The sequence below is a fragment of the Brassica napus genome, chromosome C9 (genome assembly GCF_020379485.1).
Source record: "Brassica napus cultivar Da-Ae chromosome C9, Da-Ae, whole genome shotgun sequence".
Classification (NCBI taxonomy): Eukaryota; Viridiplantae; Streptophyta; class Magnoliopsida; order Brassicales; family Brassicaceae; genus Brassica; species Brassica napus.
In genome coordinates this window covers 494,291-604,936 of record NC_063452.1, presented here as the reverse complement: position 1 = coordinate 604,936, position 110,646 = coordinate 494,291, and the positions used below count along the sequence as shown (strand labels likewise).

The 110,646-nt window shown below is 33.2% G+C and overlaps 19 protein-coding genes, 1 long non-coding RNA gene and 1 pseudogene across 29 annotated transcripts; 10 read left to right on the top strand and 11 right to left on the bottom strand.

The window, feature by feature from the left end:
- Window positions 1-19,764: 19,764 nt before the first annotated feature.
- On the bottom strand, window positions 19,765-21,347 carry LOC106363922. Its single transcript, XM_013803581.3, has one exon. It carries the CDS (start codon window positions 20,805-20,807, stop codon window positions 19,902-19,904), a length of 906 nt encoding a protein of 301 aa, XP_013659035.2. The 5' UTR covers window positions 20,808-21,347; the 3' UTR covers window positions 19,765-19,901.
- Window positions 21,348-22,367: 1,020 nt separating this feature from the next.
- Window positions 22,368-23,739, top strand: LOC125593226 (protein CURVATURE THYLAKOID 1A, chloroplastic-like). Its single transcript, XM_048769521.1, has 5 exons — window positions 22,368-22,681; window positions 23,044-23,150; window positions 23,233-23,340; window positions 23,419-23,490; window positions 23,583-23,739. The coding sequence occupies exons 1-5, from the start codon at window positions 22,528-22,530 to the stop codon at window positions 23,646-23,648; spliced, it is 507 nt and encodes a 168-aa protein (XP_048625478.1). The 5' UTR covers window positions 22,368-22,527; the 3' UTR covers window positions 23,649-23,739.
- Window positions 23,740-26,363: 2,624 nt separating this feature from the next.
- LOC125593225 lies at window positions 26,364-27,828 on the bottom strand. Its single transcript, XR_007329173.1, has 3 exons — window positions 27,533-27,828; window positions 27,319-27,438; window positions 26,364-27,212 (listed from the first exon to the last, which is right to left on the bottom strand). It is a non-coding gene; the product is annotated as an uncharacterized LOC125593225 (long non-coding RNA).
- Window positions 27,829-28,984: 1,156 nt separating this feature from the next.
- Window positions 28,985-31,310, bottom strand: LOC125593223 (putative phosphatidylinositol 4-phosphate 5-kinase 11). Its single transcript, XM_048769515.1, has 9 exons — window positions 31,018-31,310; window positions 30,769-30,931; window positions 30,576-30,686; window positions 30,301-30,488; window positions 30,120-30,214; window positions 29,967-30,014; window positions 29,771-29,866; window positions 29,556-29,664; window positions 28,985-29,475 (listed from the first exon to the last, which is right to left on the bottom strand). The coding sequence occupies exons 1-9, from the start codon at window positions 31,164-31,166 to the stop codon at window positions 29,193-29,195; spliced, it is 1,242 nt and encodes a 413-aa protein (XP_048625472.1). The 5' UTR covers window positions 31,167-31,310; the 3' UTR covers window positions 28,985-29,192.
- Window positions 31,311-31,424: 114 nt separating this feature from the next.
- LOC111213535 lies at window positions 31,425-32,453 on the bottom strand. The gene has a single exon (XM_022715319.2). The coding sequence runs from the start codon at window positions 32,451-32,453 to the stop codon at window positions 31,683-31,685; it is 771 nt and encodes a 256-aa protein (XP_022571040.2). The 3' UTR covers window positions 31,425-31,682.
- Window positions 32,454-32,508: 55 nt separating this feature from the next.
- LOC125593222 lies at window positions 32,509-37,465 on the bottom strand. The gene is made up of 14 exons (XM_048769514.1): window positions 36,701-37,465; window positions 36,515-36,601; window positions 36,181-36,290; window positions 35,883-35,933; window positions 35,594-35,765; window positions 35,225-35,506; window positions 34,941-35,144; window positions 34,376-34,861; window positions 34,084-34,293; window positions 33,804-33,992; window positions 33,554-33,717; window positions 33,310-33,459; window positions 33,129-33,207; window positions 32,509-33,019 (listed from the first exon to the last, which is right to left on the bottom strand). The coding sequence occupies exons 1-14, from the start codon at window positions 37,121-37,123 to the stop codon at window positions 32,573-32,575; spliced, it is 3,054 nt and encodes a 1,017-aa protein (XP_048625471.1). The 5' UTR covers window positions 37,124-37,465; the 3' UTR covers window positions 32,509-32,572.
- Window positions 37,466-39,410: 1,945 nt separating this feature from the next.
- Window positions 39,411-40,830, top strand: LOC125593357. Its single transcript, XM_048769863.1, has 3 exons — window positions 39,411-39,507; window positions 39,667-39,962; window positions 40,024-40,830. Exons 1-3 carry the CDS (start codon window positions 39,411-39,413, stop codon window positions 40,405-40,407), a joined length of 777 nt encoding a protein of 258 aa, XP_048625820.1. The 3' UTR covers window positions 40,408-40,830.
- Window positions 40,831-41,067: 237 nt separating this feature from the next.
- LOC125593224 (reticulon-like protein B7) lies at window positions 41,068-43,828 on the bottom strand. Of its 5 annotated transcripts, none has more exons than XM_048769520.1 (6): window positions 43,531-43,827; window positions 43,257-43,428; window positions 43,023-43,164; window positions 42,863-42,932; window positions 41,836-42,787; window positions 41,461-41,722 (listed from the first exon to the last, which is right to left on the bottom strand). In XM_048769520.1, exons 1-5 carry the CDS (start codon window positions 43,724-43,726, stop codon window positions 42,642-42,644), a joined length of 726 nt encoding a protein of 241 aa, XP_048625477.1. In that variant the 5' UTR covers window positions 43,727-43,827; the 3' UTR covers window positions 41,461-41,722; window positions 41,836-42,641. The 5 variants fall into 5 exon arrangements, with proteins under 5 accessions (XP_048625473.1, XP_048625477.1, XP_048625476.1 ...); XM_048769519.1 differs by having other exon boundaries at window positions 43,525-43,822; XM_048769516.1 differs by having other exon boundaries at window positions 41,068-41,722; window positions 41,836-42,932; window positions 43,525-43,825.
- A 444-nt stretch (window positions 43,829-44,272) lies between these two features.
- On the bottom strand, window positions 44,273-45,688 carry LOC125575276 (WRKY transcription factor 22-like). Its single transcript, XM_048769513.1, has 3 exons — window positions 45,242-45,688; window positions 45,034-45,144; window positions 44,273-44,880 (listed from the first exon to the last, which is right to left on the bottom strand). The coding sequence occupies exons 1-3, from the start codon at window positions 45,577-45,579 to the stop codon at window positions 44,451-44,453; spliced, it is 879 nt and encodes a 292-aa protein (XP_048625470.1). The 5' UTR covers window positions 45,580-45,688; the 3' UTR covers window positions 44,273-44,450.
- A 3,945-nt stretch (window positions 45,689-49,633) lies between these two features.
- On the top strand, window positions 49,634-52,719 carry LOC106362537 (E3 ubiquitin-protein ligase TRAIP-like). 3 transcript variants are annotated; one of them, XM_048769512.1, is made up of 10 exons: window positions 49,634-49,909; window positions 49,985-50,243; window positions 50,343-50,444; window positions 50,534-50,616; window positions 50,700-50,816; window positions 51,126-51,228; window positions 51,308-51,725; window positions 51,794-51,981; window positions 52,140-52,265; window positions 52,395-52,719. In XM_048769512.1, exons 1-9 carry the CDS (start codon window positions 49,791-49,793, stop codon window positions 52,254-52,256), a joined length of 1,506 nt encoding a protein of 501 aa, XP_048625469.1. In that variant the 5' UTR covers window positions 49,634-49,790; the 3' UTR covers window positions 52,257-52,265; window positions 52,395-52,719. The 3 variants fall into 3 exon arrangements, with proteins under 3 accessions (XP_048625469.1, XP_048625467.1, XP_048625468.1); XM_048769510.1 differs by having other exon boundaries at window positions 52,386-52,719; XM_048769511.1 differs by having other exon boundaries at window positions 52,379-52,719.
- A 34-nt stretch (window positions 52,720-52,753) lies between these two features.
- Window positions 52,754-55,158, top strand: LOC111213256 (F-box/kelch-repeat protein At2g44700-like). The gene has a single exon (XM_022714966.2). The coding sequence runs from the start codon at window positions 52,923-52,925 to the stop codon at window positions 53,973-53,975; it is 1,053 nt and encodes a 350-aa protein (XP_022570687.2). The 5' UTR covers window positions 52,754-52,922; the 3' UTR covers window positions 53,976-55,158.
- A 2,452-nt stretch (window positions 55,159-57,610) lies between these two features.
- LOC106365655 (protein REVEILLE 5) lies at window positions 57,611-60,001 on the top strand. The gene is made up of 8 exons (XM_048769509.1): window positions 57,611-57,904; window positions 58,024-58,081; window positions 58,300-58,423; window positions 58,506-58,676; window positions 58,764-58,898; window positions 58,992-59,101; window positions 59,226-59,285; window positions 59,415-60,001. Exons 1-8 carry the CDS (start codon window positions 57,708-57,710, stop codon window positions 59,454-59,456), a joined length of 897 nt encoding a protein of 298 aa, XP_048625466.1. The 5' UTR covers window positions 57,611-57,707; the 3' UTR covers window positions 59,457-60,001.
- Window positions 60,002-61,953: 1,952 nt separating this feature from the next.
- Window positions 61,954-66,958, bottom strand: LOC106365544. 3 transcript variants are annotated; one of them, XM_048769507.1, is made up of 11 exons: window positions 66,506-66,958; window positions 66,322-66,432; window positions 66,049-66,239; window positions 65,633-65,832; window positions 65,383-65,494; window positions 64,975-65,255; window positions 64,583-64,694; window positions 64,338-64,498; window positions 63,917-63,998; window positions 62,542-63,831; window positions 61,954-62,349 (listed from the first exon to the last, which is right to left on the bottom strand). In XM_048769507.1, the coding sequence occupies exons 1-11, from the start codon at window positions 66,571-66,573 to the stop codon at window positions 62,183-62,185; spliced, it is 2,775 nt and encodes a 924-aa protein (XP_048625464.1). In that variant the 5' UTR covers window positions 66,574-66,958; the 3' UTR covers window positions 61,954-62,182. The 3 variants fall into 3 exon arrangements, with proteins under 3 accessions (XP_048625464.1, XP_048625465.1, XP_048625463.1); XM_048769508.1 differs by having other exon boundaries at window positions 64,338-64,486; XM_048769506.1 differs by having other exon boundaries at window positions 64,338-64,694.
- Window positions 66,959-67,114: 156 nt separating this feature from the next.
- LOC106365657 (50S ribosomal protein L5, chloroplastic) lies at window positions 67,115-68,605 on the bottom strand. The gene is made up of 4 exons (XM_013805110.3): window positions 68,290-68,605; window positions 67,738-67,938; window positions 67,519-67,661; window positions 67,115-67,422 (listed from the first exon to the last, which is right to left on the bottom strand). The coding sequence occupies exons 1-4, from the start codon at window positions 68,524-68,526 to the stop codon at window positions 67,218-67,220; spliced, it is 786 nt and encodes a 261-aa protein (XP_013660564.2). The 5' UTR covers window positions 68,527-68,605; the 3' UTR covers window positions 67,115-67,217.
- A 172-nt stretch (window positions 68,606-68,777) lies between these two features.
- LOC106365543 (CAAX prenyl protease 1 homolog) lies at window positions 68,778-71,860 on the top strand. The gene is made up of 14 exons (XM_048769505.1): window positions 68,778-68,876; window positions 69,435-69,582; window positions 69,664-69,748; window positions 69,832-69,927; window positions 70,020-70,085; window positions 70,178-70,276; window positions 70,413-70,526; window positions 70,604-70,714; window positions 70,792-70,854; window positions 70,943-71,035; window positions 71,101-71,214; window positions 71,289-71,360; window positions 71,448-71,513; window positions 71,598-71,860. Exons 1-14 carry the CDS (start codon window positions 68,846-68,848, stop codon window positions 71,712-71,714), a joined length of 1,275 nt encoding a protein of 424 aa, XP_048625462.1. The 5' UTR covers window positions 68,778-68,845; the 3' UTR covers window positions 71,715-71,860.
- A 1,407-nt stretch (window positions 71,861-73,267) lies between these two features.
- Window positions 73,268-75,577, top strand: LOC106365658 (probable serine/threonine-protein kinase At1g01540). Of its 2 annotated transcripts, none has more exons than XM_013805112.3 (7): window positions 73,268-74,062; window positions 74,163-74,267; window positions 74,364-74,486; window positions 74,567-74,737; window positions 74,822-74,951; window positions 75,054-75,263; window positions 75,335-75,577. In XM_013805112.3, the coding sequence occupies exons 1-7, from the start codon at window positions 73,473-73,475 to the stop codon at window positions 75,404-75,406; spliced, it is 1,401 nt and encodes a 466-aa protein (XP_013660566.2). In that variant the 5' UTR covers window positions 73,268-73,472; the 3' UTR covers window positions 75,407-75,577. The 2 variants fall into 2 exon arrangements, with proteins under 2 accessions (XP_013660566.2, XP_013660565.2); XM_013805111.3 differs by having other exon boundaries at window positions 75,332-75,577.
- A 2,821-nt stretch (window positions 75,578-78,398) lies between these two features.
- LOC106363927 (protein BPS1, chloroplastic-like) lies at window positions 78,399-79,661 on the top strand. Its single transcript, XM_013803585.3, has one exon. It carries the CDS (start codon window positions 78,666-78,668, stop codon window positions 79,659-79,661), a length of 996 nt encoding a protein of 331 aa, XP_013659039.2. The 5' UTR covers window positions 78,399-78,665.
- A 1,792-nt stretch (window positions 79,662-81,453) lies between these two features.
- Window positions 81,454-83,963, top strand: LOC106365456 (protein BPS1, chloroplastic-like). The gene has a single exon (XM_013804882.3). The coding sequence runs from the start codon at window positions 82,755-82,757 to the stop codon at window positions 83,790-83,792; it is 1,038 nt and encodes a 345-aa protein (XP_013660336.2). The 5' UTR covers window positions 81,454-82,754; the 3' UTR covers window positions 83,793-83,963.
- A 1,006-nt stretch (window positions 83,964-84,969) lies between these two features.
- On the top strand, window positions 84,970-86,162 carry LOC106365460 (protein BPS1, chloroplastic-like). The gene has a single exon (XM_013804886.2). It carries the CDS (start codon window positions 84,998-85,000, stop codon window positions 85,973-85,975), a length of 978 nt encoding a protein of 325 aa, XP_013660340.2. The 5' UTR covers window positions 84,970-84,997; the 3' UTR covers window positions 85,976-86,162.
- Window positions 86,163-86,441: 279 nt separating this feature from the next.
- On the bottom strand, window positions 86,442-88,076 carry LOC106365660. Its single transcript, XM_013805113.3, has 6 exons — window positions 87,980-88,076; window positions 87,763-87,892; window positions 87,512-87,651; window positions 87,153-87,435; window positions 86,878-87,044; window positions 86,442-86,803 (listed from the first exon to the last, which is right to left on the bottom strand). The coding sequence occupies exons 1-6, from the start codon at window positions 88,002-88,004 to the stop codon at window positions 86,655-86,657; spliced, it is 894 nt and encodes a 297-aa protein (XP_013660567.2). The 5' UTR covers window positions 88,005-88,076; the 3' UTR covers window positions 86,442-86,654.
- An 18,541-nt stretch (window positions 88,077-106,617) lies between these two features.
- LOC125593220 lies at window positions 106,618-107,593 on the bottom strand (annotated as a pseudogene).
- Window positions 107,594-110,646: the final 3,053 nt, after the last annotated feature.

The following is a 110,646-nucleotide window of genomic DNA, read 5'->3' as shown; positions in this document are numbered from 1 at the left end:
TTCGTATAAAGCTGATTCGAGATGTAACTTTTAAGCAACTTACTCAATTTGACCTATATGCTTTCTCAACTCAATCCGGTCCATGGGGAATGACTTATTAGGACAAACCGATTGGTCGTGCTTCAGATGGCCGTCTCATCATTGGTCTTTTGGGTAACTCTTACATATTCCATATATATGTATCAATATATTCAAGAAGGCTTCAACTTTGTGAATGTTTTTGTTGAAATTATATATCAAATTTTATTTAGAAAAGACCATCACTAATATACATATATCAAATTCGAGTCAATCTACTTATCGCATTTTCATTTAAGTTGAAAGCCTAGAAAAATTAACATCTTGCATAAGATAAAAATACATGTGTATATTTGTATGTTAATGTACAGAGAAAAATCAATTTTATTTTCCCTATTATTTTGGGCTTAAAAATCTGAAACTCTAGAAGACTACAACCATAGCTTCATTTGCATGGCACGTCCACGACGGCCAAACCTTGCCATGGTCCGTAAAACTATGTGAGTTGTGATGGAATTCACAATACAGAGGCTGCAAACCACTGTACTTTTGTGGTCATTTTCGATGGCTCGATATCATATTCTCTATATATATTTGGTCAAAAAAAAAATATTCTCTATATATACTCAGTCTCGTTAAATACTCTGTATACTGAAGCCTATGATTTGTTTTAAAATTTCTAAACACATTATACATTTGTATTTATGTATATTAAAATCTTTTTCATGGTAATTGGCATCGTTTTAATTTTTTGTCAATTAATTTAGTAAAACTTCATAATATTCCATTAATTGGTGGACTAACCACTATAAAATCGTTATTTTCTAGAGAAATTGAGACAACAAAAGTTTCAAACCTATTTGATCTTCGTCATATGTTAGTGAATTATGCAACTAAGCATTAAAACAGTATTTTCATATTTTTGAATTTTTCTCAAAATTTATGTGTTAACCCCTACGAAAATATTGAATTTTTCGGTAAATGATCTATATATTAAAGTCTATGATCTTTAGTGTTGTTTTAAAATTTCTAATCACATTCTACATTTTTATTAATGTATATTAAACTCTCTTTCATGGTATATGAACATCGTTTTAATTTTTTTGTCAACTAATTTAGTAAAACTTCATAAAACTCCGTAAATTGGGGGATTAACCACTATAAAATCGCTATTTTCTAGAAAAACAAAGACAAAAAAAGTTCCAAACCTCTTTGACCTTCATCATATGTTAGTGAAGGATGCAACTATGCATTAAAACAGTATTTTCAAAATTTTGATTTTTTTCTAAATCTATGTGTTAACTAACCCCTACGAAAATATTGAGTTTTCGGTAAATGTTCTATATACTGAAGCCTATGATCTTTAGTGTTGTTTTAAAATTTCAAAACACATTCTACATTTGTATTAATGTATTTTAAACCCTCTTTCATGGTATATGAACATCGTTTTAATTTTTTGTTAATTAATTTAGTAAGACTTAACAATACCCCCAAAATTGGTGGATTAACAACTATAAAATCGCTATTTTCTAGAGAAACGAAGACAACAAAAGTTCCAAACCTCTTTGACCTTCATCATATGTTAGTGAAGGATGCAACTATGAATTAAAACAGTATTTTCATATTTTTGAATTTTTCTCAAAATCTGTGTTAAGTTGTTAACTAACCCCCTACGAAAATATTGAATTTTTCGGTAAATGCTCTATATATTGAAGCCTATGATCTTTATTGTTGTTTTAAAATTTCTAAACACATTCTACATTTGTATTAATGTATTTTAAATACATTTGTATTAATGTATTTTAAACTCTCTTTCATGGTACATAGGCATCGTTTTAATTTTTTGTAAATTAATTTAGTAAAACTTCATAATACTCTCTAAATTAGTGGACTAACCATTATAAAATAGATATTCTCTAGAAAAACGGAGACAACAAAGGTTCTAAACCTCTTTGACCTTCATAATATGTTAGTGAAAAATGCAACTATGCATTAAAACAATATTTTCATATTTTTGATTATTTCTCAAAATCTATGTGTTAACCCCTACGAAAATATTGAATTTTTCGGTAAATGCTCTATATAAAAAAGCATATGATCTTTAGTGTTGTTTTAAAATTTCTAAACACATTATAAATTTGTATTAATGTATATTAAACTCTATTTCATGGTACATGGACATAGTTTTAATTTTTTGTCAATTAATTTAGTAAAACTTCATAATACTCTCTAAATTGGTGGACTAACCACTATAAAATCGCTATTTTCTAGAGAAACGGAGACAACAAAAGTTCCAAACCTCTTTGACCTTCATCATATGTTAGTGAAAGATGCAACTATGCATTAAAAAAGTATTTTCATATTTATGAATTTTTCTCAAAATCTATGTGTTAACCAACCCCCTACAAAAATATTGAATTTTTCGATAAATGCTCTATATATTGAAGCCTATGATCTTTATTGTTGTTTTAAAATTTCTAAACACATTCTCCATTTGTATTAATGTATATTAAACTCTCTTTCATGGTACATGAGCATCGTTTTAATTTTTTGTCAATTAATTTAGTAAAACTTCATAATACTCTCTAAATTATTGGACTAACCATTATAAAATCGATATTCTCTAGAAAAACGGAGACAACAAAGGTTCTAAATCTCTTTGACCTTCATTATATGTTAGTAAAGAATGCAGCTATGCATTAAAACAGTATTTTCATATTTTTGATTTTTTCTCAAAATCTATGTGTTAACCCCTACGAAAATATTGAAGTTTTCGGTAAATGCTCTATATACAAAAGCCTATGATCTTTGTGTTGTTTTAAAATTTCTAAACACATTCTAAATTTGTATTAATGTATATTAAACTCTATTTCATGGTACGTGGACATCGTTTTAATTTTTTGTCAATTAATTTAGTAAAACTTCATAATACTCTCTAAATTGGTGGACTAACCACTACAAAATCGCTATTTTCTAGAGAAACGGAGACAACAAAAGTTCCAAACCTCTTTGACCTTCATCATATGTTAGTGAAGGATGCAACTATGCATTAAAAAAGTATTTTCATATTTATGAATTTTTCTCAAAATCTATGTGTTAACCAACCCCCTACGAAAATATTGAATTTTTCGGTAAATGCCCTATATATTGAAGCCTATGATCTTTAGTGTTGGTTTAAAATTTCTAAACACATTCTAAATTTGTATTAATGTATATTATACTCTATTTCATGGTACATGGACATCGTTTTAAATTTTTGTCAATTAATTTAGTAAAACTTCATAATACTCTCTAAATTGGTGGACTAACCAATATAAAATCACTATTTTCTAGAGAAACGGAGACAACAAAAGTTTCAAACCTCTTTGATCTTCATCATATGTTAGTAAAAAATGCAGCTATGCATTAAAACAGTATTTTTATATTTTCGATTTTTTCTCAAAATCTATGTGTTAACCCCTACTAAAATATTGAAGTTTTCGGTAAATTCTCTATATACTGAACCCGATGATCTTTAGTGTTGTTTTAAAATTTCTAAACAAATTCTACATTTGTATTAATGTATATAGAGAATTCAGTATATAGAGCATTTGTATTAAATTCTACATTTGTATTAATGTATATTAAACCGATTAAATTAGTAAAACAATATTTTCATATTTTTGAATTTTTCTCAAAATCTATGTGTTAACCCCCTACGAAAATATTGAATTTTTCGGTAAATGCCTTATATATTGAAGCCTATGATCTTTAGTGTTGTTTTAAAATTTCTAAACACATTCTACATTTGTATTAATGGATATTAAACTCTCTTTCATGGTACAAGGTCATCGTTTTAATTTTTTGTCAATTAATTTAGTAAAACTTCATAATACTCTCAAAATTAGTGGACTAACCATTATAAAATCGATATTCTCTAGAAAAACTGAGACAACTAAGGTTCTAAACCTCTTTGACCTTCATCATATGTTAGTGAAGAATGCAACTATGCATTAAAACAGTATTTTCATTTTTTTGTTTTTCTCTCAATATCTATGTATTAACCTATACGAAAATATTTAATTTTTCGGTAAATGCTCTATATACAAAAGCCTATAATATTTAGTGTTATTTTAAAATTTCTAATTTAATCTGTTTTTCCTAATAAGCCTACGAAAATATTGAAGTTTTCGGTAAATGCTCTGTATACTGAAGCCTATGATCTTTAGTGTTGTTTTAAAATTTCTAAACAAATTCTACATTTGTATTTATGTATATTAAACTATCTTTCATGGTATATGGACATCGTTTTATTTTTTTGTTAATTAAATTAGTAAAACTTCATAATACTCCATAAATTAGTGGACTAACCAATATAAAATCGCAATTTTCTAGAGAAACATAGACAACAAACCTCTTCGACCTTCATCATAGGTTAATGAAGGATGCAACTATGCATTAAAAAAAATATTTTCATATTTTTGAATTTTTCTCAAAATCTATGTGTTAACCAACCCCCTACGAAAATATTGAATTTTTTGGTAAATGCTATATATATTGAAGCATATGATCTTTAGTGTTATTTTAAAATTTCTAAACACATTCTCTATTTGTATTAATGTATATTAAACTATCTTTCATGGTACATGGGCATCGTTTTAATTTTTTTGTCAATTAATTTAGTAAAACTTCATAATACTCTCTAAATTGGTGGATTAACCACTATAAAATCGTTATTATCTAGAGAAACGGAGACAACAAAAGTTCCAAACCTCTTTAACCTTCATCATATGTTAATGAATGATGCAACTATGCATTAAAAAAATATTTTCATATTTTTGAATTTTTCTCAAAATCTATGTGTTAACCCCTACGAAAATATTGAATTTTTCGGTAAATGCTCTATATACAAAAGCCTATGATCTTTAGTGTTGCTTTAAATTTTCTAAACACATTCTAAATTTGTATTAATGTATATTAAACTTTATTTCACGGTACATGGACATCGTTTTAATTTTTTGTCAATTAATTTAGTAAAACTTCATAATACTCTCTAAATTGGTGGACTAACCACTATAAAATCACTATTTTCAAGAGAAACAGAGACAACAAAAGTTCCAAACCTCTTTGACCTTCATCATATGTTAGTGAATGATGAAACTATGCATTGAAAAAGTATTTTCATATTTTTGAATTTTCCTCAAAATCCATGTGTTAACCAACCCCCTACGAAAATATTAAATTTTTCGGTAAATGCTCTATATACAAAAGCCTATGATCTTTAGTGTTTTAAAAAATTTCTAAACACATTCTAAACTTGTATTAACGTATATTAAACTCTATTTCATGGTACATGAACATCGTTTTAATTTTTTATCAATTAATTTAGTAAAATTTCATAATACTCTCTAAATTGGTGGACTAGCCACTATAAAATCGTTATTTTCTAGAGAAACGGAGACAACAAAAGTTCCAAACCTCTTTGACCTTCATCATATGTTAATGAAGGATGCAACTATGCATTAAAAAAAATATTTTCATATTTTTGAATTTTTCTCAAAATCTATGTGTTAACCAACCCACTACGAAAATATTGAATTTTTCGGTAAATGCTATATATATTGAAGCATATGATCTTTAGTGTTGTTTTAAAATTTCTAAACACATTCTCTATTTGTATTAATGTATATTAATCTCTCTTTCATGGAACATGGGCATCGTTTTAATTTTTTGTCAATTAATTTAGTAAAACTTCATAATACTCTCTAAATTGGTGGATTAACCACTATAAAATCGTTATTTTCTAGAGAAACAGGGACAACAAAAGTTCCAAACCTCTTTGACCTTCATCATATGTTAATGAAGGATGCAACTATGCATTAAAAAAAATATTTTCATATTTTTGAATTTTTCTCAAAATCTATGTGTTAACCCCATACGAAAATATTGAACTTTTCGGTAAATGCTCTATATACAAAAGCCTATGATCTTTAGTGTTGCTTTAAATTTTCTAAACACATTCTAAATTTGTATTAATGTATATTAAACTCTATTTCACGGTACATGGACATCGTTTTAATTTTTTGTCAATTAATTTAGCAAAACTTCTTAATACTCTCTAAATTGGTGGACTAACCACTATAAAATCGCTATTTTCTTGAGAAACAGAGACAACAAAAATTCCAAACCTCTTTGACCTTCATCATATGTTAGTGAAGGATCCAACTATGCATTAAACAAGTATTTTCATTTTTTTGAATTTTTCTCAAAATCTATGTGTTAACCAACCACCTGCGAAAATATTGAATTTTTCGGTAAATGCTCTATATACAAAAGCCTATGATCTTTAGTGTTTTTTTAAAATTTCTAAACACATTCTAAATTTGTATTAACGTATATTAAACTCTATTTCATGGTACATGAACATCGTTTTATTTTTTTTGTCAATTAATTTAGTAAAATTTCATAATACTCTCTAAATTGGTGGACTAACCACCTTAAAATCGCTATTTTCTAGAGAAACGGAGACAACAAAAGTTCCAAACCTCTTTGACCTTCATCATATGTTAATGAAGGATGCAACTATGCATTAAAAAAGTATTTTCATATTTTTTATTTTTTCTCAAAATCTATGTGCTAACTCGTACGAAAATATAAAAAGTTTCGGTAAATGCTCTATATACTGAAGCCTATGATCTTTATTGTTGTTTTAAAATTTATGAACATATTCTACATTTGTATTAATGTATATTAAACTATCTTTCATGGTATATGCGCATCGTTTAAATTTTTTGTCAGTTAAATTAGTAAAACTTCATAATACTCCATAAATTGGTGGACTAACCAATATAAAATCGCTATTTTCTAGAGAAACAGACATAAAAAAAAGTTCCAAACCTCTTTGACCTTCATCGTATGTTAGTGAAGGATGCAACTATGCATTAAAATAATATTTTCATATTTTTGATTTTTTCTCAAAATCAAGGTATTACCCTACGAAAATATTGAATTTTTCGGTAAATGCTCTATATATTGAACCCTATGATCTTTAGTGTTGTTTTAAAATTTCTAAACACATTCTACATTTGTATTAATGTATTTTAAACTATATTTCAAGGTACATGAGCATTGTTTTAATTTTTTGTCGATTAATTTAGTAAAACTTCATAATACTCTCAAAATTGGTGGACTAACCACTATAAAATCGTTATTTTCTAGAGAAACGGAGACAACAAAAGTTCCAAACCTCTTTGACCTTCATCATATGTTAGTGAAAGATGCAACTAAGCATTAAAACGTATTTTCATATTTTGATTTTTTTCTCAAAATCTATGTGTTAACCAACCTCCTACGAAAATATTGAATTTTTCGGTAAATACTATATATATTGAAGCATATGATCTTTAGTGTTGTTTTAAAATTTCTAAACACATTCTCTATTTGTATTAACATATATTAAACTCAATTTCATGGTACATGAACATCGTTTTAATTTTTTTGCCAATTAATTTAGTAAAATTTCGTAATACTCTTGAAATTGGTGGACTAACCACTATAAAATCGCTATTTTCTAGAGAAACGGAGACAACAAAAGTTCCAAACCTCTTTGACCTTCATCATATGTTAATGAAGGATGCAACTATGCATTAAAAAGTATTTTCATATTTTTGATTTTTTCTCAAAATCTATGTGTTAACCCCTACGAAAATATAAAAAGTTTCGGTAAATGCTCTATATACTGAAGCCAATGATCTTTAGTGTTGTTTTAAAATTTATGAACATATTCTACATTTGTATTAATGTATATTAAACTATCTTTCATGGTATATGGGCATCGTTTTATTTTTTTGTTAGTTAAATTAGTAAAACTTCATAATACTCCATAAATTGGTGGACTAACCAATATAAAATAGCTATTTCCTAGAGAAACAGACAGAAAAAAAGTTCCAAACCTCTTTGACCTTCATCGTATGTTAGTGAAGGATGCAAATATGCATTAAAACAATATTTTCATATTTTTGATTTTTTCTCAAAATCAATGTGTTACCCTACGAAAATATTGAATTTTTCGGTAAATGCTCTATATATTGAAGCCTATGATCTTTAGTGTTGTTGTAAAATTTCTATACACATTCTACATTTGTATTAATGCATTTTAGACTCTATTTCATGGACATGGGCATCGTTTTAATTTTTTGTCAATTAATTTAGTAAAACTTCATAATACTCTCTAAATTAGTGGACTAACCATTATAAAATCGATATTCTCTAGAAAAACGGTGACAACAAAGTTCTAAAACTCTTTAACCTTCATCATATGTTAGTGAAGAATGCAACTATGCATTAAAATAATATTTTCATATTTTTGATTTTTTCTCAAAATCTATGTGTTCCCAACGAAAATATTGAATTTTTCATATGCTCTATATACAAAAGCCTATGATCTTTAGTGTTGTTTTAAAAATGCTAAACACATTCTAAATTTGTATTAATGTATATTAAACTCTATTTCATGGTACATGAATATCGTTTTAATTTTTTGTCAATTAATTTAGTAAAATTTCATAATACTCTCTAAATTGGTGGACTAACCAATATAAAATCGCTATTTTCTAGAGAAACGGGGACAACAAAAATTTCAAACCTCTTTGACCTTCATCATATGTTAGTGAAGGATACAACTATGAATTAAAAAAGTATTTTCATATTTTTGAATTTCTCTCAAAATCTATGTGTTAACCAACCCCTACGAAAATATTGAATTTTTCGGTAAATGCTCTATATATTGAAACCTATGATCTTTAGTGTTGTTTTAAAATTTCTAAACACATTCTCCATTTGTATTAATGTATATTAAACTTTCTTTCATGGTACAAAGGCCATCATTTTAATTTTTTGTCAATTAATTTAGTAAAACTTCATAATACTCTCTAAATTAATGGACTAACCGTTATAAAATCGATATTCTCTAGAAAAATGGAGACAACAAAGGTTCTAAATCTCTTTTACCTTCATCATATGTTAGTGAAAATGCAACTATGCATTAAAACAGTATTTTCATATCTTTGATTTTTTCTCAAAATCTATGTGTTAACCCCTACGAAAATATTGAAGTTTTCGGTAAATGCTCTATATACAAAAGCCTATGATCATTACTGTTGTTTTAAAATTTCTAAACACATTCTAAATTTGTATTAATGTATATTAAACTCTATCGCATGGTACATGGACATCTTTGTAATTTTTTGTCAATTAATTTAGTAAAACTTCATAATACTCTCTAAATTGGTGGACTAACCACTATAAAATCGCTATTTTCTAGAGAAACGGAGACAACGAAAGTTCCAAACCTCTTTAACCTTCATCGTATGTTAATGAAGGATGCAACTATGCATTAAAAATGTCTTTTCATATTATTGAATTTTGCTTAAAATCTATGTGTTAACCCATACGAAAATACAAAAAGTTTCGGTAAATGCTCTATATACTGAAGCCTATGATCTTTAGTGTTGTTTTAAAATTTATAAACACATTCTACATTTGTATTAATGTATATTAAACTATCATTCATGGTATATGGGCATCGCTTTATTTTTTGTCAATTAAACTAGTAAAACTTCATAATACTCCTTAAATTGGTGGACTAACCAATATAAAATCGCTATTTTCTAGAGAAACATAGACAACAAAAGTTCAAAACCCCTTTGACCTTCATGATATGTTAGTGAAGGATGAAACTATGCATTAAAACAGTATTTTCATATTTTTGAATTTTTCTCAAAATCTATGAGTTAACCCCCTACGAAAATATTGAATTTTTCGGTAAATGCTCTATATATTGAAGCCTATGATCTTTAGTGTTGTTTTAAAATTTTTAAACACATTCTACTTTTGTATTAATGTATATTAAACTATCTTTCATGGTATATGGGCATCGTTTTATTTTTTTGTCAATTAAATTAGTAAAACTTCATAATACTCCATAAATTGGTGGACTAACCAATATAAAATCGCTATTTTCTAGAGAAACGAAGACAACAAAAGTTCTAAACCTCTTTGACCTTCATAATATGTTAGTTAATGATTCAACTATGCATTAAAACAGTATTTTCATATTTTTGAATTTTTCTCAAAATCTATGTGTTAACCCCTACGAAAATATTGAATTATTCGGTAAATGCTCTATATATAATAGCCTATGATCTTTAGTGTTGTTGTAAAATTTCTAAACACATTCTACATTTGTATTAATGTATATTAAACTCTCTTTCACGGTATATGGACATCGTTTTAATTTTTGGTCAATTAATTTATTAAAACTTCATAATACTCTCTAAATTAGTGGACTAACCATTATAAAATCGATATTCTCTAGAAAAACGGAGACAACAAAGGTTATGAACCTCTTTGACCTTCATCATATGTTAGTGAAGAATGCAACAATGCATTAAAACAATATTTTCATTTTTTTGATTTTTTCTCAAAATCTATGTGTTAACCCCCTACGAAAATATTGAAGTTTTCGGTAAATGCTCTATATACAAAAGCCTATGATCTTTAGTGTTGTTTAAAAATTTCTAAACACATTCTAAATTTGTATTAATGTATATTAAACTCTATTTCATGGTACATGGACATCGTTTTATTTTTTTGTCAATTAATTTAGTAAAATTTCATAATACTCTCTAAATTGGTGGACTAACCAATATAAAATCGCTATTTTCTAGAGAAACGGAGACAACAAAAGTTCCAAACCTCTTTGACCTTCATCATATGTTAGTGAAGTATGCAACTATGCATTAAAAATTATTTTCATATTTATGATTTTTTCTCAAAATCTATGTGTTAACCAACCCCCTACGAAAATATTGAATTTTTCGGTAAATACTCTATATGTTGAAGCCTATGATCTTTAGTGTTGGTTTAAAATTTCTAAACAAATTCTAAATTTGTATTAATGTATATTAAATTCTATTTCATGGTACATGGACATCGTTTTAATTTTATGTCAATTAATTTAGTAAAACTTCATAATTGGTGGACTAACCACTATAAAATCGCTATTTTCTAGAGAAACGGAGACAACAAAAGTTCCAAACCTCTTTGACCTTCATCATATGTTAATGAAGGATGCAAATATGCATTAAAAAAGTATTTTCATATTTTTGAATTTTTCTCAAAATCTATGTGTTAAGCCGTACGAAAATATAAAAAGTTTCGGTAAATGCTTTATATACTGAAGCCTATGATCTTTAGTGTTTTTTTTTAATTTCTAAACAAATTCTACATTTGTATTAATGTATATTAAACTATCTTTTATGGTATAAGGGCATCGTTTTATTTTTTGTCAATTAAAATAGTAAAACTTCATAATACTCCATAAATTGGTGGACTAACCAATATAAAATCGCTATTTTCTAGAGAAACAGAAACAACAAAAGTTCAAAACCTCTTTGACCTTCATCATATGTTAGTGAATGATGAAACTATGCGTTTAAACAGTATTTTCATATTTTTGAATTTTTCTCAAAATCTATGTGTTAACCCCTAAAAAGTTTCGGTAAATGCTCTATATACTAAAGCCTATTATCTTTAGTGTTGTTTTAAAATTCTAAACACATTCTACATTTGTATTAATGTATATTAAACTATCTTTCATGGTATATGGGAATCGTTTTATTTTTTGGTCAATTAAATTAGTAAAACTTCATAATACTCCATAAATTGGTGGACTAACCAATATAAAATCGCTATTTTCTAGAGAAACGGAGACAAAAAAAGTTCCAAACCTCTTTGACCTTCATCATATGTTAGTGTAGGATGCAATTATGCATTAAAAAGTATTTTCAAATTTTTGAATTTTTCTCAAAATCTATGTGTTAATCCCTACGAAAATATTGAATGTTTTGGTAAATGCTCTATATAATGAAGCCTATTATCTTTAGTGTTGTTGTAAAATTTCTAAACACATTTTACATTTGTATTAATATATATTAAACTCTCTTTCACCGTACATGGACATCGTTTTAATTTTTGGTCAATTAATTTAGTAAAACTTCATAATACTCTCAAAATTAGTGGACTAACCGTTATAAAATCGATATTCTCTAGAAAAACGGAGACAACAAAGGGTATGAACTTCTTTGACCTTCATCATATGTTAGTGAAGAATGCAACAATGCATTAAAACAATATTATCATTTTTTTGATTTTTTCTCAAAATCTATGTGTTAACCCCTACGAAAATATTGAAGTTTTCGGTAAATGCTCTATATACAAAAGCCATGGATCGTTAGTGTTGTTTTAAAATTTCTAAACACATTCTAAATTTGTATTAATGTATATTAAACTCTATTTCACGGTACATGTACATCGTTTTAATTTTTTGTCAATTAATTTAGTAAAACTTCATAATACTCTCTAAATTGGTGGACTAACCACTATAAAATCGCTATTTTCTAGAGAAACGAAGACAACAAAAGTTCCAAACCTCTTTGACCTTCATCATATGTTAGTGAAGGATGCAACTATGCATTAAAAAGTATTTTCATATTTATGATTTTTTTTCAAAATCTATGTGTTAACAACCTCATACGAAAATATTGAATTTTTCGGTAAATGCTCTATATACAAAAGCCTATGATCTTTAGTGTTGGTTTAAAATTTCTAAACATATTCTAAATTTGTATTAATGTATATTAAACTCTATTCCATGGTACATGGACATCGTTTTAAATTTTTGTCAATTAATTTAGTAAAACTTCATAATACTCTCTAAATTGGTGGACTAACACCACTATAAAATCGTTATTTTCTAGAGAAACGGAGACTACAAAAGTTCCAAACCTCTTTGACCGTCATCGTATGTTAATGAAGGATGCAACTATGAATTAAAAAAGTATTTTCATATTTTTGAATTTTTCTCAAAATTTATGTGTTAACAACCCCTACGAAAATATAAAAAGTTTAGGTAAATGCTCTATATACAGAAGCCTATGATCTTTAGTGTTGTTTTAAAATTTTTAAACACATTCTACATTTGTATTAATGTATATTAAACTATATTTCATGGTATATGGGAATCGTTTTATTTTTTGGTCAATTAAATTATTAAAACTTCATAATACTTTATAAATTGGTGGACTAACCAATATAAAATCTCTATTTTCTAGAGAAACAGAGACAACAAAAGTTCCAAACCTCTTTAACCTTTATGATATGTTAGTGAAGGATGCAACTATGCATGAAAACAGCATTCTCATATTTTTGAATTTTTCTCAAAATCTATGTGCTATAGGAAAATTTTGAATTTTTCGGTAAATGCTCTATATATTGAAGCCTATGATCTTTAGTGTTGTTTTAAAATTTTTAAACACATTCTACATTGGGATTAATGTATATAAAACTCTCTTGCATGGTACATAGGCATCGTTTTAATTTTTTTTCAATTAATTTAGTGAAACTTCATAATACTCCCTAAATTAGCAGACGAACCAGTATAAAATCGTTATTCTCTAGAAAAACGGAGACAACAAAGGTTCCAAACCTCTTTGACCTTCATCATATGTTAGTGAATGATCCAACTATGTATTAAAACAGAATTTTCATATTTTTGAATTTTTCTCAAAATCTATGTGTCCCTACGAAAATATTGATTTTTTTGGTAAATGCTCTATATACTGAAGCCTATGATCTTTAGTGTTGTTTTAAAATTTCTAAACACATTCTTCATTTCTATTAATGTATATTAAACTCTCTTTCATAGTACATGGGCATTGTTTTAATTTTTTGTAAATTAATTTAGTAAAACTTCATAATACTCCCTAAATTAGTGACTAACGACTATAAAATCGTTATTTTCTAGAAAAACGGTGACAATAAGAGTTCCAAACCTCTTTGACGTTCATCATATGTTAGTGAAGGATGTAACTATGCATTAATAGAGTATTTTCATATTTTTGAATTTTTCTCAAAGTCTATGTGTTAACAACCCCTACGAAAATATTGAATTTTTCGGTAAATGCTCTATATACTGAAGCCTATGATCTTTAGTGTTGTTTTAAAATTTCTAAACACTTTATAAATTTTTATTAATTTATATTAAACTCTCTTTCATGGTACATGGACATATCTTTTTAATTTTTTTTGTCAATTAATTTTGTAAAACTTCATAATACTCCATAAATTGGTGTACTAACCACTATAAAATTCATATTTTCTAGAGAAACGGAGATAACAAAAGTTCCAAACCTCTTTGACCTTCATCATATGTTAGTGAAGAATGCAACTATGCATTAAAACAATATTTTCATATTTTTGAAATTTTCTCGAAATATAAGTGAAACCCCTACGAAAATATTGAATTTTTCGGTAAATGCTCTACATACTGAAGTTTATGATTTTTAGTGTTGTTTTAAAATTTCTAAACACATTCTACACTTGAATTAATGTATATTAAACTCTCTTTCCTGGTATATGGACATTGTTTTAATTTTTTGTCAATTAATTTAGTAAAACTTCATAATACTCCCTAAATTGGTGGACTAACCACTATAAAATAGCTATTTTTTAGAGAATGGAGACAACAAAAGTTCCAAATCTCTTTGACCTTCATCATATGTTAGTGAAGGATGCAACTATTCATTAAAACAGTATTTTATATTTTTGATTTTTTCTCAAAATCTATGTGCTAACCCCCTACGAATATATTGAGTTTTTCGGTAAATGTTTTATATACTGAAGCCTATGATCTTCAGTGTTGTTTTTAAATTTCTAAACACATTCTACATTTGTATTAATGTATATTAAACTCTCTTTCATGGTATATGGACATCGTTTAAATTTTTTGTCAATTAATTTAGTAAAACTTCATAATACTCCCTAAATCGGTGGACTAACCACTATAAAATCGCTATTTTTTCTATAAAATCGCTATTTTTTAGAGAAACGGAAACAACAAAAGTTTCAAACCTCTTTGACATTCATCATATGTTAGTCTAGGATGCAACTGTGCAACAGTATTTTTATATTTTAGAATTTTTCGCAAAATCTATGTGTTAACCCCCCCTCCCCACGAATATACTGATGCTCATGATCTTCAATGTTGTTTTAAAATTTCTAAACACATTCTACATTTGTATTTATGTATATTAAACTCTTTTTCATGGTACATGGGCATTGTTTTAATTTTTTGTCAATTAATTTAGTAAAACTTTATAATACTCCCTAAATTGGTGGATTAACCACTATAAAATCGCTATTTTTTAGAGAAACGGAGACAAGAAAAGTTCAAAACTTCTTTGATCTTCATCGTAGCAAATATGCATTAAAACAGTATTTTCATATATTTAAATTTTTCTCAAAATCTATGTGTTAACACTTGTACTTATGTCCGTTTTATTAATAATTTTCCTTTTGTCTTAAACAACTTTCCATGCAATAGTTCAAATCAATAGTATATTACAAACTCGCGAACGTCCATTTTGTCTATAATATATGAAGCTTATATTAGTTGTGAAATTGTTTAAATGTGATTTTTTAAACAACCCACCAACTAAGCATATTGTGACAAACCAAAAATATAGATAATACTATATGTTTAAAATTGTGTAATATGCTTTACAGATCAATTATTCTCCTAATCATTTGATCTCCTTAATTTATCAGAATAAGAAAATAGTTAACTAGTGACACTTCTTCGTCACCTTTTTGGGTACGTATCAGACTTTAAAAATATTTGGAAGTGTACGTGGCGATTGATGGTCTAACTTATAGTCCCGTTTTTATATATCATAGGGAGGGTCATGCCTGAATATTGCGGGCGTTTAAGCAGAAATTTTTTTTTGGCCCATAAGTTATTAATTTCAGGAAAAATGTTTAAAATTTTATAGCTAGATTTGAAACTGCGACCCTAGAATAATAAAGGTCATGGTTGCCAACTGTGCTATAGGCTATTCATGCTACAAAATTGGCCTCAATAGCCAGGCAGGGCTCTGATCATACGGACGCTACTTGTAGTATTATATATATATATATATATATCCGCTAACTAATGAATCAAAGTATTAATTTATCAAGGTGTTTTAGTATACAACAGTTCATTTTTGTCTGACTAATTCGTGCGTCAATTAGCATTCAAATATGAGCTCCATCATTGCTAGATAACTTTATTTACTTGGAAAATTATTTTATAAATATTCATTATATACTACGTACAGACTGGCAAACTAATTAAGGGAAATAATTGGCTCGATCCAACGTATCTCTTGATCCATTCCGAATATTCATCGATTTAGCTTAGGTACGTAATATGCAGATATGTCAACCATAATACATAACGTAAATACCAATATATCTATACTATTAAAAGAGATGTATAAAAATAAAATATCCTTTAATTTTCCAACTTATTAACAATGACATGCCACTGAAGTTATTAATTAACTTACCTTTTATGATTCTTTGTATTTTCTTCTTTAATTAATGTATTTCCAAAATCAAATTCTAACTAAAAATTTATGGCAACATAATTAATAAACCTAGGTTTTTGTATTCTTTGTCTTTTCCTATTTATTTTATATGTGTGTTTCGAAATAATTAATTTCATAATTAAATACATACTAGGTAGATGCCCGCGGTTTCGCGGGTTTGAATGTTTTGTAACAATATATTTTTTTTAATTTTTCAAATTAAAATAAGTTTTTATCATTATGTGTTTTTTTTTAAATAATTTTTCTAAGAAGTATTTTAAAAAAAAAGATAAATATGACTATTTTAAATATTTTTTTGACATTTTGTATTGATAATTGTACTAAAATTAGTTATGTATAATATTCATGATTCAGATTTTAATAAAATTACTTAAGTTTTGAAGGTATATAATATTGAAACTTTTGAAATATTTTATATAGTTTAGAAATACTTGATTGCTAAAAATTATTTTATGAAGCATTATATATATTATATAAATCACATATTTAATTACCATAAATTATTTTGTGCAATATATTTAAGTCTTTTAGATACTGATAAAACTATTTCTAGAACAAAATTTCTTTCTCATAAAATAAATAAAAATTGAATATCCATTAACAAATTAAATTATAATATTTTTTTTCTCAAACTCTATATATGATCGACATCTAAGAAAAAATCAATTAAGTAATTTATCATTTAATATAAAAAGAAATTTAAAATACATTTTATAAATTTATTTATAAGCTTGTATAAATAAATTAAAACATCTTATCATAATTTAAAACATATAATAAGCCAAGATAAATAATTTTATAAATGTATTTTTAATCTTTATAAATGATTTATAAAGCATGTATGAATTTTATTAGATATTAATAGTTATTATAATACTTTATATACAACTATAAGGCCATATACAAATATAAGGCTTTATATAAGAATATAAAATTATTATATCGATTTCAATAAACTTTTTTGTTTACTATTTTATGTAGTTTATAAATATATAAAAATTGATCAAACATTATTACTCTTTCTATAGTTTCAACAATTAGTTACCATAAATAATTATTTGTAATACTATGTAGATTGTTTGGAAAGTGATATTAATTGGTTATAGACTTATTTTTTTCATTTAAATCTAACTAAAATAAATAGAAATTAAAAATTATCGACAATCAGTTTATAGCAGTTTTTTAAGATTTCATAAATGATCGACACATAACCAAAAATCTCTTAAATGACTTCTCAATTAATATATAGTAGGATATATAGCTTTGATTTTAAGCCCTTATAGATGACTTAAAAACTCTTATAATAATTTTAAATATACAATAAGCCAAGATAAATAATTTGATAAATGTTTTTATAGATGATTTATAAAGCATATAATATGAACTTTAAAAGATGTTAATAGCCATTATGATAATTTATATAAAATATAATGCTTTTAAATAAGAATATGAAATCATTATATTGATTTATATAAATGGTTTGTCATTTATTATTTGATGAATTTTTTAAATATTAAAAGTGATCAATTTATTTCTCTTTCTATAATTTCAACAATTAGTTACCATAAATCATTATTTTTAATATTATGTAAATTATTTGGCAAGTGATATTAATTGGTTATAGACTTACATTTTCTCTTTAGATCTAACTAAAATAAATAAAAATTAAAAATCATCGATCAATCAAATTATAACAATATTTTAATAGTTCACCTATGATCGACACGTAAGCAAAAATCACTAAATTGATTTCTCAATTAATATATAGTATGACATTATACGGTAACTATTTTACTAATTCCATATATGCATAATACATATATTATATAGTATGTACAACAATTTTACTATACATTACCATAAAATTTTAATCCATAAATAGTATATACAAAATTTTATTATATATTATCATAAAATTTTGATCCATAATAAAAATAAAAATACATTTGTTCAGATATACATGTCATATTCTAAAAATATTGATTATACAATTGATGGTTTACAGGATAAAACAAAATTACTCAAAATAAACTATAAAATTATTGCGTTTAGAAATGTCATATTAAACAATTATTTGAACGGGTAAATTTTAAAATATATATTATAACTAATAAAAATAAAAATTTATTTATAAAAAGTAAAAACAAACACCTGCACGCCCGCGGGTCAAGCTCTAGTATACTATTAAAAGAGATGTACAAAAATAAAATAACCCTTAATTTTTCAACTTATTTACAGTGGCATACCACTGAAGTTATTAATTAACTTACCTTTTATGATTCTTTGTCTTTTCTTCTTTAATTAATGTATTTCCAAAATTAAATTCTAACTAAAAATTTCTGGCAACAATAATTAATAAACTTATGTTTTTGTATTCTTTGTCTTTTACTATTATCTTATATATGTGTGTTTGGAAATGATTAATTCCATATATAAATTTCATAATTAAATACATACATTATACGGTAACTATTTTACTAATTCGAAAAATATACTATTAAAAGAGAGGTACAAAAATAAAATAACCCTTAATTTTTCAACTTATTTACAGTGGCATGCCACTGAAGCTATTAATTAACTTACCTTTTATGATTCTTTGTCTTTTCTTCTTTAATTAATGTATTTCCAAAATTAAATTCTAACTAAAAATTTCTGGCAACAATAATTAATAAACTTATGTTTTTGTATTCTTTGTCTTTTACTATTATCTTATATATGTGTGTTTGGAAATGATTAATTCCATATATAAATTTCATAATTAAATACATACATTATACGGTAACTATTTTACTAATTCGAAAAATACATAATATATAGTATATACAACAATTTTACTATACATTATCATAAAATTTTAATCCATAAATAGTATATACAAAAACATTTTTATATATTATCATAAAAATTTGATCCATAAAAAAAATACATTTGTTCGGATATACAGGTCATATTCTAAAAATATTGGTCATACAATTGATGGTTTACAGGATAAAATAAAATTACTCAATATAAACAATAAAATTATTGTGTTTCGAAATGTCATATTAACAATTATTTGAACGGATAAATTTTAAAATATATATTATAACTAATACAAAAAAAATTATAAAAAATAAAAATAAACATTCGCGCGGGCTCTAGTTAATACTTATATGATAAACACTATCATCCCATACGGTGAACACTTAGATTTTGAATTCTAAAATATTTATATTTTCAACGTGTTATTATTATGACTCAAGAGTCATGCATAACAATTCAGAACGGAGACTGATTAAGAACGAACAGGCCAAGAAATTTATATCAAACTTGGAAAGTTAACTAAAATGGAAACTTAGAATGTAACTCACTGTACAGAGCAGCCAAGCCAAGGTAAATTTTCGAGAATAAACTACAAAACTCAAGGTATATTAATTAATTTGAAGAAGGAAAATCTTCATGATATTCCAAACACGGCTGAGTTCTCACCATAGTTGCCGCGGGCATTCTACTCTGACCAATCCAAATATTTCCGACCGTCTCGCTCTTCTCAGACTCTCTTTCCATCTCTTTGAACCTCTTTTTCCTCACTAACTTCACCACAACACCTATCACCGCAGCAAGCAAAACCGAGATTCCTATGATGGTCAAAGCAATCCACCACCACTTCCTCCGAGCCAGCTCTTGTTTGGATGTCGGATTGTGTTTTTGGTTCGGAGCCACAAGCGCGTAATGCCCACGAGAATTCGTAGTGGCACAACTGTAATTCCGTGTCGTATTACTGAACTTCAACGACTCATTATTATCTCCCAAGGCTATGCATTTGATTCCTCTTCTTTGATTATGTGAAACGTAATAAGAATCAAATTTGATCAATATTGGATTGTCTTCATCGATCGAGAGATTCAATCTTTTGAGATTATTCGTGTTTGTCGCGTCATATGCTGTGAATCCAATAACCGGTGAAATAAAAGAGTAATTATCATCAGCCAACCGGAAGTAAACCGACGAAGAGTAATCACCAAAAGTCTCGTAGACAAAAGCTATCCTCTTAGCGTACGGCGTCGTTTTGACCATGGGAGGAACGTAGACTCCACTAAAATTCGCTCCTTTCCTCCAGAACACACTGTTACGGACCGTAACGACCGATGCTTCGACGTCGGAGAGATTCGCGGGAAGTGAAAGCTCGTACAAGGAGCCTGTGTGTCTTCCTTTATTGGCACGAGCTGCGTATGAACGGATCTGATCGTCCAGTTCTTGAATGTTGTTGATGCAATGAACCATAGAGATGACGTAGAAGAAGAATACAATGGTGATGGGACCAAGATTTGTGGATCCCATTGCCAGAGAAAAAAATCAAGAACGACGATGGAGACCCAAATGACCTTTGGTGATCTTCATTAAGGTTATGAAGTCATGAATGTAGAATTGTGATATCCAGATAGATCAGAATCAAAGTGGAAACATGATTGAGATTGAGATGGAGATGAGGGAATATAATTAAACACATATACACACACACACACTCAAAAAGGGAGTAAGGATATAATATAATGTAACAGCTGCATGAATATGGATTTGATGAATGTGTATGGCTTATTTTTTAAAAAGCAAATTAGAAAAAGACTATAGTAATATATTCAAACTTGAAGAAAAAAGGGGAGAGAAAGCTGGGGTTGAGCTGTATTAATGGTGGATGTTTTTCCTTGCATTTATTTTAATTATTGTATTAAAAAAGAAAACGTTATTGACCCAATAAAATTGAGTTTTGGAGAATTTCCTTCTATTGAAAATTATAATGGAGATGATAAAAGGAGGTGTCGGCTATATATGTTTTGTAACATATATGTGCGGATGACGTAATGGTCATGCAATTTCTTTGGTTTTTAACTTAAATACTTACGTCAACCAATTTGTTTCAAACTGCACGTAGAAACACATTGAAAGATGGAGAATACATTCTCATACCTGAAAACACTACAAAGTACAATGTCACAAGAAGAAAAAAAACGAACGAACTCATCCTAGATATGAACACATGTCTTAAGAATATTAGTTACATTTAAAACCTACCAAACTAGATTAAATTAAAGTTTAAACTTCAACTATTCTCTTAAATATCAAGAGAAAAGGGGTATTGGTTAAGCAGTTGAAAGCGCCAGCGAAGTATAAGGGTAGTAGAGCTGTACCATCATTTGATTTTAGTGGGGTTTGTTAAGTATATATAATCTGTTTTTGTTGTAGAGAATGTTCTAAAAACGCTATATATATTTCACTTATTTTAGAAATCATTTTAAAATATAGTATATTTTAGGCTGTCTGCATACATCCATTTTTTTTAAATATACTGAAATTATTACTTAGTAAACCGTATTTTTTTTTTAAGAACCGTATTAAAAATCATAGTATTATGTTATCAATTTATTATTTATAAATTATGGTAATTGATATATTATATTATAAAATTTTATGAATTTAACTATTTATTTCATACATTATATATTTTATAAATACTTAGATGGGTAAATAACAATTTATGATTTTGATTCCATACTGGTTTAGCGCATACTGCTTTTTTAACACTGGTTTTAAGACAGTTTTCTAAATTTTCATTTATAAAGTGAATATTTTAAAGTTCCTTGTTCGAATTCCTCTGTTTTGATCATCTTAGTATTATTAACCTTCCATGTCATAACTATAACTATCATAAGACACAAAATTCAAAGGTTTGCATGATGGTCCATGTTTCCTCACCTACTAGAAAAGGAAACGACAAAAGAGGAGCAATTATACAATGGGCTTTATAATGGGTCCATACTCTAAATGGGCCTAAAACAAGCCATAAACCCCACAGAATGCGAGCATTCTATAAACACCACTGAGTCGGATATCTAAAGATAAGAGCATCAACCAATAAGACCACGAGGAACGTCCACGTGTCTTTAGAAGAAATCTAGTCTAGTAAAAAGCGCAGCAGACACAAAAAAAAATCGAGTAGAGAAGAAGAAGAAGAAGAAGAGGAGAAGCAGTAGGCAGAAGAAGAAGAAGAAGAAATAGTTCGATGGCGATGACAGTAGCAGCTTCGTCCTCTGTGGCAGTAATGATTCCACGTGTCTCCTCCACCCAATGCTCCACCGTCCCTTACCTTCTTCCTCCGCTGCCTCCTCGCTCTTTTGGTCGATCATCTTTCACTGTTCCTCTGAAGCTAGTTTCAGGTGACCGGTTCATTTTTCCTCAATCTCTCTTTCCCGGTTTAATGCAATCTGAAAATTCCCGACAAATCTTCGTTATTATCAGAACTTGTCTGAGTTTAGAATATCCCGACCGGATTTTGAGATTCAGCGGTGCGGCGGTTCGGTTTAGTTGTTAAAATCTAAAATTCAATTCGGTTTATCCGGTTAAGAATCTGGTATGGAGTGTAAGATACTCCAAAACCGCAATTGAGTGGTTAATAGTTTAATTCAATCCGGTTTATAATCTGGTATAGGTAGTTTATAATCTGATACTCCAAAACCGGAAATAGTTTAATTTCCGTGAATCTAAACCGAAAGATTGAGATTCTCCGGTTCAATCGCAGGGAATGGTTTGCAGAAGGTTGAATTGATGAAGACGAGAGCTTCTTCATCAGACGAGACCTCAACGTCCATTGACACCAACGAACTCTTTAATGACTTGAAGGAAAAGGTAAGAACTAAGAAGCCATTTGGTTGAAACATAGTTAATTGGCTTTTGCGTTCTGTTTTTTGATGTTCGGTTTTTGGTGCAGTGGGATGGTCTTGAGAACAAGACGACCGTGGTTATCTACGGAGGAGGAGCCATTGTTGCAGTTTGGTTATCTTCCATTCTTGTTGGTGCCATCAACTCTGTTCCTCTGGTAAGTAAACCCTTTTGGATATTAGAGAAAGTGCAATGGATTTGAGTTGAATGATGTTTGTTTCTTATGAGTGTGTAGCTTCCGAAAGTTATGGAGCTTGTTGGTCTCGGGTACACAGGATGGTTTGTCTACAGATACCTTCTCTTCAAGGTAACAAAACTGTGACTAACCTATTCATAATCTATTGAAGCATCATTTGATCTGACATTGAATGAAAATGTCTATGTTTCTTGTTCTTTCAGTCAAGCAGAAAGGAGTTGGCTGAGGATATTGATTCCTTGAAGAAGAAGATTGCAGGGACCGAATAGATTGATTCATAAAAATAATAAACAAGCTTTCTTTCTTTCTTTCTGGAGTTTCTCTGTAATGTGATTATTATAATACAATCTATCTTCTCCAGTGTGAAACTATTATCTTTTAGATCCATGGGGCATTGAAACCTATTTAGTTTCAGGAGTGGCGAAGATGTTAAAGAAACATGCATGAAACACCACACCGTATCTCAAAAAGTTATCTACTATGTAATTCTTTCCAAGGATTATTTCAAATAATGGAAAAGAGAATATCAAGAGACGCAAAACCTCTTCAAAGAACTGCTTTAACTTGGCTGAAGCTTCTCAGCATGTTCAAGGTCTTCATGGAGACAGAACCAAAGGAAGGTGTGGTAAACCGAGATCTAGCACAAGATTCTCAAGACACAAAGAGTTGAGTTCAGAGTTCTACCTTGTACGGGGGAGAGAACTAACATTCTTGTGGCATCTAATAAGTCTTTTGTAACAGGACTGCACTTTTTTAGTCTTGTCTGCACAAAAATTGACAAAATATATTCATTAATCAAGGAACGATAAAAGTTGGATACAGAAAAGCTCGAGCCTCTCTCTCACCTCAGCTCTTGACTCGCAGGAGAGAAGTGTGTGGCTCAAGCTGAAAACGAACCAATGCCACAATGACATTAGACCCTTCAACATGAATGATTTCAAGACCGCACATGAACAGGTTTGAAAGACTGGAACATGAACACATTAGTTTTGCACTTTGGTCCAAGTTTTGAGGATTTAATGGGGGATATGTTTGGTGTCGTAGATATGCGCGAGTGTGTCAAGGAAGAAGACATCACTGAGCTACTTCGTGTAAAGATAAACAGAGAGATGGTTGTGTTTTTTTTTATTTTTCCTTGGTCCATATATAAAATCTTTCTTTGATAGTTTCATTTATATAAGATTTATGTACAGAGAGAGATAAAAATCGATGTACAATCTATTTGTAGATGCATGTTCTCCGAAAGTTTAGTATTTTTACTGCCAATTTTATTTAATTTTGGTGCGATTGGTTGGTTATTAGTATACCAAGTATGTATCAAGTATTTTTAACTTTAGTTTCTATTTTTCACCATAAAAATTACGAGCATTTGAGATTAGGACATTTGAGATTAATGGCATTTGAAATTATGGGCATTTTGATTAGGGGTATTTTAGATTAGGACTAACCCCTAATCTCAAATGTCCATAATCTAGAATGCCCCTAATCTTAAGTGCCTCTAATCTAGAATGCCTATAATCTCAAATACCCCTAATCTCAAATGCTCATGATGTAGAATACTCATAATCTTAAGTGCTCATAATCTAGAATGTCCCTAATCTCAAATACCCTTAATCTCAATGCCCATAATCTAAAATGATCCTAATCTTATGTGCCCCTAATCTCAAATACCCATATTCTAGAATGTCCCTAATCTTAAGTGCCTCTAATCTAGAATGCCCCTAATCTCAAATACCTCTAATCTAGAATGCCCCAAATCTCAAATACCCCTAATCTAGAATGCCCCTAATCTCAAATACCCCTAATCAAGAATGTCTCTAATCTAGAATGCCCCTAATCTCAAATACCTCTAATCTAGAATGCCCCAAATCTCAAATACCCCTAATCTAGAATGCCCCTAATCTCAAATGCCCTTAATCTAGAATGCCCCTAATCTCAAATACCCCTAATCAAGAATGTCCCTAATCTCAAATGCCCCTAATCTAGAATGCCCCTGATCTCAAATGCCCCTGATCTAGAATGCCCCTAATCTAGAATGCCCCTAATCTCAAATGCCCCTAATCACAAATGCCCCTAATCTAGAATGCCCCTAATCTCAAATGCCCTTAATCTAGAATGCCCCTAATCTCAAATACCCCTAATCAAGAATGTCCCTAATCTCAAATGCCCCTAATCTAGAATGCCCCTGATCTCAAATGCCCCTGATCTAGAATGCCCCTAATCTAGAATGCCCCTAATCTCAAATGCCCCTAATCACAAATGCCCCTAATCTAGAATGCCCCTAATCTCAAATGCCCCTGATCTAGAATGCCCCTAATCTCAAATGCCCCTAATCACAAATGCCCCTGATCTAGAATGCCCCTAATCTCAAATGCCCCTAATCACAAATGCCCCTAATCTAGAATGCCCCTAATCTCAAATGCCCCTGATCTAGAATGCCCCTAATCTCAAATACCCCTAATCTAGAATGCCCCTAATCTCAAATGCCCCTAATCTCAAATGCCCCTAATCTAGAATGCCCCTAATCACAAATGCCCCTAATCTAGAATGCCCCTAATCTAGAATGCCCCTAATCTCAAATACCCCTAATCTAGAATGCCCCTAATCTAGAATGCCCCTAATCTCAAATGCCCCTAATCTAGAATGCCCCTAATCTCAAATGCCCCTAATCTAGAATGCCCCTAATCACAAATGCCCCTAATCTCAAATGCCCCTAATCTAGAATGCCCCTAATCTCAAATACCCCTAATCTAGAATGCCCCTAATCACAAATGCCCCTAATCACAAATGCCCCTAATCTAGAATGCCCCTAATCTCAAATGCCCCTAATCTAGAATGCCCCTAATCTAGAATGCCCCTAATCTCAAATGCCCCTAATCTCAAATACCCCTAATCTAGAATGCCGCTAATCTAGAATGCCCCTAATCTCAAATGCCCCTAATCTAGAATGCCCCTAATCTCAAATGCCCCTAATCTAGAATGCCCCTAATCTCAAATGCCTCTAATCTCAAATACCCCTAATCTAGAATGTCCCTAATCTCAAATACCCCTAATCTAGAATGTCCCTAATCTCAAATGCCCCCCTAATCTAGAATGCCCTAATCTCAAATGCCCCTAATCTAGAATACCCCTAATCTTAATGCCCCTAATCTCAAATGCCCCTAATCTAGAATACCCCTAATCTCAAATGCCCCTAATCTCAAATGCCCCTAATCTAGAATACCCCTAATCTAGAATGCCCCTAATCTAGAATGCCCCATAATCTAAAATGACCCTAATCTTATGTGCCCCTAATCTCAAATACCCATATTCTAGAATGCCCCTAATCAAGAATGCCTCTAATTTAGAAGATGTTATAGAGCCCAATTAATAAAATAAATCCAGATTTTGGATTTGTTACATATAAAAGTTTAGGATTCTAAATGTTGATATAAAAAATGTTCTTAAATTATATATTTTAAAGAAAAACAACTCCCTAGCTGTTTCCATATATATATTATATATATTTTAAACTAAACATGTCTTCTAAATTCGATCATTACCACCAAGATTACCATTCCTAGCTATTTTAATAATCCAAGTACAAAGCCACCTAAACCTATTTTCCAAATTCGATCATCACCACCAAAACCTATCTAACTGCAATTACATAACACATATATCTTAGTCATAACAAACTTTTCTAAGTGAAAAAGGGAAACGAGAAAGTACAGTTTGTAGTTTTGAGTTCCAAAAAAAGAAGAAGAGAAAGTAGAGTCGGTTGAACCTTTGCAACTCTGAAGAGTTTCATCTAATCCTTTTAGAGCTAGATGGGAATTATGCAACAGTCGTACCTGGTGATGTTAACAGACATATTATTACATCATATTCAGAAACAGGTGTAAATATCTATAAATACACCTTCACATTAGTAGTAAACTAAAGAGTAGATGTGAGTACCAAATTCACGGAGGAGTTGATGAGCATTGGGAGGAACTCCAGCTCCATCAGTCATCCAAGTGAGAGGAGCCCATGCTCATTGATCATCTTTTTGCCACACGTTACAATCTCAAATCTAGCCTGCATATATAGTCCAAGTAGTGAAAATGAAATTCAACCTTTCAATCTTTATTGATTGATACACACACTTCAAAAAAAGACTCGTGGGACAAACCTTGGCCGCTTCAATTTCAACGCTGGCAGTATCAAGACCATCCAACATGGAAGTGTCCTTGCTTAACCAAACAAAACCTTGAGAAGAAAAGATAAAGACATAATAAGTAAGCACATGATGATGACATTGCAAATTGATCACCAGCAAGATAAATAAATAAATAAAATTTATTTATGCAAACCACTTAAATAAAAAAAGCTTCCAACACGTATGCTTAACTATCTTCGGTAGTATCTAGCACAAGATTCTCAAGACACAAAGAGTTGAGTTCGGAGTTCTACCTTGTACGGGTAACTAACATTGTTGTGGCATCTAATAGATCTCAATAACTGGAAGGCACTTTTTAGTTTTGTCTGCAAAAAGGGAGATCACGACAATACATTCATTAATCAATGCAGATAAAAGTGAATGACATAAAAGCTCGAGACTCTCACCTCAGATCTCAGCTCTTGCTTTCCACCATTGTACTTCAACATCATGTTTAATAGTTTCTCCTCTGTAACTTTTTAGTTTCACCTTATGTTTTGGAGTTCGATCGCCACTGTCATGTAAAACAAAACACTTGTTAGAACGGAGACAAGTATAAAGGAGATATATATAGGTGTGGTTGATATGCTAAAAACATATATACTGTAGAATAACAGCAGTGGCACAACGTAGCTCTTCAGTTACTCCTTCATTAGGTTGTACACCTTCCAAGGCAAATGACAGAAGAGGAGCCTTTGCATCCAAACAGAGTATGAAACTACACTTTGAATCTGACAGAAATGAGAGAGAAATGAGAGATGAGAAAAAGAGATGTGAGATTCACTTGTTTTGCTTTTCTTTTTTTTTACAAAAATGACGGAACTGATGTTTATCTACAAAAATAACGCAACGGATCTATTGTACTATACCGTTAGAATTTTTGTTGTTGCATTTAAGATCCCGTATTTACTTCTTTGTTTTTTTACTTTTTGTGTATTCAATGTTATAGGAGTCCCACATAATTTAGTAGCCTCTGATATTTTTATTATTATTTTTTCATTTATCAAACATGAATAAGATTAAAATAATTTATCGTTCTAATATTCTTTTTATAAAAAAACTAAGGACTTATTATATTTGATTTTTTGTATTAAAGTAAATCAAAGCATTTAGGTGTGTTCTGTGTAGTCATGCTCAAGTCTGGAACATGTATTAATGTTTGGTTATCGACAAGTAGTTTCTCTGGGTCTTTTCTTGGAATGCACTAAGGTCTGATGCAAGTGTATTGTTTTGGGAATCCTTTGAACATTTTACGTTGTTGGGAGACTAAACGATTTGTTGGGTTGTGTGCGTCTGAAGTAAGTTACTCGTGGTGTTTTAAATGCAGTTGAACTGATGGTAACCTACTAAAGAAGGGACCGAATAGATTCATACAATAGTAATTTGAATTTGTTATTTGTTAGAGAAACATGGTAAAGATTATCGGAGAAAATGTTTATAGGCAATTTTAAACAGCTGTAAAATTACCTACGTAATATTTTTTATAGTTTATGGAGTATCTGTTAAAGAAACATAGTAAAGATTACAAGGTTTTGGACAACAGACACCTGACTTGGGTCGTAAGATGAGGGCCATTAACACACTAATCATGATCTGACTTGGATAGTATATTTGCTATAACAAATAGTATATTTTACAGAGATAAATCACCGTCTTCACGAGGTAAGAAGATGTTGGAGACGAATTCTTGGAATCGAGAAGAGTAGATCTTAGGATGGACGGTCGATATCGAGTTTGAGTTATGTTGGATGGTTTTGTAACAATGTTCAATGCGTTTCTTCATACCGTAGTCTTGAAATGTGTCTACGATCCCTAAATACAAAACCACATCGTACCATTCCTCCTCTTCTCCCGCCGCTCTCTTCTCTCGGCGTGCTCTCGCCGGAATCTTCATCCCAAAGTTAGTACTCGAGCAGCTGCTTCAGAATATTAAAAAAAAAGATTACTTACTTTACATTAAGTTACATTAACATTAATGTTTGTAAGTCTCTTTTACCTGTTGACAAAGAGGTCACTGAGTGTTGCTAATTTGCTTTGTCTGTTTATCAGATTAGTTTCTGAGCTTGTGCTATTGCTTGTCATTGAGTTTTCACTTTCCACTGATTCTGTTAAAAGATCAAATACAATATTGTTTTGTTCTTAAGTACATTGTTTAGACCAAAAAAAAAAACAATTGACAATGTGTTTTTTTTCTCCATAATGCATTGTTACCTCTACTGGGAGGGCATGAGTAGAATGTTGTAAACGAGCTATCTGGAGAATTTAGAGCTGTCTTCAACGAGTTTGTGCTATCACTTTTCAATGAGCCTGAAAATATAATGGATAGAGATATGTTGTAGTCTTTGCCAAGTAACGTAAAATAGAGATATAAAACTGTTAAGTCTGTTATGGTGAAGTTTTTATTTACATGGAGGTGTGAAGCTACCGTAAACCGGGTTTACTCCATTAACTGAACCTGTCAAGAGTGATTTGTTATGATCAGATACATGATCTACATCAGAATGAAATACTTGCACTAATAAATATAGAGAAAAATAGGAAACATGTATATATATCACACCTTGAGATGATGACTCCTTTACTTGTAAACCAACCAATAAGCTGTAATCCATTATACCTTGTTCTTCCAAAAGATCACAGTCTAGCTTTGTTTGCCTGTAATAATGACATGAACCATTTTGTTTAAGCATTTGAATCATATATTGGTTACTAGAATCAAGATGATAGAGAGAAATATATACTTGATGATGCGTTGTCTAGCCAATGGATCAACGTAGAAACAGAAATCAAAATCTATATCCTTGAACACAGTGTTGTTTCTCAGTTCAATTTTCTTGTTGGTTCGACCTTTCGGAGAACCTTTTAGATCATAGAGCTTGTTCATAAAAACCTTAGAATGCAGCATGTTTGACATCACAGCAAAATATGTCTGCATTACAACAACAAAAAAAAAACATTATAACTTTGTTTATAAGAAAGTAAGAATCATAGATATTCATAGGTCCAATCTATTCACCTTAACACCTCCAACAGGCTTGACAACATGAGCACCATAGATCCTTGAGAATAGTGATGATCTGTGATTATGAATATGTCTGTAGTAGCCCGGAAGCGTCTCTAGTATCACCTAGAAATCACATATGTTTTATTATAAAAGACTTGATCAACAAGTTATGTTAAACAAAAAGATAAATGTTTATGTTGAATACCTTAATCTCGGATTTTCGAAGAATCTTGATGAGGAAACGGTCATCATTGGATACAAGAAACACATTGCCTATTTTCCCAGAAGAAAGCTTGTTTAGAGTTTCATCATTGCAAATGGAATGCATGTAATCATCAGGATCAATATCTTCAAGTTCTTGTATAAGTCTACAAGAAGGACAAAACTGAAAATCAAAAATTTATCATTACAAAAGGAAAAGAAATGACAAGAAACATTAGCAAAAACGTTATACCTGAAACCCAACGGAGAATAATCTTTCAAATCAAACTCAGTAATGGTGCAAGATGGTAAGTGTTTAATGTGCTTTGAAGAGTATCGAACACGGTTTTTCTGTGTGGCTCTAACCTCCATGGCTGATATCTGCCTCGTAAACCTTGCCATAAATTCCCTAGAAATGTTCTGAGAGAGAGAGAGAGGGAGAGTGAATTGGTATCAAATGATGAACAATCTGTCGAAGATTTTGTAATTAAAAAGATGATATTTAGTTTTTTTTCTGGTAGAGTGAATCGATGGTTTTTAACTCATTAGGCTGTTAAGCCAACTAACTATCTCCTCAACTCCCAAAACCAACTCCCGCGTTTTGTTTCACTTTAAGACCATATACTATATCGTTTATTAACATGCGGAAAATTAATATGATACCACAAAAAAAATGATCTTCGTCTTCATATTGAAATGAATTTGAAACTGTTCAGAAAAAAAAAACAAAAACCAAATGAACTAACTAGAAGAAAACTGCGCCAACTAAAAGAGTTAGTTAATACTCATCATAACCGTCGGTAACTGCCTAAACGAAAAATGTATGGTTGATGATGATAAGAGGTGGTGGACGTGGCGATGATCTACGAAACCAAGATGATATCTGAACCGTTGGAATCATCATCAGATAACAAAATCTCAGCCGTCCATCCTCTCTTGTTTTGGCGGCAACATACCAGACGATTTCATCAAGAAACAGCACATCATTCCTCCGCCGTCCGATGACCACCTCACGTGATTCTTTCCCGCCATATTCCGAACCGCGTTCCAGTCTCTGAGCGGAGACGGCATCGGAGAAGACGCCGTCGAGTCCGTACCGTCGTCGGAGAAATTCACCGATCCGCTTAACGAATTCTCCTTCGAGCTTCCGCCGTCGTCAGCTAAACCGTTCTCCGACAAAACAACCGCGGATCTCGACTTTTTCATCATCCTTCGGCTCCGGCGACTCGCCGCCTCTTTTTCTCTAACGGACTTGAAGAAACCAGCGGGTAGCTCGGAAGCGTCGATCACCATGGCGGCGATGTTGAGAACACCGCGGAACTTACCGGAAGGACGGCGGATCTGAAGCGCGACGAGAGACGGAACCTTCTCCGCGGCGGTTGGGAGGAAGTTGCTCACGAGGAAACGTACGGTTCCGATGAGATGATCGCGTAAGTAACCAACGGCGTAGATCTCGATCGAGACGCCGGAAGTTTCGCTGGAGAGGAACTCCGATGAAACCTGGAAAACGAACTTGTCGTTCCAAATCGGATTCTCGGCGCCGATCCGATCGATTCGAGTGCGGAGCTTGTCGGAGGAATCAACCCATACGGATGCGTACGTCTGCAGTCTCCGGAGCTTCCCCGTCGGTTCTTTAAGTCCTTGCGCCGAGATGAGATTGATCTCAAGAACGTGCGATTCCTCCGCCATCTCCTCTCACCGCCGAAGAGTTAAACGCAAATCGAAGAGAGAGGAAGAGAGTGAATGATTTAGACTGAGACTTTTTTTATAATGAATGAAAAAAATCTTTTAATCTGTTTTTTTTTTCTTTAAGCGTCTGCGTTTAACAAAGTAGTAACGTTTGCGTTTTCGGGAGGCGGTTTAATATATTTGCCGATTGCTTTCTGGCGATGACTTTTTCTTCTCATTCTATCCAGCTTATCTTTACTTCTCTTCTTCTGCTCCTCTTTCTCTACGTTCTTTCTTTGCCTCTCTTTCTCTACTGAGCCTCGCCACACCACCTCACCTGTCCATGGCCATAGCCAGTGACCCACACGACGGTCGTTTGAGTCTGCTTCCTCTGCAAGATCCTCGTCCATTGTTTTCAGAGTTGTGTAACCGAACCAGTCCACCCACATTTTCCCTCTCCGGTCTTTCTGTTTGTGTTGCTCCTCCATCAAACCAGTTATAGGATCTATGTAGACGATGCGTCTCGCGCTGTGGTATGCCCATACGTTCACCAGAAGCTCTAGTACCCGTGAATAGCAATGCTTGTCCTGTTGACAAAACTCATCACATTACTTAAAATCCAAAACTCAAATGGATAGTTCTGAAGTAGTATACTACTCATAAGGACTTTGGCAGAAGCAGGTGTGAGTTTCTTACTTTGGTTAAACTCAGATAGCAACGGTTTGTTCGATGATGCTCTTCATACATTTGTGCATCCAAAGAATCCACAAACATTCTACAAAACAAGAGAGAAGAAAGAAACACTCTCTAAGTACTCTTTTTTCAAATGAGGGTCATTGAGATAATCAATGGGTAATAATAACAAGCAAGCAAGTACCTTGAGAACATGACAAACTCTACGAAGGATCTTGTTGGCAACACCCAGCTCTGCATCACAGACCATGTATCCCCATCCTCAGGCATTGGAGGCAGTGAGTCTAAATTTTTGACACTGTACATTTTCTTTAAAGTTTCGTTGTAAGCAAACCTTCATCAAAGTCCAAAAATTGTAAAGAGTCAGGTATGTGAAGTCTCAAACATTGTTATAAAACTATATTATAAGAAATCTATATGGGTTTTACCTGCAGTTCCCAGCATTTATGGCATCACAGAACGACCAAAAGGGTTTCTTCAGAGGATTCCTCGGATCTTTGTCCATGCGAACCCAAAAATACAAGGCATCTCCGTGTTTGCGTGTTTTTATAGCATTAAGCAATGCGTTCTCAGCAATTTCGGATAAAGATTCCTGTTTTAGGTTTCCAAATTACATTACAAGTAGTTATTAGTACAGGACATATCATTCCTGAGTATAGCAAGAGAAGATGTGTGTACCTTCCTGGCGGTCGCCCTCCAGGACTGAAACCCAATCCATGCATTCCTGTGCAAACGATCAATCTTGTTTGAAATTGCAAAAAATGCTCCAAAGTCACCAAGAGCATCGCGATAGTACGGTTGGTTGAAAAGTGAAAGACGTGATGATGCATCGATATCATCCATCCCAGGTCTCCTTCCTTTAACTGACTGCAGTATGATGCATTCACATAAATTTACAAAATATCATTTCCTTCTGCTGGACCATTGCAAAAACAATATATCGCACATGGGAACTCACCATGCCTACTCCACGATAGAGGGGATACTCATGTAGAAACGACCAAGTTCCTTCACCAAAATAAGGTTCATATATGCATAAAGGTTGACCGGTTCGTTCCAGCTCCCCTTCATCCCTCTCATGTAGATCATTCTTACTTCGGTCTGCTCTTTTGGCGCTTTTATATACTTCCTCCCAAGTCCCCTGATACTGCAAGGCTCTGCCTTTCAGCTGTACAACAACACAAAACTAAATCAAGTAGGAAACTGGAGATGAGAATGTCACTTCAAGAACTCGCATCTGAAATGCTTACCTCCTCATCTTCTTGTCTTTTTTTACTGTTAATTGTCTGAATATATCTCTCACCTTCCCATATCTCATATACAAATGAATCATCATTTACAACCCGAGATTTCGTAGAATCTCCTGATGTTTGGTTCCAGTGTCCCTCAACATTCGCTATGAACTCATAGCTTCTTGCTGTTCTATTATTAGGCGACTCATCCATGAGAACTTCGAACAGATGCCAGCTCCACCCTTCTCTCAGTTTTGGAGGAATTGTCTGTACATCCTTAGGAGAAGCAACTTCTGAAGAAAACTTGAGAATGTTCTCTAGTAGAGTCGCATAACCTTCTATGCTTTCCACAGCCATCATATTTTTAACAGCTGTTTTCCCCATCAAGCCAATATTCTGAGCCAACGGAGATATTTTACCTTCTGTGATCACTTCAAGCACAATCTGCGACAGAACCTTAGGATTCTCCTTGGGGAAAAGATACCCACTAACCCTGTCATCGACCTATTTGATATTCAATACAGTCAGTCAGTATGCCACAACACATCACCATGGAGAAACGAGCAAAGGAGAAGAGAAGTACATGTTTCTTAATATTCAAGAGGTTTGGTGCGACTATCGGTTTCCCCAGTGCCATGGCCTTCATCAAAATTTCTGGAAAAGATTGCTCCTCAAGAAATGATCCGTATATGACAAGATCAGAACTTTCCAGTATCTTATCAACATTCCCTGCGACGCTTACATGCTTCACAGCATCTTTTGGATATGTCAAGTTCTGGGAAATTGTCTAAGAAGTTCAAAACAAACCAAGGTTAGTGACTTTGTAATCTGAATCTTCAAAAGCTACAAAGCAGACCTTTGCCATACCTCAATAGCGACGCTGTAGTTGGAAGCCGACTCTCCACCTAAAACTATGATCTTGAGATGGGAATTATAACTCTCACTGTTATAGCCTGAAAACAACGGCCGTAGAGCTTCCAGAAGTAGAGCATGTTCCAGCCATTGACCTTTGTACAAGAACTGACTTCCCACAATGGAAATGACAATGTCATCTTTCGGTGGAAAGTCCATATTCTTTGCTTTCCATGCTTCTTTAGGTGATCCGGGAATCACATAAAAGTTGCCAGCATCAAACTCGGAGTAGAGAATCTACATGAAGTAAAAAGTTGAAATAATATAAGTCAACTGAAGAAGTAAGAAACTAGATGAGTTGCACGCTGAATCATAAAAGATTACCGGAAGGAGATAGTTATGGAAGACTACAACCGATGCCCGGCTGAAAATCTTTTTCCAATCGGTTAGGAGTTCGGTATGCCCTGTTGAGCTATACTGTCTAGACCGAACAGCGAGAATTTCATCATTGATGGCCCAAACAAGAGGTATAGATTTGAAAGGTTCTTGCATGAAGCTGTCAAAGAATAACAATATATTAAACTATCAAGAACTTGGGGGGAAAAAAGCCACCTAAAAAACAAAACCAGAACAATGCGATATACAGTCATACCAAAGACCAGAAAAATCTTACCAAGTAAACATACTCCTAGCTTCGAGAGAGTTTACAATGACGCCATTATAGCTTCAAGATACGAACAAAGAAAAATGATTAATGATCAGAAATCATCTCATTGACCAAGTCAAGTCAACTCCAATAATAGGCTATAGTCACCTCAGATCCACATTATCTAATTAAACCGAATAAAATGACTACATTAAACTAACTATAGCCTCTCCGAGCTCTGAACTAATCAATACATGCCTCACTAGTTCTCCAGTAAATTTTCAAGCAACGCAATATATAGCCAGGGGAAAGGCAATGTACATACGAGAGCCAGTCGATGACACAACTTGACGCATGGTTAGTCTCGAGTACAGTGACTGAAACTCCCATTTGCTGCCAAATTCCATGAACAGGGCCGTCTTCGAGAGAGTACACCTATCCAAGACAAGTATTCTCGTCACTTCATTTTTTTTTTTTTAATGAATGTTAAATTTCTTCAACTCAAAAACTTTTTTACAATGAATGCATCATGTGTTCTTATGATTTTCTAGCCTAAAAACATCACTATAATCTCACTCAGATTTGTTATCTAGTGGCAAACCATGTTATCGTCACTTCATATTACTAGTGGTACACGCTGGAGCAAAACAAATCTATACCTCAATAGCATATCCAATCTCTAGCAGTGCATTGGAGACAGTCACCATCAACAGCTGCTCCGGATCAGCTAACAAATCCGCAAAAACCTTTACAAAAGAAAAAAGAGAAAACCACAACGTTAAATCATCAGATCTCTCACAACAGCAAACAACTTTCATAATCCAAAAAACTGAAGTACTACTGACCAGAGCTAGCTTCGGCTTTCGGAATCCAAAACGCTGCACAGTCGTATTGAAACCACCACTACTATTCTGAGCATCTCTCTGGAAACTCATCAGGAGCTTGGTAGGTTCTAATCTAACATCCTCGCCGAAACTGAGGACGCCTCTCTCCTTGAAAACGAGCATATCAGGCGGGAGAAGCTCCTTCTCGATACTCCTCCATGGCGGTTTATCAGATTTGTCGATGACGAGGCCGGGTAGGAACATTTGGAAAAGGACGACGAAGAAGAAGAAGACGCACGTGGAGCAAATCCATTGGATGTAACTGAACCTCTTGAAGAGAAAGGATCTGGATCTGTTTCTCTGCAGTAACGGGTGGTGTTGTCTCGCCCATCTCTCGCCGCCTTCTCGCTTCGCCGGAGGAATCCCAGATTCTAGAGAGCCCATTTCGTTTCTAAATTACATGCAACCTAACGCTAGCTACGAAGAACTCAACACCTAAATCTCTATAAAAACAAATCCAACAGGAAAATTTCAAAAAATCTGAATCAAAATCAACTCAAGGAAGCTAGTCAAAGGGGGAGCGGAGGCGACTCCAAGTGTGTGTGGGGGGTTAGATACTTTATTGTGAGCTCAAAGCTTTGTGTTGGCGTCAATGGTGGGAATCGAAGGAGACTGTATATTAGAAGAAATCTCTGAGAATTACAAATCAGATTTTCGCTACGCGGATTCGAAGGGAGCCTAAAGAATCTTTGCTTGCTTCCCTGTTTTTTTTTTTTTTAATTTCACCCTCTTTATTTGTTTTTATTTTATTTTTTTTTTCTTTCATTTTGGTGCGACTAAATATTTATTTGTTTTATTTATTTTATGTTATCCCCCATATCATCATTCAGTTTTATTATTAATTAAAGAGAAATGGAGTATTTGACATATATTATCTTCTTGTGTTACACGCATATTTTATAATGTTTATATAATAATCCTATTGACCAATAACCAAGAAAGGTGCATTCAAAATTTTAAGAAGAAAAAAATCAATAATAAATAAAGACACGATTGAATGAACATTGGACGTCAAGCAAAACTATTTGTAGCATTTTAATTTCATGATTTCTTCATTTACGGTAAATGTTAGATTAGCAGCATTCTCCAAAAGGTCTCTAATTTGCAAATATCAGTCACATGTTGTACAGTGTGGATATATATACATAAACTACAGTCTAATATATAGAGTAATACTTGAAAAGAAAGTGGACCATTATATCATATGCTAGCTGTCAGTCTAGCTTTTGATTGTTTATGAGTTTTGCAAAACTCATTATCAATTTAACTCCATGTTTGTGTCAGATTAATTTTATAGCCTTCTAATAAATAAATAGATTTTTGGTTTACTAACTTTGCCATCCAAAACGTTTAATTATTGATCAAATTTTGGTTCTTGGGTTTGATTCTTCTTACTGCTACAATCTCATTTTGTTATTAATATGACTTGAATGGAGTAGTCATAGAACTGCCAGACTCAATGCCAATTATAGCATTTACCCAAATGGATAACTTAACTCTCAAGCATCACTGATTTAGCTTATTAACACATTCTCACATAACTTTTCAAAGACTCCTAAATTACTCAAAGTGGATCTTTTTTCTTTGACGCAGCTTGAAAATTCCAATATCAATAAAAGAATGGGACGAGAAAGCTAGCAAAACAATAATATATTTTTGAATTTACTCTAATTTTCCTAATGGGGACTCCAGAGCATGATCATCCACTAAACATAGACCATAGTCCCGGAAACGTTTGATCTTCTTGTCAAACCCCAGAATGTAGTTATTGTGTTATTATCACATGCTTTCCCCTTTGTCTCCTTAACCCATGTCTCGTTCTTGAAGTACAATCCTCCTGTTGGGAATGCTGCCTGAGAGAGCAAGTAGAGATCCATCTACACAACACCAACAACAGTAACAATTGTGTAATAAAGCCACGAGACCAGTTAAACAGCAGGTTACCGTTTTACTGTGGAACTTGGAGGGAGAACAAAAACATACCTGGTGAGCTGTTTTGTTAAGTGTCCAGTTTAAAGCAGGCTGATCATTTGCTTTCTTTAGTTTAGACCAAGGTTGGTCTTAAAGTTCCTCAATCCATTTCTTCATCAGAAAATCATGCAGCTGCATATATACGTCCTCCCCTTTTTACCCGGAGGTGGTAAATCATGAGAGTGATCCAACGGCTGAATCTGCCACCAAAATTAAATACTGCGATTTAGAAACAATTGACATTTATACTGCGATTTGCATGTTTTGATTCGTTTGCCAATCTCTTAATACGGTCGAGAGCTATATTGACAGGAAGAAAATTGTTATCTCTTGGAATTTTGGGTTTATTGGGTCAAAAATAGAAACTATTGGGTAAATTTTTGAAATCATATCGAAATATAGTGTTTCTTCGGGAAAATACTTTTTTATTTTTTTTTATTTTTTAACCGCCCCCTCTGCTTATTTAAGTGTCTCCTGACTCTCGTCATCTTCTTCTAACCGTACAGCTCAAGAAACCCTAAATCCGCAGCAAGAATCCGCGCATTAAGTATCAGGCCGGAGAAGATCTCTCTCTAATCTCTGTTTTGATCCCACTGCTTCATCTTCGAGCTTCGATTTCGTTTTCGCTGCTTAGGGATTTTTTTTTTAACTAGGAAGAAACCTGAAATGGGAGGGAAGAAAAAGCCGGCGAGGCCAAAGGATGTTTCCGGCGGCGGAGGAAAGTCTGGGAAAACCTACCCAGTCGACAAGGATATGGAGATTTTTCGGTAGCCTTGCGATTGAGCACAAAGAAGAAGGCAAGAAGCTGTCCCACGACGAAGGAGCGATGTTGAAGGCTGCAGCAATCACCACGGAATCAGCTGAAGAAACCAAACTACATGGATGATGATCTGGATCAAGAAGCTAATCAAGAGGAGATGGGTAAGAAGACCAAACTTGGTCTCGATTCCTCTGAGAATCCTCAACCAATACTCATACCTATCAGTTATACTCCAAGGGTTTGGTGAGTGAAGAGCTTATTAAGGATGATACGAAGCTGGTCGGTGGTTCAGGCCTGTCTCTCTGTGACTCCAACGATAACTCGAAGAAATCGGAGACCAACAAAGCTCTGAGAAACCACCAAGTCCTCCTGGCTGCGCACCCTGAAGCTGTGGAATTGGCTGCCATAATTCAAGGGCTGAGTTGGGCGTTGAAACATGGTGTGAAAAGTATCCAATTCTTCTGTGACGACGATTCCATCATCTTGGATTACGTAAGTCGTCTCTTCTCTTCCTCTTTTTGCTTTTGTTATTCACAAGTTGCGTGTCTGACAGGTAACAGGCAAAGCTGCACCACCCAACGAGTCCATTGTAGTAGCAAAACTTTTGAAGCAACTGGCTCTTCTCCAGGCACTCCCTCTGCTGCGCTCAGACGACGACATCAATTCTTCTCTCATTAAGCTCGCAAGAGATGCCATTGCTTCCCAAACCACATGGCAGCGTGAAGAAGGTGACGAGTATGAGACTTGTCCAGCCTGCTACGCACACGTTTCACCTCGTCACAAACTTGAGGTGAGGAGCGGTTGCTTCCACCGCATCTGCTTTACGTGCATAAGGGACTGTGTCTCATCCCAACTAGCACGAGGGGACACCCTACTCTGCCCTTACCCCCGGTTGCGAGAAAGAACTTGTGCTAGAGGATTGTCGAGGTATTGTTGATGATGATGCTCTTAATCTTATCATCCACCGCAAGAAGGAGAAGGCCATCAACCACAAGTTCTGTTACGCATGTGGGGCTGCGTGTACAAGGAAGAAAATGTCATGCAACTGCAGCCCCTAGTAAGGCGACACGACTAGGCTTCTAACGTGCTGATATGCCAATCTTGTCTTCAAATAAAAAGCCACCATTCCAAATAGTTTCCTATTAACGATGATATGCTAGTGTGTGTCTGAGCTTCTTCTGTATTCCCTAAGAACAAGTTTGTGATATGCATATTCGACATTTGCTTTCTCTCTCTTCAAATGAAATCTAATACGAAAACGACCATTGTTGAGTGTTATAGTTAAAACTGATACCAATGTTGTAAACAATATATGCATTATAAAAAGACAAAGGTAGAATGAATCAGAACTTGTAGAGAGTTTATGAGTGGACCAAGGCAGAATTGGTGAGAATTTGATCAACTGTCTTTTGGTTTTGTTTGGTAGAGTTAGGGGGGGGGGGGGGGTGGTTGGTTAGAACAGACAGAGAGAACTGCTTATCCAGTTCCTCATCTCTTAAAGAAACCAACAAAAGACTTTTGTTTTGAGTAAGCCTGATTCTCTTATCACATGATTTGACCTGTTTTGTGGCATTATGAGGTGTCCTTTATCAACACGAGGCAATCAATGCTTGTTCATCTGGATAACCGACTAAATTGTGAGAGTAACCAGCCAGTTCAGATTTTTAAAACAACAAAAACCACAACAGATTCAAATCAAAGTAGAGTTATCAACACAGGCGAATCAGTCAGACAGCACCACCATTCAGGAAATATTCTCTCCGTTCACTTCAATCTAAAACACAATGGGGGAAGATTCTGTTGTTTTAATACCTCTGACAAGACATAGAATTTGTAAAGGATTCGTCGAGCGGTCTGTACCTTGTGGAAAATGGGGAATTCAGATTTGAACCGAGTACAGACAAAGTCAGTAATCGGGTCAGTAGTTCCTTGGTTACAAGGAAATGCTAGAATCTCCAGAGCAAGGTTCAATCAACGATCATGATCTAAATGAATGTAAAATCAACGCACCAGATGATTCCAAAGCTTAACAGAGTACTGATACTTGCAAAAAGCAACCCCATAACTGAGGAAGAAGATAGCTGACAACAATATAACAACCTAACAACAACACTTTGACACACAATATGAAGATATCGGTTTAAAGTTTCTCAATGTTGGGGATAACCGGGAGGGTATCCGGCTGGAGGAGGGAGCTTAGAGATTAGTTTCAGAAGCTAAGAGATTAGTTTCTCGTTCTCGCTTTCTTGTACCTGCAAGAAAAATCAAGACCGTGCGTGCGTTAAAGTATTGACGACGACGCGTAAACATTAATATAGTAGAGGGTAAAGTGAAATATATATCACATGAAAGAGTAAATCCATACGTGCTGTACTGTAGACCATATCAGCACAGCAAGAGAGTATCTGAGAAGCTTCATAACTTTAGGAAGCTACAACAGAGAATATGCATTGCACTCCATAACTTTAGGAACACACTCATAACAAACAAACATCATTCAAGTCAAATATCCATTACACACTATCTATACCAGATTCTAAACCGGGTAAACCGAATTGAAATTAAACTATAAACCCCTCCATTTCCGGTTTTGGATTAGCTTACACTCTCTATACCAGATGTTAAACCGGGAAAATCGAATTGAAGTTTAGGTTTTAACAACTAAACCGCATCGCTGAATCTCAAAAGAGCGAGGAGGTAGCGGAGGAAGGTAAGGGACGGTGGAGACACTGCCACAGAGGTGGAAGCTGCTACTGTCATCGCCATCGAACTATTTCTTCTTCTTCTTCTGCGTACTGCTTCTCCTCTTCTTCTTCTTCATCTCTACTCGATTTTTTTAGTCTGCTGCGCTTTTTACTAGACTAGATTTCTTATAAAGACACGTGGACGTTTCTCGTGATTTTATTGGTCGATTCTCTTATCTTTAGAAATCCAACTCAGTGGACTGTAGTGTTTAAATGTCTGTAGCTTGTGAAAATGGAGAGAGACTGTGTAGAATTTAACATAAAGGCTCTGCCCACTTTATATCCCACACAAAAAAAAAAAAAAAAAGTTTAGATGGCTTGAATAGGAAGTAATCAAAACCACATGAACATAGGAAACGACTTGAACACCCAAAACAAAAAAGAATAAAATAAAATGAACTAAACTGTTCGATTTTGAGTAGTTTGGCTAATGATGATGGCTCTTACTTAAGAACTTGGCTTCAAGAACTTGGAAATGCTTCTTCATCTCAATCACAGCCTTCTCAGCGATTGGATCAATCTCATCTTCATACTTCTCATACAGCTTTGGCACCGTGTGAATCAATACAAAACCTGTTGGTGAACTATCAAGAACATAATCTCTGAATAGACAAAACAAGAGTATGAGAACCAGTTTTGTGTACTTACAGATGTAGATCAATGACAAGAAGCTGAACCAGCTTCCGATTATTGATACGAGCCAAAGTCCTATGACTACCTTTTGTTTCAGAAACAAATGTAAATCATTTCAGAGAGTGATGTAACAACAAAAAAAAAAAAAAACTAAAGAAACTAAAAAAACTTCTACCAGTGCAAAGTTTTTGATGTCTCTCTCTAACGCAATGCTCCTTAAAGTTGCAAGAGCACAGTTAACCTCAAAGGTCAATGCAGAAGCAGCTTGGAGTAATGGCTTCTCAGGGATATAAATCTCCATTATCTTCTCAGGAGATCTTTTGAAAATTTTCATATTAGCAAACAAGGAATCAGGTCGTCTTACTTGCAGACTATATTTCAAGGCAGAAAATAAAGGAAGAAGCTGTACCTGTTGAGTGCATTGGACCAGACGAATGAGAGAATCACAAAGAGGATCGATCCGCGACAAACAAATGTAAGAAGACGACAATGTCCGAAACCAAACAAGAGCCAGATCACAGTCACTGCACCCACTAACCCTGCCGTGACCTTCTTGTCCCTCCACAACAACACATCAGCAGCTTCAAAAAAATTAGGTAACATTTATCAATCGACTACAATCACGAGCGTTACACGGAATCTAATTAAAAAATGACGATCGAAAGAGTGTAACGTACGTTTACCTCCGCCGAGAACCATGTGGATCGGACGTTCTCGTCCAAACATACGGTAGATCGGAGCGTTGATGGGAACGGGAGAATCAGGTATCTCGCTATCAGTATCCGACATGGATAGCGAATCCTCCTCTGGCACGATGTTTTTCATCAACGGCTCCTCCAATGGTCCCACTCTCTCTAGCTTCTCCTCCTCCTTCTCCATCCTCCTCTTTCTTCTCTCTCAATCGCTTGCCGATGTAACGGATTCGAGAAATTATAGAGGCAAAAGCTGTTTATATACCCGCTCGAGCCTAGTGGTTCGTTATGCCCCGAGCCTTGTGTTCTGAAGGCTCGCTCTCTCAACAACTTTTGTTGATACTTATGAATGTGGGCCTGATAGTCAGTCGGCCCAAGGCTCAACCCATACTAAAACACAACGCGTTGAAGGTAAAAGCAGGATCACCATGGCAATTGCTTTGCCCATACCATACCCGAACTATGGCATGTGCCATGTTTAGCATTTAATGAAATTAAAACTTTTCTTATGTTAATTAGAGTGATAGTGTCAGGCAGACAGGGTCTATTAATGGTAATGTCAATTGTACTAAACTGAAAAAGTACTTATTTTCTGAAGTTTATCAATTTCGAATCTTTGTTTACATTATAAATTAAATATTTTATATTTTTCAAAATATTGACTTTTAAGATTTCGTTTGTTTTTAAACATTTTTTTTTGTTGTGAAAAGAACTTATACTGTGCTTACGAATATTGGGCTTAAAGAATATACAATTAAAATTTTCTAAAATTATTAAGAAACAAGAAGAAAAAAAGCAACAAAGAACATTTTTTCTATTTTTACATATAATCCGAGAATAATTCCTTAATCCTATATCCTTCCTAAAAGAAGTATTCTTTCTTTCTACACCTCACTCTAATCTCCGGCGAATCATATCCCGCCGCTAGCTGTGGCAGCACTGTTCACAACCCACGAAAGATCGAAACTCGCCGGAGCAGAGTTCCCGGAAAAGCTATCTCCCACGGCGAATTCCTCCAATCCCTCGAAAAAATCCTCACTCACCACCGTATCCGACAAAGACAACAGATCCTCGTCTCTGACCTCAGGCATGACAAAATCATCTGCTGACGACGTCACCGGAGACGTCGAGTAGGCAGCGATCGTGGTCGTCGGAGACTTAGTCGTCGGCTGATGGGAGGTTTTCTGACGGGTGCTTCCGGCGAGAGAGTTACGGTGAGTAGGAGCTGGGTGATTGTGCTCCGCCGTGTAAGTGACGATGAACATCGTCGGGTCGGATCTGTTTCGCTCCACTTGTTTACGGGCTAAACATCCTTTCGATGTACTGCATCTGTAATATCCTCTGTTTTTAACAAAAGAAAGTAAAATTTTTAGAAAAAACAGAATCACAAAGATATACAGACAAGTGTTTTGTCTTGAAATAATAACACAATTAAAGAACATTAAATGTTTTTCACTGTAAGGATTTAATCTTTTTTTGTCATTGTAACAGTACCTTGGATAGGGTGAGCCTTTGATGGGTTTTTGTCCGTACTTTCGCCACGCCCAGACATCGTTGTTTAAAGCTTCTGCTGCTACATGGCACACTTTCTTATGCTGTATCTTTCTGTAACAAGCAACAAAACACACAAGAGACTTTTTTTTTTAGTTTGGTTCGAAAAAAAAGGTTTGAGCTTTGTTGAATTTGTGAGAAAAAATCGAACCTTCTTTTAGATCTAGAGGTATTGGAGCCGGTGGGTTTGCTAGTGACGCTGCCGGAAGAAGCAGAGAGAGAAAGGGGACGTTTCTGGTTTTGTCTCTGTCTGGGCTCTTCTGGGTAATTCAGACAAGAAAACGACGAGGTGTTTGATTCTTGCGTGAACGGCGTGTAGAGATCTCGAGTCTCTCCGAAGACGACGGTGTTACTTCTTGGTTCGAAGGTGAATACAGGGCTCGTGTGAGATGAAACGTTGCTTGAGAAGACGGTGGCTGTGGTGGTTGCTGAGGAGCTCACGGCTGAGCAGCCTCTGACTACGGCGTGGAGATCCCAATCGTCGGCCATTTGACTTGGTTTCTCAGGGGAGACAAAAGCTTTTCTTCTGAGAATCTCTGAGGAGAGAAGATATAAGCAGAGGAGACAAAAGAGAGCGCTGACTTTTTAAGGGCAGAGGGAGGTGTTTATAAAGAAAATGAGAGGGGAAGTTAAAAAGGTTGAAAATGGATGTAGATTTTATTTAACTATATATTATAGAATACAATTTTGTTTTGTTCTCTTTTTTATCTCAACCAAGCCTTATTCCACATGTTAACTATTTATATACTTCATCTGTTGGAAACATGTACTGTTTTAAACATTACACGTACTTTAAAATATGCAATATTAAAAATACAACATTTAAAATATTTTAAAAATCATGTGATCGGTTATTTTATAAATTATTATAATTAGATAAGCTATTTTAATTTCTATAATCTAATAATACATATTTTCAAAGATTTTTCTACATTATTGTGTTTAAACCAAAATATCATACATTTGAAACAGATATATAATATTTCAGTTTGGTTAAATTTATTAATTTGATAAAAATATATACACAATATTACTTGGAAAATATAGCTTTCTAATTGAGCTGAAATTATACTATTGTGATTTGTAATTATAAAAAATAGTTTTAATCATGTAGTACGGACGGTGGTACTTCCCTACTTGGTAAACATACTAAATCAATTACTAAACCTGAAATTAGTAACATGTACTGTAAATAAACAAGATCATATCGTGTGAACACGATACAAGTTTGCAAACTAATATGAGTTGTTATTAGATAGGTAGCAAAGCAAACGTATTTGAATCCTTAAACCGGAGTCCACTAAAACAATTCCATTGTTGTGTAAGCGTCTCCTTAAAAAAACTGTTTCGGGATTATTTTCTTACATTTGATTAGAAAATATGGTGACGATCAAAAAAAAAAGATAAGAAAATATGTTTGCTTTACGGTTCTAGTAAAACTAGGTTAGACATATTAGTATCTTGTTTATAAAGCAAACACACGCTTAAAAGACGAGTACTGTCGGAATCACAATCAGTGTGTATATGTAGTATATAATACGTATATCTACCTGTATATAAAAGTCATGTGTAGAGAGAGAAGAATCGTCTCTTTGGCTTTTATTTATTTTTTACAAATCTAGAAAGAGTGAAAGTATGTGCTCGGAGAGGGTATCTCGATGCTCTTATCCTCTCTTTGTCGACTAGTGTCGGAGACTAAAACCAGAAGTTGTTTCTGGTTTCCTGTTTTAGTTGACTTTGTAGTTTGTCAAAGGCTTTGAATAATCTTCAAATCCTTCTTTTGTCAACCTCACACTACTCCTTGGACATTTCCACGCGTCTCTCTCGCACGCGCTTTTGGCATTGTTTAAGAGAAAAATTAGTGGGAAACCATACTTTCGTCGCAGTGCCTACTTTTTATCGATGCGCACAAGAAGTAAAAAATTGTTAAATCTTTTAACCTTTTAAACGCCTACGATTATGAAATTGGGCGTAAAAGAATGTTCAGGTATACACAAATTTAAATGTACGAGATAATAAATAAAAATTAACTTCCGACATTACAATAATCAATCCAGCAACTGTTATTATAAAATAAAACTATTAATGGATAACATAGATATTCCATTCCATTTACTTTTTGAAAACATGCATTAGTGTATATATAAAGAAAAAGCATATAGATAGAAAGATAGTGATTGTCACTTAGCACCGTAGTTGATCCCTCTCCCACAAACTCGATACATGCGATACTGTTGTAACATTCATTACCTTTTAACAATAACAACAAAGCACATGTAAGTTTTGATTTCAGACCACCAATTATATATAGGGAAATTGCGGTATATGACTACAAAATTTCGATAAGATATTATAATCCCCGCACTCAAAATATTGTGTACGTGAACTCCACATTTCTATATATTTTAAGAAATTACTCGCAATATATTTTATTCTCCCTGGATTAATTTTGATTCAATACTTTAAATAGATATGAATTCAAATATTACGAACGTATTTATTATATAATTAGTCAGAGCCCATTTTCGTATTTATTACAAAATACGTTTTAAAAAAAAATTATCACAACTATTAGTAAGAAAAAAAAAGAAGAATTTACCAGTGTCTTTGACAAAAATTTTTTTTGCTGGTGTCACAAAGTGTAGCACACGTGCCAGCCGGCAAGAGCGCGTGATTTCCCCGAGTATAAAGGTTGACAATTTCAAAAGAATCAACGGTTCACACGGCGAGTAAGCGTCCAGAGATAAGATGATGCTGAAGTGCTACAGCTGTCCAAAAAACCTATTGGGTCCCACCTTCACAAATGCTTTTATGCCGTTACCATTATCTCTCGCCTCGTGATGTTGATTCCTCTGTGGAGTCAATCGTACGGCACAGAACGCTCCCACCAGCTTTTAGTCAATCATCCGACGGTCAAACCTGAGCGTTTAGTTTTATTATGCTCCGCTCATCGGACGGCCGAGATTTTCCTGACCCAGTCAGGTGCATGAGCCACGTGAAACCGTAGGGGACGGATTCTTTAGAAAAGAATGCAACAAGTGGGCTGCACGAGGCACAGTAGCAAAGCGCGTGGACCCACGCATTTCCCCTTGTATAAAAATAATAAAATTGATACAAACCAAGAAAAAGTCAACATTAAATTAAGCATAGTGTGTTGACTAAACGGATTTTGAGATTAAAAACTAATCTCTTAATCACATTGATGACTCTACAATTTATTTTTGCTTACACGATAGATAGTGTAAAGCTAAAGTCGGTAAACCCCAATTAGTGGGAAGAATTTCACTCCATCCACTCCGACATGTAAATGTGAAAAAGTCTTTAACCATTAATATTTTTTTACGCTAGAAAGTAGATTTCAAATCTGACAATATTAAAAGGAGAATATGAACTTCTCTTCGCATATCCATGTCTGGTGGAAAAAACAACTACTAATATTGCAGCACAGCCAAAGCCACCTTCAAGTTTCGAGAGTCTTCCCGACTTTTTGGATGATTTGAGATCTAGACCCAGACTTGCGCGGTGTTTGATGGAAACTATACTGTATACACTTTTAAATGCTATATTTTTTTGGAAATATAATAGTTATGAAGGTTTTGAACATACATAGCATACATTTCTACAATATAGCTTAAAGTTTTTACAAAGAAAATCATGAGATACTGTGTTGAATAACATACATCAAAAGTAAGCCGGGAGATACTAATAAAAGTAGTGTGCTCTTATTTGTTTTTTTGGGTACCTTTTCGTTTCAGGTTTGGATTTTTTCCGTAGATAACTGCCGAAAAATTCCCATGAACGAGGGTTGTTCTGCAAAGGATAACAATCATCAAAACATGGCATCAATTCATATAGATTTTAAAAACCATTAAGCTTTTACTGTACCATAACTAACTCAATTGTACGTAAAAATGCAAATTCATTGATTTTAAAGTCAAAAGAGTATAAATTAGTCGTGACTAACAATTGGTATACAGGCGAACCAAATATGTAAAATGAATTGATTATTTGGATCATACCAATGCTGAACTACCTATTTATACATATGTGATTTATTTACCATCTCATGTGTTTTTAGATAGTGAAAAATAAATTGTGAGTTATACTCATTTCTAATTTTAGTTTACGACTTATAACTTATAGTTTTTTAAAATGGACAATATATATGCATTATATATTAAGTACACTGATATTTGTATAAACCCAGGCGTAGCCCGGAAAAATCTCTAATATGAAGAATGAATCATCAACAATTGTATAGATTAATGGAAAAAATTCGTAATAGATATGTAACGTACAAGTAGAATCTGGATTTTCGTAGAGTGATTCATGATGGTACGAACGTCAAATATCATTTTTGTAAAATAGGTAAAATGTCATCAGTTGTAATAAAATAAGAAATTAGTATTAAAGTATGAATTGTAAATACTAATTGATAATTATTTGGGTTTGATGGGCCTTTACTGGGCTTATAAGCAACATAGGCTGCTAGTTACGTCACGTGCCATAGAATATATCTTCCGTTTCTTTACAGAGAAAAAGCTTTTGGCGGTTGCTCAACTTTTTTTTCTCTCGCGCCATGTTTTTTCTTCTCTCACTCTTTCCTTTTGATTCTCTCGAGTAAAATGACGAGTGAATGCGTTCATTCAAAAACCCAAATCGTTATCATCGGAACGAACTAGGCCCGGGTTTCTTGAGAAATGGCCGGCGAAAACGCGGCGGCGAGTGCTATCTGTTCAATCTGCTACGAAGATCTCAAACCGGCGGCGGAGAATCTGCAATCGATCTCCGCATGTGGCCACGTCTTTCACGAGCTCTGGTTAGTACACGGCACAATCAATCATCTTCCTTATGCTTCGATTATACCTCCTAATCGATTTTTCGGAATCCCTAGTTTGCAGCAGTGGTTCGAGTACTGCCCGAGCACGAACAAGCGAAACTGTCCGATCTGCAAGCAGAAGTGCTATCTGAAGGATCCTTTCCGCCTCTACTTTCAATCTTCCGGGAATCAAATCGAATCGCAGAAGGTTGGGGGAATCGAGGAAGATCCGGTGGTGTTGAGAGGAGAAGTGAAGCGGCTCGAAGGGAAGTTGCAGAATCTTACTTCGGCTCTGGAGGAGCAGAAGAAGGTGAATGTTGAAGTCTCCGATCAGGTAATGCAAGGGGCCGGGTTCGAACCAGCTTACATACAAGACCATTTGATTATTTAGAATCATTATGTGAACATCTTTTTGTTGGTGTTTTCTTCTTAGTTGTATCAATGTAAGGAGAAACTGAAGGAGGACAAATTAAAAAGGGTGGAGGCTCTGCAAGAAGTATCAACGAACCAACGCTTACTTAAATTAAAATCTGAGGTATATAATGACTAAACTCAATAGATGATTTTTGCATTTGGAGTAGTGACTAGTGTTGAGTTTGTTATTGTTGCCATGTTCTGTTGCAGGAATGTGTGCAGCTTACTTCCCAGTGCGCTCAGCTACAAGACAGAACTATGGCTCTTGCCAAGGAGCTCGCATCGCTTAAACTGTGGGATCAATATTTGATATTTTGCTCTACTTACGTTTTTCAATACTAAACTATCAATTTTTCTGAGAGTCTATATATTGTAGAGTTTCGGATATAAGCTTGGAGGAAGATGATGTGCTGAAGCTAGCGTTGTTGGGGAATAACGCAAAGACAAAGGATACAATAGACACACTTGTCAAGTCCTTGGTTATCCGAAACAGGTATGTTCATAGCACATGTTTTGTTATAGCTTTCCTTCTCTCATTTTTTTTTTGTCATGTACTTAGTGGACTCGATTAATTATCACATTAGTCATGTAATACGGTTTAAAAAATAGTTTGACCTTTTAGTGACCTATGAAGATGGTGATTCAACTTACTATAACATTTGTCCTGCATAGTAAAATAGTTTGGTCACTTGTCTACAACACCTTGTTAAACTGAAAAGACGAAACTGCAGGGAGATTGTAAATTCCGTTTCTTTCCTCTTAAGTCTTTTATACCAAGCCTTCTTGTGTGTATATTTGACAGGAGTTACAAGGAGTTGCTAGCCAAATGCAATCAGCTGGGCAGAGGGGAAGCTCGATCTTCTGAGAAACTTGAAAAAGCTTTGGAAAAGATGGATAAACTAAAGTTTAGTCTCACTGCTCATACATTCTCGATCTTATCTTGTTTCTTTTACCAAGCTCATTTTGTCCTTGTTCAATGGGCAGAAGCGAGTGAGGGAACTTGAGATGATAACTGAAGAGAATGAGAACAAAGCAATACGGGACATGATAAAAGCTTCAAAGAATTGCAGTGACAGAAAAGTTTCCAAGCCTGCAACTGAAAGCTTGGATAGAATCTCTACACCACTTGGTAAGTTGGAGAAGAATGATGGCTTCACCAATCATGGATCATGCTTAAGTGGAAGAGAAGACTCCTTTTTTGGCAAAGGGGAGTCGGTTATAGTGGTAGATGATGAGGTTCACGAAGCTACCCTTTCTGGCATCAGACATTCAGATTCTACTATGAAAGATGAGAAGGGTGAGGATAGTAATGTTCAGGAGAGACGTGATGATCCGGTGATCAAGGACATAAAGTTCGACATCAGAGAAGGCTCAACGCCATCAGACTCACCGTGCAGCAATGGTAATTTTTGTTGTACATCTTCATTTCAGGTTCCTATTGAATTGAAGATTGTTCAAAACTCAATGCAGGTGCTGGAGGCGATTGGTTGTCAAGTGGAGAAAATCAAAATCTCAGAAGATGGAGCAGACAAGGAGAGAGAAACGAAGCTCCTTTTTCACTAGGAGGTTCTGTCTCAGGCAAGGATGATTTGATCTCTGTTGGGCCTGATGGGAAAGGTGGAAGAATCAAAGTGTTGAGATCTAAACCCCAATTCTCTGTGAGTTCTTGCTTCTTCATATCCAAAACTTAATGGCACTACTCTCAGTCTGACTTGTGTGTTCTTTAGCTTACATTTCTCACTATCATTTCGACAATTTCTGAGCCTCTCTGTTAAACTTGGAACCTTGGCTAATGTCGTTGTTCTCTCTTGCATAGAACCCCAATGCAAGCTCAGGAAGTGTTAAGAGATTCAAGATTGGAACTAAAACAAGTGGTACCTCCTCTCAAGGGTGTCTGCAGATCGAACACTTTTTTGGAAAACCCAAACGCTAACTTTTCCAGGTCTGTTTGAGAATCTTATCCTTTCCATTCAAACTCTTCTTAGCCAAATATAAATAAACACATGATGATCTCGTTCTAGATAAGATAAAACCTGGTACGCATTTTCTGATAAGCTTGCAGCTCCCTTAGCTTGTGCAAGAAGAAGAAAGAAGCGTTCTGGTAGAGAGGCAAAGAGGTTCGAGAGAAGAAGGGATGTCAAAAATGGCTAAACACTATCATTGAAACTCTAGTACTCTACAATTAATGGGGCTGTTCTTTGATTTCGAAATCTGAGATATTGAGAGATTATCTTAGATTGTGATGCTAAAGATGTAATTCAATCTCTCTTAAGCTTTAAAGTGTGGCAATCCAGACAATTTCACTTTGGCCATAGGCTGATCTAGTAGGTCACTGTTCATGTATATATTCAACCTTTTAATTCATGGTTTAGTAAACATTATTGGTTAAATGAAAAGATGTTGAGTTTGTCAAAGCCATTGTTGTGTATTTTAAGCATAACTGATTTTGAAGTTTGTCAACAATTATTACGTCGACCAAGAAAAAAATAACGGATTTAACGAACTTCTAATTTGTCGTGTATATAAAAAGATAAGAGTCGTGTTAACTAACTATCTTTGAAGTCTTTCATTCGCGGACGAGTCACCGCTCAAGAAACCAATGGCGTTTTCATCACTGCCTAAGGACGTCGCATGGCAAATCTTAGCCCGCGTGCCGAAACGACTATACCCGATCCTCGCTTGCTTCTCCAAGAACCTACGCTCTCTTGTTCGTTCGCCGGAGATTCACCGGATTCGCTCTCTCCTCCGCAAAGACTCGCTCTACATCAGCTTCATGCACACTGACAAAACCAACGGCGTCCACACGCCACATTGGTTCACTCTCCGCAGAGCTGAGAGTCCTAACCCGAGTCATGAGAATCAGTTCATCTCCGTCAACCTCGTGTTTCCTAACCACGACGAGATCATGCCGCCTTCCATCGTCTCTTACGGTCCAGAGCTTTTCTTTATCTCCGGATCACTCATCCCCTCGTCGACCTTATGGATCTTTGACTCTCGAACCGGCAAGTTTCGACAAGGACCAAGCATGAGCGCGGACCACTTCGTCAAGAGCGTGGGGTTGGTGGGGAGCAAGATATACGTGGTGGGAGGCTATGTGAACGGTGAGAGTCATCAAGCTGAATCGTTCGATCTAAAGACGCAAACTTGGGAGACAGCGCCGAGACCTAACCCAGAAAGGTTGTTTCATGCGACTGCTGACGTGTCGTTAGACAGGAAGGTTTGTGCGTTACTGTCCCTTGGAGCCATCGTTGTTTGCTACGATCCTAGTAGAGATGGTACTTGTACGAGCTTCGTGTTGCCGAAAGATAAGTGGTGGAAGACGGGCGTGTGTGTGATAGACAATGTGCTGTACGTTTATTACGCTAGGTTCGGGTTGATGTGGTATGACACTGAGCTGAATGTGTGGAGAGTGGTGAACGGTTTGGATGATATGAAGAAGGTTCGGTCCGTTGCAATGGCGGAGTACTATGGGAAGATGGCGTTTTTGCGGAGGGAATATGGTGTTGTTGGTGGTGTGAGGAAGGAGGTTTGGTGTAGAATGATTGCGTTGGACAGGAGTGAAGGAGGGATCGATGGGACTGCAGAACCGGATCAGCTTATGGGGAGTGTACCTCGTGGCTATAAGTTGCAGCATTGTCTATCTGTTGAGTAGAGCGGATAGACTGAGCTAATTGTTTTGAAGTTTCGATACTTTGTTCTGTATCTTTGTTTTTGCTGAATCTTTCCAAAGACTAACAGAAGATTGCTCTGCTTTTGTTAATGATAAACAAAGCCAGTGGTTAGTTTATATCGACCTGAAAATGAGTTACAATAGATGGTTTGATATGTCATATGCTCGAAGTTAATTTGTATGTCAAGTTTGTTTAAACGTGCTAGCTTCTGCATTGCAATAGTTTGAATATATGTATTTTTTTGGATGAATAGTTTGAATATTGTGCAGAACAAAACCAGATACTACCTCTGTTCTTTAATATTGCATATTCTAGGAAAAAAATTTGTTTTAAAAAGATCTATTTTTTACATTTTCAAAACATGTTTTATTAACTAATTGCAAATTTCAAAAAACTTAATTGCATTTACTGAATTGTTATTGGCTTAAAATTATGAAACAAAGATAAACACAAAAAAATATGCAAATTTAATGTGTTTTATTAAAATGTGTGGAAAATCTAGAATATGTAACATTAAAAAATAGAGAGATTAATATTTATGCGTTGCAATAGTTTATTTAAACCAGGGCTTTTAATACAGTTATAAATATATAATTGTCTCAAATTTTGGATGGCCATGCATATATGGATGTCACTAGACGCATGGCCGTCTTTTTCATTTCAAGCCTCATAGATCAGAATTGCTTTATCTAATATCCAGTGTTGGAGGCTTCAGACAGATATAGCAAAGACTAATCAAAGGTGCTACTCTCATCGCTTAAAGTGTCGGTTAGGTTTCTATGTGTTGCATCTGCATGTGTCTTGAATCTCTGTGTACCATGTTAATAATATCCGGTTGACAGAAAAACCTCACGAGGTCACAAACCTCACATCAAGAAGCACTACACCATATATATCTCAGATTTTGTATAACTGACTTAAACCTAAAATCCTAAAAACGATTAACAAGAATTCACCTTTAGCTTTCTTTTTCCCCGATCGTTTTTATCTTGTCGTCATCTCCCTACTCAACAACTCTCTGGTCAAAATCAAAGCTTTCGGTGAGGAGGTTTCACCGTCAAAGAAAAGAGAAAAATAAAAAATAAACTCAGTTTAATGTTTTCTTCGGATCCACTATACAAAATAAGAAAAATTCAAAATTCAAAAAGAAAAGAAAATCTCTAACGAGTCCAACTAGCATAGAATGTCATTTTACTTAAACTAGAGATTTTTTCCGCGCTTCGCGCGGATTATGTCTTATAAATTTATTTTATTTATAATATTATTTGTTAATTTTTTTCTTTTATATTAACTTCTTGTTTTTCCAATGTTAGTTTTTCTTAATTTAAATTTATATGTTAATAATTTTTCATTTTTTTGTTGTAGATGGAGAATTATATTTTTTATTGATGGTTTTTTGTATGTGATAGTGACATAAACTTTTTGAAATTTTAAAATAATATTATATATAGTACGATTAACACATTAAAGAAGAGAAACATATTCAGACACATTTTACACAGGTTTTATATGCATAATTTTAAACATTATATATGTATATATTATAAGTTTGAAACATGTAAATGCTTTCTAAAGCTAAATACTTGTTCTGAGTTTACATAACTTATCGAAAGTTTTATCTCTTTTTAAATTCAAATCACAGAAAAAATATAAAAAAGTCAGTATAGATAGGTTTTTTGGGCTTTTAAATCAACACTGAAAAATTACATGAATCAGATAACAACAGTTTTGTAAACAACTGGATAAAATTTGACCGAGCCAAAGATTTTCACACAATATGTTCTTTCTTCTTCAAATTGCGAAGAGCCTATAGGCACAAGAAAAAAATCATAATTTTTGTTTTCAGTTATATAACATTTTTTCTCCTTTACACACGGAGTTTATTACACTGCTATAAGCAATGTAGAACTCTATTCATATAAGATTCACATCTATGCATTTTGACAAAGAAGAATTTTAGCCATCTTTAGTTTCGGAATGTACCAACTTCAGTCATATACACTATATTTTCTCTATGATTCAAAACTTATAATTTTAATATATGTGCAGATTTCCATGTGAAAAGGCACGCACGCCATCTATCATTCAACCTATTACTTTTTCCAAAGTAAACACTATAATCCTCGTTTGGTTAGCTCCACAAACTAATCTCTTTAGATCAGTTTATCAAAAAATATGGATACTAATGTCAGAAAAGAATATAAACACTATCAACAATACATATTGGCACAAGAATATTTGGTTCAAGGAACATATTCCACGTAATGTGTTTATATCATGGCTGGCTTTGCGGAGAAGACTGCCAACCAAGGATCGCTTGAGGCGTTGGGGATTAAATGTCTCAGGAACGTGCGCCCTTTGTAATCTGGAAATAGAGATTCACCATCATCTCTTCTTTGAGTGCTCTTTCTCTCGCTTGATATGGGAGCCTTTTGCTGCTGAAGTTTGGATTTCTCCTCCGGCTGATCTACACTCTGTTGCAGCCTAGATCAATCAACCTCGCGTCAACGTAGATGCACATGCTACTCCAGTCATCAAGCTCTACTTTCAGTCATGTCTCCTCACCTTCATCAGTCATCCTTGCCTCTTTCGACCGTATGATGCGTGACCATCTCCTCTCTTACCCGGTAAGTTCTTCTTTCTCATCTTCTCTACTTCTTTTTATATTTCTTGTATAAGACTTCCTTAAGGCTTTTTTTACCTTGAGTTGTTGTTGGTTGTTTTTGTTTCCTTGCTGTAATAAGTTGTTTAAAAACAACAGTGTAACCTTTTAGAAAATAATAATCTTAACATCTTACCAAAAAAAAAACAACAAATATTGACTTATTTATGTGAATATATATTTTATTTTAAATCATTATAGTGGACGAATAAAACACCATAATTTGTACAACAAATTTTCTTAGATTCACCTCATCATACTCACCATTTTACCATTTTAATTACATAATTTTACATGAGCTTCTTCATCCTTCCCGGTTATTTTCTCTTTATTTATAACTACAATATAATGTTATAAATTATATATATTATAAATTAATAATTTATTTACCCTTAAAGTCTAACTATTAAAATATAACATAATTCAATATAGATATATGATTCTATTAATAAATTAGCAGTTACAAATTTGAAATTTCTAGAAATATCAAAAGTTGTATGTTAGTTAATTATTTTCTAAATGATATTTATTTTTAATTCTTTTTAGATGAGAATATTTTGGCTGAGGTGGATAGTCTCAAAAGCCTTGAATTTAGTCCCTTTTATATAGTAGGATGTGCATCCCTAATTTCACTTTTTAGTGAATAATTTGGAAGTGTCCGTGTAACACAATGTGCTCGGGAGTATAATAAAAACTCACAAACTGCATATTTGTGTTAATAAGTCTAATTAATGGATCAGTGGACAAGTCGTGATAATGCTAGAAGAATTTAACGGCCCTAAACGTGAGCGTCTCCGTTGTCGAGAATGGTCTACACGCTAGCACCTTTTAAGCCGTTGATATGAAAGTGACAAGCACTTCTTTAACGGCGTCACACTGGCATTTACCGTAAACCGACGAGATCCATACACGTGTCCTACCTAAATACGTTTTTTTTACTCTTTTCATTGATTGATAAAGGAGAGCTGTGAAGAAGAAATTTACGAAACGCAAAAGCTGAAATTGAATTTTGGATCCCAAAAGCGAATCGCGATTTCGAGCTCTCAATCTAATGAACGCTAGACCAGCTCCATTTCTCGATCCCGTGAGTGTGAGTTTCAATTCGACGACACCGGTGACGGGAAGGAGAGATACGGCGTCGCTTAGGGAGGATACGACGACGAAGATTCGGAAGCCGTACACGATCAAGAAGTCGAGAGAGAACTGGACGGAGCAGGAGCACGATAAGTTTCTAGAAGCTCTCCACTTGTACGTATCGGAATCTATTCTGTTTCCGATTTGGATTCCGAGAGAAATTAGGGTTTTAGCTTTAGAAGCTTTGAGATTTCTCTTCTATGTTAGCTCTTAACGATCAATTGATGTTACAGATTCGATCGAGATTGGAAGAAAATCGAAGCATTTGTTGGTTCAAAGACTGTGGTTCAGGTAATTCAACAATCGATCACATGTTTGAGTAATATCTTCACTGTATTATATTCTATGACATGTTCTCATTTTGAAGCAAAGAAGGGTCATATAGATGTTATGTTCATGTTTGAGTAATGAGTTTTGTTCTGTCTCATTTCTTCTCTGTTAAAAAGAATCTCTTTTTGGAAGAAAGTGAGTCATATAGATGTTATGTTCATGTTTGGCGTAATGGGCAGATACGTAGCCACGCACAGAAGTACTTTCTCAAAGTTCAGAAGAGCGGTGCTAACGAACACCTTCCACCTCCACGGCCAAAGAGGAAAGCTAGGCATCCTTATCCTCAAAAGGCTCCTAAAAATGGTATCTTCTTCTCTCATCTCCTTGCGTCCCACTCTTTGATTGTTTTTGTCCTTCTCTCTGATGGTTTTACTATGCTCTGCAGTTTCTCTCCCCTCCCACGCCATTGGTTCCATCCCTGCTTCAAACGCACCCTTGCTTCAACCTGCTTACTTGTTCAGCTCTTCTGATTCACAGTCACTTCTGGGAAACCCTGCCTCTAGCTCTTCTTCTCTGAATCATGAATCGACAAATCTGCCAATACCTGCGATTCAAGGTATAGTGACATCATGGTTTTTGATTTTAGTTTGTTGTATCTATGAATGGTGTGGTGTTTAACCATATATGGTGTAATGAATATTAGAGGAACCGGGAGTCTCGGCCACAGCTCTCCCAAAGAATCGCTGTTACAGCACCAGTAATAAGGAAGTTAAGCCAAATTTACCAGCTGTGACGACAGACCCGAACAATGAAGAAAGTTGTGAAAAGACACGTAGAGGTAACACTTGTTGTCGTGTTGTTGCATTATACGTCTTTTGACTATCCAGCTTTGACATTTACGCCGAGTTGTTTGTTGGTGGTTTCAATGCAGTGATGCCGAACTTTGCTCAAGTCTACAGATTTATTGGAAGTGTTTTTGATCCCAACACATCAGGTCACCTCCAGAGATTGAAGCAGATGGATCCAATAAATATGGAGACGGTATGTGACATGTTTATTAGTCTTTACTCAGAACCCCTTTTCTTTTCTTTCTAAAACTGCAATCCTGATCATAAACAGAGAAAGCTAATTTGTTTTTTTTTTCCTTCTTTTGGGGGTATATCAGGTTCTTTTACTGATGAGAAACCTATCTGTAAATCTGACAAGTCCAGAGTTTGCTGAACAAGTAAGTAGTGCCATGCTTATATATATTCAATTGCCACTCTTTCTGAAATAAAAGATTATAAAAAAATACTTTCTTGGTGGGTACTCAAGTGGTTTTGTCTCTTACTTATATGGTGCTTTTGATATGCAGAGGAAGTTGATATCAGCATACAGCAGTAAAGCTTTGAAATAGATAATGGAAAAAGCAACAAATGGACCTTATGAGCGCAAGTAATGCCTCGTTCATTGGATGCCACTTAAGTTCTGGTTAAGCGCAGTGGTTTGTCCTATTTTGTCTAATATTCGTATGGGAGTAGAGGGTTTTGCAGAGATATAATATATATATATATATGTATAGATATGTGTTGATAAGGACAATGTTTGCGACTTTCTTAAGTTTGGATCGATCTCCGGAGGTCTTAAGTTTGGAGTCTCTGTGAAGAGATATGTGTTTCATCGGCGCAGGATAGTTTCTTTTTTTGGTTTGGAAATCAGAGATAGGGTGAGAAATGAGAATAATAAGGGAAAGAAGCTTCAGAAAAGTTGAAGTTGAAGTTTGCTGAACAGTTAGTTTTTTTTTGGGGGTCAAATCTCAACAGTTAGTTAATAGTAATGATGAGTTGTATCCAGATTTACATTTGGGCTTCAGCTTCTTTTGTACAGTATGAAACTTCATAAATGAATGTTCTATAAATTAATATACATTGTAAATTAATAATTTATTTCTGGTTTTAAATATACTGTTTCATAAAATAATAAATTAAAATTTTATATGTATAGACATCTTATTTAAGTACAAATAAATCATTATATTATTTGTTATATATTTATAATATAATTATTTTTATATTGTCTTAACATTTCATATATTTTGATGAGATTTAGAAAAAATATATCTAGAATAACTTTTAAATTCTATGAAAAATATTTTAAACACATCAAATAATATAATTAAACTACTATAAATATTGAATTTCAAAAAGTTAATTAATGTATATCTACTAAAATTAAATATTTTTCCTATTTAAAAATATATATCTTAAAATAGAAAAATCTAAATTCTTTTATAAATTAATAATTTTATAAATTAATAAAATACCATCATTTCAATATTAAATATTATTAATTTATAGATATTTTACTGTATTTGGACATTGGTTATCTTTAGTGGGATTGACATTTGTAGGCAAAAATCTAGTGGCACAAATTGTAACATTCGTAAAAAAGCCAAAAATAAATCCAGAAAGGGTTATTTTTCAACAATATTGATATATATTAGTTAATATTATAAATAGCAAAATTATTTAATTATTCATTACTTTATCACAAAATTTATGCTAGCAACATGTAATTTTGTAAGGAAAGTTGATCAAACCTTTTAAAAATGCTGAAATATTATTTGATTGAAAAGATTTGTATTAGTGAGAAGTATAATTTATGTACACATTTTGTATATTTTAAAATCTCCTACCAATTTATAAATATGTTTGAATATTTGAAGATATAAACTGAATCCATTTTTTTGTTTATTAGGCAAGTTTATTATTTGTAAAATATTTGACAGTATAATTTTTGTTGAGTGTATCAATTATTTTGAATGTATTAAAACTAATGGTTATCTGTTGAGAAATTGTTGATTATTTTTTAAAACAGAAATCATATACATTTTAGTTGCTAAAATATTCATATTCTGTCTAAAACAAAATCTTAAAGATAACTGAAATTAAAATATTAATCTAGTTTTAATAGGAATTTTTAAGGTGATTTAAGAGGTAGTTCCATTTTTAATAATAATGATGAATATAAAAAATCCATATTTTAAAATGTTTATCGATTTATAGAGTTAAGAGTTAAATAAATTTATTTAAATGGACAGTCATGTTGTATAAATTTGATATAAGAAGATAAAACATATTTTATCATTATTTCAGTTGAATATATGTAATTTAAACATGAATTAAATGTTTTAAGCAATTCGTGCAAGTTCTCCTAGTCCACTGATTTGACTAATAATTTATTAATTCTTCTACTATGTCATAAGATGAAGTTCAAATCCAAAAAAATGCAAACTATGATAAAAGAGTTACATGAGATCTTCATTGTGCATGACTTACCATTCAACATATATTTCATATGATTGCTCAAAATGATGTAGTTAAGTGTGAATTCTTATAAAATATATAAAATTATTGAGAGTAGAATCGCCTACATAATTGTTCTGATTATTTATAATAAGCATAATTAATCAGACGTTAAAAATATTTAACACTTCAAATAGTAGTATTGACCAAATCTAAAAATTAAATAACAATTAACGGCGCGTAGGAAGGAAAATTCACTTAATATAATTAATTTTTCAAATAATATTAGTTTAGAATTTATATATATATATAATATTTGAATTTATTAGTAAAAAAATACTATTTTAGAAATATTATTTCTTTAAATAATTTCACTATAATTTGCCTCAAATGTTCAGCAATTGGATGGAACATATCATAAAGTTGATTTTCTTTTCTTTTTGACTTGGTGAATACTGAATAATCACTAGTTCATTCGAGGTTACTTTTATTTGTTTTTTTTTTCAAAAAAGTTGTCCTTGTATATAACAAGTTTTACGTTTTATGCGTATGTAGTACAACATGTACTATTGTTAAAAACTAGATTAGGAAAATAATCTGAAGAAAAACTTTGAGCAACAAACAGAAACATGAAACTAGATAATAGCAACCACAAGGACTCCAAAGTCATCAAATCTACTAATGTTAATTAAAAGCATCCAAATATCACAAGCACCAATAGAAAAGACAGTTCACGTTTTTTTTCTCTTTTTTTTTTCTTCAAATGATAATTTGACTACTTTGCACATCACAAAGCAACTTAGTGTAAGCTGTAAAGGGGGTTGTGAGCAGAGCAGAATTACCTATAGCCAAAGCCAAGGTCGAGTTCCTGACCCATAGATCCCTGACGATTAGGACCACCGGCTTGACCCATTGCCGGAGGCTGCTTGGATGGGTCCATCCTCTGATGAATCCCTAAGAGCGTATTCAGTGAAGCTGGATGTTCCACTCTGTTGCCTTGAGAACCTGAAAGGTTACAAAACGAAATAAAATGTTTTGAGAGACCAAATAAAATCAACTAGTCCCTGCATAGTTCGATATTAGGGGCCCTCGAGTAACTGACCCAAGATATTGAATCCGTGAAAAATGAGCGAAAGTTGAAACTTTAGACTCTTTAAAGGGAAAGTAGCAAATGGATTTGGTTATCTATCGTTATACCTGGTGGTGGCATACCGTAGTTGGGCTGGCGATGGGCGAAGGGGAAGCCTTGTGATGGATTTAACTCGGGGATGAGACCAGGCATTTGGTTGTTTACATGAGGAGAGTGATGGTGTGGTGGACCACCACCGGGGAATCCTTGCATTAGATGATGGCGTTGCAAGTTGTCTTGCATATGCATCTTCTGCTGCATATGTGGAGGAAGGCGATCAAACTCCGGAACGCCACTAGTTGAATGATGCAAAGGTGGGCGATGAATCATGTTTGGTGGAGGACCCTGATGTTGAGCTATGATGCTTCCTTGGCCCATGAAATCGAGCTGAGGTTTTATATGAGCATGTCGAGTATCCAAAGGATGGAAACCCGGGCCTGAACCATTCAAGTGAGGAGAAGGGTTGGCTGCGTGTTGTTGGGGATGATGGTGCAGAAAAGGACCATCTGGACCTCCCAATGTTGGTCTTTCGTTCCTTGGACCAGAGTTTAAAGCAGCTAGCTTGTCAGAGATGTTGAAAGCTACTTCAGGCTTCTGATTACGAGGTCCTGAAAAAGACATGTAACTTTGTGGGTTTGCAGGATCGCCAACTGCAAGTAAGTTACCATCTTCTGGAAGGCCTAGTAGCCCACCGAGGAGACCGTCAGGTCTGATTTGATTTCTTTGGCTCAGCTCACCAATAGATCTGTCTGATCGAAGCGGGATCCCAGGCACATCAGAAACCGTAGGTCTTCCAGAGACAGGTTCACCAATTGACTGCAGTTCGTTCATGAAGGCACTCCCAAATAGATTCTCAAGGGTAAGAGACTTCCCCGGGTCTGCTTCTCCAGCTGTAGGTGGTTTCACAGACGGTGGTGGTCTACTCTCTGTGACTGAAAGTAGATGCGTATCTGGACTAATCGGGTCTGCACTTCTCTGTAACAAAGAAAGAAGGTGCTGTGAAGCTTGGTTATCAACAGATGGTTTCCCTTGGTTGGTCTTCTTCACTGAAGAAACACTCAAGTCTTGGTCAACTGGCGCTGGAGGAGGAGGATGATAGGTTTCACTGACTTCTGACAGAATAGACTGCTCAAGATCTTCACAAGTGAGAACAGGTGGAGCAGCTTTTACTGATTTAGTTGCGGAAGTGTTGCTTAACTTATCAGTGTTTTTAGTGACATGACCTTGATAAGGAAAATCCATCGAATGTTCATCCTTAGCACCTGTCTCAAAGGTTTGCAACTTATCTGCACCTTGAAGTAGTGATAGTAAGCCTCTTGGTGGCTTGCTGGATGGAAGATCTTCGACTGGCTTGTTATCTGCACCGGTAAGAAAAGTGGATGTTGGTTTATTGGCTTTGCAAGGAAAATTGTTACTATTCTCGCATAACAGTCAATGGATTACCTTCTTCAAGAAACAGATGTGCGAACTTTGAGGATTTAACAGTCTGAGGGCTCCGAGTCTCTTCTACCTTTTCGACAATTTTCTACAAACATGTGGACGTTCGTCAGGTCAAATGAGATTATTCAAGTTCCACAGGGAAAACATGTACATGCACGTCATTTCATCAGGAAGAAGCATTCGACTTGTTTATATATAACACATGGACCATTTTGTTGCTTACTAAGAGAGCATACAAACTATGTTTATCTATCATCCTCAGGATCATATAAGAAAAAACCTTATTTACGACAGGGTAATGGAGGCTACATCAGAAATAACTATGCATCATGTGACCCAAAATGAAGTGCATACAAATTACTGAGCAGCATTTAAGTTTCAGGGGAAAATGAGTTAACTGAAATAAATAGGAAAGGAGACTCACCTGAGGACTATTAGAGGAATCGCCAGTATTCAAATTTATAGCGGTGTTGAATATCTTATCCAGAATGGACGGCTCATCAGAAATCTCCAAGCTTTTCTTCTGGTCCAACTTCACTGTAGCTTGCTCAACTTTTCTAGGATATCCTGGAGCTTCACCAGCAGCTCCGATGGTGGAAAGTTTTTCAAAACTTTTGTCATTGTTATTAATTATAGTTGTAGACATCGTAGAAATGAAACAAGTTTCACCTTCTACCGGCATCTCACTTGAGCCTATCCTAAATACCGACGGCTTTTCTTCATTCACCACATTAATGCCTTTGGGAACCAAAGGACTACGTTCATGTTGAGAAGTTTCAGTCTGCAACGTGTGACCAAAGTTAGTGAATGGAGTTATAATATGTTCAGCAAAACTAAAATACCAATCAGAGAATACATCCTAACAAATATTTACAAAGAAAAGATAATATTTGTACTCATGTTCTTATTTGGAGTTCAAGCAATAACATAATATAATATAGTATATATAACTCCATTCATGGAACAAAGACGTTTTAAAATCAATATGCAAGATAATGAAAATTTTCACGGAACATATATTTTTAGGTATGGATGAACATCTCAGAAAGATAACGACTTACTTGAGGTTTTTCCCCTTGCTTTCTTTCCAAAATTGTGCTTGCAAAACCAGGAGGTACAAGCGGTCTGGGTGCACTACTTTGAGGAGGAGTCGAGTGGTTATTTGAACCAGGAATTGATGGATTGTTGTTAACATCATCGCTTCTGCTTGGACGCTCTTTTTCATCTTTGGACTCCCCAAGCAGTTCCGTAAAATCAAAGACGTTTTTACGTAGGTCTGGGTTTGACTTTTGCCTCTCCTGGAATACTTTTTGATGTTCCTTCCTCAACAACTCAAAAGAAGCTGACAGATAGTTGAGAACGGCAGTTAAAGATTGACAAAAACGCATGAGTAGATTGTAAGAAGTTCACAAACTGGTAAAGAGCTAACTATTGGACAAATTTAAGTGAATTAGATAGATTCCATGTACCTCTTCTTTTTCTTTCTTCTTCTGCCCTATCTTCTTCATTTGTAGATTCAGAAGAACCAAACGTCTCATCATTTAATGAGTCTCTAGTGTCACGTCGAGTGTAAGGTGCGGCCTACATATGCACAAGGAGAGGTTTAGGAATCTGTGTCCTTGACTAAGTGATCTTACTCCAGCTGACCAGCTGCATTCAACTATCACTAATACTAAAAAGCAATTCACGTTGGGCACAAAAGGCAAGAGGGTACTTAACCTTGTATGGGCGAGGAGGATGGTAAGGTTCATTGCTTCGACGCAGCTGATATGAGTCATCAGATTGATGGGGCTTGGGCCCAGCTGGTCCCGCACCAAGTCCAGAAGGCTTGGGGAAAGAACCTTTCCCAAGAAGTCCATCATGCTCCGGTGCTTGCCAAGGCCTCCGAGATGGCATGCCAGAACGCCTCCCAGGCTCACCTAACAAGATATACAATTCAATAACAATAATAATAGCCAAATTCCATAATTATTCTATATGGTCTCCTTCCTAAGTAGCCCTCCAGGGAGACCGTCGGGTCTTCTTCCTAAGTTCTCTAGAAAAAAAAAGAGTCTTTATGCAACAATTACAAGTGATAGACGACCAACTCTTGGTAACTTCACCATGCAACATTTAAAAGAAGGGGCACAGGCTACCTGGGTCCCGGTCTGAATGTGAAGGATCGCTATCTTTATCATTCCATCCACCAGAACGCCCTTCCCATCTTCCATGTGTGCCTCGAGAGTTACCACCAAATTCACCCCTGGTGGGAGGCGATGAGCTGTAGTCGTTCCGCCTCAAACCACCAGAGATTCTCGGTCGCTCGGGTGAAGGATCTTCAGAGTCACTGCTTCATATAAAGAGTCTACTGATCAAAGACATAATAACAGATTCATACAACTCGTAAATAATAGATTTCAGAGTCTCACCGCAAGAGTAAATCATTAAACTCAGAGGGAAGATTTGGGAGCTTCTTGCAAACAACATCCTTATCGCTTAACGATAAAAGAAACTTTCTCGTGTATGAAACTCTAGGTTTCCTGATTCAACACAAACAATTACATCTCTGGCTAAAACATATGAAGACATGCAAAGTAAAAAACAGAAACTAACTTTGTGGATTCGTCATCATTGGTGTTGTTGACATCCATGGCAAACTGTTGCTCATTTGCTATACTCATTGTGTAAGCCCACAACAAGATGTTAGCCGGACAAGTCCAAGAAACACCTAATCTTGGATCTGAAGTATTCAATCAACGAAGACGGATCATCCAACCCTAACCAAACCTAACAATGAATCTCAGGATTCAGCAGCTTCATCGTGTATGAAACAATCTATGAGGTCGTCTTCGACAGCTTAGGGTTCTTCTTCTACGAGGGGATTCCACAATCCACCGGTTAGAAAAGGAAGAAAAAAAACGCGGCGGATTCTACAAGGAAGGAGAAACTGAGAAAACAAATTAGGGTTTCGATCTGCAGAAAGTGAAATCTTAGCTCTTCTTCGATTTTGATCGATTGACGAAAGAGAGAGAGAGAGAGAAGATGGCAAGAGAGAAAACACCAAAGTCTACAAGAAGAAAGTAAGCTCACGCGACTTCGTTTTACGTTAATTCACGCGCTAGCTCCATTTTGGTACAATTACGACTGTTGCCACGAACTTGCAAGAATTAGACAAAGCCCTTAATGTGTTTTACTCTTTCTCTGTTTTTAACCCAATTAAAGGACTCATCCAAACTTGGATTATTATATCAGATTAACAAATTGCAACAAAAGCATTACATAATACATGAACATAATATAACACAAAAATTGAAAATCTCTTTCTTCATCTCTTTCCCTTGCCTTTGCCTTTAGCATCAAAATGATGAGACTTTAGCTTCTTCTTCCTCACTGGCGCCCCTGTGTTGGCGCTGCTTCCTTCCCTGAAAGGCATTCCCATCAGAGCCAATAGTTTCTGTCCTTCTTGATCTGTTTTGGCTGTTGTGCTGATGCATACATCCATTCCTCTTGCTTTCCCAATCGCATCAAATCTATTATGTAATAACCAACAAACATAAGAGTTTTACTTACAACCAAAGACCTCTTTTAACACCGTTAATGTATTGCTTTTGATGGTAAGAACAAACCTGATTTCAGGGAAGACACTTTGGTCTTTGACACCAATACTGTAGTTGCCGTTGCCATCAAAGCTACTGGGACTCACACCTTGGAAATCTCGTGTTCTCGGAAGTGCTAGATTAATAAGTCGATCCAAGAACGAGTACATCACCTGTCACAACAGAAACGTTTGATTAAAATCAAGATCCAAGGATAAGGATTCACCAAGGGAAAGAAGAAGAGCTCACGTCTCCTCGGAGAGTGACGGCAATGCCAAGAGGTTGATCTTCCCTAATCTTGAAAGTGGCAATGGAAGCTCTAGCTCTCGTCTTGACAGGCTTCTGCCCTGTGATAAGCGCTATATCTTTCATTGCCGCCTCCAAACCTTTGTCGTTCTGCGCTGCATCTCCTATACCACAGTTCACCACAATCTTCTGAACCTTTGGAACCTGCCACAGAAGATGTCCAAGCAGAAACATCAAAGAGACGAACGAATGCCTCCACATTTTTGAAAATTGCACTCTCATGATTTTGTCTAGAAAAAAAAAATGTCAAGTTGAAAATACGGAACAAGACACAAAAGTTTCAGCTGACAAACATTATTATCAGGACAAGAAGCTTTTATGTTCAGACAAATAAAAAAAACCACAAAAATAATGTTAAATTAATAGTACAAAACAACAGGAATGCTCTTTAGATACGAAATTCACAGAACCTATTTTGAGGATGCCCAAATCCACCGAGAATTGGACTTCAACAACATCATGAATCGCAACAGAACAAAATCTCAGAGGTTATACCTGGTGAATGTTAATGTACTTGAACTCATCTTTGAGCGCGGGGATGATTCTCTCGAGGTACGCGGTTTTGAGGCGCTGGACTTTCTCAGCCTCAGATTTCTCCACCAGCACTGTTCCCGACGCCGAGACTTTCAACAAGTTTCTCAGCGGCGGGGGTACGGAGGATGTAACCGCTAACGAGGGAAAACGGCAGTGAAAGGAGGAAGCAGAAGACTGCAGAAGCGAAGGACTTGCCATGGTCGAGGCTCCAAAGTGGATAAAACTGCAAAAGAGAAGTGAGAGAAGCTCTTTTGTAATTTTTCTTATCGAATTGTTGTTGATAAGGATTTCTTATTTAGCCCCTATAAAATAGATTGTTTCCGTTAAAGCCCCCGAGATTATATTTGAGCTCAACTTAACCTTACTTCAATATGGGCCTAAAGCCCAGCCCATTAGTTCTCTCTCACCACACCGACCCGAGATCTCCCATAAACCTCTCTCTCTCTCTCTCTCTCTCTCTCTCATTTATTTCTTCGATTTGTTTCTCTTCAGGTCTTCGTTTTGAGCAGACGAGACAATGGCGATTCCTTACATGGAGACCGTCGTGGGTAAGCTTCTTATCCTTCTTCTCGCAGGCATTCGTATTACCCGATTCCACTCACGCCGCGTCTGCTTCTCGTTTCTATATTTGGCCCTATTGTGTAACTTGATCTGAGCTTTTGTTAATCCAAAACTGTTCCTCGTCGTAGTCGTGCGTTTGATCTGTGAGGTCTCCTTATATAATCTCGTCCTAGTAATAAGTGTATGCACGGAAGCTATATTTGCTTTTCTTGTTTAACAAAACTTAGGGTTTAGAAAGAGAGGATTTTGCAAATGTCTTTTTTATTGGCTTTGTGTTGTGGATCCGTTTGTTAACATGAATAGGAGAATCGAATCTCCTCCAGTGCTCAAATGGTAGTTTGGTTTACGCAAAATATTCAATCTTGTTGATGTGAAAGTACGCATAGATATTAGATTGTTTGTCTTAATAGTTCAGTGATATGAGTGGCATTTGATCCATTTTTTATAATCACGTTGGTCCAAAGCTAGAAAGAAAGAGATATTTATTGGAAGTTGTAGCATTTTATCTCTCATTCAGATTCATTTTTTTGTTATTTTTATTTCAGGTTTTATGATAGTGATGTACATTTTTGAGACGTATTTGGATATGAGGCAGCACTCTGCTCTCAAGCTTCCATCTCTCCCAAAAACCTTGGTTGGAGTCATTAGCCAAGAGAAGTTTGAGAAATCTCGAGCATACAGTCTTGACAAAAGGTTTCTTCTCAATTACTTTCTTCGTTTTCATAAATGTTGTTAGTTAGGGTATTTATCACTGAGGTTGTTTCATTTTTACAGCCATTTTCACTTTGTTCATGAGTTTGTGACGATCCTTATGGACTCTGCCATGTTGTTCTTTGGGATATTGCCTTGGTTCTGGAAGGTACATATCTGTTTTCATCATCTGCTATCTCCTTCTCTTAATATATTGGTGGTATGTATTGTAAAAAAAAAATTTTCCTGTAGTTATCTGGAGGTTTTCTATCGATGGTGGGACTCGATCCAGAGAATGAAATACTGCACACTCTTTCATTCTTGGCTGGTGTTATGATATGGTCACAGGTTGCTTACACTTAACCCCTTCATATAGTCTTATGAGTTTAGGATCAACAGATTTTTGAAGATAATATGGTTTCTTTTATATTCTGATGCAGATCACTGATTTGCCATTTTCTTTGTACTCAACTTTCGTGATTGAGTCTCGACATGGGTTCAACAAAGTATGTCGTGTTTGTTTCTAACACTACCTTTTGTCTTATCTTTTTCTTCATTGCACATGAGGATTAAGTTTGCTTTTAAACTCTGTTTGCAGCAAACAATATGGATGTTCTTTAGGGACATGGTCAAAGGAATACTACTCTCTGTCGTACTAGCCCCACCCATTGTTGCCGCAATTATTGTTATAGTTCAGGTTTGGCGATTCTTGGTTCATCTTATTATGTGTTTCTTTTATATATGACACTGTTCTCTATGAATGCAAGCTTGTAAGTTTTCAGCTTTGGTGTTAAAAGTCTGATCATACGGTTTTAATCTTCCTCCTTTTTCAGAAAGGAGGCCCTTACCTTGCCATCTATCTATGGGCATTCATGTTTATCCTGTCTCTCGTGATGATGACTATATACCCAGTTTTGATTGCACCTCTTTTCAACAAGTTCACTCCTGTGAGTACTTTCATTCTTGGCCGGCTTGCACTATGTTACTATTAGACAACTAAAACTTCCTTTATATTTGGGTATAGCTTCCAGATGGAGACCTCCGGGGGAAAATTGAGAAGCTTGCTTCTTCTCTAAAGTTTCCTCTGACGAAGCTGTTTGTCGTCGATGGATCTACAAGGTCAAGCCATAGCAATGTAAGGATCTAAATGCCGTAGATCTCTTTCTAGATTACCTTAAGATTACGTGAGGATCTGCTCACGGTTCTTGACAGGCTTACATGTATGGTTTCTTCAAGAACAAAAGGATTGTCCTTTATGACACGTTGATTCACCAGGTACCGTGTCTCTCAGTGAATCAAGCAAAGCCATAATCACATTTAGATTCTGGTTCTGAAACATAGTGTTATCTCTTTTATCGTGCAGTGCAAGAACGAGGATGAAATTGTGGCGGTTATTGCACACGAGCTTGGACACTGGAAGCTAAATCACACTACATACTCGTTCATTGCAGTTCAAGTGAGCAATGGATATACAAAACTTCTATGAAACCATCTCTTATGTCTCCATATTTTTTGTTGTAGATCCTTACCCTCTTACAGTTTGGAGGATACACTCTTGTCAGAAACTCCACTGATCTCTTCAGGAGTTTTGGATTTGATACACAACCAGTTCTCATTGGTTTGATCATATTTCAGGTTTGTTATTTTGGGTTTTTGGACACTAAACTCATATAATAAAATCTTAATAGAGTCCTGTCTGATTTTCACAGCACACTGTAATACCACTTCAACACCTAGTAAGCTTTGGCCTCAACCTTGTTAGTCGAGCGTTTGAGTTTCAGGTACAATCTTTATAATCCCTCAAGATCCAACTAAAGTTTCTTTCTTAAAAAAGGCCATGACATTTATAAGTGAACGTTCTTTTGCAGGCTGATGCCTTTGCGGTGAAGCTTGGTTATGCTAAAGATCTCCGTCCTGCTCTAGTGAAGCTACAGGTCAGAGAAGACGCTAACGACAAAATAACTTAAGACTATTTGTGTCATGCTTTAATGGTTTTTATTTGGTTTTGAATTTTGCAGGAAGAGAACTTATCAGCGATGAACACTGATCCATTGTACTCAGCTTATCACTACTCACATCCTCCTCTTGTTGAGAGGCTACGAGCCATTGATGGACAGGACAAGAAGACAGATTAAGTCCTTAAAAGCTTGTCTGTTGTACGAATTCTTGACAGTTTTACGCTCAGTGTGTTTTGAGCATTGGATTACTGAGCAAGAGATAATTAATCTTAAAATTTTGGCAAAGTGATTTAAGATTTATTACACTTATTTGCTGATAAAAATTCTACGTAATGGAATCATCGAGCAAGACATTCAAGTAGAAAAATCAAATCAAATTTAATATATTTTACTTTTACTTGCTTTAAAAAGTAAAACTATGGTTTTATCATCAGAAATCAAACATTTTCTGGTTAGTTTAAAGAAGGTAAGAAAAGAAAGGAGCATTTGACTCGTGTAACGAGATAATTATATTTTAAAAAATTCTTATGAAAAATGATACATTGCTTGCTATGATGGTGCAATAATGGGTTTCTCTTTTCGCCCCAACCTTATCTTTTTCTTTATTCCATTCTCATAATTTTATTACCTTTTAAAAGCAGCCCTTTTTACAACTTGGATTACTTAAATTACTAGTTCATCAGTTAAGAACTCATAAAATTATTTTAACTACAAATTCTTATTTTTATGATTAAACAATTTGATAAGATTCCAACCAGACCAATAAATTAGAATTTAGCATATAGTTGTGTCTCTTCGTCTTGATACGAACAGAGAATTTCAAAAAGTACATCGAGACATATATAATTCCCAGGGTCAATATTAAATTGACTAAAGTTACCACATTCTCGATCCACCAAATTAGTAATTATTATAAGAACTTATTTTATTTTTATATAAGAAAAAAGTCTGTTTTTTCTGTCAAATGGAATGCTGATCTGGCCATTGCCTACCATCACTCATACTTATCTAGATGTAAGCACACAAATTAACCAAGAAATCTGTATAGTACAATATCGTAAGCTAAAAAGATATGTGGCCTTTAATAGGAAAAATCCAATTCGAATTAATACATTAACAAACGAATGTTATAAATGCACTCTCTAGTAGTCGCTTTGATATACTAATGCCTAAAGGTGATTCCTTTTCTCGGGAAACTAGTGTTTGGTATTAATACCCTTAAATAGCATTGTATGAAGGGCACTTTCATCAGAGAAATTCTCAAATTTTGAGATAGTCAGATGTTATTTATCAACTTTCTTTATATATTTTAAGAACTCCATCAATATTAAGAGGGAATTTTTTGGGTCAAAAGTAAAACTAAAATTGAATAGTAGGGTTATGTAGTATGTACTCAGTCAGATTCAAAAATTGTTTTCTTTTTTTTTCAACTATGATCAAATGACATTAGTTAATTCAATACATCATTCTGATTAATTCTTAAATTTGATTTAGTGATATTTGTACTTTGTAGTTGTAGAGTGAAATAAATAAAACACACACATATAAAAGAGTACGATAACCGTCATATCTCCGTCACCCCCCGTCGTTAGTTGTTATTACGCAGAAAACCCCTTGAAAGTGCGTCGGTCCCACTTCATTTGGCCTTTCTGAAGAGGGTAACTTCGTCATTTAAGACGCCTTGTCGCCGTCACCCCTCAAGCAGATAGAATAGATACGCGGACATAGATGAGATCAGACAGCTCATTCAAACACAAACACAAACACTCTCTCTCTCTAAAGCCACATGCAACTGTGATTAACTGATTTGTATCCATTGATTCCCCCAGAAACAAAAAAAAAAGATTAATTCTTTTTCCGGCGAGAGACGCGAAAGAATCAAAAACACATGTTCGTGATTGGGTTATGAATCAAATCTAATAACGAACAAACAAAATGACGATCTCTGTTTTGAATCCTGATCACATCAACGCCGAGCTATCGAAACCAACGTCGATCTTCGGTCTCAAGCTCTGGGTCGTCATCGGAATCTTACTAGGATCTCTCATAGTCATCGCCCTCTTCTTCCTCTCCCTCTGCCTCACCTCCCGCCGCCGCAACCGCAAGCCGCGCCACGCCGATTTCGCTTCCGCCGCCGTGGCGACGCCGCCGGTTTCCAAAGAGATTCAGGAGATCGTCCGTCCTCCGCCGCAGCAGGACCACCATTACCATCCGACGCAGCCGGAGATCCAAGTGGATATCGGGAAGGCGGAGCACCGCGTTGTGTTCTCGGATCGAGTCTCGAGCGGCGAGAGCAGAGGAACGGTCAGCGTTAGCGAAACGGCGTCGTACTCGGGGAGCGGTTGCGTTGGACCGGAGGTGTCGCATCTCGGATGGGGGAGGTGGTATACTCTGAGGGAGCTTGAGGCCGCGACGAATGGGTTGTGTGAAGAGAATGTAATCGGAGAAGGAGGTTATGGGATTGTGTATCGTGGGGTTCTAAACGATGGAACTAAAGTCGCTGTCAAGAATCTGCTTAACAACAGGTACTTCGAAAAATAAAGTTTCTATTTTTATTTTTCTGACAAAACCAGAAGTAGTTTCGTGTTTTGTGTTTGGTCTGATAATGGGTCCCATATGTTGAAGGGGTCAAGCGGAGAAGGAGTTTAGAGTCGAAGTAGAAGCTATTGGGCGTGTACGGCATAAGAATCTAGTTAGGCTTTTAGGTTACTGCGTTGAAGGTGCATACAGGTAAAAAAACGAAACCTTGATGCTTTGATATGTACTTCAATCTGTACATGTTGTTTGTCATAAGACTCGTAACTAATGTTTTTTGTTTGAAACTAGGATGTTAGTGTATGACTATGTGGATAATGGCAACTTAGAGCAGTGGATACATGGTGATGTTGGTGACAAGAGTCCTCTAACTTGGGATATTCGTACCAATATAATACTCGGCATGGCAAAAGGGTATGTATAGCCGGCCAGCGATTGATAGCTTGCCTTAGTGAATCTATACGTAAACTTATTTGTTGTTATAATCCATGCAGATTGGCGTATCTACACGAGGGTCTTGAGCCGAAAGTGGTCCATAGGGATATAAAATCAAGTAATATCTTGCTTGATCGTCAATGGAATGCTAAGGTATCTGATTTTGGACTCGCTAAGCTCTTGTTTTCAGAGAGCAGTTACGTGACAACTCGTGTAATGGGAACTTTCGGGTAAGTTCTTCTTTTAGGTGTGTTTATAATCTTAATTTTTTTGGACAAACATTTAAAATGTTCTTGATTTGTTTTTTTATTTAGTTATGTTGCGCCAGAATATGCTTGCACCGGAATGCTAACCGAGAAAAGTGATATCTATAGTTTCGGGATATTGATTATGGAGTTGATCACTGGAAGAAACCCGGTTGATTATAGTCGACCTCAAGGAGAGGTAACACAAAACAAAACAAAACAAAACAAAAACATATGGTTTCATCTATCGTTAAGGCTTGTTAAAAACTGTGTTCTTGATATCGTCTTGTTTTGGTTATAGGTGAATTTGGTAGAGTGGCTGAAAACTATGGTTGGAAACAGAAGGTCAGAGGAAGTAATCGACCCAAAAATAGTTGAACCGCCATCTTCAAAGGCTCTTAAACGGTTGTTGCTAGTTGCATTGCGTTGTGTGGATCCTGATGCTAATAAGAGGCCTAAGATGGGTCATATTATACACATGCTTGAAGCTGAAGACTTGTTCTATCGCGACGTAAGTGTATACTAGAATCACAATGAACTTTTTTCAAGTGATGACTACTCACTGAATATTTTTCGTAGCAGGAACGACGTGCCGTGAGGGAGAACGAAAGCCGCGATCATAACCAGATACAGACTGCGGTTTCAGCAGCCTGAGACCAGCGCAAGTGACAGTTCAAGAGACCGTAGATAAAAGATGTTCCGGCCACTAATTTTTTCAGTTTTTTTTTTCCTTTTGTTTTTGGTTTCATCCATTTTTAATTGTTGTGTGACAAAAATATTATTTATTTATTTTTAGTAGGCGTATAATTAAGAATTTTCACTGTATATTCAAACATTGCCAAAGCAAATACATAAAGCTGGACGCACAGAACAAAATGAATAAGAATTTCTGTTTAATTTTGCGAAAACTGAACAATATGATTGAAAGCTCAAGAACTTAACAAAAGCTAGATTTAATTATTTTGCTACAGAAAAAGATAATCTTAACTCCTGATAATTATGGGTTGATAAATGATAATATGAGGTGTGGACCAATGTAACTGTTATTTTCAACATAAGATTGATAGGAGTTATCTTCACACATATAGAGACCAATATGTCATGGTCGCTTTCGCCCGTTTAAATCCAAAATTGCCATAAGCACATTCCTTATCTGTTTCAACACGTAAGTAACAAACTGGTGAACAAGATTTTATCTTCTCATCCTTTCGTAAGAGGCCACAGTTGCTCAAGTAATACACTATCCAATACTATCTTTTATCAAACTTGATTAGCATTGGCTATGCTTATGTGAAATCGACATGTCTCCAGCTCGTCAAATCGCTTTGTCTCCACTCGCCAGGCTGTCAGGTCTCTAGTTCACGATGTCGCTACGTGTCCAAGTCGTTAGATGTTCAAGTCTCCAAATTCTCGAGTCTTTAGATCGTTAAATCATCTATGTAACTAGGCAACTAAGTAGCTAGTCAGCTAGGCAGTAAAACAACTAGAAAGCTAGATAGCTAGACAACTACGGTTAAGGAGCTAAGTAAAGCCGCTAGGAAGCTAAATAAGTTTCTGAAATGCTATATCTCCAGTGTGAAAGAGCAAATAATAAAAAAAATATAAAATGATATAAGAGCGAGTGGATGACTTTCTTTTGATAATGAGTGTGAAAAACTTATGCTAAAATGGACAATGTAAGTGTAGATGTCTTCTCAAAAATATCATTTAAGATACAACGTGGATCATCGACACCGGAGACAAGAGCCGCTCGCACATGGCGCATTGCTTCTTCGTCAACTCTGCTCTGGTGGCAGAAGCGTTAGCACTAAGGGAAGCACTGGCAACATGCATCGATACGGGAATCCGCCGAGTGCATTTCAAGTCTGACTCGCTACAGCTTATTAAAGCGATCAATTCTAGCTCCTCATACCCTGAGGTGTATGGTGTGGTTGCTGATATCCTCAGCCTCTCTCTTGCTTTCGAGTGTATTTATTTCTCTTGGATTCAACGTGGAAACAACAAGGAGGCAGATGCCTTGGCTAAGCAAGCCTTGTTGAATGAACCTTTTGTATCGACCTTATTAGACATTGGAATTTAAGTATGAATGAAAGCATGTGTTACAAAAAAAAATACAACGTGGAAATAATTTTTGGAATAATTTTTCATGAAATTTTCTTCTCTTTTTTTTTCTTCTCTTTTTAATGTTATAGAATAAATTATATTTTTTTAACGCTGGTTTATTATGCTATTACAATTATGAGAAATATTACATACACGATTCAACAACTGATAATACTATTTGCCTTATGAGGATCTACGTCTAACTGCATCATCTGAGCCATCCTATGAAGATCCTCGCCTAACTGGATTTACTTGCACTATGTTGAAGATCCCTTGTAAGTCTTTTTCCGTAGTTTGCATAATTGTCCAATAAATCGCTTTTGCTGGGAATTGAAACCCGGACGTCCTATAATGTGCAATCTTCAAGAAATTGCATAACTTGGTATTCGAACCCCATACATAGGTGTAGAAACCTTTAAACTTTAACCACTAAGATATGATGCTTCCAAAAATAAATTATCTTCTTGACTCATCTCTCCTTAGGCCTGGACGTTCGGGTCTTCGGGTCGGGTTCGGACCGGCTTTAACCACTAAGATATGATGCTTCCACAAATAAATTATCTTCTTGACTCATCTCTCCTTAGGCCTGGGCGTTCGGGTCTTCGGGTCGGGTTCGGACCGGTTCCTTTCGGGTCCTAAATATTTAGATCCAATAGGTACTTAGAAATTTTCGGTTCAGATCGGTTCTTCTCGGGTCCGGGTCGTTTTGGGTCTATAATTAAAATACCTATAAAATACCCATAATTTTTCGGGTCCATATCGGGTCCGGGTCGGGTTCAGATATTTAGGATTTGAAAAAGACATGAGATACTCAATTTCATCAAATTTAGTTGATATTTGTCATATATATCTAAAATTTTACAAAATAACTCAAATAAAACTATTAGTAATTAAAATAAAACATTTTTAAACTCTAAATTTTACATTTTAAAGCTTCATATTACTTAAAAAATATTACAAAATTATAATAAATATTGTTAACAAAATATATTTCAACTAAATCATAAAATAATATATATAAAATAGAACACAAAAACATCATAGTTTTAGATATACATGTTTTTAGGTCGGGTACAAATCGGTTCTTAACGGGTCGAATCTATTCGGGTCGGTTCTTTTCGGGTCCGGGTCTATTCGGGTCCGGGTCTATTCGGGTCGGTTCCTTTCGGTTCCGGATCTATTCGGGTAAAAAAAATTTAGACCCAAAAGGTACTTGAAAACTTTCGGTCTGGATCCGGATCGGATATTTTTGGATCGGTTCCAATCAGGGATTTCGGGTCCAGGTTAAAATGCCTAGACCTATCTCTCCTTTTATTAATTATACAATGCAATTTATTATTATTAAATAGAAATAAACTACCACATTAATAACCCATTCAAGACTTTGACCAAAACCTTGATCAGACCAAGACCTTGATCAAGACTTTGACCGATACTTTGACTAGTGCAAATGGATTAGATCTTCATAAATTTTGGTGATGATAGGCCTTTACTTCGCTTTTCTCGACCGGGCCTGGACCAGATTTTAGAAGAGATAAAACCCACCTCCACCAGCGCACAACACGTTTGTTTGATTCCTCCTATAAGAAGGCGTTTGAAGTGTTGTGTTTCCTGGGCATTATATTATAATTACAGGCTAGTAGCACTAACTCTGTAAGGACACACCCCCATCTCCTTCCTCCTATTTATACTTTCTCTTTAAGCAAAAGAGTTTACAAAATTGTAATTAGTTTTATCTCCCTTCCCTTTCATTATTTATTTTGCTTCTGAACTCTTGTCTCTCTTTTTTTTCAGCGTAAATACGCAGAGAATGTTCTTTAGCTGTGGAAACCCATTGAAGGCTCTGTTTCCAAAGAAGAACAATGCATGCATATCCCCACATCTTCTCTTTCTAGCGAACAAATTCGAAATAAGTTTGACGGCATCGATCGCAGAACTTGTACCAAAGGATGATGATGATGATGATTTTCTCACTTATTCTTGGATGATTGACGGAATGCACTCTCTTTGTGAGACGCAATTGGGTTTCACGACACTCATGACCACCGATGCAGACCTTCCTGTATCCGACATGGAAGAAAGTTTGGTTCAGATGTACGTTGACATCAGTTCGAAGCTGCTTGAACTCTGCGACGCCTTCACCTCAGAGCTGTACCGGCTTAACCACGGAAACATGTTTCTCAACATTGCTTTTAGTAATCCTGAGGAGTTTCATTCATCGCATCTCGACCGTTGGAGGCAGCACATGGCTTCCAAGAACCCGGGCATCGAAAACTGCCGTAAGGTTTTGAGTAGTCTTGCTGAATCCCTGAATCATCATTATCATAGTCTCTACAAGAAGATGACGAAGAAGGAGAAACAATATGAAAAAGAAAAAGTTCTCCTGCGAGCTTTATATGGTGTAATGGTCAATACTTTATACATATTCAGCGTGTTTGCTGCAGCGTTTACTCGTTCTTCCAAGAATCTCTTGCATTTAACCATTCCAAAGGAGATGGAGGAGGAGGCTCGTTGGGGACAAGCTTTCGTGGAACTGCAGAACATGGTCAAGCCGAAGACCCGAAACACGCCCTTATCAGAGAGATTCGGGGTTATAAGAGATCTCGAGGCTGTTGAATCTGGTGTGGAGAAGCTTTACGCAGCGGTCCAAGAAGGGTGTCCTAATTTATTGATGGTGATGGAGCCATTGAAGCAATCAGTGAAAGAACTTTCAGAAAGGTATGATCTTATCTACAAGGCAACGCGATGCTTGTGGGACACGGTGATTCTTGCTCGAGACGCATTGAGTGAGAGACTGCTGACATAAAATATTAAGAGTGACGTTGCCGATGTTTATGAGTGTTAATTAAGACTTGTTTTTGAGTTGTGTAGGATGTGTTTCTTCTCGTCTCATGTTCAGTCTGTAATGATAACAATAAAAAATGAAACAAAATACATACGTGCATGCATGCACGTCTCAAGTTATTCTCATCATAAACTGTTGAATCAAATCGATTTTGGATTAGATTCTTGACAAGCAAGAATAACACACAATCAATGAATTAGATTTCTCCAGATCCAACAAATGCAAGGTATTTTCCATTAATCTGATGCTTGACATGGATTTTCATGTTACTGATTTCAAGTCCAGAACATTCATTTTTTTTCTCGTAGTTTAGGCATTGGCGTATTCTCTATTGGAGTCATAACATATAGAATAGTGCTCCACCCGGTAAATAGGCTTTCTGAAGCTAAACCACTAATAACACCGATAGTGGATAGTGCTCCATTTCGTGTGATAATCTTACTATTAATCCCAACAGTCTAATATAGGTCAACCACCACAAAATCCCTAAAAATCGTTAATTTACTTTGATTAGATTAACTAGCAATTGGGAATGAAATTAAATTGTAACAACACTGGAATTAGACCATCTTCAATGATTCATTCTATTTATTTCTTCAGATTAGTAACTCTATAATAGAGTTGATTTTTACTTTAGTAATATTTTTTTAGAGTGAAAAATAGAGTGGTGAACAAAAAAACAAATGAATTACTCTATTTATAGAGTAAACTATTTTTTTACTCTAATAGAACATCTCCAGCTCCACTTTATTTTCCACTCTAAAAATAGAGTTTATATTAAAAATGCTTCAATAATACTCAATGTTTCATTCTATAATATAGTAAAAATAGGTAGATTTTATATAGAGTAATCCATTTATTTTTTGTTCATCACTCTATTTTTTAGTATAAAATAAAGTACCATTAAAGTAAAATACAATTCTATTATAGAGTTATTCTATTTTTTAATCTAATTTTTATTTTATAATGAAAAATAGAATGAAATTTGTGAATGATTCTATTTATTTGTTCTAATCTGTTCAATTAAACTAATAATTTGTGAATATTTTTGTTGAGTTGTCATAGCTATACAAACAAATCTATACTATTAAAAGGGAATTATTCTAAAAAAAATCTACTTATGCAAAGTTGTCGCACCATTTCATTAGACTAATCTTTTTGTGGTCTTTCCTTATATTTCTCTAACTATATCATAATAAATGATTTTATTTATCTTTTGATTTTTTTCCTTTTAATACACCTAATCTTAATGGATCCAATATATAATATCAAAGCAAATTAATTGAAATATGATTTGTGCTTGGTTCGGTTTACTTAATTTCAAAACTAAATATATCTTAACACTTCTATCTTACCCCATTTACACACAATGTCATATTATAATATCGAAAACATAAATCCATATATACTGCTATATACCATATAATAAAAACTCATGTGTATCTGTATCATGTGTAAAAGTATTAAAGTTTAATAACTTTGTAAAAGAACCATGATCACGATAATAAATTTTGTATTCTCATATCTATTTTATGGTATAACATATTTTGTTCAAATCTGTGATAACATTGTTATATTTTTTATGAAAAACCAAATCGTAACTAATTTTAGTTTCAAAATCCATAAATGTAACTTTAGATAATCACTAAAAATCCTATAAATTAAAGGCATAACATAAATACAATGCATTTACCTTATATGACAAATCAAATAGTTTATTTAGTTTTATGTACTATTATAAAATATATGAGAAGTTAAATCAATTTATAAGAACAGATTAAGCTTTTTCTGGGTTTTGACCGGGCCAACCGGTGTCGGTTCACGGGTTAATGAATTTTTTTTGGGTTTTATCATATTTTTAATTAATAAATTTTCATAAATCTGAATTTTGTGAAAATATATCAGTTGGTAGAACATCTAATAAATGCTACATAAAGAACATAAGCATATCCGAATTATATACGGCCACCGGATTTACTGGTTCGACCGCGGGTCCAGATCGGATATGAAAACATTGCTTATATTTTGAATAAATATTATTCTGATATTTTTTTTGGTAATTCTGTTTATAAATAGTATTTTTAAAATATATGGTTATTTAGAAATTAAATATAATATATTTGTAGGTAAATAATTTGTATTTTAAAACTTCAGATACTCATTCGGTTCTCAGTTCAATTTCAATTTTTTGTTCCATAGATATATGATCTGCTCGGTTATTTATGAAATTCAGTACAATTTTTCTTTCATTTTTTTCAGTTTGGTATGGTTTGGTTCCTCGACTCCGAATAAGTATTCCCAGACTTATATACTATCTTATACTCCCTCCGTTTCATTATAATTGTCTAGGTTTATGCACAGAGATTAATAAAACATATGATTTTGAATATTTTCAAAATAAAAAAATAATTACCTATACATCTAAACATATTTCAACCAATAAAAAAATAAACATAAATATTTTGTTAATAAATTTTGCATTAAAATTCTAATTCGATACTTATTTTGAAACGAAAATTTTACTCTAAAACGACAATTAAATTGAAAAAGAGGAAATATAGCATTCATTTTAAAAAAAATTATTTAAGTCCAAAAATAAATCTGTGCTTTCCAAGCGGGAGTCTAAATCTAGTTTAATTATTTATAAGGGTAACTAACCGGTCTAATTTTTGCGATCATTTAATTACAAAAAAATCATTTCGCAAATAATAGTATAGATAGATAGATTTCTAGTGGAAACAATATAATTTAAATGTTATTAAGTGGAAATAAATAACCAAATTATGAATATTTAGAATTAGTGACCATGATTTTGATCAAGACCTTGACTAAATGTTTGACCAATGCAAATGGATTAGATCTTCATAATTTTTTTAATGATGATGGACCTTTGATTAGCTTTTTTTAGACCAGATCGTGGACGGAATTTTGAGAAGGGTATAAATCCCACCTCCAACACACGGGTTTGCTAAATTGTATCTCTCTTCCCTTTCATTATTTCTTTTGCTTCTGAACTCTTGTCTCTTTTTTTCAGCGTAATTAAATACGCAGAGAATGTTCTTTAGCTGTGGAAACCCATTCAAGGCTCTGCTTCCAAAGAAGAACAATGCATGCATGTCCTCACATCTTGTCTCTCTATTGAACAACTTCGAGACAAGTTTGAGGGTATCGATTGCAGAACTTGTACCAAAGGATGATGATAAGAATGGTTATATCACTGTTTCTTGGATGATTCAAGCAATGCACTCTCTTTGTGAGACACACCAGGCTATCTCGACACTCATGACCACCGATGTAGACCTTCCTGTATCCGACATGGAAGAAAGTATGTACGCTGACATCAGTTCGAAGCTGCTTGAATTTTGCAACGCCTTCACCTCGGAGATGGCCCGGCTTAACCACGGAAACATGTTACTCAAGTCTGCTTTTAGTGATCCTGATGAGGTTTCTTTATGGCATATCGACTGTTGGAGGCAGCACATGGCTTCCAAGAACCCTAGAATCGAAAACTGCGGTGAGGTTTTGAGTAGTCTTGTTGAATCCATGAATGATGATCATGATCTTCGTGGTCTCAAGAAGAAGGTGAATAAGAAGAAGAAGAAACAATACGAAGAAGAAAAAGTTCTCATGCGAGCTCTATATGGTGTTAAGGCCAAGACTTTATACATATTCAGCGTGTTTGCTGCAGCGTTTTCTGGTTCTTCCGAGAATATTTTGTATATAAACATTCGAAAGGAGATGAAGGAGGACGAGGAGGAGGTTCCATGGGAAAAAGCATTCATGGAACTGCAGAACGTGATCATGAACACGTTCTTATCGAACAGATTCATGGTTATAAAAGATGTTAAGGCTGTTGAATCTGGTGTGGAGATGGTTTACGCGGCGGTTCAAGAAGGCTCAGTTCCTAATTCGTTGATGGTGGAGCCACTGAAGCAATCAGTGATGGTACTTTCAGAAAGGTTTGATCATGTCTCCAAGGAAACGAGTTGCTTGTTCGATACCGTGAACTCCGCTCGAGACGCATTGTTCGAGAGGCTCAGAACCAAATACGAATATGAGCTAGCTGAGAGTAACGTTGCTGAATGCAGATGATCATGTTAAGACTTGTTTGTGAGTAGTGTAGGGTGTGTTTATTGTCTCATGTTCAGTGTGTAATGATAACAATAAAAATGAAACAAAATGCATGCATGCAGCATGTCTCAATTTTTTTTTTTTGGTAAAATGTCTCAAGTTATTCCCAGCATAAACTATTGATCAGATCAATTTTGGATTAGATTCTTGATAAGCAAGAATAACATGATAAGTTTCTTGGGCTTCCAACTTAAAACTAATTGATAATTAGCGGAGTGACTCAAGTCCCTTATATATTACTCAATTACTTTTCATATTTCCGTGGGATATTATCTCCAATATAACACACAAGTAATGAATCAGATTTACAGGTCCAACAAATAAAAGTATTTTAACTTTAATCTGATGCTTGACATGGATTTTTTTTTTATCTCTTTCATGCTTTTATCTCTTTGATCCAAAACAAAGACCAACATTATATAGTTGTGAATTGTGAGAACCATTTCATGATCCTAGTTTGTATTTGGTTGATACATGACATTTTTTTCAGTTTTAGCCTCAAAACAAATAATAAACACCAAAGCTATTTTTTCTAATTTGAGTTTGAATAATAAGAACCACGCAACAAGAAAATTGACTATTGCTATATTTGCAAGTGTAACTTAGATGACATAAAGTGTATTATTTATAAAATTGGAACCATATATAAAAATTATTCAAAAAATTACCAAAAAGAGAGTAAAGAGATTATTTCTTTTATATATGTTTCAAGTTTGTCGTAATGGGGCTAATTAGTGAGTTTTATTCATTTGTCCTTGTTCTTTTATTAATTAAGAGGCGACGTTTTGTTTATCAGATATTTTTTTGGGTTATGTATTTCATGTGAAATAAAATAGTTGAGTTGGCATGGATTAGGAACCTCCAAAAATCTAGAGATAATACAATTAATTGTTATAAAACGGAAATAAATTATCTTCTAAATGACTATCAAAACTATTGACCAAGACCTTGACCAATGCAAATGGATAAATCTTCATAAATTTTATGATGATGGGCACCACCAGATCCTGAACCGGATTTTGGGAAGAACCCACCTCCAACACACGACACATATATATACTTTCTCTGCAAGCAAGAGGGTTTGCTAAATTGTAATTAGTTTCATCTCCCTTCCCTATCATTAGTTATTTTGCTTCTAAACTCTTGTCTCTCCATTTTCAGTTAATATGAGGTGTTTCTTTAGCTGTGTAAACCCATTGAAGGCTCAGTTTCCAAAGAAGAACAATGCATGCATATCCCCACCTCTTCTCTCTCTACTGAATAACTTCGAGACAAGTTTGAGGCTATCGATTACAAAACTTATACTAAAGGATGATGATAAGAATGCTTTTCTCACTGTTTCTTGGATGATTCAAGCAATGCGCTTTCTTTGTGAGACACACCAGAGTATCAAGACACTGGTGACCGATCTAAACCTTCTTGTATCCCACACGGAAGAAAGTTTGATGTATGCGTACTCCGACATTAGCTCGAAGCTGCTTCAACTCTGCGACGCCTTCATCTTAGAGCTGGACCGTATCAACCACGTAAACTTGTTACTCAAGCTTGTTTTTAGTAATGCTGAGGAGTTTTCTCTATCGCAGTTCAACTGTTGGAGGCAGCTCATGGCTTCCAAGAACCCTAGTATCGAAAACTGCGGTGAGGTTTTGAGTAGTCTTGTTGAATCCATGAATCGTTATCATCGTCTCTACAAGAAGAAACAATCTGCAAAAGTAAAAGTCTTCATGCGAGCTCTATATGGTGTAATGGTCAAGACCTTATACATATTCAGCGTGTTTGCTGCAGCGTTCTCTGGTTCTTCCAAGAATATATTGTATCTAACCATTCCAAAGGAGATGGAGGAGCTTCCATGGGAACAAGCATTCATGGAACTTCAGAACATGATCAACCGGGAGATCAAGAACACGTTGTCTTCAGATAAATTCACGGGTATAAAAGATATTCAGGCTGTTGAATCTGGTGCGGAGAAGCTTTACGCAGAGGTTCAAAAAAAGCTAGCTCCTAATATGTTGATGGCGGAGTTACTGAAGCGATCAGTGATTGAAATTTCAGAAAGGTTTGATATTGTCTCCAACGAAACGCGTTGTTTGCGGGAGACGGTGGTCTCTGCTCGAGACGCAGTGTTCAAGAGGGTTTGCCGATGATTATGAGTGTTAAGACTTGTTTGTGAGTAGTGTAGGGTGTGTTTCTTCTTGTCTCATGTTAAGTATGACGGCTTTTAAAGAAGTTCCTTCAGCATGCATGCATGTCATCGAGTTATTCTCACCCCCATAAACTATTGAATCAAATTAATTTTGGATTAGATTTCTCCAAGTCCAACAAATACAAGATATTTTTTTCCTTTAAGCTGATCCTTGACAATGATTTTTATTTTTATCATGCTTTTATCTCTTTGATCCTAAACAACGATCATCATTGTATATAGTTGATAACAATTCCTGATCTTAGTGTGTATTTGTTTGGTTCATGACATTTTTTCAGTTTTAGCCTCAAGACAAATAACAAAAACCAAAGTTATTTTTGCTAATTTGAGTTTGAATACTAATAAACACACAACAACAGCAACAAAAAAAAATTGACTATTGCTATTTTCAAGTGAACTTTGTGACATAAAGTGAATTATTTATATTTATAAACTTGGAAGCAAATATACAAAGCAAGCAGATTGTTTCTTCCTTTTTATTCATAAGATTAAAAAAAAAGAGAAAAAGAGATATATGAGTTTGTCTACTATACACCTCCAGATCCTCAGTCTGTGTAGCTGCATAACCATATTCTCCAGCATTTGATTTATTACATTACTTTATTTTATTTTATTATAGCTTAAACATATTTAGCCACAGAAATGACTTCAAACTCAACTCCCACGTAAAGCTTATCCTTCACCAAATAAGGTTCACAAAGTTTCGACAGTGGCATGAACTCCATAAAACCATTAGTGTCATCATATTCTTCATCAACCCAATACGAATCTACCAAAAGAAATGTATGTTAGAAATGTTTTAAAAGTTAGCTTATAACTTCAAAAGATTTCTCTTAACCATACCGGTTGCCTCAACATGATTCCGATTAACTTGATCCAATACTCGTAGCTTAGACTTGGCAAAAGTTTTTGTCTTTGGTGCATTGTTGATATACCTTTCTCCCACTAGATACACAGAGAATGATTCTCCTTTTACTTCCTCATATCCTCTTGGATGAACTTCAATTCTCCTACTCAAACACTCATCACACGCAGCATATATATACATGAAATTATTTATAAAAATGTGATGCAATTTATAACTATAATTAAAAAATGTTTTATGAATTGAGCATCACCATTTGCGGTTTCCAACGATGAACTCATTGGACTGATGAGCCTTTTCAGGGTCGAAAGAGGAGAACTTGGTCATCATCCAAGTGACTTTGTTATTGAGAGGCTTCTCAATTAAGCTAAAACATTCAACTGTTCCAGGTCTCTCAGTTTTCTGATCAGGAAGACTGGCACCAAACATACAACAATCTTCAATAAGGAACCCTTTGCTCTTAAGATCATCCAGTGACATCAAATTTGTAATCCCTTTTGCTATTGGTTTTGATGATGCACTAAAGTCCCATTTTACTGCATGCACGCATATAACACATGTTACATCAAACCTTATATATAAAAAAGAGATGGAGAGAGATGAGAAAGAGACCATTGACTTTGGGGTACCATACAGCCTTTAACTGACTTACGACATAGACCTGATACTCGAGCTCAACATCTAGTGGATCTTGATTCTCTAAGAAAATGGAGACATGTTCTTCATCCTCGTCATAATTCACAAGGATTTTCCTGTTTTCATACAAACATGAATAAGAAAAATGATCGTTAGTTTGACCAGGAAAAAAATAAATAAAAATGAGCGTTTGTATGTTAAAACTTGTCAAAAATAAAGCTCTATACCATTTGCGACCACAGAGATCAAAAACAGAAGATTCGATACAATCAATCTCATACTTTGTGAGTAGAGAGAAATTGTCTATCTTGAACAAGTGAGAATTTGTGTGATTCTTCTTGAACTCTTGCACCATCACTGTGAAAAGGGGAAAAGAAAAGATTGAAACCTGCAACTGATCATGACAATAACAGATATATATACTGAAAATTATGTTGTTTTTACTTTCAATGGGTATTGGTCGTGACATGTTAACAAGCTGCAAAATGATATGAACTTAAATTTGTTTTTCTTTCTGTGGAGAGGCGTTATATGCATTTGAGAATGCAAAATCAAATAGCTATATATATACACACACATTACCGAACAAGAGCCGAGCATTAGTCTGATGTCTCCGTTTTGGCCCCCAACATTTGTTCGAATCGAACAAAAACATTAATTCATCGTGGAGTTAACGCTATATAGAGATTCGAGATTGTTGAGCATTTATACATCACATATATAATTCCTACGTACAATCGACCTTATCTCAAACTCGAAACCACATGCAACAATTATTCTCATATATATACGTCTGCAAGGAAAAATTAAAAGTTGAACTGAATATCCATGCGCTGCATAAACCAACAATTTTCATAATACTAAGCTCCAAAATTGTTGAACTAATCAGAAAAAGAGATCGAGTATATGGACAGAGATTCGCAACCGATGATGTTATGTTGAGCACTGGTTGACCTCAATCACCTCATGACTTCTTTTCCCTTGGCTCTGATTGTCTGGTTTAAGTTGACCTATGGTATATGGTGAACGTTACTCCTCACCTTTCTTTTCCATCCCTGGTCCCTGGGACTGCATGCAGAAGTTTTGGTTAGTCCAGGACATATTTCCTGGAACCAGAACCCAAAAAAACGAATCTTGACTGAAATTTACAAAAAGCCGAACGGTTCCTATTTTCCTAAACTAGAAAAAGCCCAAACCAAAACGAACCGAGAACCAAATGCCCGAATATCATAAAAATAATAAAAATATTACATTATTTTAGTTTTAAAATAACTATATAAAAATATAATTTACAAATCAAAAATTATTTTTAAAACCCGAATTACCCAAATATTTTTTTTTGGTTTTTACAGATTTAACTCGGGATTTCCATTTTTTGTTTTTCGGTTTTAAACCCGAACCAAATCCGAACCATTTATAATTAAGTTACATTTTAGAAATTTTAAAACAACACTAAAGATCATGGCTCAGTATACATAGCATTTACCGAAAAATTCAATAACACATAGATGTTGAGAAAAATTCAAAAATATGAAAATACAATTTTAATGCATAGTTGCATCCTTCACTAACATATGATGAAGGTCAAAGAGGTTTGAAACTTTTGTTGTCTCCGTTTCTCTAGAAAATACCAATTTTATAGTGGTTATTCCATCAATTTAGGGAGTATTATGAAGTTTTACTAAATTAATTGACAAAAAGATGTCCATATACCATAAAAAAGAGTTTAATATACATTATTAAAAATGTAAAATGTGTTTACAAATTTTAAAACAACACTAAAGATCATAGGCTTCAGTATATAGAGCATTTACCGAAAAAAATTAATATTTTCGTAGAGGGTTAGGTTAACACATAGATTTTGAGAAAAAGTCAAAAATATGAAAATACTGTTTTAATGCGTAGTTGCATCCTTCACTAACATATGATGAAGGTCAAAGAAGTTTGGAACTTTTGTTGTCTCCGTTTCTCTATAAAATAGCGATTTTATAGTGGTTAGTCCACCAATTTAGGGAGTATTATGAAGTTTTACTAAATTAATTGACAAAAAATTAAAACGAAGCCCATGTACCATGAAAGAGAGTTTAATATACTTTAATACAAATGTAGAATGTGTTTATAAATTTTAAAACAACACTAAAGATCATAGGCTTCAGTATATAGAGCATTTACCGAAAAAATCAATATTTTCGTAGTGGTTAACACATAGATTTTGAAAAAAATTCAAAAATATGAAAATTTTGTTTTAATGCATAGTTGGCATCCTTCACTAACATATGATGAAGGTCAAAGAGGTTTAATGCACAGTTGTCTCAGTTTTTCTAGAAAATAGCGATATTATAGTCGTTAGTCCACCAATTTAGGGAGTATTATGAAGTTTTACTAAATTAATTGACATAAAATTAAAACGATGTCCATCTACCATGAAAGAGAGTTTAATATACATTAATAAAAATTTATAATGTATTTAGAAATTTTAAAACAACACTAATGATCATAGGCTTCCGTATATATAACATTTAACGAAAAATTCAATATTTTCGTAGGGGTTAACACATAGATTTTGAGAAAAATTCAAAAATTCAAAAATTATATTTTAATGCATAGTTGCATCGTTCACTAACATATGATGAAGCTCAAAGAGATTTAATGCACATTTGTCTCCGTTTTTCTAGAAAATAGCGATTTTATAGTGGTTAATCCACCAATTTAGGGAGTATTATGAAGATTTACTAAATTAATTGACAAAAAAATAAAACGATGTCCATGTACCATGAAAGAGAGTTTAATATACATTAATAAAAATGTAGAATGTGTTTAGAAATTTTAAAACAACAATAAAGATCATAGGCTTCAGTATATATAACATTTACCAAAAAACTCAATATTTTCGTAGGGTTAACACATAGATTTTGAGAAAAATTAAAAAATATGAAAATTATGTTTTAATGCATAGTTGCATCCTTCACTAACATATGATGAAGGTCAAAGAGGTTTAATGCACAGTTGTCTCCGTTTTTCAAGAAAATAGCGATTTTATAGTCGTTAGTCCACCAATTTAGGGAGTATTATGAAGTTTTACTAAATTAATTTACAAAAAATAAAAACGATGTCCATTTACCATGAAAGAGAGTTTAATATACATTAATACAAATGTACAATGTGCTTAGAAATTTTAAAACAACACTAAAGATCATAGGATTCAGTATATAGAGCATTTACCGAAAAAATCAATATTTTCGTAGGGACACATAGATTTTGAAAAAAATTAAAAAATATGAAAATTTTGTTTTAATGCATAGTTGCATACTTCACTAACATATGATGAAGGTCAAAGAGGTTTAATGCACAGTTGTCTCTGTTTTTGTAGAAAATAGCGATTTTATAGTGGTTAGTCCACCAATTTAGGGAGTATTATTAAGTTTTACTAAATTATTTGACAAAAAAAATTAAAACGATGTCCATATACCATGAAAGAGGGTTTAATATATATTAATTAAAATGTATAATGTGTTTAGAAATTTTAAAACAACACTAAAGATCATAGCCTTAAGTATATATAACATTTACCGAAAAATTCAATATTTTCGTAGGGGTTAACACATAGATTTTGAGAAAAATTCAAAAATTCAAAAATTCTATTTTAATACATATTTGCATCTTTCACTAACATATGATGAAGGTCAAAGAGGTTTACTGCGTATTTGTCTCCGTTTTTCTAGAAAATAGCGATTTTATAGTGGTTAATTCACCAATTTAGGGAGTATTATGAAAATTTACTAAATTAATTGACAAAAAATTCAACCGAATTCCATGTACCATAAAAGAGAGTTTAATATACATTAATACAAATGTAGAATGTGTTTAGAAATTTTAAAACAACACTAAAGATCATAGGCTTCAGTATATATAACATTTACCAAAAAACTCAATATTTTCGTAGGGGTTAACACATTGACTTTGAGAAAAATTCAAAAATATGAAAAATATGTTTTAATTCATATTTTGATCCTTCACTAACATATGATGAAGGTCAAAGAGGTTTGGAACCTTTTTTGTCTCCGTTTCTCTAGAAAATATCGATTGGTCCACCAATTTAGGGAGTACTATGAAGATTAACTAAATTAATTGACAAAAAATTAAAACGATATCCATGTACCATGGAAGAGAGTTTAATATACATTAATACAAATATATAATGTGTTTAGAAATTTTAAAACAACACTAAAGATCATAGGCTTCAGTATATAGAGAATTTACCGAAAATTCAATATTTTCGTAGGGACACATAGATTTTGAGAAAAATTCAAAAATATGAAAATTCTGTTTTAATGCATAGTTGCATCCTTCACTAACATATGATGAAGGTCAACGAGGTTTGGAACCTTTCTTGTCTCCGTTTCTCTAGAAAATATCGATTAGTCCACCAATTTAGGGAGTACTATGAAGTTTAACTAAATTAATTGACAAAAAATTAAAACGATGTCCATGTACCTTGAAAGAGAGTTTAATATACATTAATACAAATGTAGAATGTGTTTAGAAATTTTAAAACAACACTAAAGATCATAGGCTTCAGTATATAGAACATATACCAAAAAATTCAATATTTTTTGAGAGAAATTCAAAAATTCAAAAATTCAAAAATTCTGTTTTAATGCATAGTTGGATCTTTCACTAACATTTGATGAAGGTCAAAGACGTTTAATGCATATTTGTCTCTGTTTTTCTAGAAAGTAGCGATTTTATTGTGGTTAGTCCACCAATTTAGGGAGTATTACAAATATTTACTAAATTAATTGACAAAAAATTAAAACGATGTCCATGTACCATGAAAGAGAGTTTAATATACATTAATACAAATGTAGAATGTGTTTATAAATTTTAAAACAACACTAAAGATCATAGGTTTCAGTATATATAACATTTACCAAAAAACTCAATATTTTCGTAGGGGTTAACATATAGATTTTGAGAAAAATTCAAAAATATGAAAATTCTGTTTTAGTGCATAGTTTCATCCTTCACTAACATATGATGAAGGTCAAAGAGGTTTGGAACCTTTGTTGTCCCCGTTTCTCTAGAAAATATCGATTATTCCACCAATTTAGGGAGTACTATGAAGTTTAACTAAATTAATTGACAAAAAATTAAAACGACGTCCATGTACCATGAAAGAGAGTTTAATATACATTAATACAAATGTAGAATGTGTTTAGAAATTTTAAAACAACACTAATGATCATAGGCTTCCGTATATATAACATTTAACGAAAAATTCAATATTTTCGTAGGAGTTAACACATAGATTTTGAGAAAAATTCAAAAATTCAAAAATTCTATTTTAATGCATAGTTGCATCGTTCACTAACATATGATGAAGGTCAAAGAGATTTAATGCATATTTGTCTCCTTTTTTGTAGAAAATAGCGATTTTATAGTGGTTAATCCATTAATTTAGGGAGTATTATGAAGATTTACTAAATTAATTGACAAAAAAATAAAACGATGTCCTTGTACCATGAAAGAGAGTTTAATATACATTAATAAAAATGTAGAATGTGTTTATAAATTTTAAAACAACAATAAAGATCATAGGCTTCAGTATATATAACACATAGATTTTGAGAAAAATTTAAAAATTGAAAAATTCTATTTTAATGCATAGTTGCATCGTTCACTAACATATGATGAAGGTCAAAGAGATTTAATGTATATTTGTCTCCGATTTTCAAGAAAATAGCGATTTTATAGTGATTAATCCACCAATTTAGGGAGTATTATGAAGATTTACTAAATTAATTGATAAAAAATTAAAACGATGTACATGTACCATGAAAGAGATTAATATACATTAATAAAAACTTAGAATGTGTTTAGAAATTTTAAAACAACAATAAAGATCATAGGCTTCAGTATATATAACATTTACAAAAAAACTCAATATTTTTGTAGGGGCTAACACATAGATTTTGAGAAAAATTAAAAAAGATGAAAATTATGTTTTAATGTATAGTTGCATCCTTCACTAACATATGATGAAGGTCAAAGACGTTTAATGTATATTTGTCTCTGTTTTTCTAGAAAGTAGCGATTTTATAGTGGTTAGTCAACCAATTTAGGGAGTATTACAAAGATTTACTTAATTAATTGACAAAAAATTAAAACGATGTCCATGTACCTTAAAAGAGAGTTTAATATACATTAATACAAATATAGAATGTGTTTAGAAATTTTAAAACAACACTAAAGATCATAGGCTTCAGTATATATAACATTTACCAAAAAACTCAATATTTTCGTACGGGTTAACATATAGATTTTGAGAAAAATTCAAAAATATGAAAATTATGTTTTAGTGCATAGTTTCATCCTTCACTAACATATGATGAAGGTCAAAGAGGTTTGGAACCTTTGTTGTCCCCGATTCTCTAGAAAATATCGATTAGTCCACCAATTTAGGGAGTACTATGAAGTTTAACTAAATTAATTGACAAAAAATTAAAACAACGTCCATATACCATGAAAGAGAGTTTAATATACATTAATACAAATGTAGAATGTGTTTAGAAATTTTAAAACAACACTAATGATCATAGGCTTCCGTATATATAACATTTAACGAAAAATTCAATATTTTCGTAGGGGTTAACACATAGATTTTGACAAAAATTCAAAAATTCTATTTTAATGCATAGTTGCATCGTTTACTAACATATGATGAAGGTCAAAGAGATTTAATGCATATTTGTCTCCGTTTTTCTAGAAAATAGCGATTTTATAGTGGTTAATCTACCAATTTAGGGAGTATTACGAAGATTTACTAAATTAATTGACAAAAATTTAAAACGATGTCCATGTACCATGAAAGAGAGTTTAATATACATTAATAAAAATGTAGAATGTGTTTAGAAATTTTAAAATAACAATAAAGATCATAGGTTTCAGTATATAGAGCATTTACCGAAAAAATCAATATTTTCGTAGGGGTTAACACATAGATTTTGAAAAAAATTAAAATATATGAAAATTTTGTTTTAATGCATAGTTGCATTCTTCACTAACATATGATGAAGGTCCAAGAGGTTTAATGCACAGTTGTCTCTGTTTTTCTAGAAAATAGCGATTTTGTAGTGGTTAGTCCACCAATTTAGGGAGTATTATGAAGTTTTACTAAATTATTTGACAAAAAATTAAAACGATGTCCATGTACCATGAAAGAGGGTTTAATATACATTAGTTAAAATGTATAATGTGTTTAGAAATTTTAAAACAACACTAAAGATCATAGTCTTAAGTATATATAACATTTACCAAAAAATCAATATTTTCGTAGGGGTTAACACATAGATTTTTAGAAAAATTCAAAAATTCAAAAATTATATTTTAATGCATAGCTGCATCTTTCACTAACATATGATGAAGGTCAAAGAGGTTTACTACATATTTGTCTCCGTTTTTCTAGAAAATAGCGATTTTATAGTGGTTAATCCACCAGTTTAGGGAGTATTAAGAAGATTTACTAAATTAATTGACATAAAATTAAAACAATGTCCATGTACCATGAAAGAGAGTTTAATATACATTAATACAAATTTAGAATGTGTTTAGAAATTTTAAAACAACACTAAAGATCATAGGCTTCAGTATATATAACATTTACCAAAAAAACTCAATATTTTCGTAGGGTACACATAGATTTCGAGGAAAAAACAAAAATATGAAAATTCTGTTTTAATGTATAGTTTCATTCTTCACTAACATATGATAAAGGTCAAAGAGGTTTGGAACCTTTGTTGTCTTCGTTTCTCTAGAAAATATCGATTAGTCCATCAATTTAGGGAGTACTATGAAGATTAACTAAATTAATTGACAAAAAATTAAAACGATGTCCATGTACCATAAAAGAGAGTTTAATATACATTAATACAAATTTATAATGTGTTTAGAAATTTAAAACAACACTAAAGATCATAGGCTTCAATATATATAACATTTATCATAAAACTCAATATTTTTGTAAAGGTTAACACATAGAATTTGAGAAAAATTCAAAAATATGAAAATTATGTTTTAATGCATAGTTTCATCCTTCACTAACATATGATGAAGGTCAAAGAGGTTTGGAACCTTTGTTGTCTCCGTTTCTCTAGAAAATATCGATTAGTCCACCAATTTAGGGAGTACTACGAAGATTAACTAAAGTAATTGACAAAAAATTAAAACGATGTCCATATACCTTGATGTAGAGTTTAATATACATTAATACAAATGTATAATGTGTTTAGAAAATTTAAAACAACACTAAAGATCATAGGCTTCAGTATATAGAGCTTTTACCGAAAATTCAATATTTTCGTAGGGACACATAGATTTTGAGAAATAATCAAAAACATGAAAATTCTGTTTTAATGCATAGTTACATCTTTCACTAACATATGATGAAGGTCAAAGACGTTTAATGCATATTTGTCTCTGTTTTTCTAGAAAGTAGCGATTTTATAGAGGTTAGTCAACCAATTTAGGGAGTATTACAAAGATTTACTAAATTAATTGACAAAAAATTAAAACGATGTTCATGTACCTTGAAAGAGAGTTTAATATACATTAATACAAATATAGAATGTGTTTATAAATTTTAAAACAACACTGAAGATCATAGGCTTCAGTATATATAACATTTACCAAAAAACTCAATATTTTCGTAGGGGTTAACATATAGATTTTGAGAAAAATTCAAAAATATGAAAAATCTGTTTTAGTGCATAGTTTCATCCTTCACTAACATATGATGAAGGTCAAAGAGGTTTGGAACCTTTGTTGTCCCCGTTTCTCTAGAAAATATCGATTATTCCACCAATTTAGGGAGTACTATGAAGTTTAACTAAATTAATTGACAAAAAATTAAAACGACGTCCATGTACCATGAAAGAGAGTTTAATATACATTAATACAAATGTAGAATGTGTTTAGAAATTTTAAAACAACACTAATGATCATAGGCTTCCGTATATATAACATTTAACGAAAAATTCAATATTTTCGTAGGGGTTAACACATAGATTTTGACAAAAATTCAAAAATTCTATTTTAATGCATAGTTGCATCGTTTACTAACATATGATGAAGGTCAAAGAGATTTAATGCATATTTGTCTCCGTTTTTCTAGAAAATAGCGATTTTATAGTGGTTAATCTACCAATTTAGGGAGTATTACGAAGATTTACTAAATTAATTGACAAAAATTTAAAACGATGTCCATGTACCATGAAAGAGAGTTTAATATACATTAATAAAAATGTAGAATGTGTTTAGAAATTTTAAAATAACAATAAAGATCATAGGTTTCAGTATATAGAGCATTTACCGAAAAAATCAATATTTTCGTAGGGACACATAGATTTTGAAAAATAATTAAAAATATGAAAATTTTGTTTTAATGCATAGTTGCATTCTTCACTAACATATGATGAAGGTCCAAGAGGTTTAATGCACAGTTGTCTCTGTTTTTCTAGAAAATAGCGATTTTGTAGTGGTTAGTCCACCAATTTAGGGAGTATTATGAAGTTTTACTAAATTATTTGACAAAAAATTAAAACGATGTCCATGTACCATGAAAGAGGGTTTAATATACATTAGTTAAAATGTATAATGTGTTTAGAAATTTTAAAACAACACTAAAGATCATAGTCTTAAGTATATATAACATTTACCAAAAAATCAATATTTTCGTAGGGGTTAACACATAGATTTTTAGAAAAATTCAAAAATTCAAAAATTATATTTTAATGCATAGCTGCATCTTTCACTAACATATGATGAAGGTCAAAGAGGTTTACTGCATATTTGTCTCCGTTTTTCTAGAAAATAGCGATTTTATAGTGGTTAATCCACCAATTTAGGGAGTAATAAGAAGAATTACTAAATTAATTGACAAAAAATTAAAACAATCTCCATGTACCATGAAAGAGAGTTTAATATACATTAATACAAATGTAGAATGTGTTTAGAAATTTTAAAACAACACTAAAGATCATAGGCTTCAGTATATATAACATTTACCAAAAAAACTCAATATTTTCGTAGGGGGTTAACACATAGATTTCGAGGAAAAAACAAAAATAAGAAAATTCTGTTTTAATGTACTGTTTCATCCTTCACTAACATATGATAAATGTCAAAGAGGTTTGGAACTTTTGTTGTCTTCGTTTCTCTAGAAAATATTGATTAGTCCACCAATTTAGGGAGTACTATGAAGATTAACTAAATTAATTGACAAAAAATTAAAACGATGTCCATGTACCGTGAAAGAGAGTTTAATATACATTAATACAAATGTATAATGTGTTTAGAAATTTTAAAACAACACTAAAGATCATAGGCTTCAATATATATAACATTTATCATAAAACTCAATATTTTTGTAAAGGTTAACACATAGAATTTGAGAAAAATTCAAAAATATGAAAATTCTGTTTTCATGCATAGTTTCATCCTTCACTAACATATGATGAAGGTCAACGAGGTTTGGAACCTTTGTTGTCTCCGTTTCTCTAGAAAATATCGATTAGTCCACTAATTTAGGGAGTACTACGAAGATTAACTAAAGTAATTGACAAAAAATTAAAACGATGTCCATATACCTTGATGTAGAGTTTAATATACATTAATACAAATGTATAATGAGTTTAGAAATTTTAAAACAGCACTAAAGATCATAGGCTTCAGTATATAGAGCTTTTACCGAAAATTCAATATTTTCGTAGGGGTTAACACTTAGATTTTGAGAAAAATTCAAAAATTCAAAAATTCAAAAATTCAAAAATTTAAAAATTCAAAAATTATGTTTTAATGCATAGTTGGATCTTTCACTAACATATGATGAAGGTCAAAGACGTTTAATGCATATTTGTCTCTGTTTTTCTAGAAAGTAGCGATTTTAAAGTGGTTAGTCCACCAATTTAGGGAGTATTCAAAAGATTTACTAAAATAATTGACAAAAAATTAAAACGATGTCCATGTACCATGAAAGAGAGTTTAATATACATTAATACAAATGTAGAATGTGTTTAGAAATTTTATAACAACACTAAAGATCATAGGCTTCAGTATATATAACATTTACCAAAAAACTCAATAATTTCGTAACACATTGATTTTGAGAAAAATTAAAAAATATGAAAATTATGTTTTAATGTAAAGTTGCATCCTTCACTAACATATGATGAAGGTCAAAGAGGTTTAAGGCACAGTTGTATTCGTTTTTCTAGAAAATAGCGATTTTATAGTCGTTAGTCCACCAATTTAGGGAGTATTATGAAGTTTTACTAAATTAATTTACAAAAAATAAAAACGATGTCCATTTACCGTGAAAGAGTGTTTAATATACATTAATACAAATGTACAATGTGCTTAGAAATTTTAAAACAACACTAAAGATCATAGGCTTCAGTATATAGAGCATTTACCGAAAAAATCAATATTTTCGTAGGGTTAACACATAGATTTTGAAAAAAAATTCAAAAATATGAAAATTTTGTTCTAATGCATAGTTGCATTCTTCACTAACATATGATGAAGGTCAAAGAGGTTTGGAACCTTTGTTGTCTCCGTTTCTCTAGAAAATATTGATTAGTCCACCAATTTAGGGAGTATTAAGAAGTTTTACTAAATTAATTGACAAAATATTAAAACGATGTCCATGTACCATAAAAGAGAGTTTAATATACATTAATAAAAAAGTAGAATGTGTTTAAAAATTATAAAACAACACTAAAGATCATAGGCTTCAGTATATATAGCATTTACAAAAAAACTCAATATTTTCGTAGGGGGTTAACACATAGATTTTGAGAAAAATTAAAAAATATAAAAATTATGTTTTAATGCATAGTTGAATCCTTCGCTAACATATGATGAAGGTCAAAGAGGTTTAATGCACAGTTGTCTCTATTTTTCTAGAAAATAGCGATTTTGTAGTGGTTAGTCCACCAATTTAGGGAGTATTATGAAGTTTTACTAAATTATTTGACAAAAAATTAAAACGAGGTCCATGTACCATGAAAGAGTGTTTAATATACATTAATTAAAATGTATAATGTGTTTAGAAATTTTAAAACAACACTAAAGATCATAGCCTTAAGTATATATAACATTTACCGAAAATTTCAATATTTTCGTAGGGGTTAGTTAACACATAGATTTTGAGAAAAATTCAAATATTCTATTTTAATGCATAGTTGCTTCCTTCACTAACATATGATGAAGGTCCAAGAGATTTAATACATATTTGTCTCCATTTTTCTAGAAAATTGCGATTTTATCACGGTTAATCCACCAATTTATGGAGTATTATGAAGATTTACTAAAATAATTGACAAAAAATTAAAACGATGTCCATGTACCATGAAAGAGAGTTTAATATACATTAATACAAATTTATAGTGTGTTTAGAAATTTAAAACAACACTAAAGATCATAGGCTTCAGTATATATATCATTTACCAAAAAACTCAATATTTTCGTAGGGTTAACATATAGATTTTGAGAAAAATTAAAAAATATGAAAATTCTGTTTTAGTGCATAGTTTCATCCTTCACTAACATATGATGAAGGTCAAAGAGGTCTGGAACCTTTGTTGTCCCCGTTTCTCTAGAAAATATCGATTAGTCCACCAATTTAGGGAGTACTATGAAGTTTAACTAAATTAATTGACAAAAAATTAAAACGACGTCCATGTACCATGAAAGAGAGTTTAATATACATTAATACAAATGTAGAATGTGTTTAGAAATTTTAAAACAGCACTAATGATCATAGGCTTCCGTATATATAACATTTAACGAAAATTTCAATATTTTCGTAGGGGTTAACACGTAGATTTTAAGAAAAATTCAAAAATTGAAAAATTGAAAAATTCTATTTAATGCATAGTTGCATCGTTCACTAACATATGATGAAGGTCAAAGAGATTTAATGCATATTTGTCTCCGTTTTTTATTAAAATAGCGATTTTATAGTGGTTAATCCACTAATTTAGGGAGTATTATGAAGATTTACTAAATTAATTGACAAAAAATTAAAATGATGTCCATGTACCATGAAAGAGTTTAATATACATTAATAAAAATTTAGAATGTGTTTAGAAATTTTAAAACAACAATAAAGATCATAGGATTCAGTATATATAACATTTACCAAAAAACTCAATATTTTCGTAGGGGTTAACACATAGATTTTGAGAAAAATTACAAAATATGAAAATTATGTTTTAATGCATAGTTGCATCCTTCACTAACATATGATGAAGGTCAAAGAGGTTTAATGCACAGTTGTGTCCGTTTTTCTAGAAAATAGCGATTTTATAGTCGTTAGTCCACGAATTTATGTAGTATTATGAAGTTTTACTAAATTAATTTACAAAAAATAAAAACGATGTCCATTTACCATGAAAGAGAGTTTAATATACATTAAACAAATGTACAATGTGCTTAGAAATTTTAAAACAACACTAAAGATCATAGGCTACAGGATATAGAGCATTTACCAAAAAATCAATATTTTCGTAGGGGGTTAACACATAGATTTTGAGAAAAATTCAAAAATTCAAAAATTCAATTTTAACGCATAGTTGCTTCGTTCACTAACATATGATGAAGGTCAAAGAGATTTAATACATATTTGTCTCCGTTTTTCTAGTAAATAGCGATTTTATAGTGGTTAATCCATCAATTTAGGGAGTATTATGAAGATTTACTAAAATAATTGACAAAAAATTAAAACTATGTCAATGTACCATGAAAGAGAGTTTAATATACATTAATACAAATTTATAATGTGTTTAGAAATTTAAAACAACACTAAAGATCATAGGCTTCAGTATATATAACATTTATCAAAAAACTCAATATTTTCGTAAAGGGTTAACAAATAGAATTTGAGAAAAATTCAAAAATATGAAAATTATGTTTTAATGCATAGTTTCATCATTCACTAACATATGATGAAGGTCAAAGAGGTTTGGAACCTTTGTTGTCTCCGTTTCTCTAAAAAATATCGATTAGTCCACCAATTTAGGGAGTACTACGAAGATTAACTAAAGGAGTTGACAAAATATTAAAACGATGTCCATGTACCATGAAAGAGAGTTTAATATACATTAATACAAATGTATAATGTATTTAGAAATTTTAAAACAACACTAAATATCATAGGCTTCAGTATATAGACCTTTTACCGAAAATTCAATAATTTCGTAGGGACACATAGATTTTGAGAAAAATTCAAAAACATGAAAATTCTATTTTAATGCATAGTTGCATCCTTCACCAACATATGATGAAGGTCAAAGACGTTTAATGCATATTTGTCTCTGTTTTTCTAGAAAGTAGCGATTTTATAGTGGTTAGTCCACCAATTTAGGGAGTATTACAAAGATTTACTAAATTAATTGACAAAAAATTAAAACGATGTCCATGTACCTTGAAAGAGAGTTTAATATACATTAATACAAATATAGAATGTGTTTAGAAATTTTAAAACAACACTAAAGATCATAGGCTTCAGTATATATAACATTTACCAAAAAACTCAATATTTTCGTAGAGGTTAACATATAGATTTTGAGAAAAAATCAAAAATATGAAAAATCTGTTTTAGTGCATAGTTTCATCCTTCACTAACATATGATGAAGGTCAAAGAGGTTTGGAACCTTTGTTGTCCCCGATTCTCTAGAAAATATCGATTAGTCCTCCAATTTAGGGAGTACTATGAAGTTTAACTAAATTAATTGACAAAAAATTAAAACGACGTCCATATACCATGAAAGAGAGTTTAATATACATTAATACAAATGTAGAATGTGTTTAGAAATTTTAAAACAACACTAATGATCATAGGCTTCCGTATATATAACATTTAACGAAAAATTCAATATTTTCGTAGGGGTTAACACATAGATTTTGACAAAAATTCAAAAATTCTATTTTAATGCATAGTTGCATCGTTTACTAACATATGATGAAGGTCAAAGAGATTTAATGCATATTTGTCTCCGTTTTTCTAGAAAATAGCGATTTTATAGTGGTTAATCCACCAATTTAGGGAGTATTACGAAGATTTACAAAATTAATTGACAAAAAAATTAAAACGATGTCCATGTACCATGAAAGAGAGTTTAATATACATTAATAAAAATGTAGAATGTGTTTAGAAATTTTAAAACAAGAATAAAGATCATAGGCTTCAGTATATAGAGCATTTACCGAAAAAATCAATATTTTCGTAGGGGTTAACACATAGATTTTGAAAAAAATTCAAAAATATGAAAATTTTGTTTTAATGCATAGTTGCATTCTTCACTAACATATGATGAAGGTCAAAGAGGTTTAATGCACAGTTGTCTCTGTTTTTCTAGAAAATAGCGATTTTGTAATGTTTAGTCCACCAATTTAGGGAGTATTATGAAGTTTTACTAAATTATTTGACAAAAAAATAAAACGATGTCCATGTACCATGAAAGAGGGTTTAATATACATTAATTAAAATGTATAATGTGTTTAGAAATTTTAAAACAACACTAAAGATCATAGTCTTAAGTATATATAACATTTACCGAAAAATTCATTATTTTCGTAAGGATTAACACAGATTTTGAGCAAAATTCAAAAATTATATTTTAATGCATAGTTGCATCTTTCACTAACATATGATGAAGGTCAAAGAGGTTTACTGCATATTTGTCTCCGTTTTTCTAGAAAATAGCGATTTTATAGTGGTTAATCCACCAATTTAGGGAGTATTAAGAAGAATTACTAAATTAATTGACAAAAAATTAAAACAATCTCCATGTACCATGAAAGAGAGTTTAATATACATTAATACAAATGTAGAATGTGTTTAGAAATTTTAAAACAACACTAATGATCATAGGCTTCCGTATATATAACATTTAACGAAAAATTCAATATTTTCGTAGGGGTTAACACATAGATTTTGACAAAAATTCAAAAATTCTATTTTAATGCATAGTTGCATCGTTTACTAACATATGATGAAGGTCAAAGAGATTTAATGCATATTTGTCTCCGTTTTTCTAGAAAATAGCGATTTTATAGTGGTTAATCCACCAATTTAGGGAGTATTACGAAGATTTACTAAATTAATTGACAAAAAAATTAAAACGATGTCCATGTACCATGAAAGAGAGTTTAATATACATTAATAAAAATGTAGAATGTGTTTAGAAATTTTAAAACAAGAATAAAGATCATAGGCTTCAGTATATAGAGCATTTACCGAAAAAATCAATATTTTCGTAGGGGTTAACACATAGATTTTGAAAAAAATTCAAAAATATGAAAATTTTGTTTTAATGCATAGTTGCATTCTTCGCTATCATATGATGAAGGTCAAAGAGGTTTAATGCACAGTTGTCTCTGTTTTTCTAGAAAATAGCGATTTTGTAATGTTTAGTCCACCAATTTAGGGAGTATTATGAAGTTTTACTAAATTATTTGAAAAAAAAATAAAACGATAACCATGTACCATGAAAGAGGGTTTAATATACATTAATTAAAATGTATAATGTGTTTAGAAATTTTAAAACAACACTAAAGATCATAGTCTTAAGTATATATAACATTTACCGAAAAATTCATTATTTTCGTAAGGATTAACACAGATTTTGAGCAAAATTCAAAAATTCAAAAATTATATTTTAATGCATAGTTGCATCTTTCACTAACATATGATGAAGGTCAAAGAGGTTTACTGCATATTTGTCTCCGTTTTTCTAGAAAATAGCGATTTTATAGTGGTTAATCCACCAATTTAGGGAGTATTAAGAAGAATTACTAAATTAATTGACAAAAAATTAAAACAATCTCCATGTACCATGAAAGAGAGTTTAATATACATTAATACAAATGTAGAATGTGTTTAGAAATTTTAAAACAACACTAAAGATCATAGGCTTCAGTATATATAACATTTACCAAAAAACTCAATATTTTCGTAGGGGGTTAACACATAGATTTCGAGAAAAAAACAAAAATAAGAAAATTCTGTTTTAATGTACTGTTTCATCCTTCACTAACATATGATAAATGTCAAAGAGGTTTGGAACTTTTGTTGTCTTCGTTTCTCTAGAAAATATTGATTAGTCCACCAATTTAGGGAGTACTATGAAGATTAACTAAATTAATTGACAAAAAATTAAAACGATGTCCATGTACCGTGAAAGAGAGTTTAATATACATTAATACAAATGTATAATGTGTTTAGAAATTTTAAAACAACACTAAAGATCATAGGTTTCAGTATATAGAGCATTTTCCGAAAATTCAATATTTTCGTAGGGACACATAGATTTTGAGAAAAATTCAAAAATATGAAAATTCTGTTTTCATGCATAGTTGTATCCTTCACTAACATATGATGAAGGTCAACGAGGTTTGGAACCTTTCTTGTCTCTGTTTCTCTAGAAAATATCGATTAGTCCACCAATTTAAGGAGTACTATGAAGTTTAACTAAATTAATTGACAAAAAATTAAAACGATGTCCATGTACCTTGAAAGAGAATTTAATATACATTAATACAAATTTAAAATGAGTTTAGAAATTTTAAAACAGCAATAAAGATCATAGGCTTCAGTATATAGAACATATACCAAAAAAATCAATATTTTCGTAGGGGTTAACACTTAGATTTTGAGAAAAATTCAAAAATTCAAAAATTCAAAAATTCAAAAATTTAAAAATTCAAAAATTATGTTTTAATGCATAGTTGGATCTTTCACTAACATATGATGAAGGTCAAAGACGTTTAATGCATATTTGTCTCTGTTTTTCTAGAAAGTAGCGATTTTAAAGTGGTTAGTCCACCAATTTAGGGAGTATTCAAAAGATTTACTAAAATAATTGACAAAAAATTAAAACGATGTCCATGTACCATGAAAGAGAGTTTAATATACATTAATACAAATGTAGAATGTGTTTAGAAATTTTATAACAGCACTAAAGATCATAGGCTTCAGTATATATAACATTTACCAAAAAACTCAATAATTTCGTAACACATTGATTTTGAGAAAAATTAAAAAATATGAAAATTATGTTTTAATGTAAAGTTGCATCCTTCACTAACATATGATGAAGGTCAAAGAGGTTTAAGGCACAGTTGTCTCCGTTTTTCTAGAAAATAGCGATTTTATAGTCGTTAGTCCACCAATTTAGGGAGTATTATGAAGTTTTACTAAATTAATTTACAAAAAATAAAAACGATGTCCATTTACCGTCAAAGAGTGTTTAATATACATTAATACAAACTAGAGATTTTTCCGGGCTACGCCCGGGTTATTTTCTCATATATTCAAGGGTGAATTAGTGAAATAACCAAAACAAAAAAACAAAATTAAATTTGTAGAGAGAGATAGGAAGAGAAGAGAGGAGAGAGAATGAGATTTTGGTTACTTGGCAAATTTTTGTTTTTGGTATGGTTATAGAGTGCGATTTCTGTATATTCAAATTAAATTTAGATTATTTATAATTTGTGTTTTTATTATAATTTTTCACTGATACTAATTACACTATATAAACTATTAGAAAAATTTATAGTTTTTTGTATTGTTTTGGTAATAACAATTTTGAAATTATTGAAATTCTATTTTTTCCAATATCAGAAAATACACAAGCTGGTAATTAATCTGATTATATCTGATTATTTCGGAAATGATAATAAGTGTTTAAGAAAAGAAGTGTTTGTCATATGGGATTGTTTTTTTATTTTATTCCGAGAGACTTCAATGGATTTTTTATTTAAAATACAAAGACAAAAATTAAGAATTCGTAAATATTAATTAGAATCTATATACTGTATTCGATTTGAAAATGAGTAAAATTTACTTGGACTTGTGAATATATATTATTTGCAAATCAATTTAATTGCATAAATGATTAACACCCTTTTACTTTTGATAAAATAAGATAAGATTCAAAACTGAGCAGCGAACCAACATATGCGTGTATTTTGAGATTTTCTATTTTGAAATTTTCTATGGATCCATTTTTAACTCTTGAGATAGTTTAAAAAACATATTATTTTCAAAGCTTGGAAGCGAACCAAAAGCAAAGTGAGTGTAGGAAATAAAAGTCATCTAAACAATATAATAAATAGCTCAAAGCCACAAAGTCTGTTGGCTAGCGAGCCTCTTCCTGGCTTCTTCTATTTTGGTAAGCTTACACCCTAAACCCTTAATAAAGGACATTCAACACTTTGACCCTTTGCCTAGCGTGAACACATTCCTCAACCTTGTTGCAAACTCATGTCCTATTGAGTCTTGTATGTGGTGGTAGTCTCAAAGCTTCCCTTAAGCTTTGCACGGTTTCTAATCACACCAACACTCCCTCTGTTTCTACCTCCAGTCACCATCACAACATTACCGAAATCTAACTTGATGAACGCAACAATCTTGTTCTCCTCCAGGACGAGCTTAATAGTTTGTCTGGAAAGAGATGCCCTTTTGTTTGAACTGGATAGTTCGAACCTTGCAAAGCTTATACTGTAAAGAGGAAAAGAAACAAATCTTATTTGTACACATACATGTCAAACATTACTCTAAATTATATCAAGAGCAAGAGAGATCAAAACCTTAGCTTCTTCGTCCCTGATGGAGTGAAGACGGAAACGTCCCTCGCTATCATAGAGAAGACAGAAATTCTCAGAGAAGAAATACAAATGCACCACCAATTTTGTCAAGCATCCAATGTTTTGGAGCATTGAGCCTTTTCATATGCTTCTTTTAACCTATTGCCTGTGTAATAACCAAACATAACACATATGCTAGAGCTATACAAATGATATAGCCAGTGATACATGTTCCATTGAGATCTAAGTAAGCCATATCTAAAGACTAATATCCACTAAATGATCCCAACACCAGAGCCTTCTAAAAGTCTTCCCATGAAAAGAAAATTACTAAAGCAGTATCTTATAAAGCCAGTATGATGTAAGGTCAATCTAATATTTTCAGACTGAAGTCAAATAAAGAAACTGAAAAATAACTCACTTTTGCATATGATATGAAAGCCGACCAGCATTCATGAGGGACTGTCAAAGAAAACACACAATCAAAGGGTTAAGTAAAGCAATGAATATGTTATTAGCGGGATCGAGATTCGAAACAGGGTAGCTTAATACTCAGGAAACGATACAATACCCCTTTTTGTTCAATATATTATGCGATCTGACCTGTGGAAATTGCACCAACCATAGCAGCCACGTTGGATAGAGAACCAAACACAAAGTACTAATACATGGACATGATATCGAAGTCAGGCAAAGAATCAACCAGACAGCTCTAGACAGAAAAATTGGTTAAGTACCTCAGGTCCTCAGCAACAATTAAACTGAGATCCTTAGTGATTGCAGCTTGTGTTGGAGAAGAATAACTACACTGGACCCAAAAGATACAAATCAGTCACAACTTTTAACAAATTAAAAAAAAATTGAAAAAGTTTGGAACTTTTCTTCTTATAGTGAAACTGATGGAATATGAAAGAATAGGGATAGAGCTGTATCTGATAACTTGAGGTGAACCCATAATACTTGATTGTCTTGAACCGGTCCGGTACACCCTCATGTGTGTATGAAAGGTCATCGCAGATCATTCATGGCCTCCTCTGTACCACTCATCTTTTGATTCTTGACTCTACATGAGACGCGTCACCACTATAAGGAAGAAACGATGATGAATCTTGTGAAACAATGAGATATGTAGATGGCTGCACCACTATATATGGTATGGAAAATTAGGGATTTGCAAAGAAGATGGGAAGAGAAGTAATTAAATTCGAGTAGTGGGAAAGTTGAATGGAGTGACTTAATGGTGAAACTTAATATATTTTCTCAATAGTGGAGAAAGCGTTACATATAGTTTATGTTTCTGCAGTGGAAAAGAGAACAATATAGAAGACGAAGAGCTGTTTTCAAAAAAAAAAATATGAAGAAGAGAGTTCGAAGGAGGAGTTTGTGGTGGGCTCCGTAGGAAGTTTAGTTAATTATAAGAAATTCTGATTTTGTGGGCTCGTTTTGAAAATTCAGGTCCATTATTGTGTGCCTAACAAAAACGTGAAACACTTAAAATCAAAGTGATTACATGTGGAGCCCACTCCAAATAAAAGAAGAACGTGAAGCCCATAAATAATTGAAGCCAGTCTGACGTGTCCAAATGAAATGTTCTGATTGGAGAAATATTTTAAGTGACGTGGACACCCTAAAAACTCAGGATATTTGGCTTTTAGTATTGTGATGTACAATGTGCTTAGAAATTTTAAAACAACACTAAAGATCATAGGCTTCAGTATATAGAGCATTTACCGAAAAAATCAATATTTTCGTAGGGGTTAACACATAGATTTTGAAAAAAAATTCAAAAATATGAAAATTTTGTTCTAATGCATAGTTGCATTCTTCACTAACATATGATGAAGGTCAAAGAGGTTTGGAACCTTTGTTGTCTCCGTTTCTCTAGAAAATATTGATTAGTCCACCAATTTAGGGAGTATTATGAAGTTTTACTAAATTAATTGACAAAATATTAAAACGATGTCCATGTACCATAAAAGAGAGTTTAATATACATTAATAAAAAAGTAGAAAGTGTTTAAAAATTATAAAACAACACTAAAGATCATAGGCTTCAGTATATATAGCATTTACAAAAAAACTCAATATTTTCGTAGGGGTTAACACATAGATTTTGAGAAAAATTAAAAAATATAAAAATTATGTTTTAATGCATAGTTGAATCCTTCGCTAACATATGATGAAGGTCAAAGAGGTTTAATGCACAGTTGTCTCTATTTTTCTAGAAAATAGCGATTTTGTAGTGGTTAGTCCACCAATTTAGGGAGTATTATGAAGTTTTACTAAATTATTTGACAAAAAATTAAAACGATGTCCATGTACCATGAAAGAGTGTTTAATATACATTAATTAAAATGTATAATGTGTTTAGAAATTTTAAAACAACACTAAAGATCATAGCCTTAAGTATATATAACATTTACCGAAAATTTCAATATTTTCGTAGGGGTTAGTTAACACATAGATTTTGAGAAAAATTCAAATATTCTATTTTAATGCATAGTTGCTTCCTTCACTAACATATGATGAAGGTCCAAGAGATTTAATACATATTTGTCTCCATTTTTCTAGAAAATTACGATTTTATAACGGTTAATCCACCAATTTATGGAGTATTATGAAGATTTACTAAAATAATTGACAAAAAATTAAAACGATGTCCATGTACCATGAAAGAGAGTTTAATATACATTAATACAAATTTATAGTGTGTTTAGAAATTTAAAACAATACTAAAGATCATAGGCTTCAGTATATATATCATTTACCAAAAAACTCAATATTTTCGTAGGGTTAACATATAGATTTTGAGAAAAATTAAAAAATATGAAAATTCTGTTTTAGTGCATAGTTTCATCCTTCACTAACATATGATGAAGGTCAAAGAGGTCTGGAACCTTTGTTGTCCCCGTTTCTCTAGAAAATATCGATTAGTCCACCAATTTAGGGAGTACTATGAAGTTTAACTAAATTAATTGACAAAAAATTAAAATGACGTCCATGTACCATGAAAGAGAGTTTAATATACATTAATACAAATGTAGAATGTGTTTAGAAATTTTAAAACAGCACTAATGATCATAGGCTTCCGTATATATAACATTTAACGAAAATTTCAATATTTTCGTAGGGGTTAACACGTAGATTTTGAGAAAAATTCAAAAATTGAAAGATTGAAAAATTCTATTTAATGCATAGTTGCATCGTTCACTAACATATGATGAAGGTCAAAGAGATTTAATGCATATTTGTCTCCGTTTTTTATTAAAATAGCGATTTTATAGTGGTTAATCCACTAATTTAGGGAGTATTATGAAGATTTACTAAATTAATTGACAAAAAATTAAAATGATGTCCATGTACCATGAAAGAGTTTAATATACATTAATAAAAATTTAAAATGTGTTTAGAAATTTTAAAACAACAATAAAGATCATAGGATTCAGTATATATAACATTTACCA

Excerpts from the sequence above, each read along its gene's own strand:
- LOC106365544 (XM_048769506.1), bottom strand. The coding sequence starts at position 66,573 with ATGAGTATAGCAAATGAGCAACAGTTTGCCATGGATGTCAACAACACC. Across the intron at positions 66,240-66,321 it reads TTTAATGATTTACTCTTGCG|TGACTCTGAAGATCCTTCAC; the intron begins GTGAGACTCTGA and ends TATATGAAGCAG. Across the intron at positions 65,833-66,048 it reads ACATTCAGACCGGGACCCAG|GTGAGCCTGGGAGGCGTTCT; the intron begins GTAGCCTGTGCC and ends ATATCTTGTTAG.
- LOC106363927 (XM_013803585.3), top strand. The coding sequence starts at position 78,666 with ATGTTCTTTAGCTGTGGAAACCCATTGAAGGCTCTGTTTCCAAAGAAG.
- LOC106365456 (XM_013804882.3), top strand. The coding sequence starts at position 82,755 with ATGTTCTTTAGCTGTGGAAACCCATTCAAGGCTCTGCTTCCAAAGAAG.
- LOC106365660 (XM_013805113.3), bottom strand. The coding sequence starts at position 88,004 with ATGTCACGACCAATACCCATTGAAA. Across the intron at positions 87,652-87,762 it reads GATCTCTGTGGTCGCAAATG|GAAAATCCTTGTGAATTATG; the intron begins GTATAGAGCTTT and ends GTATGAAAACAG. Across the intron at positions 86,804-86,877 it reads GAATCATGTTGAGGCAACCG|ATTCGTATTGGGTTGATGAA; the intron begins GTATGGTTAAGA and ends TTCTTTTGGTAG.
- LOC106362537 (XM_048769512.1), top strand. The coding sequence starts at position 49,791 with ATGGCCGGCGAAAACGCGGCGGCGAGTGCTATCTGTTCAATCTGCTAC. Across the intron at positions 51,229-51,307 it reads AAAAGATGGATAAACTAAAG|AAGCGAGTGAGGGAACTTGA; the intron begins TTTAGTCTCACT and ends TTCAATGGGCAG. Across the intron at positions 51,982-52,139 it reads GATCTAAACCCCAATTCTCT|AACCCCAATGCAAGCTCAGG; the intron begins GTGAGTTCTTGC and ends TCTCTTGCATAG.
- LOC125593224 (XM_048769516.1), bottom strand. The coding sequence starts at position 43,726 with ATGGAGAAGGAGGAGGAGAAGCTAGAGAGAGTGGGACCATTGGAGGAG. Across the intron at positions 43,165-43,256 it reads TGGTCCAATGCACTCAACAG|ATCTCCTGAGAAGATAATGG; the intron begins GTACAGCTTCTT and ends AATTTTCAAAAG. Across the intron at positions 42,933-43,022 it reads ACATCAAAAACTTTGCACTG|GTAGTCATAGGACTTTGGCT; the intron begins GTAGAAGTTTTT and ends CTGAAACAAAAG.
- LOC106365460 (XM_013804886.2), top strand. The coding sequence starts at position 84,998 with ATGAGGTGTTTCTTTAGCTGTGTAAACCCATTGAAGGCTCAGTTTCCA.
- LOC106365543 (XM_048769505.1), top strand. The coding sequence starts at position 68,846 with ATGGCGATTCCTTACATGGAGACCGTCGTGG. Across the intron at positions 69,583-69,663 it reads GCATACAGTCTTGACAAAAG|CCATTTTCACTTTGTTCATG; the intron begins GTTTCTTCTCAA and ends TCATTTTTACAG. Across the intron at positions 70,086-70,177 it reads CTCGACATGGGTTCAACAAA|CAAACAATATGGATGTTCTT; the intron begins GTATGTCGTGTT and ends CTCTGTTTGCAG.
- LOC106363922 (XM_013803581.3), bottom strand. The coding sequence starts at position 20,807 with ATGGGATCCACAAATCTTGGTCCCATCACCATTGTATTCTTCTTCTAC.
- LOC125593226 (XM_048769521.1), top strand. The coding sequence starts at position 22,528 with ATGGCGATGACAGTAGCAGCTTCGTCCTCTGTGGCAGTAATGATTCCA. Across the intron at positions 22,682-23,043 it reads TCCTCTGAAGCTAGTTTCAG|GGAATGGTTTGCAGAAGGTT; the intron begins GTGACCGGTTCA and ends GTTCAATCGCAG. Across the intron at positions 23,151-23,232 it reads TTAATGACTTGAAGGAAAAG|TGGGATGGTCTTGAGAACAA; the intron begins GTAAGAACTAAG and ends TTTTTGGTGCAG.
- LOC125593357 (XM_048769863.1), top strand. The coding sequence starts at position 39,411 with ATGTTTCCGGCGGCGGAGGAAAGTCTGGGAAAACCTACCCAGTCGACA. Across the intron at positions 39,508-39,666 it reads GATTGAGCACAAAGAAGAAG|AATCCTCAACCAATACTCAT; the intron begins GCAAGAAGCTGT and ends GATTCCTCTGAG. Across the intron at positions 39,963-40,023 it reads ATTCCATCATCTTGGATTAC|GTAACAGGCAAAGCTGCACC; the intron begins GTAAGTCGTCTC and ends CGTGTCTGACAG.
- LOC106365657 (XM_013805110.3), bottom strand. The coding sequence starts at position 68,526 with ATGGCAAGTCCTTCGCTTCTGCAGTCTTCTGCTTCCTCCTTTCACTGC. Across the intron at positions 67,662-67,737 it reads CCGTCACTCTCCGAGGAGAC|GTGATGTACTCGTTCTTGGA; the intron begins GTGAGCTCTTCT and ends CTGTTGTGACAG. Across the intron at positions 67,423-67,518 it reads AGTGTCTTCCCTGAAATCAG|ATTTGATGCGATTGGGAAAG; the intron begins GTTTGTTCTTAC and ends ATTACATAATAG.
- LOC125575276 (XM_048769513.1), bottom strand. The coding sequence starts at position 45,579 with ATGGCCGACGATTGGGATCTCCACGCCGTAGTCAGAGGCTGCTCAGCC. Across the intron at positions 45,145-45,241 it reads ACCTCTAGATCTAAAAGAAG|AAAGATACAGCATAAGAAAG; the intron begins GTTCGATTTTTT and ends TGCTTGTTACAG. Across the intron at positions 44,881-45,033 it reads AAAGGCTCACCCTATCCAAG|AGGATATTACAGATGCAGTA; the intron begins GTACTGTTACAA and ends TGTTAAAAACAG.
- LOC125593222 (XM_048769514.1), bottom strand. The coding sequence starts at position 37,123 with ATGGGCTCTCTAGAATCTGGGATTCCTCCGGCGAAGCGAGAAGGCGGC. Across the intron at positions 36,602-36,700 it reads GAAAGCCGAAGCTAGCTCTG|GTTTTTGCGGATTTGTTAGC; the intron begins GTCAGTAGTACT and ends TCTTTTGTAAAG. Across the intron at positions 34,862-34,940 it reads TCTTGAATATTAAGAAACAT|GTCGATGACAGGGTTAGTGG; the intron begins GTACTTCTCTTC and ends AATATCAAATAG.
- LOC111213535 (XM_022715319.2), bottom strand. The coding sequence starts at position 32,453 with ATGGCGGAGGAATCGCACGTTCTTGAGATCAATCTCATCTCGGCGCAA.
- LOC111213256 (XM_022714966.2), top strand. The coding sequence starts at position 52,923 with ATGGCGTTTTCATCACTGCCTAAGGACGTCGCATGGCAAATCTTAGCC.
- LOC125593223 (XM_048769515.1), bottom strand. The coding sequence starts at position 31,166 with ATGGCAAGGTTTACGAGGCAGATATCAGCCATGGAGGTTAGAGCCACA. Across the intron at positions 30,932-31,017 it reads TATTCTCCGTTGGGTTTCAG|ACTTATACAAGAACTTGAAG; the intron begins GTATAACGTTTT and ends TCCTTCTTGTAG. Across the intron at positions 30,489-30,575 it reads AGCCTGTTGGAGGTGTTAAG|ACATATTTTGCTGTGATGTC; the intron begins GTGAATAGATTG and ends GTTGTAATGCAG.
- LOC106365658 (XM_013805111.3), top strand. The coding sequence starts at position 73,473 with ATGACGATCTCTGTTTTGAATCCTGATCACATCAACGCCGAGCTATCG. Across the intron at positions 74,268-74,363 it reads TGCGTTGAAGGTGCATACAG|GATGTTAGTGTATGACTATG; the intron begins GTAAAAAAACGA and ends GTTTGAAACTAG. Across the intron at positions 74,738-74,821 it reads CGTGTAATGGGAACTTTCGG|TTATGTTGCGCCAGAATATG; the intron begins GTAAGTTCTTCT and ends TTTTTTATTTAG.
- LOC106365655 (XM_048769509.1), top strand. The coding sequence starts at position 57,708 with ATGAACGCTAGACCAGCTCCATTTCTCGATCCCGTGAGTGTGAGTTTC. Across the intron at positions 58,677-58,763 it reads GCCAATACCTGCGATTCAAG|AGGAACCGGGAGTCTCGGCC; the intron begins GTATAGTGACAT and ends AATGAATATTAG. Across the intron at positions 58,899-58,991 it reads TTGTGAAAAGACACGTAGAG|TGATGCCGAACTTTGCTCAA; the intron begins GTAACACTTGTT and ends GTTTCAATGCAG.